Source organism: Emys orbicularis, chromosome 19, assembly GCF_028017835.1.
Source record: "Emys orbicularis isolate rEmyOrb1 chromosome 19, rEmyOrb1.hap1, whole genome shotgun sequence".
NCBI classification, from domain to species: domain Eukaryota; kingdom Metazoa; phylum Chordata; order Testudines; family Emydidae; genus Emys; species Emys orbicularis.
Genome location: NC_088701.1, coordinates 19,033,933 through 19,155,828, shown reverse-complemented (window position 1 = coordinate 19,155,828; position 121,896 = coordinate 19,033,933). Strand labels below are relative to the sequence as shown.

General features: G+C 50.9%; 2 protein-coding genes across 4 annotated transcripts; one reads left to right on the top strand and one right to left on the bottom strand.

The window, feature by feature from the left end:
• The first annotated feature begins 1,508 nt into the window (after positions 1-1,508).
• COL2A1 (collagen type II alpha 1 chain) lies at positions 1,509-66,460 on the top strand. Of its 3 annotated transcripts, XM_065419334.1 has the most exons (54): positions 1,509-1,602; positions 5,097-5,303; positions 6,831-6,847; positions 7,371-7,403; positions 7,538-7,570; positions 7,662-7,715; positions 8,425-8,526; positions 10,405-10,482; positions 11,290-11,334; positions 11,450-11,503; positions 15,314-15,367; positions 15,582-15,635; positions 16,366-16,419; positions 16,513-16,566; positions 18,591-18,635; positions 21,431-21,484; positions 28,625-28,669; positions 29,576-29,629; positions 31,699-31,797; positions 32,685-32,729; positions 32,980-33,078; positions 33,717-33,770; positions 35,039-35,146; positions 35,596-35,649; positions 36,452-36,550; positions 38,183-38,236; positions 39,095-39,193; positions 39,694-39,747; positions 40,393-40,446; positions 41,251-41,304; positions 41,944-41,997; positions 42,577-42,621; positions 43,524-43,622; positions 44,059-44,166; positions 44,900-44,953; positions 46,662-46,715; positions 48,191-48,244; positions 48,702-48,755; positions 48,925-49,032; positions 49,938-49,991; positions 50,739-50,792; positions 51,578-51,739; positions 51,840-51,947; positions 55,128-55,235; positions 55,815-55,868; positions 56,455-56,562; positions 58,610-58,663; positions 59,131-59,238; positions 59,896-59,949; positions 60,538-60,645; positions 61,920-62,208; positions 62,708-62,895; positions 64,327-64,569; positions 66,314-66,460. In XM_065419334.1, the coding sequence occupies exons 1-54, from the start codon at positions 1,509-1,511 to the stop codon at positions 66,458-66,460; spliced, it is 4,473 nt and encodes a 1,490-aa protein (XP_065275406.1). The 3 variants fall into 3 exon arrangements, with proteins under 3 accessions (XP_065275406.1, XP_065275405.1, XP_065275403.1); XM_065419333.1 differs by lacking the exon at positions 6,831-6,847 and having other exon boundaries at positions 5,097-5,293; positions 7,341-7,403; XM_065419331.1 differs by lacking the exon at positions 6,831-6,847 and having other exon boundaries at positions 5,097-5,296; positions 7,341-7,403.
• Positions 66,461-74,728: 8,268 nt separating this feature from the next.
• Positions 74,729-84,592, bottom strand: TMEM106C (transmembrane protein 106C). Its single transcript, XM_065419339.1, has 8 exons — positions 84,565-84,592; positions 83,688-83,896; positions 82,948-83,011; positions 81,581-81,740; positions 81,349-81,489; positions 79,881-79,930; positions 79,496-79,549; positions 74,729-74,891 (listed from the first exon to the last, which is right to left on the bottom strand). The coding sequence occupies exons 2-8, from the start codon at positions 83,866-83,868 to the stop codon at positions 74,729-74,731; spliced, it is 813 nt and encodes a 270-aa protein (XP_065275411.1). The 5' UTR covers positions 83,869-83,896; positions 84,565-84,592.
• Positions 84,593-121,896: the final 37,304 nt, after the last annotated feature.

Here is a 121,896-nt window from a genome sequence, read left to right as displayed (position 1 = left end):
CTTTGGGATCCGCGCCATCCGAGCAAGAGAACGGAGCAGGCAGGGGCTGGGGAGCAAGGGGAAAGTCGCCCCCCCATCTCACCCATCCCTTTCCATAGCCTCCCCCTGTCCATCCTCCTGCAGGACCACGGCCCCTGCGGCTGTCCCAGCCCTGGATGCTCAGCTCCCCCGGGGGCTGGAGAAGGAGATGCCCGGACCTGAAAGCGGGGGCATGCGGGGGTCTTCTCTTTCCTCGCCCCCCCTCCCCTTTCCCCAGCCGATGGGACCAGCGTTTACTAGGCTGGGGACAAGCAGGGGGTAGGGGGCAGGATTCCCAAACCCCGCAGCTTGGGTGCCTTAGCTTTGGGGGGCGGAGAAGGGGATTCCTGGAGCCTGATGCCAGGGATTTCGGGTTAATCCCCTTCCCTTATCTCCCCGCCACCGCCTCCGTTTGCAAATCACCTCCAGAAACCACGCCACCTGCTGTGTCCCGGACAGGGGAGTGGGGGAGCTTGAGAGCTGGGGAGGGCAGAAGGTCCGGGAGCCGGGCTGGAAGGGGGGAGCAGAGGGAGCCGGGGTCTGGGCTGCGAAGGAAGAGCGGGGGGAGCCGTGGTGTGGTCTGGGACATAGCGGGACGAAAAGGCCAGGCTGTGAACTCAGTCGCACCGGTGTCACTCCGGAGCCTCTGCCCTGGAAAGAACGGAGTGACACCGGATTGACTGGCAGCGGGGCGGGGGTGCTGGAGAGCGGAACGTTCCCCCGGAAGGATGCCCCGCGCCCCGGTGCAGATGCCGGAGCCGGGAGGGAGGCCGAAGACCCCTCCGAGCTCCAGCCGCGCCCCCGTGGCTCCGCATCCTCCGCTCTCCGCTGCACCGCACGGGCCCGGGAAACCTCGGCGGAAACTTCCCCAGACTTCTCCTCTCCCAGCTGCGCGTCCTCCCCGGAGCGGGGCTTTTCCTGGCCCCCCGCTGTCTCCCCCGCGGCGCGCCTGGCGCCTTTGGGGAGCTTGGGAAAACTGCATCCGCGGCGCGGCGCTTTGGAGAGGGACGGGAGCCGCTCTCCCTGCCCCATCCCTGCGTGCGTCTGGAGAGACACCGCGCTGCCCGCCGCGCCTCCTCGGGGAGGAGGTGGGGTAGGTAGGACCCTCCCCTCCCTTTCCTTTCCCTCCCTAACTTCGTGCCCCTTTTGGCTCCAGGGCTGCACTGAAGCGCTGGCAGGAGGAGGGGTCTCCAGCCCTGGGACGGGGCTCGGGGCTCAGGTTACAGCGCAGCTGGGGGGCAGTGGGAGGACTGAGATCTGGGCATATACACCGGCTCCTAGAAGGCAGAGGGGCCATCTAACTGCGGTGCCTTGGCCCAGAGCAGACGGCGCCGAGATTCTGCTGGGGCCTAGGTACCTTGGATTCTCCTGCTGTTTCCAAAATATAAGGGGGAATCGGCTGCATGAAGGCTCGGTAGTCACTGGGGAAACCAACCTCCTCCCTTTTCTCTCCTCCACACACAAAGGTCCTGCATGTCTAACATTTAGACATGTTCAGCTTTGTGACTTCAAGGACTGTAGTGCTGCTCGCAGCCACCCAGGTCATTTTACTAGCCGTTGTCAGATGTCAGGATGAGGATATCCGTAAGTTGCACCTTTTTCTTCTTTAAAATTGATCCTGAGAGGGAGAGGGGGGGGGAATTCGACACAAAAGCTATGGAAGAAAAGAGCGACACACAGAGAGAAATCGCTGCTTCTGGGAGGGAAAGATGGGGTGGTAGGAGCAAGTGTTGCAGACCTGGGAGAAGTGGCTTGAAAAGATAAGTACCTTAAGATCTGGAAAACTGGCCTCATGTTCTCCTGGTATTTGATCCTGAGCTCAGTGTTTTCCGTTGCTCCTCTTTAGATCTGCCTTTTCTCCCACTTTGTACCTTCCCTGGATTCTGGACACTGGACGAGGCTCACTGTTGAGCAATGACAAAATACTGACTGGTGAAGAAGCGTGTTCCTATTTGTTGTAATGCTTGGTTGCTTTCGAAGAGCATTGCAGTCGTGAATCCCCTCCTGTGTATTATTTCGGCTTTCATCCCCTTCCTTGAGTTGATTTCCACCCTGAAAGGGGCTTTCAGAGGCAAATATAACCCGGTCGGATCAGAACCCACCAAAGGGAGAACAAAATATCTCTCCGCCTCCTGCAGCGGTGAAAGAGTTAATGCAACAAAGCTGAGTGGGATGGGGGGGTTCACCGGGGGAGCCAGACAAAGGGGACATTCCGAGACAGACAAGCCAGAGTCTGAGACTTACAAAGAAAGACCTTTGTACAGCCTTTAACTTTCCTCCCCACCCCAACCCACTTCTCAGTTGGGGCTGGTGAGTAAGGTGCAGAAGAAGTTGATAGCTAACAGACTTTTTGTTTAAGGATCAGAAAGGAAATTCCCCCCCTAGAGGAGGCCACCTGGAGGATGAGAGACATGCCAGACACACTAGATAGATTGTCCAACTTCTCCTTCACCCTCCAACCCCCTCCCCCAAATCTGAACCCAAAGAGGAAAGCAAGGGGACACGTGGGGGAGTTCATTCCCACTCCCTGCCCCCCAACATTTTACCATTTTTTAAAAAAACAAAATGATCATCTTGTGCAATAGCTGCAGGATGTGACATTAAAGTCCACTGCACAGCCAGCCCTTCCCCCTACCCCAGAAAAATTTCTGGTCTGGCATATTATTCAGCCTGGAAGCTGGAAACTTTATTAGGTAGAAAGGATTTTTTCCCCCACTTGTTTGGGCAGGTTTCCTATTGCTTGAATTCCATCCCTGTCTCCATACGCTCCAGACTGTAAATCAATTGCAGGGGGAGAGAGAGTGCCTGAAAATGCCTCCTTGCTCGCCTGCTTCTGGGCCATGCTGTCTTTCCCACAACCAGCCTGAGATTCCAGCAAAAAAGGAGCTGAAATTCCTCCCATTCAGGCGCAAAGGAGTTGCTAGGCCGTTTTCAGTTTGCTTAGTTCGTAACAAAAGGATTGGATTTGTAAGATTTCTTAGTGAGACACCTCCATCCGACCACACACCAGGGAGGCTGGAACAATTTGTATAGTGGGGGTGCTGAGAGCCATTGAACCAAACTGTAAACCCTGGATAGGATGGAAACCACTTCAAGCCGGGGGTGCAGCAGCACCCCTATCTCCAGCACCTACGCCACATACACCCCAAGAAACCTCAGAAGTTGAAGGCTGCACTTTGGGAATCAGTCTATTTGTAGCAACGGGTGATTCTGTTTCCTTTTCCTATTCCTGGTAAAATGATACTGATCGGTTAATGAATTCCCTCCTACGTCTGCTGTAAAAGGATGATCTCCCCGCAGGAAAATTGATTGTACACCGAAACTTAGCAGAGTGGTTCCTTTAAGCTGCCATCTCCCGCCTTGTCTGCCCTCTCTAGTTTAGATTAAAGTATGTTTAGCATCCTTCAGCATGTGCTCGGATTCCTCAGGTGTTTCAGCACAAGGAAAGGGCATAACTGAGCATGCCTCGTGCTTTATTCTTCTCTAAAGCAAAGACGCACCCAGTTTCCCAGGAGAGGAACTTATTTTCTGCTCAAATGGCGTTAGCTCGTTTGGGAGGCTCATCTGCAAAAGTTTTCTCCAGGTCATGGAGGGAACTCAATTCCCCATTGTGAGCAGTTTGTTTGCATAGGGGAGATTGGCAGCGATCGCTTCCAGATGGAGTTGAAATGCTGCCCTTATTTATTTAAACGGGTTCCTAACAGCGCAACGTGAATTGAGCTCTGTGTGTGCTCGAGAAAAGGCCCATTCATGAGAGGAAGGGTCCCCTGGGCTCCCCAAGGTGCCCCAGCTCCCTGCACAAAGACCCCCCCTGTCATCTCAACTGCTTCAGACATTCACTTGGATGGGGGTGGGGGGGGGAGAGAAACAGATGTCAAAGAGGCACTTATATTTTTTATGGGTCTCCCCTTATCAAGAACCCTTTCTATTGAGCTGTTATAACTGGAATAATATTATAATGAACTTTCCCAACGGCAGTTGGATGCTTGTTCCTTTTGCATTTTTTGTGGCTCCCCCCCAAGCGCCCCCCATGGCTGCAGCCATTCTCCCCTGTCGCCCTCCCGGGCTCCTTGGCCCATTCATAGGTTTCACTTTGATTCAGTTTGTTTTTCTTTGATGGTGTTTTGATTAGAAAAACAGCCTTTTCCTGGAGAGACTGAGCCAGGGCTGTTGCTGTTTGTTCATCACAGGGTTCGGTCTGCAGTGTGCATTCCAGACGCGGCCAGGGGGCATTTAAAGAACCTTCTTTGTTACTTTTCTCTCCACCTTTTCCCCGGTTATATTTTTTTTCTGGTGAATGAGGTTAAACAAAGCGGACTGGTGTAACCCTGCCCCTTCTGGCAGCGCCAAGAAAGGGAATCCAGACTTGATTCTCCTGCCTTTCTGCACTGGTGTAAATCCAGAGTAACTCTACTGGAGCCAATGGAATGACACCAGTGTTGAACTAGTGTGAAACCCAGTTCAGGCCTGGTGTGCTGGGAAAGCGCACAGGCCCCTGTAGAAAAGAGACACAGGGGGTTTGTGAAGGAGGCACAAGAGGGCTGAGCTGAGTGTGACCACAGTGGACATGGCTTGTGGCTGCTACGAACTCTACCTGACTCACGGGCACAGCTGCGTCGTCAGTTTCGCTCAGCGAAAGTGACGGGGATGGGAAATTAAGAAAGTGCCAGGTGGGAAGCCTTGAACCTTACAGCTGCGTCAACAGCAGAAGGGCCCTGGGCCTTTAGGACAGTTCTTCCTCATAGTATCCCTTTGGGGAGGCCGAAGAGCTATGATCAGGCCTCTTTGTTTTGCTCTGCCTCTGGAGTGGCCAAGAGCTCCATGTACTAATCTGTGAGATGTCTAAGGAAGATGGGAGAACCAGAACCATCCCGCCCGGGAGCTGGCAGGGAGCTGGCTTGGACCGTGAATGTGGGAGGTTATTTCTATGCCCTATTGCAATTGCTATGGGATTGCTGTAACCGATGCTGATGGTATGACCCTGTTTCTCTCTCTCTCCCCCTTTTGGTTTTCTCCCTTTTGCCTCCCCTCCCACCGCGTCTCATTTCCCCCCTTCCCTTCCTTTCCCTTCGGCACAGAGGAGGCAGGCAGCTGTGTGCAGCATGGGCAGAGGTATAGTGATAAGGATGTGTGGAAACCCGAGCCCTGCCGGATCTGTGTCTGTGACACTGGGACTATCCTCTGCGACGAGATAATCTGCGAAGAAATGAGAGACTGTCCCAGCCCCGAGATCCCCTTCGGAGAATGCTGCCCTATCTGCCCAACTGACCAACCTGCTGTCAGCGGTCGTAATTTATTTATTTCCCTTCCATAAATAAATTACTCGAGATAATTGCAAAGATCGATAGCCCCCAATGGATGAGCACCCAGCAAAAGACGGGGACATCCATGAGACCTCGCTAGGAAAGGCCACTTCTTATGGACTCAGTTGGGTCTGTCTCTTTGCCTAGGCTGTAGAAGGTCTGAAATAACAGTTTGGTCAAATCACAGATGAGAAGAAAGATAATTAACATAATCAATTAGTCCAACAGCCCCGATTCTAAAGATATCGTAGTCATTACTAAGGCGGCAAGACAGCACCAAAGCTGTCTCTGCCCTGACGGTGAATCAAGTCTCTCTGCACCAGAGAAGCCTTATTTAAATCCACAGTCCGCAGATTTCTAAGCCATGAAGGCGGAAACTGGACAGTGCTAAGTACATAGTGCATGGGATTTTTTGGGGTTTGGTTTCTTAGTATTTAACCACTACACCGGGGTCAGAAATTGCAGGGTGAGCTGAATAGGAATAGCACCTACAATAAAGGCTTTGGAAATCTTGCTGTGATATAAAAACATGCCTTCTGGTACTAGCAAAGATCAAAACGCCTTTTCTTTTAATTTTAATACTTCCTCCAAAATGACCTTGAGCCCAAGTTATGTAAGAACTCCCAAGTTCAAGGGGGTCATGGGTGGTCCTGAGAGACAAAGGAGAGGCCAGGCCTCCATGTAGGTCAGAGTTCTGTGCCTGGCTTTGTAAAAAACTCACCGTGCAATGTTCAGTTTCCTTAGCTGCGAAATGGGGATGGGTAATAAAACTCCCCCAGCCTGGGGCATAATTCACTCCCATTTGTGAAGTGTTTTGAGATCCTCAGCTGAGCCCAGTAGCTATTTCAGTGCCACTGTTTCGAGGACCTTCTCTGTTCTAGTTCCATCAAAAGCAGAAGTCGCCTTTTTTAACCCTTTGCTGATACAGGCTACCTTTCCAATGCCCCCCTTGCGCCCCCCTCTTTAATTAGGAAATGCCTTCGAGCCTGCAAGTGTCAGCGAAGGGTTGAGAGCAAATGTTAACATTTTCCCCTGAAAGGCAATCATGTTGATTTGGACCTGTGCTGAACGTAGCTTTTAACGCCTGCCTTTTTTGGTCTTTTCCTTGTTTTTGGTGGGTTTTTTTTTTTTAACCTACTTTTTTGTCTGAGTGCATTATTCTTTGGCTGCTTCATAACCATGCCCCGGTCATTTCTGGGAGGGCAAAGTGCTTAGCCCACCATAGACCTGAAATTTTCGCCACCTGCCATTAGCCATTCGGAAGCCTATTATCCCACAATGCTTTGCATGAAGCCTTGCCTGTCTATGTGAAATGCTGGCCAATTTACCACCCCTCCAGCAGAGCAGTGACAGCAATACTCAGGCAGTTGGGTGTAGAGGAGAAACTGACGTTACCCCAACCACATCCCTCCCTGGCGTCTTATCCAAGGCCTTGTCGTGTGCATCTTTGTGTGCTTAAATGATGGGTTTCCTCATGATGCTGACACTTTCTCTCTCTCATTTCAACAGGGCAACCTGGCCCCAAGGTGAGATCATTGTTAGTATTGTTCATCATGACCACCGGGACATTTTTCCTTCTTTGGCCTTTATTACAGTTCCATGGGTGTAGCGTTCCGGATTCTGGTCTCAGTTTACACTTGTCAATGAGGAGTGACTCCACCGGAGTCAGTGGCGTGACACCAGTGTAAGGCTGGTGGAAGTGAAACAGAATTAGACTCCAGATAGACACACAAGTTGTACCATTTTAATTACACCGGTCTAGTTAAAGCGGTGCCACCCGGCAGTGTGGATGCAGTTATACGGTGCTTATACGGTATAGCTTATTCCCATATGGATAGTGGGACAGTTACTCATGTGCTTAAAGCGCAGAGCGCGCTGAAGTGCTCTGCTCAGTTCTTTGCAGGATTGGGCAGACACACAGGATGGGGATTATCTGCATTTCTGTGATGGGTCTAGCAATGGGCTAGGCAGGGGGTGGGATGTATAATCGCATACATCAATTGTGTGCAGAATTGTCAGTGTTCTAATTCCAGCTGCTTTGCATTGCAGGGACAAAAAGGGGAACCCGGTGATATTAAAGATGTAAGTTTGAATCTGAGTTTTCTACATGTCCTCCATTCATTTCTTTCCCATAGTGGCGTGTAGGGCGCGGTGAGAGACTCCCGTGTGAGCTTCCTTCTCAGCTGAGTTTTCCTATGTTTCTGTCTCCCACCCAGGTCGTAGGACCAAGAGGACCACCTGGACCACAGGTGAGTAGCTTCCTTTCTCTATCACACTGTTTGAATGTTTGTGGGCAAAACATTGGAGACTATTGAACTCCTCTTGTCTCACCTGTTTCAGGGACCTGCAGGGGAACAAGGACCAAGGGGCGACCGTGGGGATAAAGGAGAAAAAGTGAGTTTAAGACAAAACAACCAACACGGAGCACAAAACAAAACAAACCAGGGGTTAAAATACTTCCAAAAGCATTGGTGTGACACATCCCTTCTTAATATTACTGCCTCTTCACACCTGAATAATAGTCTTTCAGATTAAACTGTAATCTCATCGGGGCAGAGAACTTGCCATCTGTGATGAGGATGATGTCTAGGGGACTCAGTCATGGACCGGGACCCTGTATATCTAAAGCACCACGGTTCCATTACGGTGCTATATTAACAATAACTAAGCTCCATAACAGTGGTATTAATTAATGTAATTAATGTGTAAAATGATTACTATATGCTGTGAGTTGCCTACATTCAGATGAATAAAGCACCACTCTGTATGACTAATAAGGATGCTCAGTCCTTAATGACTGGTAATCTGTCATTGATAATAAGTTATTAATAATAATTAATGATGTGTAATTAACACACACTGTGGGCCATTGACATCCCGATGAATAGGGCACCACTCTGTATTCATAATTATACTTAATGCATAACAATAATGGAGCATATAGAATTAATAATTGATTACAAATAATCAAATGGTATGGAATTAATAATATACACTGGGAGCCTTTTGCATTCCAAGGACTCATGTCACATCAGGGCGCAGACTGTAATTAGCTTTTCCTGGGTGTCTGTCTGAAGTCACCTTTCTTCTTTGTTCCTTGTAGGGTGCTCCTGGCCCTCGGGGTAGAGATGGCGAACCTGGTACCCCTGGAAACCCCGGACCCCCAGGGCCCGCGGGTCCCCCAGGGCCCCCTGGGCTTGGCGGAGTGAGTATCCTCAGGTTGTTTTTTTTGTTTGTTTGTTTTTGAACCTTCACATCCAGGACATGTGGCTGCACAGACTGATTGAAAGGGCCTTTTGAGTGTGTCCCGATACTGTATAATTCAGCTGGAGTCACTGATTCGATAGGACTATTTATGTCATTTTAGGGCTCCTATGAAAAATTAAATAACAACATTTTCGATTATTCAGAATGCAAGACTTTTTATCATCTAACTTGCTTCCTCCCCATTAGTTATTTGTTTTGCAGCTACTGAGCCCCCACCCCCGCTGTTAGACACTGTGCAGACATCCAGTAATAAAGGCCTTTATTGCTCTAGCATTTCACTGGCTCACAAGTCAATTTCACCACTGTCCCTGGTCAGTTTCACTCTAGGGTGCCCTTTGCACTAGCCCACAGCTGCAGCAAGTGGGAGCAAACATTGCATGGGAATATTTAAAGTTTCACTAATGTTCCTAGTCTGTTGCTTTCATGAGGTAGCCCAAGGCTACAAATACCACAAGGGAATCTTTTAGTACTTCACTTCTGTTCCTGGTCAATTTTACTCTGTGATTCCCATGCACTAGCCCAACCCTGCAGTGTGGAGGGGTAGGGGGGCAGGTAGATACCACATGGTGATAGCTTAAAAAAAAATCCAAGGAAACATTTCTGTTGGTCTTACCTTGTACAAGACCAAGCTTATTGTTTGGTGCAAATTTAACTTAATGGTGCCCCATTGAAAGGCGCATTTTAATTACCCCAAATGCTGTTCACTATGTTTAGATTCACTGTGCCTGAGTTTTCTAAACTCCTAGTCTTTCAGATGAATGAATCACTCCAGATTTATGAGGAACTGTTGGGCAGTTTCTTTAAAAAAATAAAAAACTACACCGAATGATTTCTGTTTTTGGAAAGGTTTCAGAGTAGCAGCCGTGTTAGTCTGTATCCGCAAAAATAACAGGATTACTTGTGGCACCTTAGAGACTAACAAATTTATTAGAGCATAAGCTTTCGTGGGCTACAACCCACTTCTTCGGATGCATATAGAGTGAAACATATATTGAGGAGATATATATACACACACATACAGAGAGCATGAACAGGTGGGAGTTGTCTTACCAAGTCTGAGAGGCCAATTAAGTAAGAGAAAAAAAACTTTTGAAGTGATAATCAAGATAGTCCAGAACAGACAGTTTGATAAGAAGCAAGTGTGAGAATACTTACAAGGGGAGATAGATTCAATGTTTGTAATGTTATGATTCCTGATGTCAGATTTGTGTCCATTAATTCTTTTGCGTAGAGACTGTCCGGTTTGGCCAATGTACATGGCAGAGGGGCATTGCTGGCACATGATGGCATATATCACATTGGTAGAGTGCCCTTCGCTGTCTCTGTTAGAAGCAAAACATAATCAGAGCAAATGACGGTACTGAAATCGTTTGGCCATTTTAAATGATTTTTTTCTTACTCTTCAAAGAAAGTTCTCCCCTCGAAATATCACCAGATAAAAAGGCTGACCCTGAAGTAATAACCCTGAGGAAATTTAAAATGAAATGTCGGAACATTTTGCATATTTACTACAAATCGATGTCTAGCAAATAACAGGTCTAAAAAGCCTCATTTTGATTTTTTTCTGAGATGTGGAAATGGTTGCTTATCAGCTACAGGGAACGTTTGGTTCACTGGTTTGTTGCTGATCAGGTTACACTGGCTTGTCTGTTTTTCCTAATGGATCCAAATACTTTACCAATATTAATACTTTAGCAAAAACTTTAGGGTATCAGTAGTTGTGATCACTTTGCAGCCCGCATGCCCATCGCATGGCTTGACTGATCATGAACCAGAATCCCACTCAGATGCGTCTGTGCTTTGGTCTTGTTTGCAGAACTTTGCTGCTCAAATGGCCGGAGGATTCGACGAGAAGGCTGGTGGCGCTCAGTTGGGTGTGATGCAGGGACCTATGGTAAGATAGATCTCTGCTTCCTTTTAGCAACTGGGACACTCTTCGTGGGAGGCCTGATATTTAGGGTTGAAGTTGACAGGAGCTGGGGGTTGCTCAGCAACTTGAAAAATCCGGCCATGAAATCACAGCTTGATATTATCTATGAGCCAGATCCTCAGCTGTAGGAATTCAGCACAGCTCCATCAAAGTCCACGCTGAATTTCACCCACCGAGATTCGGCCCCTATCGTCCCAGCCACAACACACTAAAATTACTATAAAACGGTTGCATAACCAAGGATTTACTTAGCACCAAGATGACTTAATTGCTTCTGCTTCTGCTCTGCTTGCCAGGGCATCCCAAGTCACACGCCAACTTGTTTAAATAGACTCTCCCGGGAGGGAAAGTTATAGAACGTTTTGTTTAGGGGTTGGTCTCTGTAACTTTTGGACCATGGCTGAGGAATGCATGACAGCAGCTACTGTTCTTCAAGATCCCACAAGATTTCCAGCAGGAAATTTCTGCTCTCCAGCCTTTCTTGGCAAGCAGTAAATGAAAAGCAGGGCTTAGTAAACATGGCTACGGTCCAGGAGAAAGCATGCTGCTTTTTTTTTTTTCCCCCCTTCCAAGTAGCTTCTAAAGGAAAAATCGTTCTTGGTGATGTCTCCGGAGGGGCTGAAAACAAAAGGGACGATTTCAGAATATTCTCTTGCCGAGGGGGAAAGTTCCTTGTTCTTTATGGGCCATCAGCTGAAACCGCTCACCCCCTTTCGCTGCGGGGGACTTAGAGATTTTCTTAATGACGGTGATTTTTGTTTCCCAATGTAGGGACCTATGGGACCGCGAGGACCTCCGGGACCATCGGGAGCTCCTGTAAGTACCTGCTCTTTCTGGAGCAATCTGTCTCGCTGGGGGTAAAATAACATAGCGAATATATAGAGCATCATTCTTGAGATGGCTAACGAGGCTCCTTTGCTGTATGTTGCAGGGCCCTCAAGGATTTCAAGGCAACCCTGGAGAGCCTGGGGAACCTGGATCTTCTGTGAGTAACCAGCACCTTCGCTTTTGGCCAAAGAGGCTGTGACACGGCACAAATTGACACCTCAGTTACCCATGTAAACGGCCAACACCCCAGCTGCACCCGCAAACGTCCCAGAAACGTGAGCCCTACATTAGAGCTGCCTTGAGGAATTCCAAAAGGTCTCTCCACCAAGAGACCCCGATGCCAACTTCTCTGAGCAGAAATCACGCTTCTCTGAGTCTCCGCTATGATATCACTGATAATCAAAGCTGGGGTGATCGACCGAGGAAGTGCTTAGATTAGAGACGTAGGCCGAGGTGTTCAAAGGGGCCTAAGAGATTTGGACGCGCAGTTCCCAGGATAACTAATGGGGATTGGGCTTCTAATTCCTGGCGGTGGATTTGAAAAATCTCAAGCCTCGACTTTAGACACAGGAGGCTGATGAACAATGTGATGAATAGAAAGGAAACAGAATTAATGGGACAGATTCTGACTCACACAAAGACCATGTACACTGTTCTGGCCACGTAAGGTGCCAATAAAGTGGGTGCCCATTTAGTTCACTCCTACTTTAAGGCTTCTTTGGATTGCTCAGGTGGTGCAAAGGGGCCTTAGTGCCCATGAGAATCAGGCTCGGTGTGTGTATCTTAGGGGCACAGGGCGTGACAAGGATGTGCTCTGACGCTGTACGCCGGAGAAGCTGCGTGGTTGGTGGCAGCGATGGTGGGGGAGGCGAAGTTGTAAGTCCAGACACAGTCGGTCGCTTTGCATGGCAGGATGACAAAAGGACAAAGGGGCTCAGCTCCGATGGTGATGGAGAGACAGGGGGAAGGATCTAGGAAGCAGGGGAGCCCAGTCAATGTAATATACGGAGATGCTGGAATTAGGTATTTAATCCTGTATCTGTCTCACATTGGTTTGGAGCGGCACAACTGACTGCAAGGCGTCGCTCAATGTGGCTCTGTGCTGGTATCACTGTAGCACCTGGGAGCCTAACAGACACTAATGGATGTTATCCTAAAACAGGTAGAGAAAAATAACTCCCGATTTTAAAGACAGGGAAACGGAGGCACTGGGTTGATTAAGTGACTTTCTCGAGGCCACCCAGGGAGTCTGTAGCAGAGATGGGAATAGATACCCCCTGCCTCCAGGATGGCTGAGTGCCCTACCCACGAGGCTATCCTTCCTACCCATGCACCTATGACCATGGGTAATTTATATAGTGGGGCACCACAGGGCTTGGTGTTAGATTCAGTCCTGTATAATCTCTACATTAATGGTCTGGGAGGCAAACAGCCCATTAATGAGGCTGGGAGATGAGACTACATTTGGGAGAGTTGCAAACAGCAGTCAGGAACGGGAAAAATTTGTGATAGGCCTGGAAAATAGCAACCTAAGATGCAGCGTGAACAAATGCTAATCCATTGGGCAGGGATGGGGTAGGAATGCTCCAAAGGACCACAGTAAAGGATCATCTAATCCATTCCTCACTCTAGCCTGTTTTGGGTCATTCTTTACGCTAATGGGTTTTTTCCAGTCCTGCCAAGCAGTGGGGCTTCAACTGCTTACCCTGGAAGCGTCCTATAGCAGATCTCACTATCAGGACATTTTCCCCCCTCCAATGTTCCAACCTGAATTTTTCCTCTTGTTCAGTTTCATCCCATCCCTCCTTAGTCCTCGTCCCAGCCAACTAAGGGGAGGGAGGAACCGACCATGTGAAAAGACACAGAGAGGCAAGATAATCAGCCATTTGGACAGGCGTTTGCAATGCAAACAGGCCGTGCAGTTTGGAGCTGCATCTGCAGAGACATCCTAGGGCAGAGAAATTAGAACACTTCTCGAATGCTTCCGCACAATGGTTCTTAACCTGGGGGTCACGACCCACCCGGCCCTTGCTAAATGCAGGGAATAGGTGGATCTATCCGTGGTACTTATCCAGCCCCCACCACGGTAGCTTCTGAAGTAGGGAAGTGGTGTCAATCCCATTTTACGGCTGCGGAACTGAGAACTAAGGCTCAAATCCTCAAGGGATCACCAGACACCCATTGATTTCCCACCTTTGAGGATTCTGGACTGAGTGACTTGCCCAGGAGCTCTATGCCAGCCCAAAGGGTTGAAGCCAAACCATTCTTCATTGTGGGGGGGGGTGGCTAGGTAGATCCCGGTTCAATGGGGGGGTGGGGGAGGGTATGGAAATAGAGGAGAACCGGTGCTCTATTATGACTTTACCCAGTTGGGGGCTGAGCGTTATCGGCAAATTGGAGGGAGTTCAAAGAAGATCGATTGGGTGTAGGGGCCGTTGGGTTAAGAGAAAGGATTCAAAGAGCTTTGCTGAGCAATAGCTAAGGAGAGGGAGATAAAAACAGTCCCATGAGTATAGTTCTATTGTTTCTTCTGACTTAGACACTCCATAAGTGGGAGCAGCTGTCCTCAGATCAGCGCGCGCGGGGGTCAGATCCACAGCTAGTTTATATCGATGTATCTCCATGGATGCCAACTTTGAGTTACACCAGCCGAGGATCGGGCCCGTTTAGCTTGCTCCAGGGGGTTATCCCAACGAGGAGCAATGAGAGGAAATTAACGAGGGAGTTAGAATTGGGATGAATGTCAGGAGAAACTTCCTGACGGTGAGATGGGTCAGGCGGTGGAATCTTCTTCCAAGGGCAGGGGTGGGTCTTTGGAAGGTAGGTTACGTAAACCCCTAGCAAGTTGGCGCTAAGTGGGGTAATGCTACGGGGTAGAGTCCAAAACTGGGATCAAGGAATATCCATTCCAAGAGGAGCTTGGCTTTAGGCAGGCAGTCTGAGCTGCCATTTGCAGTCTACAACCTTGCTCTGACAAAACACATGGCAGTGTCTTTAATGGGGAGAACTTTGCTCTTGTGTCCCGTCAGGGCACCTCTGGCAACATGGTGCCCCACCGTTGGTTCAGTGCTGACGCACAGAGAAGAGCCCCCTCTGCTGGTTCACTGATCCTGCTTCCTACAGAAGTCGTAGCTTTCCTTGGAGGTCTCCCCTGCAGGCCAACGCCACTTAGCCTTTCAGAGCTGCCAAGCTCGCAGCTAGAGGTTTTATGGCTCTGTTTATTGCACACCGCCCAGGGAAGCAGAGGGTATTTGGGAGGAGCCCCTTGGCTGCTGTAGATTTCCAGAGAAAGTTTCCAGCTCGTGGCCGGGACAGTGGGGGGAACAGGGCTAACCTGCTCCTGGGCTCAGTGGCCCAGTTCAGCAAAGCCCCGACCCTGATATTTCCAGTGCGTGATGTCACCATGCGGCAGTGTGATGTAAACATGACAGCACGACACCATCCCAGGCTGGCCCAGAGCACAGGCCGCTTGGGAAAGTAGCTGGACTTCTCTCTCTTCCTCTGCCTTACTGGCCAATTTCTTCCCTTGCCAGCTTTCTCTGGCCACCTGAACCCGGGGATGGACTCCCAGAACCTGGGCTCTTCTGAGATGGAGAGTGATGTTGGAGTCTGCCATATGCATGCTCCCAGGGAGGCTGGTTTTAGCTGGGCCCGAATGATTCGGTCTTTTTTGGAAGGGTTCATGAGCTTCCCCCATAACTCTTTGCCTAGCCCCAGTGCGGAATATTGGGAGTCCCCAACCCACAGACCCAGCAAAAAGGCAGGTGATTTGTAGTTCCCCTTTGAGATAATGTTGCCTTCAAAGCCCATTAGCCGAATTACCTCTTGCCCCGTCGTGTGACGACCCCAAGCCCCCAGACCCCCTTGATGATACAGATTGTTGTGACGCAATTAAAAAAGGTTCTGATTCTCTCTGAATGCCCTGCCTGCCTTGCACATGTCACACTCGCTCTGTCTGTCCTTCTAGGGTCCAATGGGTCCCCGAGGGCCTCCCGGACCCCCTGGAAAACCCGGTGATGATGTAAGTATTCTGTAGCCACTCGTTTCTTGCAGGGTAGCTTCTGCCAGCAACTGACATCAAAGCTGGCTGGAAGGCAAGCAGCCAGCGTGCAAAACGGAAGGCATCAGTGAGCAGAGCAGAGGGTTTTGCCCCCTGCTTCTTGCTAGGCTGTGCCTTGCTCCAAGATCGCTCTGAAGGAAGCTAAGGGATTTTCTTCTCTCTCTTTCTCTCTCAGGGTGAAGCAGGCAAACCCGGCAAATCTGGTGATCGCGGATCCCCTGGCCCTCAGGTATAGGGCTCCAGGCTCTGAAGTCCAGTAGATACCGATGCGTCCCAGGGGCACGGCAGGATGGCAGGAAGGCCGCAGTCACCAGCCCAGCTCTCTTGTCTCCTTTGTTATTTAACCAGGAGAAGTTGGGGGAAATGAACCATTAAAAAACCTAATGATTTTTGCCAAAGAGACGTCAGGTTGTTACCACCGGAGGGGGGCTCAGGGCTGCAAAATTCAGACCGAAGGCTAGACTCGGATTTAAGTCCCTGCCCACTAATGATCGGGACAGTGGGCTTCTGAACTTCCCCAACGATCCCGGCAATTCAGATGCAGGGCTTTGGTTCAAGCCCGTCACAGACAATTCTCCATGGTGTAAGTTGGCATAGCTCCCTCGATTTACCCCTGCTGAGGATCTAGCCCTATAGACTACCCTGCTCTGGCTCTACATATTACCCATTATGGTCCTATATGTGACCCTGATCTGGCCCTCTATGTTACTCTACATGGCCCTATATATTACTGGAATATGGCTCTATATATTACCCCATAATCTGATTCTATATGTTAGTCTAATCTGGCCCTATATGTTACCCTGATCAACAAAGCACAGTAAGAATCCTTTACTTTCTGTTCCTGGAGCATGTTAATAATATAACATCTGAGCATACTGGAGAAACTTGATCGGTTTTTGCCCCCCTCTCTATTCCCTGCCTTTCGTTTGGACTGACCCCCCTTGCTTTCGTTTCAGGGTGCGCGAGGCTTCCCAGGAACCCCAGGTCTCCCAGGAGTCAAAGGTCACAGAGTAAGCACGTGTGGTTATGACTTGCGCAGCATCGTCTCTTCCTTTTGCTCGAGTTCGCTGGGAGAGTAACCACGACTTTGCTTCTCTCCCTAGGGTTACCCTGGGTTAGACGGCTCCAAAGGAGAAGCAGGAGCTGCCGGTGCTAAGGTGAGGCGTTTAGCCAACAGGATTCCGGTTTTTATCATCTGAAACGAAACCGATCACTGGGAAGTTATTAGTATGGCTATTTATTACATGCATTACGGTAGCGACTAGAGGGGGAAACTTGAGATCAGGGCCCCATTGTGCTAGGCGCTGCATAAAAACATAGTGAAAGATAGTACCTGCCCCAAGGAGCTCACAGCCTGAATAGAAGGAGAGCCGGTGGGATAAAGGTGCTTGCCCACGGTCACACAGGAAGGCAGTAGCAGAATCAGGATTTGAACTCAGGTTGGCTGAGTGACTCAGCTAGCGTACCTGGTGTTCAGCCCATTTCTGGCAAACATCTTTTTGTGAGGCAGCCAGGTGCTGGGGTGATAGGCCCGGTGTAGAAACCTAGATAGATAATTCAAGGCAGGTTAGACAGAATAGAATAGATAGATGAGAGACCTGGAATCAAGTAGCTACATCAATATAGATCCTGAGATTAGACAGAGAGACGAGCATGTCTTTAACTCAAGACCAGATGCCTTCCTGAAAGACGTGCGTTAGTCAAACACAAGTTATTGCTCTCAACAGAGGGGTAAATGGGTGAAATGCCTGTGATTTCCAGGTCAGACTAGATAATCTAACGGTCCCTTCTGGCTTTAAATGCTATGAATCTATGACTCTGTGTATGGGGATAGATATAGATAGACAGATGTGGGTCTTGTGTATGGGGATGGATAGATAGATAGATTAGATAGAGGGAGTGTATGGGGATGGATGGGTAGATTAGATAAATAAAGGGGGTGTATGGGAATGGATGGGTAGATAGATGGGGTGTTTGGGGATAGATAGATAGATAGAGGGGGTCTCTGGGGGTAGATAGATAGAGGGGGTGTATGGGGATGTATGGATAGATTAGATAAACAGAGGGGGTGTATGGGAATGGATGGATAGATAGATAAACAGGGTGTTTGGGGATAGATAGAGGGGGTCTCTGGGAATAGCTAGATAGAGGGGGTGTATGGGGATGGATAGATAGATTAGATAGAGGGAGTGTATGGGGATGGATGGGTAGATTAGATAAATAAAGGGGGTGTATGGGAATGGATGGATAGATTGATGGGGTGTTTGGGGATAGATAGATAGAGGGGGTCTCTGGGGGTAGATAGATAGAGGGGGTGTATGGGGTTGGATGGGTAGATTAGATAAATAGAGGGGGTGTATGGGAATGGATAGATAGATAGATAGATAGATAGTTAGATAGATAGATAGATAGATAGATAGATAGATAGAGGGGGTCTCTGGGGGTAGATAGCTAGAGGGGGTGAATGGGGATGGATAGATAGATCGATCGATCGATCGAAGGCCTTTGATCTGATAAATATCTCAGTACTAGAGATCAGCTCCGTTCAACCCTACAAGATGGTGCCGGGAATATGAAATGGGCAGGGCCAATATTAGAAGCAGAGAGAAATGTGACTAGTGCTACTTACTGGTGCTCATTGTCTATCCCTCCCCGCTGGCCACGCAGGAAAGCTGTCTCCACAGTCCGGTACCCTGCTTCCACTTTCCCGCTAAGCATCTCCCTTAGCCGCTTCAGTGTCCATGGGCTTCAATGCAGCGTCTGTGTTTCCCCCGCCAAGGTTGTTCCCATTTATAGCTCTCCTAGTAGTGCCCCACCCCAGCAGTAGCATCTAATCCATCTCCTCCCTAATAGACGCCCTGTAATCCATTTCCATGCCCTCCCCCTTCAGCAGCACCCCCTAGAACATCCCACCCCTCCTGGCAGAATCACCCACCCCCTTTCCCGCTTTCCAGCAGCGAGAGCTGGTGCTGACAGGGTGTGTATGTCCACCCTGTTTATAGCTATGGATGCAGCATGAGGACCCCAGTGGTCATTTCATGGGGATTTCTTTCGCCTGCATGACTCCCCCGTGGGAATCAGGGTGGGGGCTTGTAGCATTGGAGCACTGACTCTGCCTCTCTATAGGAATCGGGGACAAGGGCAAGATGGGACTTAATTCTCTTTGCCTCTTACATTCTAGGGCGAAGCTGGATCACCGGGTGAGAATGGTTCTCCTGGTCCCATGGTGAGTACAAGCCTCCCCATTATTATTATTTATATTATAGCAATGCCTGGGGGTGGGCCCATTGTGCCGGGTGCTGTACAAACCTCAGCCGAGATCAGGGCTCCGTTGTGTCAGGCGCTGTACACCTCAGCCGAAATCAGGGCCCCGTTGTGCCGGGTGCTGTACAAACCTCAATCAAGATCAGGGCCCCATTGTGCCGGGTGCTGTACAAACCTCAGCCGAGATCAGGGCCACGGTGTGCCGGGTGCTGTACAAACCTCAGCCGAGATCAGGGCCCCATTGTGCCGGGCGCTGTACAAACCTCAGCCGGAATCAGGGCCCCATTTTGCTGGGCGCTGTACAAACACAGAGTGCGAGACAGGCCCTGTCCCAAAGAGCTTAGACAAAGGGAGGGAATGGTAATGACTTGCCCAGGATAACCCTCTAATCCCGACATCCCCGTACACCTGATGTTTCTCTTTCGGGTAACTCTGCTCTGATTGTTATTGTCTGTTTGGGCAACAAAATGGCAGATGAATTTTGATGTGGATAAGTGCAAAGTAATGCACACTGGAAAAAATAATCCCAACTATACATACCAAACGATGGGGTCTAAATTAGTTGTTACCATTCAAGAAAGAGATCTTGGAGTCGTGGATAGTTCTCTGAAAACATCCACTCAATGGGCAGCGGCCGTCAAAAAAGCGAACCGAATGTAGGGAACCATTAGGAAAAGGAGAGGTAATAAAACAGAAAATGTCATAATGCCACTATAGCAATCCATGGTACGCTCACACCTTGAATACTGTGTGCAGTTCTGGTCTCCTCATATCAAAAAAGATATATCAGAATTGGAAAAGGTGCAGAGAAGGGCAACAAAAATGATTAGGGGGCTGGAGCAGCTTCCGCATGAGGGGAGATTAAAAAAACTGGGTCTGTACATCTTAGAAAAGAGACAACACAGGGGGATATGATAGAGGTCTATGAAATCATGAATGGTTTAGAAAAAGTGACTAGGGAAGTATTATTTACCCCTTCACATAACACAAAGAACTAGGGGTCTCCCAATGAAATTATTAGGCAGGAGGTTTAAAACAAACAAAAGGAAGTCCTTCTTCACACAATGCACAGTCAACCTGTGGAACTCCTTGCCAGGGGATGTTGTGAAGCCCAAAAATATAACTGGGTTCAAAAAGAATTAGATAAGTTCCTGGAGGAAAGGTCCATCAACGGCTATTAGCCAAGATGGTCAGGGACGCAACCCCGTGCTCTGGGTGTCCTTAAAACTCCAACTTCCAGAAGCTGGGACAGGACAACAGGGAATGGATCACTCAGATTTGCCCTGTTCTGTTTATTCCCCCTGAAGTGTCTGGCATTGGCTGCTGTCACAAGACAGGACACTGGGCTAGATGGACCACTGGTCTGGCCCAATCTGGCCGTTCTTATCTTATTATTATTTATCACTACTAGGCTCAGCTGAGATCAGGGCCCCCCTCAGACGGGTGCTGTATAAACGCAGAGTGAGATAGTCCGTGCTCAAAGACCTTAGGCCTAGATTTTTAAAAGTATTTAGCTGTTGCTGCACTCAGCGTCCCGATGCCTAAATGATTTAGAAGCCTAAATCTCATTTTTAAAAGGAATTTAGGCACTTAGGAAAAAAATCTGGGCCTTAAAGTCCAGACAAGAGGGGAAACTGAGGCACAGAGCTGACTTGCCCACGGTCACATGGCAGGCCCAGAAATAGAACCCAGGTGTCCCGATTCCCTGGCCAGTGATCTAGCCACTGGACAAGCCTGCCTCTGTTAATATTTGCATGGATATTTGTAACAATCCTGTGCTGAGAAGGGCAAAGGGGCAGGACCCGAATCTCTTCAGTCCCGCCCAATGTCTCCCGCCTCACAGAAAAGCAGCCCCAAACCAGCTCTCACTGTCAGCAGGAGCTTTGGCACTCACTAGACATGAAGCACATCTGGCTGGTTAAAGCCTTCTCACCTCTCAGCCCCAGGGCAGGGCAGGATAGCAGTCTGATCTGCTGCCAGAGTCACATCACGAAGGCTGGGTCACGGCCTGATTTTCATTTAGGTTATGGCTGCATTGTAAACCTGGGTTTATAATTGCTGGACCCGGCTCTCACAGCCGTGCGAATGCGTCCACCCTGCGCTACACAGACCTTCAGACTGAGCTCTGCGGCTTGACCTGCATCCACACTGCAAAATGACTGGCCTTGGAACTGAGCCACAGTGGGTCTCGGGCTCTGACTCACCCTCCTAGCAGGATCTTGGGACCCAGGTCCTGAGTGCTTGTCAACCCGAATCAGGCTGACGTGTGTGTGGACAGAAGCGGGGCTTGGGCTCAAATCCTGAGACAGACCCCAGGCTTAATGTGTAGACATTCTGAGAGCACCCCTTGCACAGGCCAATGTAAAGCTGATGTAAATGCTCTGTGCTGGCCCTGCTCCCAGCTCCACAGAATAGGGGCTGAAGTGGGAGATGTGGCTGGAGAACCCTGCATTATGGCTACTGTCAGCTTTCCATGCCAGTGGGAGGCAATGGGAAGCAGAGTGAAAGCTAGAGCAACCCCAAGGCTGCTTGAACTTATACCAGGGTCACAGCTCCAGAATACAAGGAGTGCAAAGGGTGCTTTGAGGTGTAGGAAATGAGGATCAGGCTTAGCCGGATTTCTTTGATGTACCCTTTATAGTTCATTCTGATGTAACTAAAAAGGCGCTGCGCCATGGAGCTTGAGAGCACACAAAAGGTTTGCGATGAGAGGACTGGAATAAGACAAGCCTCATCATTTTCATTGCTGTTTTCCAGGGGCCCCGTGGTCTCCCAGGCGAAAGAGGACGTCCTGGCTCATCCGGTGCTGCTGTGAGTATTAAAGTTTCCTTCCATACTGCCTGGTCTTCCCGGCCCCTGCAGCCAAGTGCTGTGCAATAACAAACCAGGACAATCATAGTAACTAACCACCATCATTATCATTCCCTGCAACTCCTCCCACACAGCGAAACGTCCCCTCTGCTCCCTCTCAGGGAAGGGATCTGGTCCCTGAGTCGCACAATACCGCTACTTTGGGGAGAGCTAGTTGGGAAATTATTCTTTTTCCCTATGAGAAATTTTGACAAAACCATCACTTTTTTCCCTTCCCATCAAAACAATCTCAGGTTATTGTCAAAAAGCCCTAAAACCAAAATATTTTGGTTTAAAAATGTTTAGTTGTGGGGGAGGGTCCCACAAAAATTTGCAAGAAAATGGACAATTTTCGGGGGGAAGTTGCATCAAAAAATGCCATTTCTCATTGCGGTGGAAAAATTGCAATCAGCACTAATCACGGGGGCCCCTCTTCTGCCCTGAATGAATGGGAAACTCTTTAATACTTTAGACAAGAGAAGAATCCTGGTCAATCCCAGGTCCGAAATAACCAAATATAATCTCCTTCCAAAATGACACTTCAAGCTCCTATTGGCATTACCCAGGTCAGATTTCCAAAGTGTTCAGCTCCCACTTAGGCAGCAAAATGAGCGGCTGGTTTTTGAAAAGACCCAAGCACGCTGGGTGCATGTTGGTTGCTGAGCACTCTTGAAAATCGGGCGTGACCCCGTTCCTCCATTTGTGTCACTTCCTTGCAAAGAGCCCCCCTCTTTTGATTGGTTATTCATCTTTAAGTCCTACCCTCCATTAATTACTCAATTTAGCCACGCCTCCATGTTGTTGTCATGGCGAAATCCCAGAAAGAGGCAACACAGACATTCCAAGAGAGAATATATATATATATATTTAAGTTCTGATTTGGGGGCGGGGTTGTTTCTTGTTCGGCATAAAGCGAAAGACGATGCTGACAGTGGGAGCACATTGGAATTAAACGGCTTCTGCTGTTATCAGTTTCTATGACAACACTATAGATTATAGGGTAAAATTTTCAAAGGTGCCAAGGTGATTTGGGAGCTTAAATCCTTTTTTTCATGTCACCGAGGTGCTTAGGAGCTGCTATCTCCTTGAAAATCAATGGGATTTGGGCGCCTCTGGGTAAAATGTTCAAAAGAGCCCAAGTGATTTAGGTGCTTAAGTTACCTGGGCGCTTACGTCCCATTTTCAAAAGTGATGTTGACACTTAGGAGCCCAAGTTATATTGGAAGTTGGTGGGATTTAGGCTCTTCAGTGCCTAAAGCACTCCAGAAAATGGAACTTAGGCTCCTAAGTCACTGAGGTGCTTCGGACATTTTTATCTTTAGTCTTTAGCTCTCATTGTTCTACTCGGATACGCCTGCGAAGGTGTCCATTGAATAAGGGACTACCACAGGCATCCCTCTAGAGCAGGGGTGGGCAAACTTTTTGGCCTGAGGGCCACTTCGGGGAATAGAAATTGTATGATGGGCCATAAATGCTCACAAAATTGGGGTTGGAGTGCAGGAGGGGGTGAGGGCTCCGGCTGGGGGGCAGGCTCTGGGGTGGGGCTGGGGATGAGGGGTTTGGGGTGCAGGAGGGTGATCCGGGCTGGGATCAAGGGGTTCGGAGGGTGGGAGGGGGATCAGGCTGGGGCAGGGGGTTGGGGCGAGGGGAGAGGCTCAGGGGTGCAGGCTCCGAGCGGCGCTTACCTCAAGTGGCTCCCGGAAGCAGCGGCATGTCCCCCCTCCGGCTCCTACGTGGAGGCACGGCCAGGCGGCTCTGCACACTGCCCCATCCGCAGGCACCCCTGGCACAGCTCCCATTGGAGCGCCAGAGGGGGCCAGTGGTGTGCATAGGAGCCGGAGCAGGGCCATGCCGCAGCTTCCGGGAGCCGCATGGAGCGGCCCCCAACCCAGCTCCCCAGCAAGAGCTCGGAGGCCAGCTTAAAACGGATCCAGCCCATGGGCCGTAGTTTGCCCACCCCTGCTCTAGAGTGAGAGGATTCCCAGTAAAGTCCAGTTACGCCACTGGCATCTTGGTCCTAAGCAGATGTTCAGGCTGAGATTTTCAGTCACTTAGTGGGGATTTGGATGGCTGGTTCCCATTAAAATTCACAGGCAATTGGAGCAACAGGCCCCCTAAGCAAGATCTGCGAACAGCTGGCTGGCCTGATCTCCCTCCCAAGGGATGGTTTCTCTCTCCTCTCAAGCAATTCATTGGTGAATTTCCACCCCCTTCTGGCAGCTCGGGGCTTTGCAAAGATTAAGGACAATCCTGTTGCAAGGATCTGTCCTGGCAGAGACCAATTTCCAGCAGGGGGGGAATACTGTGTTCTGTGGACTAGCGATGAGGGTGGGCTCTGTGCAGCGTATTGCCCCATGAATCATGCTGTCCTGCAGTGAGCTGCATCCCACTGCTTGCTTTGCTTGTTTGCTGTGCTGGGTTCAGGCCGCCCAGTGGAGGCATGTGCTGCATTGCCTCAGATCGTATTACAGCGGGGCAACGTGGTGTTGCATCGGTGTTCCGCCTCACAGTGGGCTGCAGAGGGCTGCAGGAGAGAGTGCAGGGACATGCACTGGGCTGCAGAAATTAGAGTTCATCGGGCTGCAGCTGGCTGCAGGATTGAGTGCAGGGGCGTGCATCAGGCTACAGGAATCAGCGGAGAAAACTGCATTGTGCTACGCTGAGCTGCAGCAGTCAGTGCAGGGACATGCATTGGGTTGCAGCAATCAGCGCAGGGCTCTGCATTGTGCTGCAGTGAGCTGCAGGAGTCAGCGCAGAGACATGCATTGTGCTGCAGTGAGGTGCAGGAGTCAGCGCAGGGACATGCATTGTGCTGCAGTGAGGTGCAGGAGTCAGCGCAGGGACATGCATTGTGCTGCAGTGAGCTGCAGGAGTCAGCGCAGGGACATGCATTGTGGTGTAGTGAGGTGCAGGAGGTAGTGCAGGGTGAGGTGCAGGAGGTAGTGCTGGGACATGCATTGTGGTGTAGTGAGCTGCAGGAGTCAGCGCAGGGACATGCATTGTGCTGCAGTGAGCTGCAGGAGTCAGCGCAGGGACATGCATTGTGGTGCAGTGAGGTGCAGGAGGTAGTGCAGGGACATGCATTGTGGTGCAGTGAGCTGCAGGAGTCAGCGCAGGGACATGCATTGTGCTGCAGTGAGCTGCAGGAGTCAGCGCAGGGACATGCATTGTGGTGTAGTGAGGTGCAGGAGGTAGTGCAGGGTGAGGTGCAGGAGGTAGTGCTGGGACATGCATTGTGGTGTAGTGAGCTGCAGGAGTCAGCGCAGGGACATGCATTGTGCTGCAGTGAGCTGCAGGAGTCAGCGCAGGGACATGCATTGTGCTGCAGTGAGCTGCAGGAGTCAGCGCAGGGACATGCATTGTGCTGCAGTGAGGTGCAGGAGGTAGTGCAGGGACATGCATTGTGCTGCAGTGAGCTGCAGGAGTCAGTGCAGGGACATGCATTGTGCTGCAGTGAGGTGCAGGAGTCAGCGCAGGGACATGCATTGTGCTGCAGTGAGCTGCAGGAGTCAGCGCAGGGACATGCATTGTGCTGCAGTGAGCTGCAGGAGGTAGTGCAGGGACATGCATTGTGCTGCAGTGAGCTGCAGGAGTCAGCGCAGGGACATGCATTGTGGTGTAGTGAGGTGCAGGAGGTAGTGCAGGGTGAGGTGCAGGAGGTAGTGCTGGGACATGCACTGGCAAGCACCTTGCTGCACAACTGGCAGCATTGCCCTGTGTAGTGTCAGATTGTGTCGGGCCTCCTGGTTTGCAACAACAAGATGCACTGGGTTGCCTCTGGCTGCGTGTGCTTCACCACAGCGACTCCCATTAGATTGCGATGAGCTGAATGTCCTTCAGAGCCACGGAAGCTGGTGTTTTCAATGGGCCTAAGAGCTGACGCACCCAAGTCCCATTAAAAGCCGCTGCAAGATAGGCCCCTAACGCCCCTCAGTCGTGGGTAACTCTGCCCTGGCTCCACTGGGAGGCTCGGGAGCTGCTAATGAGCTCTCCCAATGCTTCAGCCCCTGGCCGTGCACCATGTCTGCCTGACATGACCGACCCTGACATCTCCCCGGGCCCCTGACGCAGGCCCTCTGCTTGCAGGCTACAGGGAGGTGCTGTCTTCTTCAAGGTCGTGGGTATATTGTGCCATGGAGTATGCAATAAGGGTGAAACTCAGCCCTGGGCAGAGGGCCCGGGGCCAGGCCTAGACACTCAGCGAAGCCCTGGGAAGCTAGGTCAGCTTAACTGTGGCACTCAGGGGGTGTGAATTCTCTCCTGAGCAACACAGCAAGGCCAAGCTCCATTTTCAGCATGGTAAGAAGAGTAAAGTTCTGTCCCTTCGCTAATTAAACGTGCTCGAGAGCTATCGCAGTGTGATCGATGCGAGAGGGAAGCAGGCCCTTTATCTGCAGTGGAAGGGTCAGGCACAGGAACCTGGCTTTGGAAAGACTCTGCATATTTAGGAAACGTTTAGGGACGGGCACCCTGTGCAGGGCTGATCGAAAGCCGATACAGGAGCTCTCTGTGTTGCATAGAAAAATCGGAGGTACAGGCGCTCTGGGTATTGTTTAGCAGATCTGAGCGTTGCATAGGAAAACAGTAGGTGTGTTGCTTAGCAAAGCTGCAGACACAGGCGCTTTCTGCGTCGCATGGAAGAGGTGTAGCTACAGGCGAGCTGTGCATTGCTCAGCAAAGCTGCAGACACAGGCGCTGCAGTACCCGGTAGGCCCGTCGTGCCTGGACAAGTTTCCTACATTTTCTCATAAGTCCCCAGGGCTTCCAGCTGTCAGCTGGTAACATAGCGTAGCATAAAAATCCCCCCCACCTCCATTCGCTGAGCACATGAAAGCCCCTGGAACGGCTGGGAAGTTCGGCAAGAGATTTTGGCCCCAGCCCCTGATTCCTGCAAGGCGCCTGTTGAGCGCCTTGAAGCCGATGAAGAGCCAGGGAAGATACTTTTGTATCATACCGATAAGGGTGGGTGAACATGGTGGAGCCCTGCCATCCCCCTGATAGCCCCAGCCCGATGGGAGTTAAGTGCCTAAATACCTTTGAGGGCCTGGGCCAAAATTTCCCTGAGGGGATCTGCCTCCTGGTGGGCCACATGCATCTTGGAAACAGCTGTTGCTGGCCTCTGTTAGTGTCAACGTTACACCAAGGTCTGTAACATAAACCATCCACACATGGCCAATCCAGGCTGGTGTGGAATTCAGCATCAGTGTGAACTGAGACTTTGGTACCCAGGACACAGCCCGGACCACGTCAGCCTTTGCTGACAATCTTTGTGTTGCCAACTCTGGCAATTTCATTGTGATATTTTGTGGTTTTCTGAAAGCCCCAGCTACTGGAGTCATGGGAATATGAGAGACGCTCAGCTTTCACTTTAAAAAAAGCAGCAAGATTCTAGCCATCATGGTTGCAGAGAAAAGCTTAAAAACGTGACCCCTGTGCAAAATAAACCGGAAGACAAAGAAAAAGACCCAGAATTCATAATTTTTAAGCCAATCTCATCTTTTTGAGGCCTGACTCTTGACAGCTCAATGTTTAGGACTGACAATTCTAGATCCTTAGGGGGGTTGGTTTGCTACATCGACAGACCCACAGAGCCAGACTGGAAAGAGCTACTTGGGCCCAGATCTGCAGTCTCCAGCCCCCAGCTAACACAGGGATGTTTTTCACAATAAAGGGCTTTTGTCCAGCCCAGGGCACCTCCTGCTTCCCCCGGGACTTCGCTCCGTGGCCTAGTAAAGCAGATCTAAGTCTGAAGAAATGTCTCCTGGCATTGCAGGCTTTCATCTCATTTCCTCCTTATGCCCCCTTTCCTCTGGGTAATGAATTCCTCACGGCAAGGCTCCGCGGATACTTTTTCAGCTGTCTGTTTAAGCACAGCACGGCTGCTCCCCAGACACATCAAAAGCCTGATTCCGCTCTCCGTGCGCGCTGGTGTCAAGCCATCAGCGGCAGTGGACTTCCTCCAAGATCAGGAGGGCTCCCCTTTATTGATCCCCTGTAGTGCGTCTGGCGCTTTCGCAGCGGCTGCCTGGTGCAGGAAAGGAACAATGGCTGCTCGGCTACTCGGTCTTGTGCTTCACTGTGGACTAGCGGCTTGCAGGGGGATGCTGAAATCCATGCTCAGTCTAGCTCGGTTTGAGGAAGACGGGCCAGATGCTGAGAATCAGGAGTACAGAAGTCAGTGGAGTGACTCCAATGTGCAAACACTGGTCGAGGTGAAACTGGAATCAGGCCCTCGGAGTGTAAAAGAGCAACTCCAAATCCTCAGCTGCTGTAAACTGGTGCGTCTCCATTGCCTTTGATGGAACTACAGAAGATTTACACGAGCTGGGCATCTGGTTAACTGACACCATCTAAGGAACTGGCCCCACTGACTTCTACTCCCTATTTAGAATACACTGGTAAAGGAAGGTATGCTTTGCCGGTGGGAGTTCCTACACAGCGCCTCCTAGGGGCCGTAGCTTAGGATGCCAGCCCATGTGGAGACAGAATGTTAAACCTACACTGTCCTCGCTGCATCAATGCAACAGCCCCCAGTGGCTTGCAAAAATCCCTCCTGCTTTCTGCATCTGCCCTCAACGCTTTACCTGGAACGGAGTCACAGCCCATCACCGCCCTTCTTTTAAAATCTAAAGGGCCAGATTCAGCCCTGCTCCATTTAAACCGACGGATTGACACCAGAAGTGAATTTGGCTTAGGAACTTGTGCGGCCCGTTGGCTAACCCCTGCCCTCTTTGCGCCCACATCCCCTAAGCAGATATTGTCTGGACCGGCAGAGTAACGCGACGCTGGTTGCTGTCACCCTCTTATTATGAAGGACCCAGCTGAGATCAGGGCCCCACCGTGCTGGGTGCTGTACAAACATATAGCAAGAGACACTCCTTGCCCCAAAGAGCTGACTGTCTAAACAGAAAAAAGAAAAAATCAAGGGGAAATGACTGGCCCAAGGTCACTGGCAGAGGTGAGGACAAAAGCCGGGTCTCCTGAGTCCCAGTCTAGTGCATTACCCACTAGACCACACTGTCTTACCTGTTAGCTAGTCACGTGTCATGTCACTTATTAAGGAGGCTCTTTCTTTTGACTCCAGTTGCCTTGCTTCCACAGGGTGCTCGTGGCAACGACGGTCTCCCTGGCCCAGCCGGTCCCCCTGTAAGTACTTTGTTTTCTGTATATTATATCTTCTAAAATGACAGTCTTTGCACAGGAAGGTTTTGCTGAAAACTGTCTCATTGTGTGTGTTTTAGATGGTCGGAAATATTTTTTAAAATGGGCCCCGGCCCGTGTACCCTGGGCTCCCTCCACATCACATCCTAAGCTCAGGAGCACTAGTTCTTATTTATTGTTTGTATTGTGGTAGCACCTCTCAGCCCCAGCCCCGGCCCCAGGGCCCCGTTGTGCCAGGCACTGTACAAACACAGAACAAAACACCGGGGCCTGTCCCGAAGAGATCACCCGCCCCCAATAAGACAGAAAACATCACACACACGCACTCCCTCCAGCAATTGCCCACCCCTCTTCCCCCCAGCAGAGTACAGGAATTGGATGGTATCCCCTTAAATCCCCTCCAATGGTGCTCACCGTGTTCTGTGCGGGTCTCCAGCAATGTGAGCTGTACGATGAGAGCCCCCTGTGACAGTTCCCCCGCCAGGAGATAGTCACTAGTCTGCTGCACTTGTGCTGTTAAGGGGTAGGGACTGATTGCTGCTAGCTCTGGGCTGGTGCATACCCCATGTCTGGTACACTTCCCTTGGTAGTGCCCCTGCGAGGCCCACCTGTCTAGACCATGCAACTCAGCTGTCCTGAGTCCCTCTAGTGGCCTATACTCGTCCCCTGGAGCTCCCCCCGTCATGGGCCCTCTGGTTTAGATTTTAACCCTCTGGGGACCATGCGACACGCCCCACCCCTCCCGACCCAATAAGGAACCCTTTGTCTGTGCTTTTGTGGGCTTCAATCCACCCACCGTCCCCAAATGGCTGCATCCTGCCTGATCTTTGAATTTGGACTTTGCTGCTCTTCCTTGTGGGCCGACTCTAACTTCTGTTTCTCTCTGCCCAGGGACCCGTCGGCCCCTCCGGAGCTCCTGGATTCCCTGGCGGCCCAGGCTCTAAGGTAGGTGATGAGTCTCCGGCAGACACTTCTCACATAGCTGAGCGTGGAGCCGGCCAGAAATGCCCTCCCCGGGCATTTTTGCAAGCATCAGTGAAAATCCACTGAGCGCTTCAGTTCCTCCGCTCACCTCCAGCCTGACATGTATTTTCAGGGTCACCTGCTGGAGCAGTGAGCAAAGATGGGATAAGAAGGTGTGAGTGTGAAAGGAGAGAAAGAGAGAAAGAATGGGAGGAGAGTGAATGACAGAAAGAATGAATGAGAAAGAGAGAGAAAAGATGGGGGAAATGTCAGAAAGAAAGGAAGGAAGAGTGAGACGAGAGAAAGAATGGGCAAAGAAAGAGAAAAACAAAGAAAAAATGGAAGAGAAACTGAATGAAAAAGAAAGAATGAATGAGAAAAGAGACAAAGAAAAGGAGAGGAAAAAATGGAAAAAGAAGGAGAAAAAAAGGAAGAAGAAAGAGTGGGAAAGAGAGAGATAAGGAGAGGGAGCAGGGAGAAAGAGCAGAAGAAAAAACAGAGCGAGGGAGAGAAAAAGGGCAGGTGAGTCTAGGGAGTAAACAGGGCTGCCCCAGGGGCTCGACCCTGGAAAATGCTGAGCGCTCTGGCCCCAAACCCGCAGAACGCGCACTTTGCTTTAAGCACGTGCGGCAATCTCATGAACTCCAACAGGACCCATTCGCGGGTTTATAGTGCATCTTGTGTTTAATGGCTTTGCTGGCTCAGGATTGAGCCCCTGGTTAAACAAATAAAGAGTCAATAAAACCAAGCCCGGGGGCAAAGCATCCAGCTGAAAAATGACCACCCAGAGGGCCAGGACAATCTGAAAAGAGGCAGCCCCCGCCCTCCAGATTTCCCAATGCCACCTCCTTCCAGTCCAGGGGCACCCCCATAAGTCCTATCTCCTCCCCCCACATTTCCCAGCCTGGTGCTTTCTTTAATCAGATGCATGGGATATTTCCCTGGGACTCCCCCCTGCAGGAGTCTGGCTGGGAGGCATGTGGCATTTGGCTCCTGGCTGCTATTCTCACCCAGAGCTGGTTTCCCCAGTTACCAGACAGCACAGGGCACCACGGAGATGCAGTCACGGAGAGGCAGACAATGGCACTTCAGTAATAATCATCCTCATTATGAGCAGCAGCGCGGGATCGTCGGAGGAGATTGAAAGACATATGATCTCCCCCTCCCCGATGCAGCTGGGGGGCGGATGAGAGCAGAGAGCTGTGTTTGAAGTTTGTTTATTCAGCTCCGGGTCTTTTAATCCCAAGAGGAGAGAATTTATTGAAAAAAATCAATAAATCCCCAAGTAAAAGCAAAGCCGCGGCGGCGGGTTGGGACAGGGGCTAGTGCAGGCTCAAGGTATGTGTGGAGGGAGGCTGCGATTTTCCAAAATCTTAGCAATCTTTTCCAAAAACGTAGCAATTTTGGCTTCCTGGTGTGAGATCCCCTAAAGAGGCCTGGGCTTCCGAGGGTGGGTCCCTCAGCACTTGCTGGAAATCAGGCTTCTTGAACGGGGTCTCCCGTTGGGGTCCCCGAAATCACCAGCCACTTTGGAAAATCGTGGCCCCAAATCCTCCCAAAGAGACAGAGGAAAGACACTCATAAGTACTGGTGCTGGGAGGGGATTCCTTCCTGCATTGGCATCTCCTTAGAAAGGTTCACCCACACACACCGCCCCCTAGGCTGCTGTATCGTGAGTGACCGGAGACACTAGGCTGGGAAGTATATAGACACCCCACTGAGATCAGAGCCACACCGTGCCGGGCACTGCACAGACAGACCCTGCCCAGATGAGCTCACAGTCTGCGTAGACCGAGGGTGGGAGGGGAAACTGACTTGCACAGGGTCACGCAACCTGTCAGTGGCAGAGGTCAGGCATAGAGGCATCACCCACTAAGCCACGCTTCCTCTCCCGTTTACAGGCTGTTCCACTTTTTAACTGGACAGAGCATCTAGCCCCATCCACACGGAAGCCTCCCGGGCCAGGGTGGTTCAAACAGGATGGCATGTAGGCATTGCCTCTCCGCTGTGGGATTCTGTTTTCTTTATCCCTTTTCCTTTTCCCTTCGCAGGGGGAAGCTGGCCCCACTGGCGCTCGAGGCCCTGAGGGTGCCCAAGGCCCCAGAGGTGAATCTGGCACTCCCGGCTCCCCCGGACCTTCAGGGGCACCCGTAAGTAACTTGCCCCTTTCTGCCGCGGTAGAGGAGGGGCCTAGCCGGGGGGGCTCTTGTGCTTAATTGCCCCCAAGCCTTCAAGGGAGGTGAGGGCTATAATCACAGAGAAAGGAGAAAGCCCACCCAGGTGATGAGTTACCTGAAGAACCCCTGTCCCTCGGGAGCACAGGGTCCCCGCCCAGTTTAACGCCTCCAAACACGACCCCCTTCTGGTGTCGTATCTCTTCTCCTGCCCCAGGCAGCCAGCCTCATTCGGCCTCACGCCCACTCCCACTATGAGTGATACAGGGAGTATTAACTTCATTTTACCAGTGGGGAAACTGAGGCACACCAGACTTGACGGCCCAGATCTTCAAAGGTATTTAGGTCCCTAAGTCCCACCAGATCAAAGGGATTTAGGGGCCTAAATACCTTTGAGGATCTGGGCCTAGCTGACTGGCACGAGGTGACACAGGAAGAGCACAATCCACTAGGCCATCCTTCCTCCTCTGTTAGCATCCCTGATCTCTTCCCCCTGCATTGTGGCAGGAGTCACCCCTCCCACCATCAACCGTGCAATCTAGATCCAGCTTCCATTACCTGAACTGTCCCTCCAGGGCCTCAATATATATTTAACCCTGCCTTTCCCCTGCTGCAGCTGCAGCCTATCAGGGCTTGCTCTGCCCCCTCCAGCTGCTAGTCTGATTGACACCTGTCACTGCAAGCGTTAGCCTTAGTCACAGCCCTCTTAGCCTTTCCCCAGAGGGGACTTTGTTGAGTAATTCTCCCCCTGCTGAATTCCCTCCTGTTTTTTTGGTGGAAGCTACAACAGTTCCCCATAGGATCTCCCTGGCCCACTGGAAAGGGATTTGCTGGTCGCTCATTGATCTTCTCCTTGCTTCTAGGGTAACCCTGGAACTGACGGCATCCCTGGCGCTAAAGGATCAGCTGTGAGTAGGACTTGGCCTTGATGCCCAAGGGGAAGTGGGGAATTCAGTGGGGTGGACGGAGCAAAGGGGGGGCGGGTTTCGAGTCACCTTGGCCCAGCTCAGCGGGTACATCCGCCCCTGCCGTGGGAATTAATGCCGCATGGATGTGCTGAGCCGAGGGAGGTGGTGGATTCTCAGCTGCAGGGCGAGGGGACGGCCGGACCCTTTGCTTGTACCTCCTGACCGCCGCCTCCTCTGTGTCTGTCAACAGGGCGCTCCTGGAATTGCTGGTGCCCCCGGCTTCCCTGGGCCACGTGGGCCTCCTGGGCCTCAAGGTGCAACTGGGCCTCTGGGTCCCAAAGGTCAGACGGTAAGAACCTGGGGGAGCAGGTCTGTAGCAGGGGACGTGTTCGCAGAGCACAAAGAAATGCCGCGTCCCCCTTCTATACACCATAGCCTCCCCCCGGTGCCGACCCCTCCGACGCCATAGCCTCCCCCCGGTACCAACCCCCCGATGCCACAGCCTCCCCCCCTGTGCCGACCCCCTCCCCACGACGCCACAGCCTCCCACCCGGTGCTGACCCCCCTCCCCACAACACCACAGCCTCCCCCCGGTGCCAACTCCCCCGACGCCACAGCCTCTCCCTGGTGCTGCCCCCTCCACCCCCCCACGCCAGAACCTCCCCCCGGGCCACATTCTCGTCCCACTGCCACCTTCCCCTCTCACATACTGCAGATTCCACCTGCCAGACGCTGCACATGATGCCTCTTACCCTTCCCTTTGCCACAAATTCTGCCCTGGGCTGCTGTCCCAGGCCATGTGCCCCAAATCCCCCTCCCCCTGCCATGTGCCCTGGGGAAAGGGATCAGCGTACGCCATCGGATACTTCAGGGTGTGCAAACACCGCTCCCTTGGAAATCCACACCAGAGCGGCATTCACGGCCTGCGGAGATGTACCTGGACGGGCGTGTGGGACGATGAGTGACGAGCTCTCTCTTTCTCTGCAGGGAGACCCTGGCATTGCAGGCTTCAAAGGCGAACAAGGCCCCAAAGGTGAATCTGTGAGTATCCAGCAAACCAGCTCGAATGTGATCTATGGTCTGAAGAATTCCTATGATTTACAGTCACAGGCCATCCAGTGCGAACCCAGCGGTGGGCAGTTGTGCCCATGCAGATGCCCCTTAGACGTCACCCTCCAGCACACGCCCTGAGGGTCCTCGGGGCAGGACTCTCAGGCGCTGAGCACAGAATGACAACCTTCTCCTCCCAAGTCCTGAGCAGCATACGTCCTGAGCTAGTCTTGCCAGTAGACACCTAGTTAACATAGTGAGTGACAGATAGTGCCCCAAAGAACCGATGGCCTAACCAGTGCAGGAGGAAACAGAGAGGAAAGGTGTTACCTAAAGTCATCAGCGGAGCCTGGAACAGAATCCAAATCTCCAGTGCTCTGCACGGCCTCCCCAGGGTGTAGTTTGAATCCCATCCCTTGGCCGCGCTGGGGTAGCCCTCGTTTCTTCGTGCACCTGTTCCCTGCTTCACGGCACACTTGGCAGAAGAGAGAGTCTCTCCCGCAGTTAATGAGCCTTTTCCCCTAACTGGCCCCTTGGCTAGCAAGCCCTGCAGGGCCCTCTCACTGAGCTCACGGAAGGCAAACAATAGCCACCCTGTTGCCTTTGGCCTCTGCCTCCCAGAACTTCTCCGCTAGGCCAAGAACATTCTCTCACCACGCCATTAACCAGCCTGAATACAATGGGGCCAGATCCTCCGCTGGTGTAAATCAGCTCACCTCTGAGGAGCGACAGCTGATTTACACCAGCACAGGATCTGGCCCACCCATGCAGGACCCGTGTGCTGAGGGGCTGTCACAAACAGTTCAGAACTGCGTTGTGCCCGTTTACATCTCCCAGAGGGGGACAATGGCCTGAGGGCTGGATCTGGCCAGGGTTCCTTCTACGTTGCTATTATTAAACAACTCTGAGAGGCTCTGTCTGAGATCACGGCCTCACGGCGCTAGGGGCTGTATAGGCAGTCCCTGCCCTGGGGGAGCTTGCAGTCAAAATGACCCAGACAGAGGTTAGTGGAGGAAATGGATGCAACTTGCCCAAAGTCACACAGCAGAGCTGGGAATAGAACCCTGGTCGCTTGGTTCCAAGGGCCAGACCCTACCCACTAGACCACGCTGCCTGCGTGCAAGGCACATGCCTCAGCTGGTAGGTGATAGAGGCCATGTACCTCAGTGGCTGGCACAGGAAGGCCCCTCGCACTGTCCTAGGCTGCGGGCGAGAGGACGGGGAAGCCTAATGCATGCTCTCCTTGTGTCCCCCCACAGGGCCCCGCAGGGCCACAGGGAGCACCCGGCCCAGCTGGCGAAGAAGGCAAGAGAGGTGGCCGTGGTGAGCCCGGTGCTGCTGGGCCTGTCGGACCCCCTGGAGAGAGAGTAAGTGCCGTCAGCATCATGCTTCCACGCTGGCGGCATCACCATGCTTGGCAGCCTGGCACGGGACAGAAAGCTGGTGATAGCCACCTCGGCATGAGCCCTGGAATACATGGGGCAACGGCCCCGGTGGCAGGATCCCGGGGAGCCAGGGTGTAAAGGCCACCCGGGGGTGAGCTGCAGGATCGGCAGCCCCGTGATGTGAGCCCATCATGGTGCAAGTCCCCGGCATTCATGGCGTGTCCGCCATGTGGGACTCGCAGTGTAACGCCCACCCCAGGGCGAGCCCTGGACTCCCAATTCAGAGTGAGCTCAGCTACAGGTGTGTGGCTTGGGGTGGGGACTGCTGAGATCATCCATCTCCTTGGCCAGTACAGTGCCGGGAAACTAGTGGAGGGAGTGTAGTGGTACCTAATACCGTGATGCCACCCTTGTCGTCTCCTCCTTCCTAGGGCTCTCCTGGAAACCGCGGCTTCCCAGGTCAGGATGGTCTCGCTGGGCCCAAGGTGAGTGAAACCACTGCCCCTGTTCCGTGAGCGGACCATGGGGGTAGCAAATGATCTAGGGGGCGCCTGCCATAGACTCAGCCTAGGCATCTTACTGTCCTGGGAGAGGCTGGACAAAAAAGGCACCTGGGTGGAATTTATTGGCAGAGGACCATCCCCTGCCCTGGGGTCTGATGCAATCCACCCAGGAGGAGGGCCACTCAACCATCTGCATGACTTCTCGGCTCAGCTCGGCAACATCTGCCCCCAGAACCGTTCCTGAGCAAAAATAAGGTGACCCTAATATAAGGCACTGGGCTCTGTCCGGAGAGAGCCAATTTCCTGCCCTCTCTCAGCTCCCAGCTGTGGTTTATATATGTCCCTTCTTTCCCAGCATGCCTTGCCCCCAGGTGGGATTGCCACAGGGCTGCCCCGGTGGACTCCATTTCCCAGCCTGCCCTGCTCTCCTGGTTCTGAAGTAGAGGCTGAGAGGAGAGGGGGTTGGAGACTACAGGGACAGCATGAGATCAGTCCATTGCCCATGTCTCCTGTCTCCCAAGTACCTTTCGAGGCTGGATTGGGCTGGCTCAGAGGAGTTCCCACCCCAGTCCTTAAAGAGCCGGTGCACCTTTTTACAGGGATCAACCCAACGCTCAGCAGCCTTAGTCACGTTGATTTCAGCGTGAGCCAGATTGGGGCCCTTAGCGATGACACGTCAGCCTTGCCTGTCCCTAGCCAGACTGGTTGTGGTGCATCCTCCTGCCCCTGGTTGCCCCCTAGAACTGGGTTGGCTAATGTGCATGTCTTCCTTATCCCCGGACAGGGTGCCCCTGGCGAGCGTGGTCCCGCTGGCCTTGGGGGGCCTAAAGGAGCCACTGGTGATCCTGGACGTCCCGGAGAACCCGGCCTGCCCGGCGCTAGGGTGAGAATGAAGGGGCGATGGCATCAGCTCCCAGCCAAGCTTGGCCTTGACAACTGGGACTGAAAGGGTTAAGATGTTTAGAGCAAGCAACGTTTTTTGGGGTGGGGGGGCAGAAATGGAACCCCAACTTCCCATGCATCTCTCATGCCTCCAGAGAATCCAAGGCATCTCTCTGCTAGTGACCCACCCACAGGGCTGGCATGCGGTGCTGCAAAGAACGCCAGCTGTTCGCCCTTCAGCCAGAGTCTAAGCAGGAGCCGGCACGTGGGTACCAGTGAGGGGAAGCACTGGCTGTCAATGGGCCTGAATAAGACTTTGGGTGGGGGGGATGTCGAGAGCTGGGTTTCGGTGCCGGCCCCCTGCCCCTTGCCACGTTTCCCAGCGTTGGGTATTGCAGGTATTGTCAAAACCAGGAGGAGCCTATCACGGAAATCCCAGAGCTTTGGATGGACCTTTTCCCTTTGCTAGCCAGCGGTTTATCACCGATATCCCATCTTCTGCACTTGTAGCTTTCCCGAGGCACCAGCAGGGGACACCAACCACAGCAGCCTGGGTGTCGCTGGGGCGCACTCCCCTTCTGAGCCTTGGGCGGGTGGTAATAAGGGAATGTGCAGCCCTGCAGCCCAGCGATAGGGGGCGCTCAAACCGTGCTGAGCCCTCCCTGCCTGACTCCAGTGTAACTGGCTGCTGCTGGAGTCTCCTGGCTGGTGACGCGACCCCGTGAGGCTGAACCATATAGGGGCAGATCCTCGGAAGGACACCGAATACTGTATTCAAAGCATCCAGCCCCGACGAGGAATTCCCACTCCCCATTGAGAATCACACGCCGCCCCTCCCCCGCAGTGAGAATAATTCCCGCGCCTGGGCTCCGCTAGGCATGACAAAGGCTCCCTTCTTTTTCTTTGAACTCCAGTAGAACCCAGAGGCCCTAATAGATCGGGGCCCCGTGGTGCCAGGCGCTGCACAGACACACAGTGAGAGACAGTCCCTGCCCCAGCTGAGATCAGGGCCCCATGGTGCCAGGCGCTGCACAGACACACAGTGAGAGACGGTCTCTGTCCCAGCTGAGATCGGGGCCCCATGGTGCCAGGCGCTGCACAGACACACAGCGAGAGACGGTCCCTGCCCCAGCTGAGATCGGGGCCCCATGGTGCCAGGCGCTGCACAGACACACAGCGAGAGACAGTCCCTGCCCCAGCAGAGATCGGGGCCCCATGGTGCCAGGCGCTGCACAGACACACAGTGAGAGACGGTCTCTGTCCCAGCTGAGATCGGGGCCCCGTGGTGCCAGGCGCTGCACAGACACACAGCGAGAGACGGTCCCTGCCCCAGCTGAGATCGGGGCCCCATGGTGCCAGGCACTGCACAGACACACAGCGAGAGACGGTCCCTGTCCCAGCTGAGATCGGGGCCCCATGGTGCCAGGCGCTGCACAGACACACAATGAGAGACGGTCTCTGTCCCAGCTGAGATCAGGGCCCTGTTGTGTAGGGTGCAGCAGAGGTATCCCCTCCTCCAAAGACACGGGAAACTGCCCAGCTGTTTCAATGTCCCCTGAGTGCCAGCACAGAGCAGAGGTAGAGCAGAGACCCACGGGAAAGTCCTAACTCCGTGCCTCCTTCTTTCCACCAGGGTCTCACTGGGCGCCCGGGCGATGCTGGTCCTCAAGGCAAAGTCGGTCCGACTGTAAGTGAGATGCTTCTTCCTTCCTGGGTTGGGCTCTGAGGGGCACTCAATTAACGGGGAGCTGAGTTTGGGGAAGGGGATAGGAGGTGGCTTCTGAGTTTGGGGAGGTCCTAGGTGGGCTCTACGTTTTTGGGTGTATATATTGGACATTGGGGGTATTGGGTGAGTGTTGAGATTTGGGGAGTACTGGGTGGGGGCTGAAATTTGGGGGGATATTTGGAAGGCACGGACATTTGGGGGTAGTGGGTGGGGGCTGTGATTTGGGGTACATTAGAGAGTGGCTATGATTTGGGGGGATATTGGGTAGGCATTGAGATTTGGTAGGGGATCTTGGGTGGGTGCTGTGTTTGGGGGTGCTGGGTGGGGGCTGTGATTGGGGAGGGGATATTGGGTGGGTGCTGTGCTTTGGGGGTGCTGGGTGGGGGCTATGATTGGGGAGGGGATATTGGGTGGGTGCTGTGCTTTGGGGGTGCTGGGTGGGGGCTATGATTGGGGAGGGGATATTGGGTGGGTGCTGTGCTTTGCGGGTGCTGGGTGGGGGTTGTGATTGGGGTGGGGATATTGGGTGTTACAGGGAGTGTGGCTGAGTGGTGGGTGATCATGGGACTTTCCAAATGCCCCCTGGCAGTGTGCTCCCCTCCTGGGACGGGCAGGGTCTCGTAGCGCAGAAAACAGAACAGCCTCAACTCAGCGCTTTGCCAGGGGGGAACAAAGCCCCCAGTCCTTGGCACCGTTGGCGCCTGTGCCAACAGTTGATGAGACCTAAGCTGCAGGTTCTTAGAGACTGCATGCGGGGGCTGCTCAGAGCGCAAGAGGGAGATCGTCTGCTAACGTGCTAACCTCTGTGCCTCCCTGCAGGGTACCGCTGGTGAGGACGGTCGCCCGGGTCCACCGGGCCCCCAAGGTGCTCGCGGGCAGCCTGGCGTCATGGGTTTCCCAGGGCCAAAAGGTGCTAACGTAAGTACACGTTCCTGAAGTGGGACCCCACCCCCATGTCCCCTTCCTGCCAGACAGCGTGGGCCAAGGGACAGCACCAGTGAAGCCGCGGGGGATGGAGACTCTTGCAGTGGCAAAGGGCACCTCTGCAGTCCATCTCTCCAGTCCATATACACATGTACAGTCCTGGGCCATGGGCAGCTTGTTGTGAGCTTCGCCACTGAGTCAGGCATCGGGCAAAGGAGGGATGAGAGGCCCAAAGCAAAGGACCCTGGGAAATGCCCCAGTTGGCGCCAACATGTCCAGGTGCCCCGTGGAGCTGCCGTTTCTTCAGATCAGCCGGAGCGGAGCTAGGACTGGGCTAGCCCCAGCTCCATGGACCCCATTTGTATCACTCCCGGTGATGTCAGCCTGGGCACCTGCTGCAGAGAAGCGGGGACTGGCTAGCGGAGGTGACCCCGAGCCTGTTCTGGTGACATCGGGGCCTCGTTCATCGCGCCGTGTGTTCTCTTTCCTTCTAGGGCGAGGCTGGTAAAGCTGGAGAGAAAGGATTGCCCGGCGCCCCTGGTCTGAGAGTAAGTGGGTTTATCTTCCCCTCCCCTACAACAAAGGCTGACACCCCCAGCCCCTCCCTGCAGGTAGCCACGCCCAGAATCAGACTCCGGCCAGTCCATTTCCCAGGAGGCAGGGCAGGATTGCTTCCCTTTGCACCTTTAATGTGGGGTGCTCCAGTCTAGCTTCAAATATCCCCCACCACAGGGTTCCCCGCACTGCTCCTGGGAGAGTCCCTCCCCGTTCTGCCCCTGGCTGGCAGAGATCTTCTTTGAGGAGGGTCACTTAATCAATGTCTGACAAAGGCAGCGTTGGGAGCCCCATCGTACAGATGGAAACAGGGCCGGATAGATTACGTGACTCAGCCGGGCCAAGCCAGGACTTGAACTCAGCACCTTCCTCTCTCAAGGAGCGGCGTTCTGATTTTTTTCGAATTCAGTGGGTGCACCACAAAGCCCTAGTGATACGGGGTCAAGGTGAGAGCCCAGCTGGATGGACAGACAGAAGGATAAATGGACAGATAGATGGAGAAATCTACTGCTGCCTAATCCGTTGCAACAGGAGCAGAGAAAGATTGCGAAGTCCCAGGAGGGAATTTTAAAAGCACAACAGTCTGGTAGCTAAAAAGGGTCACTGATCGATGTCCTGGGGGTTTCTTTTCTCTCTAGGGTCTTCCTGGCAAAGATGGTGAGACAGGAGCTTCCGGCCCCCCTGGACCTGCCGTGAGTATTTGCTGCTTCCTCGTTTATATAGACGTCAGCGTGAGGAATGTGGGGGGGGAGGGGAGGGTAGAAGGAAATCAGCGAGGCCGGTCTCTAGCCACAATACAGAGATGGACCCATAGGCCTGCTGGTCACAGAGACTGAGATTTCTTTCCTATAGAGCAACCCGGACTGGGAGACCCCATTACACTAGATTGGGGGATCTGTCCCTTTCCCAGTTCCAAGCTGGGAGACCCTGCCCCTTGCCCAGTTACCCCAGACTGGGGGATCCTGCTCCTTTACCAGACTGGAGGATCCTTTTCCAGGTTACCCACACTGGGACCCTATACCACACCTGGTCAGTGAGTTGTCAGTCCGCACTTCACCTAATAAATAACAGGGTGGATGGATGCTTAGTGGAATTTGGTTGCAATGTAGAACCCACATGTGGCCACCAGAGGGCGCTCTGGGTTTAAATTTTTTTTGGCCAGAACCTGGCTGCTCTAACATAGGGGAGCCTGGTTTAGAGAACAAATCAAATCAAAACAAACCAGGTCACAGATATCCAACTTCAAGGGCTAACACACAGGGTGGGTGCCCTGGATTGGCTGGGGATTGGTCCTGCTTTGAGCAGGGGGTTGGACTAGATGACCTCCTGAGGTCCCTTCCAACCCTGATATTCTAAGATTCTATGGATGATGTGTCCTGTCCCATCACGGGCACCGTAGCCCTGTCCTATCGCAGGTGTCATCTCCCCATTGGGCCCTAAATCTGGGGTTGGGACTGGGTGTAGTTTACGCTCACAGTTCTCCCTTCCTTCTGCAGGGGCCTGCTGGCGAGAGGGGTGAACAGGGCTCGCCAGGTCCTTCTGGCTTCCAGGTGAGTAGGAGCGACGCCTTTTAACCCTTTTGCATTGTGGGGTCGGGGCAGTCCTGTAAATACCTGTCCCCCAGCTCCATCCCCAGGAGCTCTGGCCTGCTCGGTGTATCTCCGTTGGAGGCTGTAGCCACATCCATCAGCCCTAGTGCCAGCAGGCTGGCTGCTTCCAGGAGCCGATGTCACACGTGCCAGATCCGGAATCCCAGCTGGGCCTTTTGTCACCCAACACGTGCTCTGAACATGCCCCTCACAGCCCAGAGACTGAGGATGTGTCTGCACTGCACACTAAGCCTGGGCTGGGACTCAGGTTTGAGTCCAAGCCCCCCTTCCGTCTACACACAAATCAGTCCGACTCAGGGCAGCAAGCACCCGGATCCTAGGACCCTGCTCGGGGGGGTGGGTCAGAGCCCAAGTCCTGCTGTGAATTCAGACCCTGTCATTTTGCAGTGTGAATGCAGCTCAAGTCACAGACCCGAGTCAGAAGGTCTCCATAGCGTGGACGCGTTAGCATGGCTCTGAGACCCGGCCCCAGCAACTGCAAACCCAGGTTTACAGTGCAAGTCCACAAGCCCGGGGCCCACAGTGTGGACATGAGACACCTACGGTCATGGCTAACCTCTCTGCACTGCTTCCTTTCAGGGACTTCCCGGCCCCCCAGGTCCTCCAGGCGAAGGTGGCAAGCCAGGAGATCAGGTGAGTTCAGACCCCATCCCGGAGCCTCCTTAGCGCCTCACTGCAGGCCATGAACACAGCTGCCATGCGAGCTGGCAACAGAGTCCCCTTTGCAAGGTTTAGCCCGGGGGCCCCGGGGGCCGGCGCTGGGTCAGGGAGGTTCAGCCCACCTGGCTCAAGCCACCATGCGGGGAAAAGCCTGAGTCACTGAAGAAGCCTGATGGTCACTAAACTTGGGGCTCTGTCAGACTCTGTGTGCCCCCCTCCCGCAGCCACCCCGATCTAGGGTTTCCTGGGCCACCTCGGGAGCGAGACAGCGTGTGCGGTGCACCAGGCCCAGACCGGTCCCCTCGCACCGTCCGAAAGCTGCTAGTCGGAAACAACCATCGCTCGCCCGTTGCTGCCGATTTGCACATCCGCCCGGTCCGAATCAAATGGCAGCCAGACTTGGCCCTACCGCAACTGGGGACAGCGGGCCCTGCTGTGGGTCTGTTCCCTAGCCCCATCTTCTCTCTGCACGGAGTGGTGCGTCTCTGGCTAGGGAAGGAGCTCTCTTGTCTCGGCGTGTAACTGCCTTCTCCCCCTTCTTGCTCTCCGTAGGGCGTCCCCGGCGAAGCTGGCACCCCAGGCCTCGTGGGTCCCCGAGTAAGTACTATTCGTCCTCCAGGTCGCAGAGCGGGAAGCTCAGCAGCCGGGTTATGGTTATTTATTAGGTGTGTTACGGCTGCGCCTAGGAGTCCGTCCTAGACCAGGAGCCCATCGCGCTAGGTGCTGTACGGTATTTATTAGATATATTACGGTAGTGCCCTGGAGCCCTTGTCATGAATCGGGACCCTGTTGTGCTAGGTGCTGTACATTATTATTGCTACGTATTCTATGTATTATGGTATCACTTAGTAGCCTTAGTCATGGACCAGGGCCTCATGGTGCTCAGTGCTGTACATTAGTTATTAGGTGTATTACGGTAGTGCCCAGGAACCCTAGTCATGGAACAGGGCTGCATGGTGCTAGGTGCTGCACATTAGTTAGGTGTATTACGGTAGTGCCCAGGAGCCCTAGTCATGGACCAGGAGCCCATCACGCTAGGTGCTGTACAAACCCAGAACAAGAAGACTGTGCTGTTGTTCTTGGCTGTGTATCTGCTGGTCATGGTCTCAGCACCTGTTGCATCTCCGCTAACATTGCCCCTGAGCACCCCCCGCACCACTAACCACCCCCTCCAGGGCACTGGCAGCAACTTGTCAAAAGCCACCTTTCAGTTTTGGCCCCTCCACTTTTGGGTGCCCTGTTTAACCACCCCGCCCCCCCGCCCCGGTATTTCTACAGCATCTTCCAGGCGATCCCCAAGCATCTAACAGGCAGCCGCTAGGGAACATTCACCCAGCGCTGATACGCAGCCACGTCTGAGGTGGAGCGCGGCAGCCACCCACCGCAGCAGGGCAGCCCCAAGCGACCCTGTTGCAATGATAAAACCGCCTGGGCCCTTTAATTGTCCTGGCCAATCCCCAGCTGTGACCTCTCCCTAACAGTGTCTCTTTCCACGCCAGGGTGAACGTGGCTTCCCGGGTGAACGTGGCTCTCCAGGTTCACAAGGTCTGCAGGGCGCTCGAGGGCTCCCCGGAACTCCTGGTACCGACGGACCCAAGGTAGGTTCCCTTTGTCTCTCTCTAGTAGCTGGAGCATGGAAAAGGATTCGGTCCTTGCTGCTGCATCCGGGGTAAGAGAGCCGGTCCTTTAGCTCTGGCATGCGAGGTTCAGGCTTTCTGCTCTAGAGGGCCACGGTTCAAGCCCCACCCGGGGTGGCATCGTACCGATCGCCAGGCTGAGCCATTGCCCTGGGAGGGGGGCAGGAAAACTGACCTTAGCAGCTGCAGGCTTTGTGGGCATCATGGTTAAAAAGGCCCCAAAGGGCTGGGCCCCAGAAGCATCCGGTCTGTCCGTTGGGAGAACGTTCCACCAGGGCAGAGCAAGTCAGGCTGACTTGATTGCTATCCTAGTGCAGCTCAGTGCACGGGAAGTAGGCGTGGCCAATCCTGCCCCGTCTGCATCACCCAGTGACCTCGCTGTGTTCCTCCGTTCTAGGGTGCGACTGGTCCATCCGGCCCTACTGGTGCCCAAGGTCCCCCCGGTCTGCAGGGGATGCCTGGTGAGAGGGGAGCAGCTGGTATTTCCGGACCAAAGGGAGACAGGGTAAGTTGCGCCTTCCCCTGGACTTCAGGGGTCAGGCATTGCACAGGGCAGACAGGTGCACACGCAGGGCTGGATTCCACGTAATGATTTCAATGTGGTGATGCTGATTTATAGACGCTGGGAGCTGGCCCCATTGACTTCAGTGGAGCTACGGGATCTCGCCACGTTCCTGCAAAGAAGGGGCCAGCTGGGGGGATATGGGAAGGGGAACCTGCCCGGCACTGAATATATTTGGCCTTGGGGATGTCGACCTTAATGCAGAGAGTTCAGACCCATGGGCTGGAGGACACAAGATCAGCTGCTTCCATCAGAGCTTTGGAAGCTCTAAGCAATTTCTGGCCATTGCAGGGGCATTGGTGCCACCTACCCCCAACCTGTGGCATGCAATAGCTGGGTCCCCTGTGGGCTGTGATACCTGGGTCTACTTTCGGTTGTTGGGTGCCGGATGCTATGGGTGGCCTGTAACACGCGGGAGATCAGGCTAGATGATCTGTGGTCCCTGACTCTAAGCATTTCTATCCCCTGCAGCAGATGAAAGACCATCTGCCAATCAAGCACTCCAAGCCCCCATTGGTTCTTGATCTATCTCTGGGATCCCTTGGATCCTGGGATCTCTTTGCTGCCCTCTCTGAGCTGATGGGGTGGGGGAGGGGCTCATGGTCCATGGTTGCCCTGGGATGGTTCAGTGGTACTGGCGGCTGGGCGGTAACTTCTCTCTGATCTCCTCCCACAGGGTGATATCGGTGAGAAAGGCCCAGAAGGCGCTCCCGGCAAGGACGGCGGAAGAGTAAGTAGAGGGGAAGGCATCACTTGCTCAGATTGTCACGGGGACTGAGTTAACATGCAACATCCCAGCCGTCTGCCTGTCTAGCTACACGAGCAGCTGACACTGGGGACACATGATGGAGGGTAGCATAAAGGTCAGGCAGAGAGCTGCGACTGCGCGGAGACCAGGCAGAGCACTACAGCAGTCAGGGAACAAGCTGTCATGGTGTAGCCGCCAGAAAGCCCTACTGGTCAGGCAGAGTAGCAGCAGTGTAGAAATTGTCAGGGAGCTGTAGCAGTCAGGTAGAGTTGTAGCAGTGTTGCAGGGAGGCAGGCAGTAGCCGGGTAGCAGGCAGAGAGCTGTAGCAGTCACACAGAGCTGTAGCAGTGTAGGAGTCAGGCTGTAGTAGCATAGCTGGCAGAGAGCTGTAGCTGGGTAGCAGTCAGGCAGAGCTGTAGCCACATAGCACGCAGAGAGCTGGAGCAGTGTAGGAGTCAGGCGGTAGCAGTCAAGCAGAGCTGTAGTCACATAGCACGCAGAGAGCTGGAGCAGTGTAGGAGTCAGGCTGTAGCAGTCAAGCAGAGCTGTAGTCACATAGCACGCAGAGAGCTGGAGCAGTGTAGGAGTCAGGCTGTAGCAGTCAGGCGGAGCTGTAGCCACATAGCACGCAGAGAGCTGGAGCAGTGTAGGAGTCAGGCTGTAGTAGCATAGCTGGCAGAGAGCTGTAGCTGGGTAGCAGTCAAGCAGAGCTGTAGTCACATAGCACGCAGAGAGCTGGAGCAGTGTAGGAGTCAGGGTGTAGCAGTCAAGCAGAGCTGTAGTCACATAGCACGCAGAGAGCTGGAGCAGTGTAGGAGTCAGGCTGTAGCAGTCAGGCGGAGCTGTAGTCACATAGCACGCAGAGAGCTGGAGCAGTGTAGGAGTCAGGGTGTAGCAGTCAAGCAGAGCTGTAGTCACATAGCACGCAGAGAGCTGGAGCAGTGTAGGAGTCAGGCTGTAGCAGTCAAGCAGAGCTGTAGTCACATAGCACGCAGAGAGCTGGAGCAGTGTAGGAGTCAGGCTGTAGCAGTCAGGCGGAGCTGTAGTCACATAGCACGCAGAGAGCTGGAGCAGTGTAGGAGTCAGGCTGTAGCAGTCAGGCGGAGCTGTAGTCACATAGCACGCAGAGAGCTGGAGCAGTGTAGGAGTCAGGCTGTAGCAGTCAAGCAGAGCTGTAGTCACATAGCACGCAGAGAGCTGGAGCAGTGTAGGAGTCAGGCTGTAGCAGTCAGGCGGAGCTGTAGCCACATAGCAAGCAGAGAGCTGGAGCACTTTAGGAGTCAGGCGGTAGCAGTCAGGCAGAGCTGTAGCTGCAGACAGGCTGGAGCAGCATAGCAGGCAGAGAGCTGTAGCAGGGTAGGAGTTAGGCTGTAGCCATGTATCAGCCTAGCACAGTTGTAGCTGCATAGCTGTCAGGCAGAGCTGTAGCTGGGTAGCATTCAGGCTGTAGTGGTGTTTTCCAGGCTGTAGCAGGCAGAGGGTTGTTATTACTCCCTTGCTGGTTTAAAACCGATCCCCGGGGTTCTGAGGCGTGGAGCTCGGTGCTGCAGAGAAGCCGACGAACCCAGAAGGTCTGGGCTCAGTCTCTGACACTAACCCAGCCCCACACTGGGCTCTGCCCGGCACACACAGGCAGCAGCTGCTCTTCACTGCCATCTGCTCACCCTCCTCTCCCTCTTCCCTCCCCCAGGGTTTGACAGGTCCGATCGGTCCCCCTGGCCCTTCTGGCCCCAACGGCGAGAAGGTAAGAACCCAGGAACTCTGCATGACGCCTGGCTGTGGGCAGTGGGGCTCAGTGAAATGGGGGGAGGGGTCAAGAGCAACATTCACAGCTCAGACCCCATGGATTTCCCAGCCTCTCAGTGTCTGTGCTCCTCAGTGACTCCCTCCAGGTGTACATAGATCAGGCCACCGGATCCAGAGATACTGCAAGAGCCATGACCCAGCAGGGAGGGTCACTGGGCTGTGGGAGGGGCCTTGGCATGTGGGCGGGGCTTCAGGGCACAAGCCGAGCCAGTGCCATGTAGGGTTGCCAGGCATCTGGTTTTCGACTAGAACGCCTGGTTGAAAAGGGAGCCTGGCGGCTCCGGTCAGCGGCGCAGTGGGGCAGGCAGGTTCCCGTCCCTACCTGGCTCCATGCGGCTCCCAGAAATGGCAATGTGTCCCTGTGGCCCCTAGGCAGAGGCGTGGCCAGGTGGCTCCACGCGCTGCCCCCACCCCAAGCACCGGCTCCGCAGCTTCCATTGGCCAGGAAGCGCGGCCATTGGGAGTTGCAGAGGTGGTGCCTGCGGGCAGGGGCAGCGCGCAGAGCGGCCTGGTGCCTTCGTCTAGGAGCTAGACATGCTGGCTGCTTCCGGGAGCCACCTGAGGTAAGTGCCGCCTGGAGCCCACACTCCGAACCCCTCGGCCCCACCCCCCAGCCTAGAGCCACCTCCTGCATGTGAAAGCCCTCATCCCCAGCCCCACCCCAGAGCCCGCACCCCCAGGCGGAGCTGTCACCCCACCTCACTTCCCCCTGCAGCCCAACCCCTTGGCCCTAGCCCTGAGCCCCCTCCTGCACCCCAACCCCCTCATCCTGGCCCCATCCCAGAACCCCTGCACCCCCAGCTGGAGCCCTCACCCCCCCCACACCGCAACCCCCTGCCTCACCCCTGAGCCCCCTCCCACACCCCAAACCCCTCATCCCTGGCCCCACCCCAGAGCCCACACCCCCAGCCGAAGCCCTCACCCCTCTCGCACCCCAACCCCCTGCCCGAGCCCGGCGAAAGTGAGCCTGTGTGGGGGAAAGTGAGCGATGGGGGGAGGGAGTGAGCGGGAGGCGGGGCCTTGGAGAAGGGGCGGGGCAAGTGTGTTCGGTTTTCTGCAATCAGAAATATGGCAACCCTGGTGCCGTGGGGAGAACTTTGTGCTGGGGGGTGGGGTGGGGGAGTCCTCAGGTTGGAGTGTGGGAGGGATATGGGGGAACGGGTGACCGGAGGGGGCTGGGGGAGTGGCTTTGGGAGCATGGGCGTGTCTTGGAGCTGGAGGAGGGGCTTGAGAGGAAGCTCAGGCTGTGGGTGGAGCTTGAGATCTGGGCAGGGCTTTGGGGTCTGGAAAGACCATAGGGAGGGGAGTGGGCTGTGGAAGCAGGAGGGGCAGAATCCCAGGTTATCTACAGCCTCTGGCCAGCCATATCTCTCCGACTGCTCTCACATCTCCTCCTTCTTTCTCCCTGTCTAGGGTGAATCGGGTCCCCCAGGCCCATCTGGTGCTGCCGGTGCCCGCGGCGCCCCGGTAAGTGTGATGCCAACAACCCTAGGTCCCCAGACCTTGATTCACACAATGGGTCTGAGCCCCTTGGGGGGGGGGGTCTGTGCCCCTCAATTCAGAGACCACCCCCGGGGAATTCACCAGCTTCCCCATTCTTGCCAACATTGCTCTGATTGATGGGGATAGCCGCCAGAGACCCCGACCATTATGCTAGGCCGGGGGGGTCGTGACCCCAGTGCGTGGGGCTCACAAACAGGTGTCAAGAGGTCAAGACCACCCTACTACATAGGGGTGGGGTCCCAGCTGGATGGGAGAGGCTCCTGGGGGGGTGTTCCCAGATGGACAAGGTTGAGAACCATGGTGCTAGGTGCTATACAGACATGGAAGCACAAAGATGCCTCCTGCCCCGTAGAGCTTGCTGTCCAGGTTGGGGTGTTTCCTGCCCGGGCCCCCTATTTAACCCCAGTCCTTTCCCTTTCAGGGTGACCGTGGCGAGCCTGGAGCCCCCGGCCCTGCTGGATTTGCTGGACCTCCCGTGAGTACAGCCGTGTTTGCTGATCCTTGTTGTCCAGGTTCCCTCTCTATCCCGCCCCTCGATATCCATGTTCCGTAGTGATGACGGTGCCACATGCACGGCACCGGGCACCCGTCTCGCGGGGAGGTCATGTCTCACCCTGGTGTTTTTTCTTCCCTTCCTCATGCAGGGCGCTGACGGCCAACCCGGCGCTAAAGGTGAACAAGGAGAATCTGGCCAGAAGGGAGACGCTGGGGCCCCGGGTCCACAGGGTTCTTCCGGTGCTCCTGGCCCACAGGTTGGTAAAGCAAAGTCCTGCTCCTCCCCGCATGAGCCCACTGGGAAGGCAGCCTGGGAGAATGGGGGCTGGCCAGAGATGAACCGTCCTCGGGGAAAAGGAGCCCAAGAAAGGACTGTGCTTTGCTTTGAAAATACTCTGGCCATTTGCAACGGGTCAGAACCTAGGATCTGGGTACTGGTTTGTCCCAGCTGAGGGATCTGAGCCACAGGCTTTGAAACGGCTGATCCCCAGCAATCCCTCACCCCGATTTTACCTGTCGTGGGGGAGCCTGCCAAGGCCCCGGGGTCTGGGAATAAACCCCCAGAACCGGCCCAGGAAAGAGGAGGCCGGATTCCTGCCAGAGGGTCGCCCCTCTCTGCAGTGGCAGGGCCCTATTCCGAGGCGCACTCACACCAGGGAGCAAGGACGGCAGTTTCATTGCAGCCATGAAGCCATCTGGGAGCTTGAGGGGGCTGGAAAATACCCTCTTACCTGAGTACCCTCTGCTGCGCACCCCCACAAGCAAGGACCCCCTTCCCCATTGTACATGGTCCCTAGGGATGTTTGATCCAGGTCAATTTCCCTCTTTGCCTCCCCTCTGATGGGGGAGACCATCATGAAATGCCCCAGCTGTGAAGGGCGCCCTCTAGGGGACATACGGCTGCAGCCAGCTACACCCCAGCCATCTAAACCACCGCCAGAGGGGACAGAGCTGGGTGCAGGAAGGAAGGCACCGCGAGGACAAAGGGGGGGGGGGCTCGCTAGAGAACGTCGGGGTCAGAGGGCGAGTCTGGCTGCTACTCATCTTCAGCTGTAAGACAAATACCCGCCCATTGGAACAAAGGACCAGTCCCTTTGCCAAGACCACGGGCTGATTTCCTGGGGTCCATTCGGGATCTAACCTGCTTCTTTTTCCTTCTTAGGGTCCCACTGGTGTGACTGGTCCTAAGGGAGCTCGAGGTGCGCAGGGACCCCCTGTAAGTACCACCCAGGTCCTTCGACCCCTTGGAGATGGGCACCAAGTACCAGAGCCCAGCCCGGCTCCCGCCCGAGGGCTATGCAGGGGGTTCTGGTTGGGCCTGTATTGGCCTGCCAGGCACGGGCTGAGCAAGGTGGCAGGGAAGCAGAGACAATCACAGCCCAGGCCAGGGCGATGGCTGCCGAATGGGCTCCGTCCCCCTTGTGCGTTTCAGTGAATTGCAGGCCAGGAGGCAGAACGCCCCCTCCTCGTCACCGGGACGATTTCGGAATGGGCCCAGTGAAACGGGGGGCTGTATTCACACTATGCCCTACAGGCTCCTGCCTGCCAGCGGGCTAGTGGGCTTTGCTCGTTGCTCTAAGGTGTGGGACCCAGATCCCTGCCAACCCACGAACCAGGGGACTTTGCTGCACCCCTTGAGTTCGAATCATGCTGGAATGTTCAGCCCTGGGTGACGGCGAAGGCCTTGCCTGGACTGCTGCTCTCCCCAAGTATCCGGCAGGGTTAAGCACTCAGTCTGCTTGAAGGACTCGCCCTCCCGGGCCCAGCTGGCCAGTCATTTGCACCAACACACTGAACGGGTGCTTTCCCCCAGCCCCATACTCCATGCACTCCGCCCCTCTCTGGGACAAATCCACCCTTCTGGCTCGGACCTGTTAACGGTGGGGAACCGCACCCCTCTCTCCAGGAAGGGCAAGGACTGGGATGCTCTGCTTACCCTTCTGTTTCTCCCCTCCTTATCCAGGGAGCCACCGGATTTCCTGGCGCTGCAGGACGTGTCGGCCCTCCCGGCCCTAACGTAAGTTCATGAACATCCAGTGTCGGTTCCACCTTGGAACCCCCTTTTGGAAGGGAGATGGGGCATAAGCCACCCTCTGTCCATGGGAGAGTTAGATGGTCCATTCCCTGGGGCAGGTTTGTCCCTCGTGACCTACTGCAGGGTTTCCTGCCCCCTCCTCTGAAGATGGTGGCACTGGTCACTGCAGGAGAAAGGAGACTGAGCTGGATGGACCCACTGATCTGACCTAGGCTGACTGTCCCCGTGTTCCTGGTTTATTACCACTCCGGCACGTTGCTCCAAAGAGGAGAACAAAGAATGGCGCGACCAACCAAAAGAGCTTCCCCACATTTCTAACAGATGAACCAGGGAGTTCCCGCCCTTTCGTAGTTTTCAGTAACTTTGGGGGCTTTTATTTCCCCCAAATCAAATTTCTGCTGTGACCCGATGAGGGTCCCTGGTACTTTGTGCTCTAGACAGCTGGAGAGTCTCTCCTAGATGACAGGACACCACGAGTGTTTGTCTGATAAGGAAACCAATTGCCAAGTCTGAATTAGACTGGTGTCCTTTGCTTCGGAGATGGATTGACCTCACTTTGAGATGGTTGGCTGTTGTGATGAGATGGGAGGGGAAGGTGCAGGAGCTGGTGAGTCTTTACACGGAGAAGGATTCTCTGGGACTCGGATGGCCTATGGCACCTAACTGCCCTACATCGATTAATTAGAAGACAGAATCACTTATTTGCCTTTGCACCAGAGTAGAGGAATTTCCCCCATTCTCACCAAATCCTTGTACTTCTCTTCTAGGGTAACCCAGGCCCAGCTGGCCCACCAGGTGCTTCTGGCAAAGACGGTCCCAAGGGTGCTCGTGGTGATGGGGGCCCACCGGGCCGTTCTGGTGACCCTGGTCTCCAAGGCCCTGCCGGTGCCCCTGGTGAGAAGGGCGAGTCCGGGGAAGATGGCCCACCTGTAAGTTTTCACGTGCACGTTGCCTTGTCTTTGACTCCACAATAGTTACTACCTAGTGCAGCCTCTGCTGGATTTTACCTCCTGCCTCTGTCTTTTCCAGGGTGCCGATGGGCCACCTGGTCCTCAAGGTTTGGCAGGCCAGCGAGGTATTGTCGGTCTTCCCGGCCAGCGTGGTGAGAGAGGTTTCCCGGGGCTGCCGGGTCCCTCCGTAAGTAAATTGACCTTGCGAAGTCAAAGCCAGACTGTGCAAACCCAGCTCACAAAGTCCCTTGTGCCCTATAGCTGAAGTGGCTTTGCACAGCTTGTTTCTCTGCAGAGGTGGAATGAGCCGAGAGAGCTTACGTGAGAGGGTCGGAGCAGATCCGTGGTTCTGGGCTCTTTCCTTACTGGGAGCCTGTGAAGGTACATCCCAGGCATGTGCTGCCCCCTGGTGCACCCTGCACTAAAAAGGTGTCCTGCTGGAAGGGAAGAGCAGCGAGTTCAGTCCTCCAGGGGTTGCCTAGAGAGGCCTCTCATGATCAGTTGCTGGCAAAACCAGCAAGAGTTGCTGCTCCAGCCCCTAGAAGGGCAAGAAGCAGGCGGAGGCCAATCAGGGCCCAGCAGGCCATAATAAAAGGGGTGGTTGTGTCTACTATGGGCCAGTTCTGGGCGAAGCCAGGACAGGGAAGCTGTGCCTGCCTTAACCCAAGTAACCTGGCTCCCTCAGGGGTCTAACCTCAGAGATGTTTGCCTCGGATCTCTGTGATGGGCTGTGGTTTGTGATAGGGACTTTAACGCCTGGGTGGGTATCGGGAGTTCAGCGTTAATTTGTTTCCTGTAAACCTGCAGCGAGCCTGTTCTGCAGGGCACCCGGCTCAGGCAGAGCCCTTGTGACGACAGATAATGCTGTGAGACATCTCTTCTATCTAGCCATAAAGAAAGGGAGGTCGAGCATGACACCCCTGAGCACACTCATGATGCCCAAGTCGAGAACCCATGGATTAGATCGGGGTGGGCAATCTTTTTGGCCTGAGGGCCACATCGGGGTTCTGAAACTGTATGGAGGGCCGGGTAGGGAAGGCTGTGCCTCCCTAAACAGCCTGGCCCCCACCCCCTATCCGCCCCCTCCCACTTCCTGCCCCCTGACTGCCCCCCTCAGAACCCCCAACCCATCCAATTCCCCCCCTCCCCCCGCTCCTTGTCCCCTGACCGCCCCCTCCCAGGACCCCCCGCCCCTAACCACCCCTCCGGGACCCCACCCCCTATCCAACCCCCCCACTCTCTGTCCCCTGACTGCCCTGACCCCTATCCACACCCCCACCCCCGACAGAACTCCCATGACTCCCACACCTATCCAACCCCCCCCATTCCCCGTCCCCTGACGCCCCCCCCCCACTGAAGCTCCACCCCATCCCACTGCCCCCTGCTCCCTATCCCCTGACTGCCCCCCCGGGTCCCCCTGCCCCTTATCCAACCCCTCTGCCCCCTTACCATGCCGCTCAGAGCACCAGGACTGGCAGACTGGGAGCCGCGCCGCCCGGCTGGAGCCAGCCACGCCGCCGCGCAGTCTAGAGCACTGGGGCAGGTCGGCGGCTCTCGCAGCCGCGCTGCCTGGCAGGAGCTCGCTGCCCCGCCAACCAGAGTGCTGGAGGCACAGTGAGCTGAGGCTGCGGGGGTGGGGGGACAGCTGGGAAGGGGCCAGGGCTAGCCTCCCTGGCTGGGAGCTCAAGGGCTGGGCAGGATGGTCCCGCGGGCTGGATGTGGCCCGCGGGCCACAGTTTGCCCACCTCTGGATTAGATGGATAAGAAAGACAATTTGAGATCAGAGGGAATTTAAACCAAAAGACCCTTTTTTGGACAGTGTCGTTTAAAACAATTCAACATCGAGAAACCAGGAAATTGAGCGTTAAAGTCCCACAAATATCCTTAACTCTGCCCTGCATCCCCTCCCCATTATGAATCACGGAGATTCAAGTCTGGGATAAGCCCCAGGGAAGGCGGCCAATGAAAAAACGTGCCGTGGAGGAAATTCACCCTGGTGCAGAGGGACCACACAACATTTTTGCACCACTTACATCCCACTGCAGGGCTTGTGAGTGACTGGACTGGTCTCTAGACCTTGTGCTGAATTTCACCCTATATGCGTTTGTCAGCGCCTCGATATTGTGCGTGTCACGGAGCCAGAAGTGCTCTTGGACTGGGTTTACAGCACGTGTATATTTTAAGACCGGGAAGCGCTTCCGTTCACAGCACTTCTAAACCTCACCGGCTTTTAGGTGCACGGGGATCATCACTAATGTTATAGGCCCCTATTCCCCATCGCCCGGCACCTTGTGCTGTCACTAACACCCGTGCAACACACTGCTAACTCAGAACAGTTACACTTTGTTTCACTAGGAGGGTGGTGAAGCACTGGAATGGGTTACCTAGGGAGGTGGTGGAATCTCCGTCCTTAGAGGTTTTTAAGGTCAGGCTTGACAAAGCCCTGGCTGGGATGATTTAGTTGGGGATTGGTCCTGCTTTGAGCAGGGGGTTGGACTAGATGACCTCCTGAGGTCCCTTTCAACCCTGATATTCTATGATTTGCACCCAGCTTGCCTGGATGTTGTTGATGACACAAGGTGCCGATCAATGGAGAATCTGCCCTGTATTCTTCACTGAGATTTCACATAGCACCCGCACATTACTTTTGTCCATAGGATCCGATCGGGGAGGCGCTGCCTCTCGAGAAGCCATTGGAGGGAGTTAGCATGTCCCAGGCAATGGTCAGCACCCCTCAGGGTCTGACCTATATTAAATTCAGTTGCCCACCCGTCATCGCTCACTATTAGAGGCAGTGTGGAAGCCAGTTGCTTCCCCACTGAAAATGTTGAGTTTTCAAGGAAAAAAACTAGAACTGAACATTTTCAGCTGACAAGGTTTTCGGGCATTCGAGAACAATTCAAAATGTTCAGCCAAAAGCGGATGATTTTCATGAACGAATCTGTTGCTTTGCAAACAGTGGCTCCTCAAGGCCTATCGAATGCAGCAACTTTGGAGTCCATGGCGTGAGATGCGCAATGGCCAACACAAGTGAGACACTCCATTGGAAGGGCAATGCCGGCCATTAGCTTACGTGGCCTATTTCATAAGTGGCCAGCCTGAGGTAAAACCATTCTGCTCCACCAGGGGAGCCTCGCGGCAACTTTTAGGCAGGAAGGATGCTCAGGCCTGATCCAGAGTCAATGGAAAGACTCTTGTTGAGTTGGGTCAGAAGGTCGTGGGGTCAGGTTTGGGCTTTATGATGGAAAGTATCTTATGACCCTGACCGGGGGCTAATTGTCTGGAAAGTGACTATGTAGAAACAGCCCGTGTACTGCACGGGGATCAGCTCACTTGGATTGTTTCCGTTCTTGTCTCTTTGCGTTAGGGTGAGCCTGGCAAACAAGGAGCCCCTGGAGGTGCCGGCGACCGAGGGCCACCTGGTCCTGTGGGTCCCCCAGGTCTGACTGGTCCCTCTGGTGAACCTGGGCGCGAGGTAAGCAACAAAACCGGCTGGGAGTGTTAACGGCCTGGAAACAAAGGGAGACGCGTTTCCACAGCCAAATTCTAAGAGCCACAAGGCTGGGTGTGAATCAGCCATGGGTGGCACTTCTCAGCCTTCGGCCTCATCCCATTCCCATGGTGATGGCCGGACATGCTCATGATGTCCAAGTCAAGAACTCATGGATTAGATGGATAAGAAAGACAATTTGAGATCAGAGGGAATTTAAACCAAAAGAACCTTTTTTGGACAGAGTCGTTTAAAACAATTCAACATAGATAAACCAGGAAATTCAGCGTTAAGGTCCCCTTTCCCGGGTGTAACCCAGATCCCGCTTCCCCAGAGGAGGGCCAGGAACGTGGCCTCACTAGTTCCAGCTGCCCTGGGACAGCCCAGTTCCTAGTTCTCCAGTTCTAGAACTCACAGGAGCCTTGCACGGGAAGCTTTGTTTCACCAGTTGCCTGTGCGGCCAGCTCCTTTGCCCAGGTCTGCACACATCCTACCCACTTCCCCAGGCAGAACTCCCTGGGTGGCCTCCAAGGAATCACCTTCTCCTCCTCTTCTCATTCCCAGGGCACCCCCGGATCTGATGGCCCCCCTGGCAGAGATGGGGCAGCTGGAGTGAAGGTGAGCTTGGCAAAAGGAGTTTCTATCCCAGTCCTTGGGGCACCCTGCACCCATCTCTGTTCTCCAGCAGCAGGGTCCCAGGGCTTGGGGGTCTCATAGGGTGCCATGAAGCTCCTGTGCTCGGCGAAACAGCGAAGGTTGGTTCATCCCCTTCTCGTGTGGCCGCAGGCATTGGGCTCATGGTGCCCTGCAGGGTCAGGCCTGCCCTGGATGCCATGTTCTGGGCAGCAGCGGCTGCTGGGAGCGGTCCCAGGTGGAGCCGCTGCCTAGCACGCCGGCTTGCTCCTGTGTTTGCATAGAAGTGAGCTTGTGCTTTGCCGGTGGCTGAATGAGCCCCCGTCAGGCTGCTTCGCGCAGACCTGGACAGCGGTGGGGGGCGTCATGCTCCACAAAGGCGGTCGCTGGCCTGTCCAAACCTTCCCATGGTGCTTGGCCACTCCCCTGCCCCAGCAGAACCAAAGTCAGAGGTGACCTCTGGAACCAGGGAGGCGAGGGAACAGTGACGTCGCCAGGTGACACCTCGCCCTCGTGGGGCACAGCGAGGAGAGACGTTGACATTAACGGCTGTGTCTTTGTCTCCTGGCAGGGTGATCGCGGTGAGACTGGTGCTGTCGGTTCTCCTGGTGCTCCCGGGCCTCCTGGCTCCCCGGGTCCTGTTGGTCCAACTGGCAAACAGGGAGACAGAGGAGAATCTGTAAGTGTCCCTTAGTGCCCAGACGGCAGCAGCTCATCAAGGGGTCAGTGGCCTCACAAGGGGAATGTCAGCGTACCAGACAGAGTACAGAAAAGGCTCTGGGTATTTGAGAGTACTACCCAGGGTACTGTAAGAGCTCTGAGTATTCATGAGTACTGTGTAGAGTGCAGTCAGGGCTATGAGTACTCAAGAGTATCATCCAGAGTACAAGAAGGGATTTGAGTATTCAAGAGTGCCATCTAGAGTACAGTGAGGGCTCTGAGTACTCGTGAGTACCATCCAGAGTACAGTAAATGCCCTGAGTATCGAGAGTACCATCCAAAGTACAGAAGGGATTTGAGTATTCAAGAGTGCCATCTAGAGTACAGTAAATGCCCTGAGTACTCAAGAGTACCACCTAGAGTACAGCGAGGGCTCTGAGTACTCGTGAGTACCATCCAGAGTACAGTAAATGCCCTGAGTATCGAGAGTACCATCCAAAGTACAGAAGGGATTTGAGTATTCAAGAGTACCATCTAGAGTATAGAAAGGGACCTGAGTATTCAGGAGTACCATCGAGAGGAAATGCTCTAAGTGTATGTGAGAGGACCATTAAGAGGCAATGTGATCATTCAGCATCAGTGCCCTGATTTAAGAGTATTGAAAGGTGTCATTCAGAGTTAGCTGACTATTGATTTTGCTTGTACAAGAGCAGTGGTGATTTTCTCCAGAGCAGAAAGCTGTACATTGAAATCGACTGAGTCCGTGGAACCCAGGGCTTTGCTGTTAGGATGAAGCGTGGAGATCAGATGAGCTGATGGGGTTGGTTTCGGCCCCAGAGACCTGGCCATCCTATATGGCTTCCTCTATTCCACTTGCTGTCTGACTATTGCAGCAAATGGCTTTGCTGGCTGGGCTGTCGGGGGGTGGAACAGCCTGCCTCAGCAGAAGAATCTGCCCAAAAAATGGCTTTCCAATTCCCAATTGTGAGCAGTCACAGCAGAAGGCAGATTCCAAGAGTGATGCTGGTGCAATCAGGGAACAGAATCAGTACCAGGCAGTCGGTGTGTCCAGTTGAAACCGCTCCAGCGGCACGTTTGGAGCCCTCCTTGGGAGCTGCTCTCAAACCAGCTGCAGAAGCAAGAATTGTTTGCAAAATTTCCGATACCGAATAAATGGGAGAAAATCACCATCGCCCCATGCAGAAAAGGAGGTGAAATGATCGACATCAGCCAGCTGTTCAGAGGGTTGCAGCCCTGGCTGAGCTGTTCAAAGCCACTTGGGCACATATGGATGCCCAATTCACATTACTTTTCCATGGGAATTAATGGGACACGCAGATGTCCTGGGAAGCTTTGAAGTTCTCGCCCAAAAGGGCTAATGTGATCCTTAGATGCGTGACCCGGGGACTCTCAAGTAGGAATAGGGAAGTTATATCACCTCTGGTTTTGGCACTGGTGTGACCGCTGCTGGAATCCTGTGTCCAGTTCTGGTGGCCACAATTCAAGAAGGATGTTGATAAATTGGGGAGGGTGCAGAGAAGAGCCAGGAGAACGATAAAAGGATTACAAAACCTGCCGTATAGTGACAGCGACAAGGAACTCAATCGGCTAAGGGGTGACTTGATCACAGGCTAGAAGTAGCTTCATTGGGAACAAATATTTAACACTGGGCTCTTCAGTCCAGCAGAGAAAGGTCTAACACGATCCAACGGCTGAAAGCTGAAGCTAGACAAATCCAGGCTGGAAATAAGATGCATATTTTTAACAGAGGGTAACTAACCATGGGAACAAGTTACCAAGGGTCGTGATGGATTCTCCGTTGCTGGCAATTTGAAATCCAGATTGGGCATTTTTCTACAAGGCCTTCTCTGGAATTTTTTGGGAGTAAGTCCTGTGGCCTGTGCTGTACAGGAGGTCAGACTAAATGACCACAGTTGACCCTTCTAGTCTTGGAAACTAGGAGTCAACACCAACCCTTCAAATGTTACAATAGGCAGCCTCTCGGCATGGATGACTCGTTCATAGGATTATTATGACGTCTATAACCAACCTTTGTCTTTTTCCAGGGCGCTCAAGGCCCCATGGGTCCCTCCGGCCCCGCAGGCGCACGCGGCATGCCGGTAAGTCATCCTCATGAGGAATACGCTGCCTGGTTCCCCCGAGCGGCTGAGCACCCACTGTTTCCACTGACGTCAGTTGCAGCTGCTCAGCACCTCTGGAAATCTGGCTGATATATGTCTGTGAGAGGGAGTTTTCCCTTTTGTTCTATATGCTTTTCTACTGCTGCATGACCCTGGGGAGTCAGTGCACGGGGTTTCCACCTGGAACTCCTGTGGGGTGCACAGACTGGCACTGCATCCAGCTGCAGGGGATGCACTCTGGGCTGTGCCATGCCCTGCAGTGTGTGGCATGTCTGTGATTCGTGCCCAGCACTCTGGCATGCGTCGTGCCTGGCCCTCTGGGCTGGATCGTACCCTACGGCGTGTTGTGTGTCCATGTAGTGTGCCGAGCCCGCTGGGCTGGACCCCGTCCTGCCCTTTGACTTTTCCTGCCCAGGCTGAAAGCTCTTCTCTTTCACCTCTCTCAGGGTCCTCAAGGTCCTCGCGGTGACAAGGGCGAAGCTGGAGAGGCTGGTGAGAGGGGTCTGAAGGGTCACCGAGGATTCACTGGTTTGCAGGGTCTTCCTGGACCCCCCGTAAGTTTCAGCGTCAGAGCCTCATCCTCAGCCCGAGCTTGCGGTGCAGAACTCGGGACAGAACATGCCGTGCTAGGGCTGATCTGACCGGGACAGATGCTGGGGCGCTGGGCTGTGTCCCTGCCTTGGCCCCATGAGCGTAATCCTGCTCCTACCATTGCCCCAGCCATCTGTGTGTCCTGGAAGGTTCGGCAGCCTGTCTCACTGAAGGCCTATCCCACCACCTCCAAGGCCAGAGCCCTCCCACCCCAACTGCTCCCTTTGGAGTCAAACAAAGCCAGTCCCCCCTTTCCTCCATTCTCTGGGGGAAGTGGGTTGGGAGAGGGGAGCGCAGGGGGCTCTGGGCCCAACTGGGCCACCTTCAAATGGAACTTCTCACCACCCCGCCATGTTGGCCTTGCTGTGGCATACAGCTCCTAGCCTTGGGCCAGGCGAGAAGCTGACAGCCTCTCTTGGCATGGCTAAAGGGGGCCCTCCGCTGGCCCAGGCCTCACCCAGCATTGGGCTGCTCATGCCTCAGAGACACCCAACATACCCCTTGGGTAAGGGCCGCTCTTGCCCACCCAGAATCCCGTCTGGCCAGGGTTCCGCACCCCCAGAGGGAAGCTGTCCAGATGCTGAGATATGACCGCGTGGTTCTGTTTCCACCCCCTTCAGGGTACATCTGGAGATCAAGGTGCTACTGGTCCTTCTGGTCCTTCTGGTCCCAGGGTAAGTCCAGTTCCCGGAGTGCGGGAGGGTAGCGGGGGATGGACCGAGGAGAAGCACAGTGCAGGTTCAGGTGAAATGGCCTAGTCACTTACTTAGTCAAACTGAGCAAAGTGCAGAAAATAAATCAACAGCATTATGGGCAAAAAGGACATTGGGTTTTAGTCCCCTTTCCAGCTTCAAGGAGGGGAAATTCAAGAGAGATTTTAGTAACCTGGATAAAGAACTCTGTACTTCCAATGTAAGGTCATGAGCTGTGTGTACACACACACACACACACACGTGACCTTTGCTGATTGGAATGAGAATTGCTGCTCTGTGGGTCACTGCCCCTATAGTGCTAACAGCTGGTGGAGATTCTCCTTAGCATTTTCACTAAGGTCAGTCTCCGTTAGCAGCATAGGCAGATGCAGTCGGGTTCTCCGTGGCAGAGGGATGGATAGGGAAGTCCAAGGTGCCCCATTCATTACGTTATGAATTAGCCTGCCTGCCTCATGAGCGCACGGAGCCCTTAGAGCTTGCAGTTGTCTTTTTACGTCATGATTCTTTCACGGCCTGGCTCTCAACTCCCCCCTTGTGAATCTTTTCTAGGGTCCCCCAGGCCCTGTTGGTCCCTCTGGCAAAGATGGTTCAAATGGCATGCCCGGTCCGATTGGTCCTCCAGGTCCTCGCGGTCGTAGTGGTGAAACCGGACCTGCTGTAAGTACCATGCCCCAGCAGAAATGGCAGCCTTGCAACCTGGGCCTTAAGGACTCGAAGCCCACCGGCTAATGATAGAATCAGAGAATATCAGGGTTGGAAGGGACCTCAGGAGGTCATCTAGTCCAACCCCCTGCTCAAAGCAGGACCAATTCCCAACTAAATCATCCCAGCCAGGGCTTTGTCAAGCTGGGCCTTAAAAACCTCCAAGGAAGGAGACTCCACCACCTCCCTAGGTAACGCATTCCAGTGCTTCACCACCCTCCTAGTGAAAAAGTTTTTCCTAATATCCAACCTAAACCTCCCCAAAATTTTTATAGCTTCAGGCTCCCCCACTAGTTAACACAGCACTCAGTGATCTCAGCTCCTAGTAACTTTAGCTCTTTTGTGATTTCAGCTCTTAGTGATTTCACCTAATAGTAGGGGAGCCCCGGTGCTGGTGCACTATTGGCCCAAAGTGAATTCAGCTCAGCAGCCTGTAACTAGACTCCTAATGGAATCAAAGTTAGCTCTGACATTCAACAGTGGAGAGAGGAGGAGGTGCAATTGGTGTTTCAGGCTCACAAAAGGGGCCCATACCACCAGGTACAAATACCTGCCCCAACCTCTCCTCTAATGGGGCAGCTCGTAGCCCCATACGCTACCGAAGGCTTGGCCTTCCCAGTGAAGTACAGCTGCAGGACCCTTACATGCCCTGAAGTCAGTTGTACTGTGTCTCCATCACCCTAAACCACACAAAGTGGTTCCATCACCCTGACCTGCTCCATCAGCTTAATCTCCCGCAAGTAGCTCCATCTCCGCAATCCACCCTGAGCAGCTCCATCATCCTGATCTGCCCCAAGTGACTCCGTCACCCCAGTTCTATCACCCCAAGCGGCTCTATTTCCGACTGGTTCCATCATCCTAATGGGCTCTGTCACTCCAGTCTGCACCCAGCAACACCATTCCCCCACCATCTCTCTCCCTCAGTGGCACCATTACCCTGACCCGCCCCGAGTGGCTCTGTCACCTCAGTCCACCCCCACAGTGACTCCCTCACCCCAATCTAACCTCAGCAGCTGGCTGTTGTTTCCAGTTAAATCTCCTAGCAGAGAAGCAGCCGGGAGACTGGTAAATCCATTCATCAGCTCGACGTGGCCTCGTCTTCCCCTTTGCTGGGCCCCATGGGGGGACATGGGGACGTGATGAGAGGGAGGTGCTAATGGGAACAGCAGCAACATGGAGATTGGCTCTGAGTTCTAAACAAGGATCATCTCTTTCCCCTCCCATTGCAGGGTCCCCCTGGAAACCCTGGACCCCCTGGACCTCCCGGGCCCCCAGGCCCCGGCATTGACATGTCAGCCTTCGCCGGTTTGGGCCAGGTTGAGAAAGGCCCTGACCCTATGCGCTACATGCGAGCTGACCAGGCCTCTAGCGACCTGCGCCAGCATGATGTCGAGGTCGACGCCACTCTGAAATCCCTCAACAACCAGATCGAAAGCATCCGCAGCCCCGAGGGCTCCAAGAAGAACCCAGCCCGGACCTGCCGTGACCTTAAACTCTGCCACCCCGAGTGGAAGAGTGGTGAGTGCCGGGCACTTGCAACACAAGGGCTACAGGGGCCACAGAGCCAGGAGGGAACCAAGGCATTTTGGCTTCTGAATCCCTCCCTGCCAGCCTCCTCGGCAATACTGACCCTTTGGGCATTGTATGGACAGGGGGTTGTGCAAACCTCCCCACCCACTGCTCTGCCAATGCACCTCACTGCTGACCTGCTATTCCAGCCCTCAGCTTCCCACGCACACAGCTCTGCCGATGCCCCTCAGTCCCAACCCACACCCCCCCTTGCTCTTCCATTGGAGGTCTCCCCCATAAGTCTCTCTCCCATTGCACTGCCCACCTGCTATTCCAGCCCTGGGCTCCCCTCCAACACCTCACGTGGATGCACCTCATTCCTGACCTGCACCATCCTCTGCTATCACAGCCCTCCGCCTCTCTCCTGAGTTTCAAAATGAAACCAAAAAAGGCCATTAGTCCTAGTTTCATCAAGACGCCAACCTCCCGTGTGTTTCCGCCATTGCAGGTGACTACTGGATCGACCCTAACCAGGGCTGTACCTTGGATGCCATTAAGGTTTTCTGTAACATGGAGACTGGTGAGACATGCGTCTATCCCAACCCCTCCAGCATTCCCAAGAAGCACTGGTGGACCAGCAAGACCAAGGAGAAGAAGCATATCTGGTTTGGAGAGACCATCAATGGTGGATTCCACGTAAGTGCCTGTGGTTAATGTTTCAAATGGCCTCTCTTGGGGGAGAAGTTGAGTTTAGGGGTGGGATGAGAGATCTATTGTCTATTCGAAGGGAGAGCCCTTCTTTACCTCTATATCCAGCTTCACATTTTATTTAGTAGGACCTACATTTTTCCAAAGTGAGTGGTGATTTTAGGGGGCTCCACTTGAAACCCCTCCAAAGAGGCCTGATTCTCAAGAAATACTGAGCAACCGCCCTCTGAAAATCAGCTTTCTTTAAGATGTCTCAAGTTGGGCGCCCCACAAAATCCCCCTGGAATTACTGGTCATTGTTGAAAATACAGGCTCAAGACTCAAGCTGGTTGATGTCATTTAAGCTCAATGGAAATTTTCATCAAAATTTCAACGCTCTTCCCCCCCCAGCCCCTCCCCCCCAAAAAAACCTGGACAAAATTGGATATGTTCCTGAAAAGTCAATATGTCTCACACACACTGATGTAAACAGACATACTGACCCTGGGAAAGAGGGGATGTGTCATAAGTGGAGTGAAATCTGCAAAGGAAATAAGAATTCTTAGAATCTCTTCTCAATCTCTAGCATGCCAGGTAGTAGCAAAACATGAAGGGCCAGATTAATAAAGGTATTTCAATAGTACTAGGCACCTAAATCCCTTTGACAATCTGGTGCTTTGTATCCAAGTGAGGTAATAGGGCATCTTAGCTATTGAGATCGTAATCATGGGGAATTTTTTTATAGAAACTTTTTACTGTACTTGAGTGTTGCCTTTTTTTTTTTTTTTTTTTTTTTTTAATATATGGAGATATCCTATCTCCTAGAACTGGAAGGGACCCTGAAGGGTCATTGAGTCCAGCCCCCTGCCTTCACTAGCAGGACCAAGTACTGATTTTGCCCCAGATCCCTAAGTGGCCCCCTCAAGGATTGAACTCACAACCCTGGGTTTAGTAGGCTAATGCTCAAACCACTGAGCTATCCCCCCCCCTTTTCTATGGCTTCTTCTGAGAACTATCAAGCCTCATATATTATAATGAACTGTGCCCTACCCAAACACCCTTTTCCATCTCATTAGTAACAAGAGCACCTTGACTTTTCCACACTTAGTTTTTAGTCTTGTTTAGCACAAAGGCCTTTAGATCTGGGGTGCCTTCGAAATTTAGAACATGTTAACAGTGGGATGAGGGTGATGATTCTGCAGTTCATGCCAACTTTCTGAATTTCCTCTTGATTTTTTTTAACCATGTGGGGTTTTCACAGGAGCCCAAGGAAGTTAGGTACCCAAGTACACTTGGAAGGCAGTGGAAAATGAGGTTGTCTTAGACACGTCTTAGAAGTCATATTTAAGATTGTCTTCCATGATTGCCTTTACCTTCCTAGCTGACATTCGAGGCCCATTGCTACCCAGACTCACTAACCATCTCGATCTCTCCTTCCAGTTTAGCTATGGAGATGACAACCTGGCCCCTAACACTGCCAACATCCAGATGACCTTCCTGCGCCTCCTGTCCACCGAAGGCTCCCAGAACATCACCTACCACTGCAAGAACAGCATTGCCTACATGGACGAGGCTTCCGGCAACCTGAAGAAAGCCATCCTGATACAGGGATCCAATGACGTCGAGATCAGAGCCGAGGGAAACAGCAGATTCACATACAGTGCCTTGGTGGATGGCTGCACGGTAAGCTGATGGAAGTTACTGATGCTTAGGGTTTATATAACAGGGCATCTGCAAAGTGCTCTATAGACATGAGCTAATTAATCCTCACAATGAGCTAGGCTGGTTGGTCAGCTGGTGCCATTATCCCCATTTCATGGGGAAACTGAAGCACGGGTTTGGGTTTTTTTTTGGGTGGTCAGCATTTTCAAAAGCAGTGATTTTGTGCACCTCAATTTCTGGGAGATTGACATGGGCCTTCCTCATGGCACCTATTGCCCCTCTTGGAGATTGGGGCCCCATTGTGCAAAGCATGGGTAATAGGCCTGGTCTACACTTAAAACGTATACTGGCATTAGTCAGGGCGTAAAAAAACACTCCCTAGTGCCATAGCTACACCAACAGAGAGGGCTTCTGTCAGCACAGCTAACATTGTTCAGGGAGGTGGTGCCCCCACACCGGCAGAACTCCTCCTCCTCTCAGCGTAAACTGATCTACACCGGGAGCCTATGCCGGTATCGCCTTTATAGTGTCGATTGCTGTGGTCAGAGGAGGAGTAATTCGCTTCCACAGTGAATTAAGATCAAACAAATTCATTCTGAAGCCAAGCGTCCACACAGATATTAGTGCAGTTTAACTAAGCCGCTTGAAGTTTATTCCCGTGAACTTTTGTGAGTGTCAAGCCCTGCGCATCTCGCACTATCCCAGTGCCATGCTGAGGTCTGGCCTACACTTCAAAGGCAGGTCGACATAGCTCTCTCACTTGGGGTGTGAAAAATCCACACTCCTGCGTGCCGCAGCTTTGCTGACCTAGCCCCCGGGGTAGATGCAGCTAGCTAATCAGAATAATGCTTCCATCGACCTAGCTACTGGCACCTGGGGAGGCGCTGTTCCCATAGTGAGTATAAAACCTCTTTTTAACAGTAACGGTAATTAACCACCGGAACAACTTACCAAGGGTTGTGGTGGATTCTCCATCACGGACAATTGTTAAATCAAGAGTGGCTGTTTTTCTAGAAGATCTGCTCTAGGAATTACATTGGGGGAAGTTCTAGGGCCTGTGTTGTTATACAGGAGGTCTGATCAGATCATTATAATCATAGGCACCGACTCCGTGGGTGCTGCAGGGCTGGCGCATCCATGGGGAAAAATTAGGAGGTGCTCCGCACCCACCGGCAGCCAAGCTCCCCCCACCCCCACCTTGCCTCCCCCCCCCCCCCCCCGAGCGCGCCACATCCCCGCTACTCCCCCTCCCTCCCAGCGCTTCCTGCCTGCCGCCTAACAGCTGTTTGGCAGGACTTTGGACTTTCCGGGAGGGAGGGGGAGGAGCAGGGACTCGGCGCGCTCAGGGGAGGAGTTGGAGAAGAGGCAGGCTGGGGACTTGGGGGAAGAGGGTGGAATGGGGATAGGGAGGGAGTGGGGCTAGGGTTGGAAAAGGCAGGGCAGGGACTTTGGGGAAGGAGGTGGAATTGGGGCAGAGCGAGGGCAGTGCAGGGGCGAGGCTGTGGGAAGGGGAGGTCGAGCACCCACGGGGCAGAGGGGAAGTCAGCGCCTATGATCACAATGGTCCCTTCTGGCCATGGAATCGAGGAATCTACACAATGGGGTTATGCTGGCGCGGTGATAGTCCCCATAGCGTAGGCATCCCCTGAGAACACAGGTGTGAAATTTTAACCAGCCCAGACTGGGAATCTGTTCTTCAAAGAGGCCAGTTTTGATGCCGTTTGCAGCATCTAGTAATCCCTGGTCTCATTCTCTCTCTCCCCAGAAACACACTGGCAAATGGGGCAAAACAGTCATTGAATACCGATCACAGAAGACCTCGCGCCTGCCCATCATTGATGTTGCACCTATGGACATTGGTGGAGCCGATCAGGAGTTTGGCGTTGACATTGGGCCAGTCTGCTTTTTGTAAAAAGAAAAAAAAAACATTTTTTAAAAAAAATCCAGTCCAATTCCATTAATAAAACCCAAAACAAACCAACCCCCCCCCCACCCACCCCAAGGACCTGAGTACTTTCCAATCACTTGTATGACTTCTGCACTGAATGGGTGACTCAATCCCCCAATTGCCATACATCCACACGCTTACATTTTGGACTATTGTCTATTTCTAAAGCCATCACTGGGCAGACCGTGAAATAAAATCACAGTGTTATTTATTTATTGTCTTCCTGTAAGACCTCTTGTTGGGTCAGACGGAGGTGGGAATCTAACTGGCAGGTGTGAAGGCCCCTCCTTACAAAATGGATGTCCCAAGTAACCAATCCTTCTCCCCCCCAGTGTAAATCGTCAGCAGGAGTACTGTGTATAATACAACAAAAATGGTGCTATTATTGTAAAACAAGTCTGTATTTTTTAACATCAATTGATATAAAAAAAAACTTTGTTGGAAAGTACAAGTTGATCTGAGGTTTTATTTTCTGTCTCTATCCATAGAAAGTTCCAGCATTCTAACGCTTTCCCTTCATCCCTTTCTCGGTTTGTTAACTTTCCCCCCCTCCCCCCCCCCCAAACCAAGATAAAGGAAGTTTCAGGGTCCAATCTCAAACTTCCCTGGTTTTAAGCTACCTCATACAAAAAAAAAAATAAAAAAATAAAAAAAAATTAAAAAGGAAAAAAAAAAAATCTTGAAACTGATCACAGGAGCAGACAACACAGAAGCCGTGAGAGTTCTGTAAGGGAAATCACTAATTCTACAAGGTAATGGTGCTGAGCAAGGGACTTCTGGGCACATGCTCCCTCTCGTCTGTGGCAGGTTTAGTGGGAATATTTAAAGAAAGGCGGGGGAACCCAGTAATGGCCCAGGGAGGCCGAGAGCAGCTCTCAAGTTTGATCTGACGTGTTGTGTTACATCTTCCTTAAGTCTTACACATTTGGTATTGCAGTAGATGTCAAGTGAATGGGATATACATGAAAACATTTGCCGTAATAAGGACTTGGGCGCTAGCTAGTTAAAGTTTCTTCTAATGTTTATTTCCAAAACTAAGCATATGGATTGACCCCCGAAACTGCTTGCTAACTCTACCCCACCCCCGCTCTGAGAGTGCCTTGCTTTCAAATGACCCTTTGGTGACGTGAAGACTGGAACAAACCAACCCAGGAATATGTACTACTTTATATATGTAAAATAGACTTTTTAAAAAAATATATTTTACAATACCAATCTGAAGCGTGGTAGAGAGTTCACACACACCGCTTGTGAAACAACTCTGTTCTCCTGTCTTTCTCAGCCCATCTCTCCCCTCTACTCCCTTATTTTCCCACACTAAAGATAGAATGCTTTTCCTATTAAAAAAAATAAAATAAAGACACCCGTGTTGAATTTGTTTTTATTTGTATTAATTGCTGCCCGATGATGTAATCTTTGTTAAATAATGTTTTATCTTATCTGGGATCTTTCATGACAAACCAAAACAACACAAATAAAAAATTTTAATTAAAAATATTTAACTAAAATGGCTCTCATTTCATGATTTAATTAAAACAAGCTTCCTTCCAAAAAATTGGAAGCTAATTGGAAGAAAAATCTCTGTAGCTGAAATCCCCCCCCACCCACCCCCAACAAATACATCTACTCATAATTGTGTTGCCCCTGCACATGATTTTAATCACAAGTCTAATGAATTTTTTTATTTTTTCTTAAAGCCCCAGCTCCTGGACTCCAGTGATTATATAAGACTCAGTTTTCTTTTCTTTTTTTTTAAATGGCATAGAACTCTCAGTTGTAGAGAAGAACTTGAAATTAAACCAAAAGGCTCAAACATCAGAAGGCAAATAAAAACCTCCAAATTTATTTATTAAGTCCCATGATTTTTTGAGCCCAGACTCATGATTGTTGAACATTTGGGGTCAGTGATACTGCACGGCTGTTAATAGAGCTATTCCTGTGTCAAGTTAAATATATGAATACATCCTTGCAGGATCAGAGCCTTAATTTATTGTCACAAGAAATTAATTAAAAACAGCCAGCTTGGAAGATTTAAAAATATTTATATTTATTTATTAAAGAGACACTTTAAAATGCCAAATGCTTCTAATGTGGACTCATAACTCAGCCCCAGGCCCATGCTGGAAACCACTACCCAGCAGCCCTCTGTACAACACTTACAAACGCTGGTTGCAATGTGTTTGAAGGCATCAAGTGAGGTGCACATGCACAGCCAGACAAAAACCAAGGGCACAGCTCCCAGTGAAACCAGTAAGTGTAATAAAATGTCCTCACATGGGTTGTTAGCAGTGACTGAAGCCGTGAGCGCTGGCTCTGAGCCACAAGCCTCTGAGTTAAAGAACTCTAACAGTGTCATAAACCTCTATACATGGGTTACGCCTAGAGAAGGACAGAGCCATACTTGATTAGCATGGGTTATATAAGAGCTGCTGCTATCCTCATATGTTGGCATCATAGGCAAGCCTGCAGATAGATTCTAGGTAACCCTACACCAACCAATCCCAGGCAATGTATCCTATGTAGCTCTTATTCAGCACTTATCAGTAGTTCTCACAGCGCTTTACAAACTTCATAGAATCATAGAGTTGGAAGGGACCTCAGGAGGTCATCTAGTCCAACCCCCTGCTCAAAGCAGGACCAATCCCCAGACAGATTTTTACCCCAGATCCCTAAATGGCCCCCTCAAGGATTGAACTCGCAACCCTGGGTTTAGCAGGCCAATGCTCAAACCACTGAGCTATCCCTCCCCACATAAAGGAGGTCAGCATCTTTCTGCATCCATAAAAATGAGGATGAAGAGGCACAAAGGGTAAATGACTTGCCCAAGGTCTCCAAGCAGGCATAGGGCACAGCTAGGAAAAGAACCCAGGTCTATGAAGTAGTCCCCGTGTTGATTTAAAGGCTGAACCCCCCGTTTGGAAACCAAAAGGCAAATAAAAAGAACCCAAAGTTCACGGTTTTTAAAAGATCTCATGGCTTAAGCTAGTCTTATTAATTTGAAGCCCTACTGGTGCTTGAAGAAAAATACTCATGAGTTCCTCATGATAAAAACCACAAGAGTTAGCAACACTCAGTGAGAGAAGAATTTGGCCCAGGCAGTAGGCATTTATCAGCCTAAAAGACCCCAACAAGGGGGCAAGTTGATGGTGCTAAAATCATCCTTAACTTTGGAATTTCCTGATACTCACATATTTGAATCTTCATGTGTTATGCTGAATTCACAATTAGGGCTTTTTTCCCATTCAATTTCCTTGTTCTTTTGATTCTGAGACACACAAACTGAATAAAAAGAACAACGGAACTTATTTCATGGTGCTGGTTCAAGCCTTGCACACGTGCATGGTCTGTAACCACTGGTTCTGCTCAAAGAAAGAAACGCCTCCCAAAAATTCAGGACCGCAATTTCCTGGAAGAACTGGCACTCCTCAATACCACAAGGGTCAAGTAGACACACACCTGAGAATGGGTGAAAATTATTGGCTTGCCTCCATCGGGGTCATGAGGAAAAGAGACAGTGTGATTGTAGCTGGAAGGTGTAACATGGGTTTGGGATAGAGAGAGTTAGTCAGCTGGGAAGAGGGAACTGGTGTTAGATCATAACCTAACTATATGTTACGATTTTTAGTAGGGTTGTCAAGCACTGTTGAACAATAGAATACCATTTATTTTAAATATTTTTGGATGTTTACTACATTTTCAAATATATTAATTTCAATTACAACACCGCATACAAAGTGTACAGTGCTCACTTTATTTTTTTATTACAAATATTTGCACTGTTAAAAACAAAAATATTTTTCAATTCACCTCATACATGTACTGTAGTGCAATCTCTTTATCATGAAAGTTGAACTTACAAATGTAGAATTATGTACAAAAAAACTGCATTCAAAAAATAAAACAATGTAAAACTTTAGAGTCTACAAGTCCACTCACTTCTACTTCTTGGTCAGCCAATCACTCGAACAACGTTGGTTACAATTCGCAGGAGATAATGCTGCCCGCTTCTTGTTTACAATGTCACCTGAAAGTGAGAACAGGCGTGCGCATGGTACTGTTGTAGCCAGCATTGCAAGATATTTACATGCCAGATGCACTAAAGATTCATATGTCCCTTCATGCTTCAACCACCATTCCAGAGAACATGCTTCCATGCTGATGATTGGTTCTGCTTGATAATGATCCAAAGCAGAGCATGCGTCAGTCTGTACATTTTCATCACCAGAGTCAGCAGAAGGTTCATTCCCCCCCCCCCCCGCAGTTTCCGCATCAGTGTTGCTCTTTTAAGACTCCTAAAAGCATGCTCGACACCTCATCCCTCTCAGATTTTGGACGAGGCTTCAGATTCTTAAACCTTGGGTCAAGTGCTGTAGCTATTTTTAGAAATCTCACATTGGTACCACCTTTGCATTTTGTCAGATCTGCAGTCAGTGTTCTTAAAACAAATGTGCTGGGTCATCATCAGAGACTGCTATAACATGAAATATATGCAGCACGTGGGTAAAACAGAGCAGGAGACATACAATTCTCCCCCCAAGGAGGTCAGTCACAAATTTAATTGACATTTTTTTTAAACGAGCATCATCAGCATGGAAGCATGTCCTCGGGAATGGTGGCCGAAGCATGAATGTTTAGCATAGCTGGCATGTAAATACTTTGTACCGCCGGCTAAAAGTGCCATGTGAACGCCTGTTCTCACTTTCAGGTGACATTGTAAACAAGAAGCAGGCAACATTATCTCCTACAAATTGTAACCAACCTTGTCTTAGCGATTGGCAGAATAAGGTAGGACTGAGTGGACTTGTATGCTCTAAAGTTTTATACTGTTTTCTTTTCGAGTGCAGTTATGTAACCAAAAAAATCTGCATTTTTAAGTTACACTTTCACAATAAAGAGATTGCACTTCAGTACTTGTATGAGGTGAATTGAAAAATACAATTTCTTTTATCATTTTTACAGTGCATATATTTGTAATAAAAAATATAAAGTGAACACTGTGTTGTAATAGAAATCAATATTGAAAATGTAGAAAAACCATCCAAAAATATTTAGTAAGTTTCAATTGGTATTCTATTGTATAATAGTGTGATTAATCACGATTAATTTTTTTTGAGTTAACTGTGATTGACAGTCCTAATTATTAGACATAAATTAAGATTTGTGCAGGGGTTTGCCAGGGTTGAGCCCTGGCACCTCTGGGCTTGCCCTGTCAGTCAGGAAAGTAAAAAAAAAAAAAAAAAAAAAAAAAAAATTGCTTGAGCCCCAGCATTTCTTTCATTACAAATTAAGCACAGTTTTAACTGTGAGTCACAGAATGCATTGCCCCCTTCAGAGCACACAACATCTGAAATATCCATGCGGTAAGGGGAGACCTAGAAAGAAGGCTGCTGCAGCTGGGAGGTGCCTTCCAATGACTCAAGATGTGGGTGGCAGGAATGGATTATCCTAACAGCTGGATGTCCAGTACCTACTTTACCCTGCAGATCAGGGGCAGTGTATAGTGCACTCTGGGCCATGCAGGCCCAGAATGGGCGATATTTTAGTTAATGCTTTTACACTGCTGCACTGAGTACTTTAGATGGTTCTCTGAAGTTCAGCGTTTGGGCTCTAACATTCACCAATTCACAGGGAACAGAACACATTAGTACATTTGGAAAGATCCATAAAGAAAAACAGGACAAAATGCAGATTAAAGGGATATGTTATCCAGGAGAAAAACGTTTGATGCTAGAGTACTTCTACTGCAAACTCTTTGAGGCAGAGACCATCTCTATATGGACACAGGAACTCCCGCACTGGATCAGAGCCAAGGTCCATCTAGTCCAGTATCCCGTCTCTGGCAAGGGCCAGCACTAGATGCTTCAGAGAAAGGTGCAAGAACACCAACGTAGGCAGATGTTGAGGGCAGGCTATCCCACATCAGCCTCAGCCTCACCCTGAGGAGTTAGAGATTGGCTTAAGCCCTCTGTGTGTGTTTGTACAGGTCCTGGCATGCTGTGGCACTGATCCATGATTAGGGACACCAGATACTACTGTAATACAAGTATTGCAAATTGATAATACATAGATTAGCCAGCTAAGAAGTTGAGAGTGGCGCATCAGGCCAGTTGCAGTATAAAGTATTCAAAGTCCAGGGCAGAAATGCAGGAGATGAAAAGAGCCAGGGACTACTCCATTCAAATGACACTTAGTGGTAAATAATCTCTGGTTTTATTTGTCTATCAAGATTCAGTTCTAGAAATTCTGCCAGTAAAGTGCAATTCTATACAATAGTAACATTTTCTTAAAATAAGGTTCATTTTCTACTTCACACCAATAACAAACAAGCTTTCTTCAATGAAACATTTTAGATATTCAGTTTCCTTTTCAGAGTTTGACTGTTTGGTTTTTCCTCTCCACTAGCATAGCTATTTCCTCTAAAGCAAGATAGAGAAAGATGCCAGTTGATTTAGCCCAAAAGAAATGGGGAAGCTGAGTTGAATTACAGTGAATTTAAGAGCCCTGAAATCATGATGTGCAAGAGTCTGGCTCAGAAGCAGCCTACAGAATCATTTGAAGTGAGAAATTTAAAACTAAAATACCTTGTGCTTAGCCTTCTGTACCAGGGATAACTGACTATTATACATCCTAAGATATAAACTGCATCACTAAAATGAGCATTTGAGACAGGCAACTCCCATTAACTTAAGTGAAATCAGCTCAAGTCTGCACTCAGCCAAATCCCCATGTAAAAGTGAGCCGATGTCTGGAAAAACTACACAAGGATACTGCATATGTAATCTTTAAATCCCTTCCTTTAGCGAAAATATACAGAAGTACAAAAATGCTATTCTAAAATACTGGCCCTTACAAACTGGTACAAAAAGTTTTCCTGCTAAAAGAAAGCAGCAAGTACACAGATCAAACTGCTCAGTGACAGGTTCCCTAGCTTCAGTGACACCCAAGAACTTTAATTACAACATATACCTAGAGCAGTAGCTTCAAAACACTGCATGAAGGAAAAAGGCCCAAGAGCTATATCAGGGGTCGGCAACGTTCGGCACGCGGCTCGCCAGGGTAAGCACCCTGGCGGGCCGGGCCAGTTTTATTTACCTGCTGACGCGGCAGGTTCGGCCGATCGTGGCCCCCACTGGCCGCGGTTCGCTGTCCCGGGCCAATGGGGGCGGCGAGAAGCCGCGGCCAGCACATCGCTCGCCCGCACCGCTTCTCGCCGCCCCCATTGGCCCGGGACGGCGAACCGCGGCCAGTGGGGGCCACGATCGGCCGAACCTGCCGCGTCAGCAGGTAAATAAAACTGGCCCGGCCCGCCAGGGTGCTTACCCTGGCGAGCCGCGTGCCGAATGTTGCCGACCCCTGAGCTATATGGTCCATACAAGGAAATCAGTACGACTCCATTGGAGCGGTGAACCTACTGAAACACAGCCATCACTAAGACAATAGGGATTTGATACACTGTAGAGGGACACCCTCAGATAACTTAGTCAGTAAGCAAACCACCACCTCAAATAGAACATATGCTGGTTAGCTCCAATTATTTCCCCTTCCAGCATCTGTCACAAGTTCCATCTACAGAGAATAAATATGAGTGCCAATCTCTCCTGGAATGACTATGCGTAGAAATCCTACTAACAAAATGCCATAACGTATTTTAATGGTGTGCTGTCACTGAGCAGAACAAGGGGCAAAAAGAGTTTCACCGAAACAGCATGTTTGTCCGGAAAAGGACAAAAAAAAAATAGAGCAGAGCCCACCAAACAGCAGCCAAATTCAATCCCCAGCATTTATCCCAAGGCAATGAGAGAGTCTGAAGCCTTCTCTGAATTTCATTAAGTCTTTCCATTGAAAGATATATTTAAAACAGTTCCTTGATTTCTTCTGGGTTCAATTCTAAGAAATTCATTGCAACAGCTAAATACCAGATCGATGTCAAGTTATAAGTGGGTGGGAACTCAGCATGTTTTGGGGAGGATCAGATTGGATCACAAGTGGACACGCTCTCAAATCACTGCCCAAAAGGTAAGCAGTGCAGCCAAGTTACATATGCATTAACGTGAAGTGCCACGTGATTTCAGACACCTCCTGTTCACTCCAAGTTTCTCCAAGGACATCAATGATCCCTCTAATTCCATTTAAAAGTTACCTTGTGATCCTGCCTACAGGTACATAATTCAAAATAAAAGTCAGTCTGCATGATCACTTCCCCAAGAGAAGTATTAGTTGACTCAGGTGTCTTCAGAGTATCCTCCTCTCTTTGGTTACACTATCTAGAGTAGGTGGGGTGGACACAGGCCGAGGGTCCTGGACCGCTGTGGAATTAGCGCCACAATCTACATAGTGATATGTTTCCAAGGAGCTCTGAGTCACATGGCCGATGTATGAGATTTTCACTGATGTTCTGGAAGAGAGAGATTCAGTTCAGCTCAGATAGGACAAGTAATATTTAATTGGCTTATTAAATGTAAAGACACTAATCTGGGAAGAGATTATGAAAATATCAGACAGCAATAGGAGTGGCTCTGCTTTTTAGTTATCTCCTTCCCCTCAAAAACTGCTGACAATCTTGGGCATTTATACAGCACTTATCACTGTGGTATAGAGGTACCAAGATAAAGGAGGTTTGTTAGTTTGTGGGACATTTTTCTTCTTTATCAGAATTTGCTTAGGTGCATATCAGATTTTCACACTTATGCAACTAAGCTTTAACTGTTCTGCATTCTTCACAGCTGTTGGGGCCAGCAGCCTGCTGCAAATACACTCACCATACTCTTAAAGAGAGGCAGCAATCCACATCTGACTGTGCCCTAGTTAAAAGTGGAATCAAACTTCCCATGCCAAAAGCGGAGACTGACATGGGAATCACTGCTATACAGAAGGCACAAGGAATAGGCACATATAGCCCTCCCCTCTGCTGCTAATGGAATAGAGGAGAAAATATGCCCCTTTAATAATCAAAGGCCCACCCAACTTCCACATTACACAGCTTTTCTTTGCCTGCAGCCAGGGCTTGTCTCTGCGGCCCTTATTCGCCTGGCTAGCCCTACTGCAGTCAATCAGAATACTCATGAAAACAGAGCTAGAGATTAGGTCCCTAGATCACAGTTGTGACGGGTTGGATCACAGAAACCCCCTTGGGAGCTGCCACCCAATGTGCAAAGACTACCCCTGCTTCTGTTTTCCCTGCCAGCTCAGGATTCCAGCACCCTGTCTCGCTGAGCCAGACACTCCAGTCTGCTCTAACAAAGACTCAGGGTCCGAATCACTTGTCCCAAAGCTGCAAGTTTACCTGAAAACCAGCTCACAGGAGTGTGCTTGTCTTTAGCACTTAGATGCCCAACTTCCAATGGGGTCTAAACCCAGATAAATCCGTTTTACCCTGCATAAAGTTTATGCAGGGCAAACTCATAAATTGTTCGCCCTCTATAACACTGATAGAGAGATATGCACAGCTGTTTGCTCCCCCAGGTATTAATACATACTCTGAGTAAATTACTAAATAAAAGATGATTTTATTAAATACAGACAGTAGGATTTAAGTGGTTCAAAGTAGTAACAGACAGAACAAAGTAAGTCACAAGCAAAATAAAATAAAATGCGCAAATCTATGCCTAATCAAACTAAATACAGATAATCTCACCCTCAGAGATGCTTCAGTAAGTTTTTCTCAGACTGGACACCTTCCAGGCCTGGGCACAATTCTTTCCCCTGGTACAGCTTTTGTTCCAGCTTAGGTGTTATCTAGGGGATTCTCCATGATGGCTCCTCTCCCTCTCTGTTCTCTTCCACCCCTTTATATATCTTTTGCATAAGGCGGGAACCCTTTGTTCCTCTGGGTTCCCACCCCCTCCCCTCACTGGAAAAGCACCAGGTTAAAGATGGATTCCAGTTCAGGTGACCTGATCACATGTCACTGCAAGACTTCATTACTCATTTGCCAGCAAACACATATACAGGGAGACTCACAGGTAAACAGCCATCTGCAGACAATGGGAGTCATCAAGATTCCAAACCATCATTAATGGCCCACACTTTACATAATTACAATAGGCCCTCAGAGTTACATTTTATATTTCTAGTTTTAGATACAAGAGTGGTACATTTCTACAAATAGGATGATCACACTCAGTAGATTATGAGCTTTGTAATGATACCTTACAAGAGACCTTTTGCACAAAGCATATCCCATTTGCATTATAGTCGCTTATTATCAATTTTTTTATAAAACTATCCCAGTTACATTATATTCACTTATTATCATGTTTTTATAAAACCATGTAGACTGCACAACGTCACACCCTCCTCCTGAACTTACTGCCAGAGACTTGGACACTGACCATGGCGGAGGCAGTATACCTAAAATTTGTTTTTGGGCTCCCCTATGGGGCAGACACTCCTGTGTCCCCCAAAAGGGAAAGAGACCCTGACCCAGCTGTAGGCTCACAGCTACCAGCTATGAGGGACCTTTCGCTGGCCAGCAAAATCCCCCCCCTTTCACTCAGGTTGGGTTTGCTTCCAGCTAGAGTCCTTGGGGTTTGTTCCCACCGCAGCAGTCACCAGGACCCCAACTTCCAGCTCCAGGATACATGTCTCTGTGCACCTCTTTCACTCCATTACAGCCAGGTCATGCTTCTGGGTCTTAATTGCTTTGTCTCTTAAGTCCAGGTTGGTGGGCAGCCTTTTTTTTTTCCAGGTCAGCCTTTTCCCAGGCAAATTGTACATCCGTTTTCATTTGTCTTCCCTTGAGACCACCACTCGATGAGCTGGGATACCACAGAGAACACCCTCCTGCCAGAACAGGCACCCCTCCACTCCTGTCTTGCTAAATTAGACACTCCAGTCAGCTTCAGCACAGACAGAGGTTGGGCCACACCCATCTGCAGTTCACTGAAACTGAGATGCTCTCAGCTCAGGGGCTTCTTAGTTAACAGAGACATTCCCAGCGCCCATTGTTCAGTCTTTCTGGGCAATTTGCAACTTGTGTAGTTTTAGCTTCTTTTGATCTTCATTCTTACTTATTTTGCTTCCTTTTCTGTCCCTACTTCCCTTTCCCGAAATAAGCAAACAGAAAATAACAAACCAGTAACCACTTTGTCTGTTCTCCAGCCACCACACTTAAAACTCACTTAAAATCACTACCAGTATCTCAAAGCAATCAGCTGTGCACAGATCCTGCTCGACTACGCCACTGTGACGGGTTGGATCACAGAAACCCCCTTGGGAGCTGCCACCCAATGTGCAAAGACTACCCCTGCTTCTGTTTTCCCTGCCAGCTCAGGATTCCAGCACCCTGTCTCGCTGAGCCAGACACTCCAGTCTGCTCTAACAAAGACTCAGGGTCCGAATCACTTGTCCCAAAGCTGCAAGTTTACCTGAAAACCAGCTCACAGGAGTGTGCTTGTCTTTAGCACTTAGATGCCCAACTTCCAATGGGGTCTAAACCCAGATAAATCCGTTTTACCCTGCATAAAGTTTATGCAGGGCAAACTCATAAATTGTTCGCCCTCTATAACACTGATAGAGAGATATGCACAGCTGTTTGCTCCCCCAGGTATTAATACATACTCTGAGTAAATTACTAAATAAAAGATGATTTTATTAAATACAGACAGTAGGATTTAAGTGGTTCAAAGTAGTAACAGACAGAACAAAGTAAGTCACAAGCAAAATAAAATAAAATGCGCAAATCTATGCCTAATCAAACTAAATACAGATAATCTCACCCTCAGAGATGCTTCAGTAAGTTTTTCTCAGACTGGACACCTTCCAGGCCTGGGCACAATTCTTTCCCCTGGTACAGCTTTTGTTCCAGCTTAGGTGTTATCTAGGGGATTCTCCATGATGGCTCCTCTCCCTCTCTGTTCTCTTCCACCCCTTTATATATCTTTTGCATAAGGCGGGAACCCTTTGTTCCTCTGGGTTCCCACCCCCTCCCCTCACTGGAAAAGCACCAGGTTAAAGATGGATTCCAGTTCAGGTGACCTGATCACATGTCACTGCAAGACTTCATTACTCATTTGCCAGCAAACACATATACAGGGAGACTCACAGGTAAACAGCCATCTGCAGACAATGGGAGTCATCAAGATTCCAAACCATCATTAATGGCCCACACTTTACATAATTACAATAGGCCCTCAGAGTTACATTTTATATTTCTAGTTTTAGATACAAGAGTGGTACATTTCTACAAATAGGATGATCACACTCAGTAGATTATGAGCTTTGTAATGATACCTTACAAGAGACCTTTTGCACAAAGCATATCCCATTTGCATTATAGTCGCTTATTATCAATTTTTTTATAAAACTATCCCAGTTACATTATATTCACTTATTATCATGTTTTTATAAAACCATGTAGACTGCACAACGTCACAACAGTGATAGGAATCTGTATGATAGATACTGAAAGTTTCTTCTGATACAACCATCACCTGCTTTGCCATCCCCCTCCCTCTCCCGGTTCTTCCACCAACTGTCCTCTCCTACAGAGGGTGACCCACACTTTACACAGCCATATCTCCTAGCAGCTGGCCAGACCTCCAGACACATGGAACTAGCTTGGGATGCTTCCCAGAAGGAATTGGTATGCAGTGCTACAGGTTTAACTCTCACAGTGTTAGCAACAGTGCTAGTCCCAAACCCGGATTAAAGAGGAAGGTTCTGCTGTTGGGTTTGTGACCCACTAAACTAAAACCTTACTGCAACAGAAAGAGTCCAGTTAAACCAAAACTTGAAGACGGTAGGTGCAAATGAAGCTCAAAACACAAGTATGACAGATCTCAGTGAAAGCCAAAAGGAAGCAGATATCTCAAGACATCAAATCCTGATGACCAAATCTGCACATCTGGAAAGGAGTACCACAACTAGCAAGCGATCAATGAAGGAACTGGACTGCCCAATGTGTCAGCAGAAGAGAAGGAACTCAAGTCTAAGTAAGGCTGTAATTTTGTCACTGCAATTCCATTTCCAGTGCAGTAGAGCATAAGAAGAATTACATACCTCATGAAGATCGCTATGTTATGCACCTTGACCTTGGGTAACGTGCAAAAGAAACTGTAAGAGACCAACACAGAGAAACATGTTGGAAGAAAGACTAAAACAGAGTTTGATCCATAACAAACTTTAGAAAGGCATTTTAAAATTTCTTGGGCATCCTGGAACTCCCTTTTTGCTTTGGGGCTGTTCTGGCTGAACTGTCCACAACATTTAACAATTTTTTTAATATTTGAAAAGTGTGGCACAGGTGACCTGTCGGGTCTGATATTTTTGACCAACAAGGACTCGTTAAATAAAGCTGTAGGAGTCAGATCTGTTTACTCAGTGATATCCAATTTAAGCAGATTCGTTGCATGAAATGTAGAGATAAATAATAAATAATCCTTACTACACATAGGAGAAAGGTCCACCCATCTCTGATTTCACAGTGAAATTCACCTGAAAAAGGACAAGAGAAGACATGTTCAGCAAATAGTATCATGAATCAGAAGTTAAGAGATGCAAGTGACCTTCAGTATTAAACCAAGTCGGTTATTCCCAACAATATGTTCTCCAGTGCTTTGTTCAGTCCAGCTATAAGAGACTCTAGTCTCTTTGCATCTATTTCACCATTCAAAGCCTAATCCACACAACTATCACCGAGTTAGGAAACAGAGTAATACCACAGTTGAAATTTGTCATGGGGCAGGACCCAACAATACTGTAAACTGAGTCTCTTGACTTGGTTATAGCTGTGCTGTAGATGAAGGTTAGTCACTACATCTCAGTGTCAGGAAGGTTCTCCTTCTAGCCTAGATTCTCCCGTGTTTAGTTTCATCCTATTACTTCTAGTTATACTCTAATTTGACCTCTTTAGACAAATTTCTCCCTCTTCTAGCCATTCACAGCATTCAGATATTTGTCAACCAACACACCATGAGTGACACTTAAACCAGTTTCTTTTAATCCTTCTTCCCAAGTCAGCCCCTTTCACCCCCAGAAGCATTTCTGTTGTTTGGATTTCTCCAGTTTATAAGCATCTTTTCCCTGGAACCCAACAGATGCAGCCTTGCCAGAGCTGAACAGAAGGAGATTACCTTGGCATAACACTTCTTTATAGTGGTCCCAAAAGCTGCATCGGGTTGGGGTTGTTGTTGTTGTTGTTTTTTTTGGGGGGGGGGGGGGGAAAGGGGCATTGCCATATCACTTGGCAAGCACTAAGACTTGTAGTTTTTAGTATTATCGCTTACCAGTTACTTCTTGACTAAACTGTCCAGACTCACCTTGTCTCATCCAACTTACTTGGTTAACTTTTGTAAAAACAGTTCAAAGTTCAGTCATTAAAACCATCAACTTCCCCAGTGTTTATCCAGCATTTTCTTCTTTCACCAATATATGTAGTAGACCCTTCATTCCTATTAACTCATCCTGTCTTTTTTGAGGGGCGAGAGGGAATGGGCCGGGGAGGGAGAGGATGCTAGATTTGTTCTTTTCCTGTCAGCCCTAACATCTTTATTCTGGTCTAGTCCCACCCCAGTTCTCCATTTCCAGTACAGGCTGTGTTTAGCCACACAAGGAACTGGTCAGAGACGTGAAGCCTCACTGGTGATGTCTCATCACTTGCATTTTAATGTAGCTGTGGGTCCCATCTGGTTAGTGCACAAGCTGGGAGGAGAGGAAGAAGGGAGGGTGTCGCTCTCTGTGCAGAAGGTCCCGCTCATTAGCGCAGGAGCCTCAGCCATAAGTCATCTAACTTTTTCAGTTGGAGCTATTTGGCTGTGGGTCACTTCCAAAGGCCAGTATCACCAGCAGTAGGGGATGGTTCAATACGCTCTACAGCTTAAGCCCCAGTTCATACTCAAGAAAGGCTGTAATACCAGTTTGTCGCTCAGCGGCTGGATGCGGGACACATTAGTAATCTGTTGGCTTCCAACCACAGTGTTCATGTACTGCACCTGGCTGGCGAGGCTGGCTACTGCAACCGAATAGAAATTTGAGTTTCTGATCCTCAGGGTGGTCTGTATCAAGAGAGAGAGAAGACATCAGAAGCCGAGTCCTCCAGAATCCAGCAGCAAACTCACTCAGACAAAGGATTAGACAGAGCTTTACCGTGATGGCAAGAATGACAATGGAGTTTTTCTGGTCGAACCAAACTTGAACCCCTTTGATGCCCTCATCATCCACAAGGACCGAGTGTGGAAACAGGAAGAAAATCACCAGCCCTGATATCAGAAGGCAGAGCAGCACAGACAGCAGCACGTAGAACTTCCTGCAACAGACATGAACATTTTACCCACTTTGCCCTAATTCTGCACTTGTGACTGGAGAGGCTCAATTTACAAACGTGAACGGATGTTAAAGGCTCCGTGGAAAGTAGGAAGCATATTATCCCCATTTTACATATGCATGAACCAAGACACAGAGGGACTCAGTAACCCAGTAAGTCTCTGGAGCAGCCATGAGGAAACCACAGATCTGAGCTACTTGTATGGTCCCCATAACTGGGGCATCAGAGCACCTCACAATCTTTAATGTATTTATCCTCACAGCATCCCTATAAGATGTAAAATAGCACAGGGCTATCATTTCCATGTGGAGAACCAAGGCACAGAGATGCTAAGTGACATGCCCGAAGTCAAACAGGAAGTATGTGGCAGAGCAGGGAAATGAACTCATCCTACCAAGTCCTAGGTTAGTGCCCAAACCATTGGGCCAACCTCTCTCTCTCTCACATCAAGTCCTGGCTTGTTTGTTTAAATCCAATGGGCACTGTTTCCTCCCATACAATGAGACTAGATCACCAGCTGTTACTAATGAAGTTCCAGCAGTACAGAAACTCTCTAAAAACCAGGAGAAGAAAAAGGAATGAAAGAACAAAGGATTCCCTGGAAAAATGTCAAGTGCTATTCATAAACCACTCCCACAGCTATCAGACAATGCACCTGAGCTTCCCTGGAGAAACATATCACAAATAATAAGTGCTACTCTTACACGAATAAGATTATATTGGATAATGTGTTTAAACGGCTCAAATAAAGAACTGGAGGCCCTTTAAACTGAGGCATTTTACCAAAAAGAAAGGGTTTGAGTGTACCAAAAAATGTAAACATGGCACTCTCAGAGTCATTCCCCCTTCCCCCCCCCCCTTTTAATGTTTTCAGTCTGGTGCTTCTGATGCTGATAAGCCAGAGTTTCTTTTAAGTTTGTAAAAGGCATGAAGTGGACTAGGTATTGGGTTTTCATGCACACCCCAAGAGTGGGAGTTAATGGGAAATATTTAGTTACAGCTAAAGAAGTGTTTGATGGCATTATCTTAGATTAAACTAAAGCATGGAAGGCAGCACAGAAGGAAACGCAGAGTCAGTGCAATATTTAGTTGTGGCAGCACAACCAGTCACCAAATAAGGAGCACACACATTTATTCTTCATGAGAAAGATTAGTGGGCATGCGTTAGACTCTTTTACTCTGAACTTACGTTCTCTGGGGACGGAGCCTCTGGTCACTGTATGGTATTAGTGCCACCAACTCATTTACCTGCTCTAGAAGACAAAAGGAAAAAGCTTTGTCAATTCCACCCATTTTCAAGGTCACTATGCACTAAGCTCCCTAAAACTGAGGGCACTGGAAATGACTAAAAGCTGCCAAGGGTTTCTGGGTATGCACTTTAATACTGTGCTCCCTCAACGTGAGAAGGAACATTCTTTTCTAGACTGTAGCAGACAATACAAATATCACTGTTACCTGTAGGCTAGGTTTGGATAAACAGTCTCATTGCTTCCTTGCCTTAACAGTTAAAAAACACCATGGGACAGATGGCCCCACGATGAGACTATCTAGCCCAAGAAACCTTTTCTTCTTAGTCCAGTGCCTTAAGATTCTCAAACACTATTTAGGAGCTTTGGTCTTGGGAAGTGACCAGGCTTTGAAGAGGGAACTTGTAAGGAGATATGGGATGAGTACAAACCTAATTCAATGCACACTTTTTTCTACACAAAAAGTTATTGAATTAACTTTTTCTATACAACAGGAGAAACTAAAACAGTAGCAGAAAGAGAAACAAGGGCAGCCAAGTACACTTCAGAAGAGATCTGGAAATCAAAGAGGGAAATTTTGAACCAGATCCTGAGATGAATAACAGTTTTACCTAAATAAAGAAGGTTTCTAGCCCATGTGTAAAATGCTTTGGGATTTAAGTTTCAATACAGATAGGTTCACCTGTGGGAATACAGCCAGTGCCTTGGCAAGTTGGGCAGGTGATGCTGTCCCGACCTGTGAACTCAACATACGGAAACTTGGCAATGTCTTCCTCACGATCTCTGCTGTCTAGTAAGTCCTCATCATTCTCTCTTCTCTGCCTGGAAGACACATTACCCCCGAGAGAGAACAGACACCCCATGGCAACAGATGAAGAGTTGCTGGATGTCCTAAAATGAAAGTTGGGAAGAGCACAGCTCGTGATCAGATAGGATTTCCAGACCAGCCTGTCTGATCCCCTCCCTCCTTCACTGAGGGACAAGCTGCTCTTCATCCAGGAGGTATACCTCTCCGCTTTTATTCCCTCCCCTATCCACACAGAGGGACAAAACCCTCCTTAAACGCTCCCTCCCGCAAAAAATGCCTCCTCCACCTGCGCTCCCCCCCAGTGGCCTCATTCCACCCCACTCATCCCAGAGATATAACCCCCCCTCCCTTTCAAGAGAGGTACACCCCCCACAGGTATCTTCCCCCCCCCAAACAGAGCCAAACCTCCCCCCCCCCAGGCAAGATACCCATTCCCCCCCCCCCATCAAGCCAAAAACACACACACTCCCCAGGGGCAACCACCACCGCCCCACCCCTTCCCCCAAGGCCACCCTGCCTCAGTGGCCACCCCCACACCCCTCCCACGGACAAACCCCCCGCATCCCTCCCACGGACAAACCCCCCGCATCCCTCCCTCCCTCCCTTCCCTTCCCTTCCCCGCAGGGACCGAGCTCCTCCCTCTGGGGCCGCCGCAGGGACAAAGCCCCAGGGACGAGGGCCCCACTTCGCCCCCCTCCCCTCAGGCCCCTTACCCGCTACCTCAGGGGCCCCCCAGCACAGCCCTTCGCACCTACGGGGATTCTCACCCCGACAAGCCGGCTCCCCGCACTGCGCATGCTCCCGCTCAAGCTTGCAGCCCTATGACGGCGCTTCCGAACGCGACGCGCGCAGGTGGGCGGAGGGCGTGGCCGAAAAGGAAGCTCCGCCCCTCCCGGGACAAGGCGGGGTAGCCACATTGCGCATGAGCACAGAGTGCGAAAAGGAGGGGCGGAGGGCTAGGGAAGACTCCGCCTCCCATTGACCCGCCCCGTTCTTCTCCACCCCTCCCAACCCACACTGCGCACGCGCGACAAAAGGGCGGGGCCAAGATACGGTAAAAGCGGGGGAGAGGCTCAGAGAAGGTTCCTCCCCTCGGTGACGGTAAGCCGCACCCAGGTTTAGCTTTGCCAGTGCGCATGCGCAAGGGCAAGAGGCGGGGAGACACACGTATAGAAGACTCCGCCCTTAATAAAATTGTGGGCCGCCACTCAGTACGCTTGCGCTTCAGCCTGGCCCGCTCTCATTGCGCATGCGCCAAAACGGGACGACGCCCTTCAGGGCCCATATCATTGCGCATGTGCTAGCGCCTGTCCTGTCCCTGTGGCCTTGGGGTCTTCCTGCGCATGCGCCCAGTGGGAGCCAGGGTGTGTCTCGGTGCTTGGGTGGCGAGGGGCCCCTAGCGAGTGGGAGGTGAGGGTGTTGCCATGACGCGAAGGACCCTCCCCACTTATGGGGCTTAGGTTGCAGCTCTGCAGCTGCCTGCTGCCCACTTATCCCAGTAATAGTGGTTGCAGAGTGCAAATTCATGTTACCATCATTAGGTTCCAGGGTTAACATAATGAGTTCGCTAGATGCAGGAGAGCCTGGCCTGATCCTCCTCTGCTTTATACCCCCACCACCGTTCATTGTTGACCTCACCCCTTACATAGTCATTCACACCCGTGCAAATTCTGGGTTGGTAGCATTTTAAATGGTGCAGATGACTGGTCGAGGTGCAGGGTAGCAATGAAAGGAGACCTTTTATGGACCCCAGTCTCTGTTGATCAGTACCTGGTGCAGTCATTTCACCAGTGCAAAATGCTACCGTTCTGATTTGGGCAGTGCAGAAGTGACTGGCCTAGGGTTGTCACCTGCCCAGGTTTTCCCAAGACTATCTCTTTCTTGAGGTAGGTGGCCTGGGAAATCTGCAAGGCTACCCAATACGCACTGCCAGCTGCCCTGTTTTATGGGCTCAGGAACATCCCCGTTCTCCCTGTTTTTTGTACCTCAGAGTAGCAGCTCTACTTAGTCCTGTTTTGCAGTTTATTCCTATGCAGAGTGTAAAATGCTGCCAAATCAGAAAATCGTGAGAACACCTTACACTTAGGTTTCGTCTACACAAAAAAGTTACGTCAGCACACCCCTGATGGACATAGATATACCAACAAAAACCCCAGTGTGGACACGGCTATGTTGATGGAAGAGGACTGCTTTCGAGTGGCTAACGGCATGTGGGGAGGTAGTGTAACCTGCGTCTACACTGTGGAGCTTGGTTGTCACAGGCTCATAGGGTAGACGTACCCTTACCTTGCACAGGTATAGAAAACTGCACCTGGTGAAAGGCTGGGGAGAATCAGGCCTGATGGGGCGGGTGTATGTTTGTTTGTTTTAATGCAAGCTTAAATTTTGCTGCACAATTCTGTGGCAGGTGCTGAACTTTCTGACAAACTGTGGTTGCGGAATTGCGTAATAGCCGTTTCCCATCACTCTCTCTTGGTTCTGCCCACACTCACAGTTAACGCACAAAGTTTGACTCACTGGAGCTGCAGTGGTAACAATAATCTAGATTGAAAGGATGCTTTCCTGCCTTTGCAGTGGCTCTTGAGGTTAATATCGGTAATTTCAATAAACCAGGGACAGGAAACGGGCCTTTTTCAGTTCTGCTTCTAGTCGCCCATAAAAAGCTGTGAGCGGGGAATTCAGTTTACGTCATAGATGTTGTAAAGAAAACCAGAGAAAAATGGTGAATACGTGGGCAGACTAAGAAATGAGGAATTGAATACTGGTCTAAGCACAATTTTCATACCGCTATAACTATTTTAAGGGATATGATGAGGTGGACGAGCCTTTCTTCAGGCAACTAACAGAAGTTACTAGATCCCAGACCCTGGTTCTCATGGGGGATTTCAATCACCCCGATATCTGCTGGGACAGCAATACAGCATAGGCGCCAACTTCTCCTGGCGCCAGTGAGTGCTCGACCCGCCCCCGGCCCCGCTCCAACTCCACCTCTGCCCCACCTCCATTCCAACCCCTTCCCCAAAGTCCCCGCCCCAACTCCGCCCCCTCCCGGCCCCTATTGGACTGGGAGGAGAAGCGGGGACGCAGCGCACTCAAGGGAGGAGGCAGAGGCGGAGGTGAGGTGAGCTGGGGCGGGGAGCTTGGCTGCCGGTGGGTGCACCCACCAATTTTTCCCCGTAGGTGCTCCAGCCCCGGAGCGCTCATCGCGTCGGCACCTATGCAATACAGCAGTGCACAGACAATCTAGGAAGTTTTTGGAAAGTGTAGGGGACAATTTCCTGGTGCAAGTGCTGGAGGAACCAACTAGGGGCAGAGCTCTTCTTGACCTGCTGCTCACAAACAGGGAAGAATTAGCAGGGGAAGCAAAAGTGGATGGGAACCTGGGAGGCAGTGACCATGAGATGGTCGAGTTCAGGATCCTGACAAAAGGAAGAAAGGAGAGCAGCAGAATACGGACCCTGGACTTCAGAAAAGCAGACTTAGGACTGGTCTACACTAGGGGGGGTATCAATCCAAGATACGCAGCTTCAGCTACGCGAATAGCGTAGCTGAAGTCGAAGTATCTTGGATCGAATTACCTGGGGTCCACACGGCGCGGGATCGACGGCCGCGGCTCCCCCGTCGACTGCGCTACCGCCGCTCGCTCTGGTGGAGTTCCGGAGTCGACGGTGAGCGCGTTCGGGGATCGATATATCGCGTCTTAACGAGACGCGATATATCGATCCCGGATAAATCGATTGCTACCCGCCGATACGGCGGGTAGTGAAGACGTACCCTTTGACTCCCTCAGGGAACTGATGGGCAGGATCCCCTGGGAGAATAACATGAGGGGGAAAGGAGTCCAGGAGAGCTGGCAGTATTTTAAAGAATCCTTATTGAGGTTGCAGGAACAAACCATCCCGATGTGTAGAAAGAATAGTAAATATGGCAGGCGACCACTTTGTCTTAACAGTGAAATCCTTGCTGATCTTAAACACAAAAAAGAAGCTTACAAGAAGTGGAAGCTTGGACAAATGACCAGGGAGGAGTATAAAGATATTACTCAGGCATGCAGGAGTGAAATCAGGAAGGCCAAATCACAATTGGAGTTGCAGCTAGCAAGGGATGTTAAGAGTAACAAGAAGGGTTTCTACAGATATGTTAGCAACAAGAAGAAGGTCAGGGAAAGTGTAGGCCCCTTACTGAATGAGAGAGGCAACCTAGTGACAGAGGATGTGGAAAAAGCTAATGTACTCAATGCTTTTTTTGCCTCTGTCTTCATGAACAAGGTCAGCTTCCAGACTACTGCACTGGGCAGCACAGTATGGGGAGGAGCTGACCAGCCCTCTGTGGAGAAAGAAGTGGTTCAGGACTATTTAGAAAAGCTGGACAAGCACAAGTCCATGGGGTCGGATGCACTGCATCCGAGGGTGCTAAAGGAGTTGGCTGGTGTGATTGCAGAGCCATGGTGATCGGCGGAGGTCCCGGATGACTGGAAAAAGGCTAATGTAGTGCTCATCTTTAAAAAAGGGAAGAAGGAGGATCCGGGAAACTACAGGCCAGTCAGCCTCACCCCAGTCCCTGGAAAAATCATGGAGCAGGTCCTCAAGGAATCAATTCTGAAGCACTTAGAGCTTTTGATACGGTCTCCCACAGTATTCTTGCCTGCAAGTTAAAGTATGGGCTGGATGAATGGACTATAAGGTGGATAGAAAGCTGGCTAGATCATCGGGCTCAACAGGTAGTGATCAGTGGCTCCATGTCTAGTTGGCAGCCGGTATCAAGCGGAGTGCCCCAAGGGTCAGTCCTCTGGCCGGTTTTGTTCAATATCTTCATTAATGATCTGGAGGATGGTGTGGACTGCACCCTCAGCAAGTTTGCAGATGACACGAAACTGGGAGGAGTGGTAGATACGCTGGAAGGTAGGGATAGGATACAGAGAGACCTAGACAAATTAGAGGATTGGGCCAAAAGAAATCTGATGAGGTTCAACAAGGACAAGTGCAGAGTCCTGCACTTAGGACGGAAGAATCCCATGCACTGCTATAGACTAGGGACCGAGTGGCTAGGCAGCAGTTCTGCAGAAAAGGACCTAGGGGTTACACTGGACGAGAAGCTGGATATGAGTCAACAGTGTGCCCTTGTTGCCAAGAAGGCTAACGGCATTTTGGGCTGTATAAGTAGGGGCATTGCCAGCAGATCGAGGGACATGATCATTCCCCTCTATTCGGCATTGGTGAGGCCTCATCTGGAGTAATGTGTCCAGTTTTGGGCCCCACACTACAAGAAGGATGTGGAAAAATTGGAAAGAGTCCAGCGGAAGGCAACAAAAATGATTAGGGGGCTGGAGCACATGATTTACGAAGAGAGGCTGAGGGATCTGGGATTATTTAGTCTGCAGAAGAGAAGAATGAGGGGGCATTTGATAGCTGCTTTTAACCACCTGAAAGGGGGTTCCAAAGGGGATGGATTTAGACTGTTTTCAGTGGTAGCAGATGACAGAACAAGGAGTAATGGTCTCAAGTTGTAGTGGGGGAGGTTTAGGTTGGATATTAGGAAAAACTTTTTCACTAGGTGGGTGGTGACACACTGGAATGGGTTCCGAAGGGAGGTGGTGGAATCTCCTTCCTTAGAGGTTTTTAAGGCCCGGCTTGACAAAGCCCTGGCTGGGATGATTTAGTTGGGGATTGGACCTGCTTTGAGCAGGGGGTTGGACTAGATGACCTCCTGAGGTCCCTTCCAACCCTGATATTCTATGATTCTATGATTTTTTTTACCCTTATTCCAGTACAATCCCTAGTATGGAGGCAGTTCTGACAATCTAAAAATGCCTTATACTAGTACAGTTCATTCCTTTTCCTGCACCTTTGTAACTGCATCTACCCTAGGAGGATTGTATTGTTTTAGCTACACCAGCATAGTTAAAGCAGTACAACTTTTGTGTGTAGACAAGGCCTAAGGGGGCAGATTTATAAAGTTATTTAGGAGCCTAAAGATGCAGATAAGCAAGTGAAAGTCAATGTGAGTTAGGTGCCGAATTCACTTAGGCACTTTGGTAAATCCCACTATGTGCCCATCTGCATCTTTGGGCACCTAAATAAATACCTTTATAAATCTGGACCAAGGTGATTTTTTATTACTCTAAGTTTAGCAGAGATGGGATGCTACAGAGGCGCTATAGCCTAATGGTTAGGACACCAGATGGGGACTGAGGAGACTGGTTCTGTTCTCAGCTCTGTCACTGGCTTTTTGGTGACAATGGGCAAGTCTCTTCCCACTTTGTGGCTCAATTTCCCCATCTGTAAAAAATGGGGATAATGATAGTGATGTCCATTGAAGATCTACTGAATTCATATAATCATAGGACTGGAAGGGACCTCGAGAAGTCATCTAGTCCAGTCCCCTGCACTCATGGCAGGACTAAGTATTATCTAGACCATCTCTCATAGGTGTTTGTCTAACCTGCTCTTAAAGACCTCCAGTGACTGAGATTCCATATCATCCCTAGGCAATTTATTCCCGGGCTTAACCACCCTGACAGGAAGTTTTCCCTAATGTCCAACCTAAACCACCCTTGCTGCAATTTAAGCCCATTGCTCTTGTCCTATCCTCAGATGTTAAGAACAATTTTTCTCCCTCCTCCTTGTAACCACCTTTTATGTACTTGAAAACTGTTATCATGTCCCCTCTCAGTCTTCTCTTTTCCAGACTAACCAACCCAATTTTTTCAATCTTCCCTCATAGGTCATGTTTTGTAGACCTTTAATCATTTTTTTTTCTCTTCTCCGGACTTTCTCCAATTTGTCCACATCTTTCCTGAAATGTGGCGCCTAGAACTGGACACAATACTCCAGTTGAGGTCTAATCAGCGTGGAGTAGAGCTGAAGAATTACTTCTCGTGTCTTGCTTACAATACTCCTGCTAATACATCCCAGAATGATGTTTGCTTTTTTTTGCAACAGTGTTACACTATCAGAGGGGTAGCAACAGTGTTACACTATCAGAGGGGTAGCCATGTTAGTCTGGATCTGTAAAAAGCAACAGAGAGTCCTGTGGCACCTTTAAGACTAACAGATGTATTGGAGCATAAGCTTTCGTGGGTGAATACCCACATCGTCAGACGCATGTAATGGAAATTTCCAGAGGCAGGTATAAATATGCAGGTGATGTTGTAGCTGATCTGGTTAGGTCCTGTGATGGTGTTGCTGGTGTAGATATGTGGGCAGAGTTGGCATCAAGGTTGTTGTTGCATGGATTGGTCCTCGCCCACAGACAGCCCGCCAACCTTAAGCATATTCTCACCAGCAACCACACACCGCACCATAACAACTCTAACTCAGGAACCAATCCGTGCAACAAACCTCGATGCCAACTCTGCCCACATATCTACACCAGCAACACCATCACAGGACCTAACCAGATCAGCTACAACATCACCGGTTCATTCACCTGCATGTCCACCAATGTTCTATATGCCATCATGTGCCAGCAATGCCCCTCTGCTATGTACATTGGCCAAACTGGACAGTCACTACGTAAAAGGATAAATGGACACAAGTCAGATATCAGGAATGGCAATATACAAAACCCTGTAGGAGAACACTTCAACCTCCCTGGCCACACAATAGCAGATGTAAAGGTAGCCATCTTACAGCAAAAAAAACTTCAGGACCAGACTTTAAAGAGAAACTGCGGAGCTTCAGTTCATTTGCAAATTTGACACCATCAGCTCAGGATTAAGCAAAGACTGTGAATGGCTAGCCAACTACAAAAGCAGTTTCTCCTCCCTTGGTGTTCACACCTCAACTGCTAGCAGAGGACCTCACCCTCCCTGATTGAACTAACCTCGTTATCTCCAGACTGATTCTTGCCTGCATATTTATACCTGCCTCTGGAAATTTCCATTACATGCGTCTGACGAAGTGGGTATTCACCCACGAAAGTTTATGCTCCATTACATCTGTTAGTCTTAAAGATGTCACAGGACTCTCTGTTGAGTGTTACACTGTTGACTCAAATTTAGCTTGTGGTCCACTATGACTCCCAGATCCCTTTCCGCAGTACTCCTTCCTAGGCAGTCATTCCCCATTTTGTATGTGTGCAACTGATTGTTCCTTCCTAAATGGAGTACTTTGCATTTGTCCTTATTAAATTTCATCCTATTTACTTCAGACCATTTCTCCAGTTTGTCCAGATCATTTTGAATTATAATCCTATCCTCCAGAGCACTTGCAACCCCTCCCAGCTTGGTATCGTCCGCAAATGTTATACGTGTACTCTCTATGCCATTATCGAAATCATTGATGAAGATATTGAACAGAACCGGACCCAGAACTGATCCCTGCGGGACCCCACTCCTTATGCCCTTCCAGCATGACTGTGAACCACTGATAAACTACTCTCTGGGAACGGTTTTCCAACCAGTTAGGCACCCACCTATAGAAGCTCCATCTAGGTTGCATTTCCCTAATTTGTTTACGAAAGTGATGTACAAGAAGTAGACATTATTAGAGCTCAGCATCTCCCATATATTATCCATAGGTAAGGCTACGATTTAGTCATGGGTATTTTTAGTAAAAGTCATGGACAGGTCACAGGCAATAAACAAAAATTCACGGCCTGTGACCTGTCTATGACTTATACTAAAACTACCTGTGATTAAATCTTGGGAGGGGCCCTGAGGGGGGGCGCCCAGGGCCAGCAGCACCAACTGCCAGTGGCCGCAGACCGTGGGTGTTTCGGCCCACTGCCCGGATACTGCTGCTGGGGCCAGTGGCTGCTCCGGCTGGTCGGGGACCGCTTCCCAGGGCCGCGGACTGCGGCTGCTCCGTCTGTCCCGGGACCACTGCCGGTGGCCGCCGGAGCAGTGGCTGGTGTGGCTGGCCCCAGAACCAACTGCTTGGGAGGCTCCAGGACTGGCCCACAACATTTTGGCACCTGAGGCGGGGAGCTCAAATGACGCCCCCATGGCCCCTCGCATGGGCCAACACTTTGAAATGTCTCAATTCTGCCTTCTTCCTGTTCTACTCCTCTCATGGTACTGCTCTGCTACCTACCCCAATAAAGGAGAACTAACAACTTAAAATGCCTTGTTCAAAAATTTTAAGTAACACTTAACTTTCAAACACCTGAACAGCAAATGTAACTTTTCTTGTCTGCATAGTAAACACTGCAAAGAGTCCTGTGGCACCTTATAGACTAACAGACGTATTGGAGCATGAGCTTTCGTGGGTGAATACCCACTTTGTCAGATGCATGACGAAGTGGGTATTCACCCACGAAAGCTCATGCTCCAATACGTCTGTTAGTCTATAAGGTGCCACAGGACTCTTTGCTGCTTTTACAGATCCAGACTAACACGGCTACCCCTCTGATAGTAAACACTGGCATTTTTATCTGTTTGAATAATCAAAGTGGTGCTTTCCGTGCCTTCTTGGTTGCAAAGATTTGAACTGCTTCCTGAAGGTCCACAGTCTGGACCAGCTTGTGCTCTATTGAGATGGTTGCAAGGCCGACCAGCCTCTCCTGTGTCATTGTGGAGCGTAGATGTGTTTTTATTAACTTCAGCTTGGAGAAGCTGCGTTCTCCACTGGCAACTGTCACAGGAAGTGTTAGAAGTATGCACAGAGCAACAAAAGCATTTGGAAAGAGGGTGGTCATCTTATTTGTGCACATATATTCCAGAACAGCTTTTGGAGTTGGTCCTGCTGAAATGTACCTTGAAAGGGCTTTCAGTTCATCACCTAAATCACTCGTATCAATATCGCGCATGTCATCATGTGTCAACACTGTCTGTAGTGCCCTGCATTGCTGGTGTAGGTCTTCTTCAGGTATAGTGAGGAGTTTGAGAATATCATACAACATCCCAAATATATTGCTGTGTTCCTTGAGCTGCATGAAACGTTCTTCAACTGACTGTATTGAACAATCTAGCATCTGGTTAAAGAATTCAACTTTGAACTGCTGTTTGGGGTCTCTTATGGGATTATCCCATGCCTCGTAATCAAAATCTTCTTCTTCGGTGACTCTTGTATTCTTGAATGGGCGGGAAAATAGCTTCAGTGTGAAGTTCCTCTGCCAACTTCTGTGCACTCTTCAGAACGTTTTGAAATCCCTCATCTGACCAGTAAGACTGTAGGTATGACTTTGCTTTGTCCAGTTGTTCCATTGCTCCAGATATATCAAGGTCAACATCTGAGAGTCTCTTGCTTACAACATTTATTTCAAACAGTATGTCATGCCACAACACTAAGCCACACAGAAATTTGAAGTTATGTATGTTTCTGGTGATTCCATTTCCCTCTGCCCCTGTTCTCCCACAAACAGTTCCTGTCATAGCATTATCCTCCATAATGGCAACTATGGCATCATCTATCTTCCCAATCTGGTGTTTGATAGGCTTTATCGCCTCCACTCGACTTTCCCATCGTGTGGCACTCAGTGGTTTCAGTGTCAGAGAGGATGTTCCCAGATGTTGCTTCAAAATTTGCCATTGATGAGTTGATGCAGAGAAAAATACATAGATGCTTTGAATTACATTAAAAAATTCAGCAGCCTCACTAGAAGCTGATGCTGCATCACTGACCACCAAGCTCAATGAATGAGAACTGCATGGGACAAAAAAAGCTCCAGGGTTTAACTCTCGGATCCGTGTCTGCACTCCTCTGTTCTTTCGTCTCATGTTGGCACCATTATCGTAGCCCTGACCTCTCATCAGCTATCGCAATTCCCGTATCTTCCAGCTTTTTAAGAAGCACATTTGTCATACCAGCTCCTGTAGTATCATCAATGTCAATACATTCTAGAAGATGCTCTCTGACAGTCACCATTGCAGGGATATTTTCACTAGGTTCTGTTGTTGTTACAAAACGCACCATTAAAGTCATTTGTTCTGTATGGCTGATGTCAGGTGTGCAGTCCAGAATAACAGAGTAATATCTCGCCGACTTCAGATCTGCCACAATCTTCTCTTTGACTTTTGTTGCCAGTAACTGTCTGATCTCATTTTGAATTGTTTTTCCAAGGTAGTGGTGTGTGTACATTTCTTGAGTGGTGACTCTTCTTAGATGCTCCTGGAATACAGCATCAAACTCAGCCATCAGCTCCACAATTTTAAGGAAGTTTCCATTGTTTGGCACATACAGCTGATCTGAAGTGCCACGCAGTGCTAGGTTTTGGGTAGCAAGCATTCTCACAATGGCAATGAGCCTTTTCAGAACATTTTGCCAGTAAAGAGACTCTGATGCAATCTTCTCTTGATGCTGATCATTTTTGGTGGCCTTTAACCTTAGTCTCATCTCAAGCTCTTTCCACCTATGGAATGCTCTCTGGTGATTTGCTGCCTTCTCATGGCATGCCAGATTTCTAGCCAGATTTTTCCAGTCCTTTGTTCCTGTAGAACCCAATGTGTCTGGAACATTAGACTGTAAGAGTTTGCAGCAAAAACAGTATGCAGCATTCTGGGTTTTTGAGTACATAAGCCATGACCTCTCCACTTTGTCACCATTGGGGATTTCACGCCAGTAATGTGTTGGATGGAAACTTCTATTTTCATTATCTTTAGGGAACATGAAGTTTTTCACTTGCTGTGGCCCATGCAGTTCAAGGAAGTCCCTCAGGCTACTGCTCAAGTGGGTCCACAGTCCTGGATCATCTAGACTTAAGGAACTAAACTCAGCAGCTGCTGTTTCTTGCACCTCCACCAAACTCTTCTCTGATCTACACTTTTCTTCAGGAATGTGCATGGTTACATCCATTTGAGATGGAGATATGGATGCTGCAGTAGCTGCCAGGTCACCTGCACTCTGACTAACTGGAAGATCAGGCATCTCCTCACCACTCACATCCTCACTGGGGCCGGAAGGCTCACCGTGAACATTTGTGTCTATGTATCTCAGGAGAGCTCCTTCCTGCTTAGATAGAAAAGCTTCCTTTGCTTGCTTTCTTCTTCTGAATACTGCCCCAGAGGGGCCTTTTCTTCTTTCACTCATGACTGCTGTTCGGTGCCAGCTATAGTGGCTCTCAACACTCAATTGAAGGGGACAAATAAGCAGGCTGGTAGCAGGGCCTGAGTGAGGGAAGATATCAGCATCTTAAGGGCCTAATTGGCTCCTACTACTTCAGTTGACTGCCTGTTCTCCTCAAGTGGGTTCAGGGAAGCAGCAGGAAACAGGAAGCTCCCTGAGAAGCTGGTGTTAATCTGTCCAGGCTCCTGGGGGTGCTAGAGAGGTACATAAGAGGCTCCTCCTCCTCTCTCGCCCTGCAGCTCCTGATGCTTTCTGTTATTCCCTCTCTCCTTTTCTCCTGCCTGCCTGTTATGTCTCTTGTGTTTTCCTTCCTCCAGCACAGCACTCCACCATCTCTGTGCATCTAGAGCAGAGAGAATACATATGCACCAGCAGCGGACACAATTTTCTACACTCTGGGTCCTAGTGGCGCCCCCACCCACAGTCTGACACTTGAACTGGCCGCCTCAGTTCGCCTCATGGTAAGGCCAGCCCTGGGCGGCTCTGGGGTCAGCCACTCTGGCCCCTGCAGAAGTAACAGAGGTCGCGGAAAGTCACGGAATCCGTGACTTCCATGGGAGACACAGAGCCCTATCCATGTGGCAGATTGGTGGTGGACTGAGAGGGCAGCGCCTTCAGAATTGTCCTCAATTCCTAGCCTGGTTATTTGGGGACATTTTGACTATACACTATTAATAAGGGACATTGAAAAGATTGTTCTAATACATGTAAGCAAGAGTGACAAGATTCACCATCTGATGTGTCTATGGCCCCTGTTCTACAGCTGGCCACATTTGGGTGGACTGCTGCGCCCATAAAGATGATGATTATTTAGTAGGTGTGTTATGGGAGCATGTTAGACACCGGTAACAGACCAGGATATCCCATTGTGCTAGGTACTGTACATTATTTATTAGCTGTATGACAGAAGCACCTAGGAGCCCCAGTCATGCCCCACAACCCCATGGTGCTAGGTGCTGTACAAACACAGAACAAAAAGACAGTCCCTGCCCCAAAGAGCTCACGATCTAAGTAGCCCCAGTGCACCATCAGCTAGAGGATCGGTGCCTAAATCAAATGATATCTCTGTATAATAGGGTTAGGACCAACTCCTCCCCCCCAGCCCAGGAAAGCTCTTTGAGCTTCTGGGGTGGAACACAAAGCTGGAACACGTCAGAGCGTTAGTAACTGGAACAGCTCTCGGGGCTCCATGCTGATGTTCCCCAGCCCTTGCTGCAGGGGTGTGTGTTAGTGCTTCTGCCCTGGCCTGGGGGCAGGGCCTGGGGGACCAAAGACCTGTAGCCGGGCCATGGTAAGAGCCACCTGGGCAGCTGTGGGGAGCCACAGACCCTCCATCTGCTCTCAGGGAGGGTCCGAGGCTCCCCAGGCTGTTCTTACCTGGGCTGGGCTCAAGCTTCCGGCCTGGCCATGGGGCAGGGCCTGGAGGGGAAGAGGAGGGGCAGGAGGCCAGGCCCGTGGCGAAAAGTGGACGGGCCAGGCACGTCCACTTTCAAAAATGGGAGGGCCATGGCCCCTTGGCCCCCCTCCTGACAGGTGTTTGTACACCCTGTTCTTAAAAATCTTCAATGATGAGGTTCCACAGCCTCCCTTTGGAAGCCTGTTCCAGAGCTTAACTACCCTAGAAAGTTTTTCCTAATCGCTAACCTAAATCTCCCTGGCTGCCGATTAAGCCCATTACTACTTGTCCTCCCTTCACTTGGAGGCACTTGGAGGACAATTGATCCCCATCCTCTTTACAACAGACTTCAACATATTTGAGAACTCTGTCAGGTTCCCCCCTCAGTCTTCTTTTCTCAAGACTAAACAAGCCCAGTTGTTTTTTTTTAACCTCTCCTCATAGGCAGAGCCGTCCCTTGGGTAGGGCAAACCAGGGCGACCGCTCCGGGCCCCGTGCTTTGGGGGGCCCCCGCGCTTCGACATCATGGTGTCAGATGCAATACTTCGCACGCACCCATCAGAGTGTGCGTGTGTGTTGCTTGAGGGGTTCGGGGATCCTGGGGGCCGATCAGGGCTGGGGAATCCCAGGGGACCGTGGCGATCTGTGGGGGGATCCTGGCGGTGGTTCGCCCCACAGCGTTGGAGGAGGTGGTGATTGTCGTGGCTGGTTGACCCAGAGACGGGGGGACTGCAGCGGCAGCAGGATCAGAGGCAGGAGGCATTGCCGGGGGCGGGGGCGGGGGCGGGGGGGTTTGAACAAAAGTCTAACCAGTGTCTAACCAGTGTAGCTTATATTAGTTCCCCGAATGAAATAAGCAGTATAGGCAAACCAATGTTTTTGCCATTATAACTGCATCTATGTTAGGGCTTTTGTTGACACTGCTATATCAGGGGTATGATTCAGCAACCCTCTTAAGTGCAGACCCCACGTGAGTCTATTTAGACTGTAAGCTCTATGACGCACGGACTATCTCTCGCTATGTGTTTGTACAGCGCTTAGTGCAACGGGGCACCCATCTTAATTGGTGCTCCCACGATACAAATAAGTTTCCTGCTGCGTTCTGCATGTCATGTACGTTGCAATTGCCCAGAAATTCACTAGATGGCACATTCGTTTGAGCAAAATGCTGCTTCTATGGAAAAGCAGATCCAGCTGCAGGGCCGGTGCAAGGATGTTTCGCGGCCTAGGCAAAACTTCCACCTTGCGCCCTCCCCCCTCCCCGAGCCCTGCGGCAGCTCCCCGCCCCCCTGCCCTGAGGCGCCCCCCCCCCGCAGCAGCTCCCCACCCCCCCCGCCCTGAGCTCCCCACCCCAGCTCACCTCTGCTCCGCCCCCACCCCGAGCCCTGTGACAGCTCCCCACCCCCCCTCCGCCCTGAGGCACCCCCCCCGCGGCAGCTCCCCACCCCCCTGTGGCAGCTCCCCCCCCCCAGCCCGGGGAGCCGTGCGGCAGCTCCCCACCCCAGCTCATCTCTGCTCCACCTCCTCCCTGAGCACGGAGTTGCTGCTCCACTTCTCCCACCTCCCAAGCTTGCGGCGCCAATCAGTTGTTTGGCGCCGCAAGCCTGGGAGGGAGAGAAGCAGAGCGGGGCGGCGTGCTCAGGGGAGGAGGTGGAGCAGAGGTGAGCTGGGGTGGGGAGTTCCCCTGCGTGCCGCCCCCCCCCTTACTTGCTGCAGGTGGCCCTCCCCGCGCCCCCCTGCCCCAGCTCCCTCCACCTAAATGTCGACGACGACCGGGGCGGCCGCGGTCGCCACTGAAGAAAATGCCACCCCACAAATGCTAGTGCCCTAGGCAACCGCCTAGGTCGCCTAATAGGTTGCACTGGCCCTGTCCAGCTGCTAACCAAGTGGCACGCACACTAGGAGCAAAGTTTAAAGCCATCAGGTTCGTAGTCATCCCAGATCATACCCTATCTATGATGCTACATAATGGGAGCCAGAGAAGTATCTGAGCGCCTCAGTCTTTATTATCTGTATCATCATGACGCCCCTGGGAGATAGGGCATGCTAGTGTTCATATCGGGAACCAAGGGACAGAGAGACTTGCCCAAGGTCACACAGGGAACTGTGTTGAGTGTCCTGAGTCCCAGGTTAGCATTCTAACCACTGCCTAGAGCTTTCTCCATAACTGGTTCTATATGAAAAGTTCGGCTAATCTGGGGTTACAGAAAAGACCTGGCCCCTGAGTTCTAATCCACCCAGCCAGAGTCTCAGATTAACTGGGCTAGATGTTACCAAATTAGTCAATTCAATTATGTATATTATCTCTGTATAACTGCACAGATCCACCATTTCACCAGAAGAGACCATTTTGACCATCTAGTCTGACCTCCTGTAGAATACAGACCAAAAACCTTACCCAATATTATATTATTTGTATTACTATAGTGCTTAGGAGTCTCATCATGCTATCATGCTAGGGGCTGAACAAACTAGGGTCGCCAACTTTCTACTTGCACAAAACTGAAACCCTTGCCCCACCCCCCTACCCCGCCCCTTCGCCGAGGCCCTGCCCCCCACGCACTCCATCCCCCCTCCCTCTGTTGCTTGCTCACCCCACCCTCACTCACTCATTTTCACCGGGGTGGCTCAGGGGGTTGGGGTGCAGGAGGGGGTGAGGGCTCCAGCTGGGGGTGTGGGCTCTGGGGGAGGCAGGGATGAGGGGTTTGGGGTGTAGGAGGGGGCTCCAGGCTGGGGCAGGAGGTTAGGGTGTGTGTGGGGGGGGTGAGGGCTCCGTCTAGGGGTGTGGGATCTGGTGTGGGACCAGTGATGAGGAATTTGGGGTGCAGGAGAGGGCTCAGGGCTGGGGCTGAGGCTGAGGGGTTTGGAGTGTGGAAGGGGGCTCTGGGCTGGGGCAGGGGGTTGGTCAATGGGGGAGGGGGAGGGCTCTGGCTGGGGGTGGGGCTGGGGATGAGGGGTGTAGGAGCGGGCTTCAGACTGGGGCCAAGGAGTTTGGCATGTGGGAGGGGGATCAGGGCTGGGGCAAGAGGTTGGGGTGTGGGAGGGGATGAGGGCTCCAGTTGGGGGTGAGGGCTCGGGGGTGGGGCTGGGGATGAGAGGTTTGGGGTGCAGGAGGGTGCTTTGGGCTGGGATCAAGGGGTTTGGAGGGCAGGAGGGGGATCAAGACTGGGGAAGGGGGTTGGGTGTGAGGGGTGGGGTGTCAGAGGTGCAGGCTCCAGGCAGTGCTTACCTCAAGCGGTTTCTGGAGGCAGCAGCATGTCCCCCTTCTGGCTCCTACGCGAAGGCATGGCCAGGCGGCTCTGTGCGCTGCCCCGTCCACAGGCGCCGCCCCCGCAGCTCCCATTGGCCTCAGTTCCCAGCCAATGAGAGCTGCAGAATCGGTGCTTGGGTTGGGGGCAGTGTGTGGAGCCCCCTAGCTGCCCCTATGCGTAGGAGCCGGAGCAGGGACATGCTGCTGCTTCTGGGAGCGGCACAGAGCCATGGCAGGCAGGGAGCCTGCCTTAGCCCCACTGCGCTACCAACCGGACTTTTAACGGCCCGGTCAGCGGTGCTAACCAGAGCCGCCAGGGTGACCAGGCGTTCCGGTTGAAAACCGGACACCTGGCAACCCTAATACAAACACAGAACTGCCCCAAGAACTTTATAATAACTTCTGCATCAAACCCATATTTTCCGTATGAGCATATGCAATAGAAGGACATCCAATCTTGCTTTAAAGACTTCAAGTGCTAGAGAATCCACATTCCTCGGTACTGTGTACCAGTGGTTAATTACCCTCTTTGTTAAATACTGGACCTCATTTCTAGTCTGATTTTGTCTAGTTTCAGCATCCAACCATTGGATCTCCTTATGCCTTCGTCTGCTAGATTAAAGAGCCAGCTGGTATCAGAAATCTCTTGCCTATGGAGGTACTTGTCTTAACCTTGTCTTGGATAAAGTAAATAGATCAAGCTCCTTAAGACTCTGACTATAAGGGTATGTCTACACTACCGCGGTAGTTCGACGGCTGGCAATCGAAGTTCCGGGTTCGATTTATCGCGTCTGGTGTGGACGCGATAAATCGAACCAGGAAGCGCTCGCCGTCGACTGCGGTACTCCAGCTAGACGAGAGGAGTACCGCGGAGTCGACGGGGGAGCCTGCCTGCCGCGTGTGGACCGCGTCTGAACCGCGGTAAGTTCGAAGTAAGGTATGTCGAATTCAGCTACGTTATTCACGTAGCTGAATTTGCGTACCTTACTTCGACTTGGGGGGTAAGTGTAGACCAAGCCTAAGGCATGTTTTCCAGAGCTTATATGGTCACCAGAACTGGATGCAGTGTCCAGTAGTGGTCTCAAATATCTAATCTATCTATCTATTGTGATAGACCCAGGCCAGTTGGGTACAGCAGAAGGCAGATATACTGGCCACTGGATTAACAGTGAAAAGTTGTCTGCCAACAGCTGCTACCATTAGGGTCCCTGGGCCGGAACCCGGAGTAGAGGGCGGGCCTGGGTTTTCCCCAACCCACCACTACAGGAACACCTCCTGGGAGGGGAAGTCAGGCCCCTGTCAGGACAGGAGGCTAAACTGTTCTAAAACAAGCTCCTAGGGACAACAGAGACTGTGGGAGTTCTCTCACCAACCTCCTTGCTGGCCTATGATGAAAAGGCCTCAGTAGACTGTAACCCTGGCCCTAGAGAGAGAAGGGCTACGTGGAGGGTCACAGTGAGCCACTGAGGCTAGCATATACCGCCTAGAAGCGCAGGACCCACGGGGGCAAGGTCAGAGCTCTGCCACACTTGCTTCTTATCAAACTGTCTGTACTGAGCTATCTTGATTATCACTTCAAAAGTTTTTTTTCTCTTACTTAATTGGCCTCTCAGAGTTGGTAAGACAACTCCCACCTGTTCATGCTCTCTGTATGTGTGTATATATATCTCCTCAATATATGTTTCACTCTATATGCATCCGAAGAAGTGGGTTGTAGCCCACGAAAGCTTATGCTCTAATAAATTTGTTAGTCTCTAAGGTGCCACAAGTACTCCTGTTCTTTTATCTATCTAAGGAGTTAATAAAACAATCGCATGTTAATTGCATGTTGCACAACCTGCTGCAACTGATTTTGTTGCTACTTCTTTTACATACCTAGAAAGAGAGGTCGGCATTTTCAGTAGACTCTAAGGGACTTTTAGGCTTTCCGTAAGCTTTGGGTGACTAACTCCCTTAGGCTCACTGAAAATGGTTACGGGCATAAGGTGTATAGTTTCCAGAAGATCATTTTCTCTGCAGGGAAAGGCTCAGAAGGACTCAAATGAAAAGCACACTTCATTTAGCAAGAAGTGGGTGTTTTTATAAAATTCAGTATAAATGGATTATTATTGAGCTAATGATTGTTGTTATTATTACAGCAGAGAAAGCATCTGTGTTTACCCTGCAAAGAAAGAACAGCTGCAGAAGAAAACTCAAAAGAAATAGTAGAATAAACGGAGGGGAGGGGTGGACCCAGCAGAGGTGCTGGATTTAGGAAGTCACTCCCTGCTGGTGTATGGGAGACTGTTGGGGTAATAAATAAACCCAAATTTTCCTCTCTGAAGTCTAAGTTCCAGGGAATTGGGTTAAGATAAAAATCATGCTTCAGTTCCAGAGGCCAGTATGATCCTAATCCGGTCTGGAATGACAGGCCAAGTTACATGCACACAGTGATCCAGATGGGGTTACAAATGCATTGCACAACCCAAGTATTGACAGGCTATAGCTTCCCTGCTGTTGTCGAGGGTATGCCCAGCTAACCCAGTACCTACTGCAGAACCTACCACCACATTACTCCCTTCCAGACTGTGATCTCTGGGCCGTTGGACGGTGGCTGGCCCCAGGAGCGCCGCCAGCTTTTTTGCCGCCCTAGGTGGTGGAAGGTCCCGCCCTGAAATGCCGCCCCCCCACAGAGGAGGCGGAAGGTCCCGCCGCCGAAATACTACTGCGGTTGCCGCCCCCCAAATTGTAGCGCCCTAGGCGACCGCCTAGGTCGCCTAATGGGTTGTGCCGGCCCTGGCTGGCCCTACACACAGTATACCTGATAGGGGGCTAAGTGCCTTATGTACTAGCAGAATCTACCTCTTCCAAGCAACATTGTCTCTCCTTGTGGGACACTGCCCAGCACTAGACCAGGTGGAGTCCTGCAAGTGCCCAATGCAGTCCGGGGGGGATCACCTATCTTTTATACACAGCAGCCACCATTGCAATCTCTACAGTGGCACTTTGCAAGTCATTAGTGTAACTGTGGTAACCTTAGTAGCTGTCATGTTTAATTAGGCCAAAGGTAACACTGTCAAAGTTTTAAAAGCAACTACCTGAGATACAGCCTAGTATCAAGTCATTAACCTTTTATTTTACTGCTGCTGGTTTGTGTGATTTAAAACCCGGTCCTTTTCCGGATCAGTTGACGGGTGACTGCTGTAGCGGTGGGGCCCGGCGCCGGAACGGCTTACTGGCGCTTTTGCCTGCTGGAGGATGCCATTTTGTTCTCAAAACAGCATCTGCCACACACTGCGTGAGCAAGGTCATGCTGGCAGGGGTGTCCCCATGCTGGCGGGGGCAGGGTGGTAATTGCCCATTCAGGACTATCCATCCATCCCCACTTAGCCAATCTCCCCCAGCCCTTTAATAACAAACAGTCTCCTTGAGTTGCTGATCTCGTCTCCTAGTTAGATCCAAGTGCCTTGTGCTGACCTCCGTAACCCAGCTGCATCTGTAGAAACCCTGCCTTACTTCTCTAAGTGCATGTTCTTTATTATTTCCATGGTGGTAGCAGCCAACTTGTGCTACCATAGGAAAGACAGGTCCCGCACTTGGGACGGAAGAATCCCATGCACTGCTACAGACTAGGGACCGAGTGGCTGGGCAGCAGTTCTGCAGAAAAGGACCTAGGGATTACGGTGGACGAGAAGCTGGATATGAGTCAACAGTGTGCCCTTGTTGCCAAGAAGGCTAATGGCATTTTGGGTTGTATAAGTAGGAGCATTGCCAGCAGATCAAGGGACGTGATCATTCCCCTCTATTCGGCATTGGTGAGGCCTCATCTGGAGTACTGTGTCCAGTTTTGGGCCCCACACTACAAGAAGGATGTGGAAAAATTGGAAAGAGTCCAGTGGAAGGCAACAAAAATGATTAGGGGTCTGGAGCACATGACTTATGAGGAGACGCTGAGGGAACTGGGATTGTTTAGTCAGCAGAAGAGAAAAATGAGGGGGGATTTGATAACTGCTTTCAACTACCTGAAAGGGGGTTCCAAAGAGGAGGGATCTAGACTGTTCTCAGTGGTAGCAGATGACAGAACAAGGAGTAATGGTCTCATGTTGCAGTGGGGGAGGTTTAGGTTGGATATTAGGAAAAACTTTTTCACTAGGAGGGTGGTGAAGCACTGGAATGGGTTACCTAGGGAGGTGGTGGAATCTCCGTCCTTAGAGGTTTTTAAGGTCAGGCATGACAAAGCCCTGGCTGGGATGATTTAGTTGGGGATTGGTCCTGCTTTGAGCAGGGGGTTGGACTAGATGACCTCCTGAGGTCCCTTCCAACCCTGATATTCTATGATTCTAATTTTAAAATTATAATTTGTATGGCTGCAATCCACGGCCCCTCACTGTGGCGCTCTGTCTGCCTTTAGTAGTGGCTGGGCCACCGGTGCAGATTGATGAGACTGCTACAACCTTGACTAGGACAAGTACTCGGGCCATAGAGGCTCATGCTGTGAGATCCAGTGGTTGCAGGTTCAAACCCTGCTACTGTTGCTCCACCCAGGAGTGCAGCACCACATCAGAAGAGACAGTCCCAGTCCCTGCCCCTGGAGAGTTTACAATCTAATGAGGCATGAGAGAATGGAAGTGTTGTTATCCCCATATTACAGTCTGGGAACTTGGCCGTGGAGAGATCAAGCCTCTGCACTCCTATCAATCTAAATAAATATCAGTCAATCTGATGTGGATAGAAGGTAGAGTTGTTATGCCATTGTGTATCCTAAAATTCTGACTTTTGCCCAGCTGGCTAAGGGATCCTTTTTTGTGTGTCCCCAGATAAATGGGGGATTGACATATACTTCTAAATAGAACCCAGTTTCCCGGTGCTGTTGCTGTATGCACCATTACCGGAGTGGTGTGGGGAGAGAGCAGATGAGATGGGTGTAGCAAAAGAGATACCTGCCCAGGGAGAGGACCAGGAAGAATTGTAAAGAAACAATCTCTGGCAGGAGACAGACCGACTGAGTTGGCATAAATGAGCATAGCTCAATGTATTCAATGATTGATTTACGCCAGCTGGGAATCTGGGAACCCCATCCTGAGTCACAGCCACATTGCAACCAGACCCTGCGTGCCAAATTCAGACACTAGGGTCACGTCAGAACACAACTTCCGTGTTGCGCCCTCTTGTGATTTGAGCCCCTCGGGCCCACCCCCCACCTGCCAGCCTCTATGCTGTCAGCAGCAGGCCACCCCCTTCCCACACAGGCCTCAGGGCATCAGTAGTGGCTGTTCTCAGCCCTCTCCCCATCGCCAGTCTCAGAGCAATTGTGGCAGCACCCCCAGGAGTTTTCATTAAAGTCCCAGCTCCTGGAGTCAGATGATCAGGTGAGAATCTCAGCTTTCATTTAGTGTCTAAAAATTACGTTTCTGGCCTTCATGGTTGCAGAGAAAATCCGGAAGACATGAACCCAGCACTAGCTAAAGGCTCAAAAGGCAGAACAGAAATGAAAAGAACCTAACATTTATTATTATATTTTTTTTAAAAGTCTCCTGATTTGGGGGAAGGGAGGGAGCCTGATTCATGATTTTTGAATGCTTGGCCTTGGCAATATTGCAGCTTATCCAAGTCTCCTTGACTAGCTTTCCAAAGTGACCTCATCATCTAAACAAAGCCCCAGCCATGTCCTCCCATCCGGTACATGTCCTCCCTGTGCCCGTGGAACAGAAACTGCCGGAGGACGTGCACGTATATTTGCAATGCTATACCTGGCAAACACAGGGCCCTTCAGCATCAGATTGCTTGCCTCACGCTTGCAATGGGTACCTCTAGTCTCTGTACACTGTGGACCTCATATGTGTCCCTATCTGACTCTGACCCAGGAATGCTACCTAATACCTATGATATTTCCAGTGGCCTAGCTCTGTTTCACAGTAGTGGATATTCTTATTAATGGTCTAAGTGCACCAAGAGGCACCAACTGAGATCAGGGCCCCGTGTGTCAGGAGCTGGGCAGACACAGTCAGAAGTTCTGGGAACATACAAACCACAGAAGGGGAAACGGGCCAGTCACTTCATCTTTCCTGTACCTAAGGTCACACATTGGCAGTCAGGCATAGAACAGATCTGTCCTGAGTCCCAATCCTGTGTTTGATCCACTGGACCATGCTGCCATAGGTGCTGGAATGAGGGGTGCTGCCGCATCCCTTGGCTTGAAGTAGTAACAACAACCCAAATACATGGTTTCCATCTTCAGCACCCCCACTATAACAATTGTTCCAGCACCACTGCATGCTGCCTATTAGCTGTGCTAGCAGAGCCATCAGGAACAGTGCAGGATTGTTCCTTACAACGTATCTAGGAATACTTTCTTATCTCATTTTAAATCACTCAAACAATGGGCTTTCCAATTTCTCCATTTCCTTTGGGAAACTATTCAACTGCCTAGCAGCCTCTCCTATCATCCTGATCGTCTGGTTAAAATTTCCTCTGCTGGTTACTTTACACCGACCTGGTTTTCCCTGCACAATTCCTCCCTCCCGGTACTTACAAGAGAACCAAAAACCACGTTTGCAAATTGTATTTATTATTGTCATGGGAGCACCTAGAAGCTGGGTCATGGACCCTCCGAGAATTTCACCTGCAGACAGGGCCGGCTCTAACTTTTTTGCCGCCCCAGGCAAAAAAAAAAAAAGAGCGCCGCCCCGCCGTAACACAACCCCCCCCCCCCCCCCCGAGTGCCGTGCCACCGAAACCCCTGCCCCCCCCCCAGCGCTGTGCCGGTGAAACCCCCGCCCTGCCCTCCCCCGAGCGTCGGACCGGGCTGCCCTAACCCCCGCCCCCCCCGAGCGCCACGCCAGCCCCCGCCCCCCCAGTGCAGCGCTGCTGAAACAAAAACAAACAACAAACCTCGAACGCCGCCCCACCGAACCAAAAAACCCCGAGCGCCCCCCGCCACCCCAAGATTGGCCGCCCCTTCCAAGGTGCCGCCCCAAGCACGTGCTTGGTCGGCTGGCGCCTGGAGCCGGCCTTGCCTGCAGAGCTTCGTAACAGCTCCCTGCTGTGGAGCTCTTCCACCTTCCTCGGCAGCATCTAGTTCTAGCCACTGTCAGAGACAGAGGACTGGGCAAGATGGACCAGGGATCTGATCCGGGCTGGCAATTCCTGTGTGCAGTCACCAGCCTCTAAGCTGAACCCTCAACAGAGCTGCCAGTAAATAGACGTTGCCATTTTCATTCCTCCCAGCACAACCCATGCTCAAGTCCACTAGGGGGTGTCACATTTCGTAGCTTGTCAGCCGAGCTTGTTGTACACCCCAGGGGCTCCTTGCATCCCTCCATTCCCCCACAAGCTCCCTGCCAGCCTCCCATCTCCCTCTATTTCAGGGACTCCCTGCACGTCCCTCCAATCTCCTTCCTGCCATGGGCTCTGTGTGCTCCCCATTTCCCGTATACCCAGGTCCCCATTCTCCCTCCAAGCCAATAGATCGATGTGCACCCTCATTCCCACTTCTCCCACGCCAAGTCAGAAATGGTTACAAGAAAAATAAAGATGAAACTCTGACTAGTGCCTAACTAAAAAGGTAAACATTTCTCATCACCTGCTTCTTCCTCGGTCACCAAACTCTTGAGGTCAGCACCCCCGCCCCTCGCAAAGTCCAATTGCTGTTTCCTTTTGTCTTCTCGGGTGCAGAGAATGCCAGGGGCAGGGGGCATCTTGGGCTGTTTGCCCCGCCTTTTTATAGTTTCAGTCCCTCTCTTGAGAAACCGTCCCAGTTGAGAACCAAGAGACAGAGAGCCTCTGTGGAAGGAGGTTCCCGGCTGGCTTTTTTCACCTGTTTGAGCTTTCTTTGTTTTCCCTTCCGGCTTGATGATTCTGTTTACTGCTTAAATGCAAATGAAGGTAAGCGCGCATTCCTTTCAGACTCGTTTTGCTGACTTCTGCTTAGGCAGGGCTGTGGATTTGGAACGTGGGTTAATAACATCCTACAGGGGAATTCTTCCCCCATGCCGGCAGCTCTGTGTGCACCCCAATTTCCACCCCCACCATTCCAGGTGCCCTCTGTTATCACCTTCTCCAAAACCAAGTTCCCCGAATCTCCCACACCAGGGGTTCTGTGTGCCCCATGATTCCGCCCAATCCAGGGGTCCCACATTCTCCCCTTCACCCCATGACAGGGGCTCTGTGTGCACCCCCATTCCCAGCTTCCCTTCCATACCCCCCATTCCTCTCCCCCTTACTAGGCTCTCCCAATCTCCCTCCTTGCCAGGGATTCAGTGTGCCTCATTTGACTGCTCCCCATTCCCACCTTCCTCCACATGCCAGTGGTCTGTGTGCCTCCACTTCACCCATTCCAGGGTCCCCCATGCTCCCCCGCGGCAGAGGCTCTGTATGAAACCTCATTCCCCCATTTCCCACTTCCTTCTCTTGCCAGGGTTCTACCTTCCCCTCATGCTAGGGCCCCCTTCCCCACTCCCTTCATACCAGGGACCCCCAATTTCACCCCCCCCCCCGTCCCATGGACTGTGTGCACACCCCCGTCTCCTCCTGACCCCCAGATCCTCTCCCATTATTTTTCTTTCTATCTGGGAGGCAAATCATTCAGTGTATCAACATATTAAATACTGTTAGGAGGATGTGCAAGGATATTGCTATGTGAGAAGCCATTAGTTGGTGCCGTCCACCAGTTGTTTTGCCTACGAACAACTGCAGAGGCGCTTGAAGCTGTGGCTGTGCTAATCAAATATCAGGGGCTCCATGTGCCCCCCCATCTTCCCCCTTTTGCTTGTCTTATTTGGGGAGAAATATTAGCAGCATTCTTGCCACTGATGCCTAGAACATTCCCTGGAATTTTGGCATTGATCTGATGCAGCATTCAAATCGTATCACGCTGCAGACAGACAGAGTTGAGCGTAAAGACCTTTGCATGCTTGGCCAACAATCGATAGAATGGGGGCTGATGCAGCAGAGTGAAAGAGCCTTAAACGCAGGTTTTTTTTTATTCCCAATGCACATCTGGCTGGAAACACAAGCTAATGGGTAGGTGGTTTGTAGATGAACTCTGTCGCTGCAGCAAACCAAGGGTACTGACAGTTCAAGAAACCACTTAACTTGAGAACAGGTCGTGGTGACCTTGCCTAGGTTGAGTGGGAGAGAGCAAGAGCTTCCTTGAATCTACTGGTGAAAGGAGAAATACTGAATTCTCTTTTTCAGTATTGCAGAGGTCCTTGTTGTAACCCCCATGTGATCTTTGATTAGCTATGGATGAATCAAGTTTATCAGCAACCCCCAGCTAGTACAGCAGGTTTCACCATGGGGGAATATCAGATCAAAACTGATTGATGAGAAGAGTTAAGGGCAAAATTCATTCCTGTGCAGAGAGGTGGCATATAGCATATGCGCCAATGAACCTGCTCCCATAGAGTCTATAGGAGTCGTCCCATTGATGTCAGTGGGAATGGATACAGCCCTCAAAAGAAGGCTTAACATGCAGTGCATAATCCTTGTACAGAAGTGAAATCCACCAGGTGCAATTTTCATTATTGATCTGTGGATTCCAGAATTAGCTTAAGAGTCCACCCAGATATCCACGATGGGTGGCATTTCAAAGCCAGCCAGAGGGGTTTGGGACACACAATGGTGATTCATTTTAATGGAATTTGAAGTCCAATAGAGACTATTGCCACTGATTTTACATGGAAGGTACCCAGACACTATGGTGATGGGTGGCACTATAAAACTGAGAGAGATGTGTGTATGGAGATGGATAGATTTGGGCATCTCAATCCCTTAGGCAGCTTTGAACATCTCAATCTAGTACGCTTATTTGTGATCCCTTTTCTACACTTTCATAGGGAGGTGGAGTAGTCATAGGAAAATGTGTGTGATTCTATAAGGGAGAAGAATTTTTTCAAGATTTGCTTTCAGATAAACGCTTTTTGAGTGGCGATGACTCAAAACGTGCTCTCTTTGAAGTTAAAAAAGCCACAATTTTTCAGTCACCTCTAACTTCAAAAGTGAGTTAAATCACCAATTTTAATCATGATTAATCGGCAGACAGGAAACTTTAATTTAAATCTTCAGTTTTAGTTGTGTTTTGCATGTGTGCTTTTTATTTTCCTAAAAAAAAAGTTGATTCTCATCAGTTAACCATTAATACATGTTGCTTTGCAACTAAATATAGCCTTCACTAAATCTGGTGCTTCTTTTTGCTAACCAGGAGGATATTCTATATCTGTACACATTTATTTAAGCAATTATAATCTATTCAGATTTTTAATTTTTACATTTTTTGTGAGAAAATGGTGAAGGATGCATTTTTTATTTACTAGATGATTAACTTTTTTACTTGTGATTTGTGTCAAGTCTATTTGGATTGAAATTCAAATTCAATTAAAATGTATAAAACCAGTACTTTAATTTTTTTTATCAAGTAAAACTACATTAAAATGTGCTGGATACATAAGAAATGGACATGGATGTGGATGTGGACAAATGGGAAGATCACACTCAAGACTGCAGGCTTTAGAAACAAGAGCACATCACCCTTAAATGTGATGGATGCGGCAGAGATTGTCTCTCTCAAGGGGGTCTCTTCAGCCACGTTCGTGGCTGCCATAAAACCAACTGAGTGAATTCTTTTCCTCTTAGAGGCGCATACACATGGTCTCTTGAGACCAAAGGATGCCTTCTACATAAGAAAACGTTTTGCATATAAAATTTACTGATTTATTAAACAGAGGAAGCATTATCTGTAGTTAGTGAATTGTGGTCACAATATCCTTCAATATTTTAGAACTAGTAGATCTCATCCAATCTATGAATAAAAACTAGGCGCGAGAGGAAAAGGAAAACAAGCTTTCCTGCTTTTCAACCCCAAGTGGTTTCTTAACTTTGTCATTGCATTGAACTAGTTGAATACTCTGAAATTAAGAAAATATTTTCCCTGCACCTGCAGCAGAGGCCACTGATTTCACAAGCTGGTTTAGCACTTCAGCAAATTCTGGTTCCAGGAGCTTAGCCAGTGACTACCACCAGTTCCGTGGTTTGATTTTCGTTATAACTTGGCAGCAAACATACACTAGGTAAAAAAAAAATTGTATTTAATTTAAATTATTTTAATAGATTATAGTAAATTTAGGTCTTACCACAATGTTGCCAATTTCAAATTTAATTTTAAAAAGGTTTATTTTAAAAAATAAAGCTGTATTTAATTGAAAGACAAAAAATAAGATTTACATTTAAAAAACTGATTTTTTGGTGTGTTGATTTTTATCCACCCTGCCCATAAGGCTGGGTTTTTCAAAGGGGATTAGGCACACAGTGCGGTTTTCGAAAGCACTTACATGTGTTAGGCACCTAACTCCCATTAACTTTCAATGTCAATTAGATGCCCAACTCACTTATACACTTTTGAAAATCTCACCCACCTATCTCCCTTTGACTTGGACACCTCACTCTTTTAGGCTCTGCTGAAAATCTCAGCCTAAATTCACACCCAGCACATCACAGGATCAAGCCCTTAATGACATAGGGCGAGGTTTTCAAAAGTGCCTAATGATTTAGGATCACAAATCCCTTTGACTTATGCTAAACCACTTAGGGTATGTCTACACTGCAAAACAAAACCTGTGACACCGAGTCTCAGGGTATGTCTACACTACGAAATTAGGTCGAATTTATAGAAGCCGGTTTTATAGAAATCGGTTGTATACAGCCGATTGTGTGTGTCCCCACATAAAATGCTCTAAGTGCTCTAGTCGGCGGACCGCGTCCACAGTACCAAGGCTAGCGTCGACTTCCGGAGCATTGCACTATGGGTAGCTATCCCACAGTTCCCGCAGTCTCCGCCGCCCATTGGAATTCTGGGTTGAGATCCCAATTCCTGAATGATGCGAAACAGTGTCGCGGGGGGTTCTGGGTACCTGTCGTCAGGCCCCTCCCCCTCCAACAGAGCAACGGCAGACAATAGATTCACGCCTTTTTACCTGGGTTACCTGTGCAGACAACATACCACGGCAAGCATGGAGCTCGCTCAGCTCAGCTCACCGTCGCCATATGTCATCTGGGTGCTGGCAGACGTGGGACTGCATTGCTACACAGCAGCAGCAGCTAACTGCCTTTTGGCGGTAGACGGTGCAGCATGACTGATAGCTGTGGGGCTGGCAGCCGTAGGGCTACATTGCACCAGCCCCTTGCCTTTTGGCAGTAGATGGTATATTATGACTGGTATCCATTGTCGTCATATTGCGGTTCGATCAGAGGCACCTGGGCAGACATGCTCAGTCCTATTGAACTGTCTTGATGATGATGGCTACCAGTCGTAGTATGCTATTTTCTGCCAAGCGCCCAGTATTTTCTGCTAAGCACCCAGAAGAGGCCGAGGGCGATCTGGGTGCTGGCAGACGTGGGGCTGGCAGACGTGGGGCTGCATTGCTACACAGCAGCAGCCCCTTGCCTTTTGGTAGAAGGTAGTATATTACGACTGGTATCCGTCGTCATCGTACTGCAGTGGCTATCAGTCATGCTGCACCGTCGGCTGCCAGCTTAAGATGTAAAAAATAGATTTGTTCTGTATTCATTAGCTTCCCCCTCCCTCCGTGAAATCAACGGCCTGCTAAACCCAGGGTTTTGAGTTCAATCTTTGGGGGGGGCATTCTGTGTGACAGTTTTGTGTTTCTCCCTGATGCACAGCCACCTTTGTTGATTTTAATTCCCTGTACCTGTACGCCATGTCGTCATTCGCCCCTCCCTCTCTCCCTCCCTCCTTCCTTCCCCTGGTCCGTCAGATACTAGTTTCGCGCCTTTTTTCAGACCAGGCGCCATAGCTAGCACTGGGATCATGGAGCCCTCTCAGATCACCGCGGCAATTATGAGCACTATGAACACCACGCGCATTGTCCTGGAGTATATGCAGAGCCAGGACATGCCAAAGCAAAACCAGGACCAGCCGAGGAGGCGATTGCAGCGCGGCGACGAGAGTGATGAGGAAATTGACATGGACATAGACCTCTCACAAGGCACAGGCCCCAGCAATGTGGAAATCATGGTGTTCCTGGGGCAGGTTCATGCCGTGGAACGCCGATTCTGGGCCCGGGAAACAAGCACAGACTGGTGGGACCGCATCGTGCTGCAGGTGTGGGACGATTCCCAGTGGCTGCGAAACTTTCGCATGCGTAAGGGCACTTTCATGGAACTTTGTGACTTGCTTTCCCCTGCCCTGAAGCGCCAGAATACCAGGATGAGAGCAGCCCTCACAGTTGAGAAGCGAGTGGCGATAGCCCTGTGGAAGCTTGCAACGCCAGACAGCTACCGGTCAGTCGGGAATCAATTTGGAGTGGGCAAATCTACTGTGGGGGCTGCTGTGATCCAAGTTGCCAGGGCAATGAAAGACCTGGTGATATCAAGGGTAGTGACTCTGGGAAACGTGCAGGCCATAGTGGATGGCTTTGCTGCAATGGGATTCCCAAACTGTGGTGGGGCCATAGACGGAACCCATATCCCTATCTTGGCACCGGAGCACCAAGCCACCGAGTACATAAACCGCAAGGGGTACTTTTCAATGCTGCTGCAAGCCCTGGTGGATCACAAGGGACGTTTCACCAACATCAACGTGGGATGGCCGGGAAAGGTACATGATGCTCGCGTCTTCAGGCACTCTGCTCTGTTTTGAAAGCTGGAGGAAGGGACTTTCTTCCCGGACCAGAAAATAACCGTTGGAGATGTTGAAATGCCTATCGTGATCCTTGGGGACCCAGCCTACCCCTTAATGCCATGGCTCATGAAGCCGTACACAGGCAGCCTGGACAGGAGTCAGGACCTGTTCAACTACAGGCTGAGCAAGTGCTGAATGGTGGTGGAATGTGCATTTGGGCGTTTAAAAGCGCGCTGGCGCAGCTTACTGACTCGCTCAGACCTTAGCGAAAAAAATATCCCCATTGTTATTGCTGCTTGCTGTGCGCTCCACAATATCTGTGAGAGTAAGGGGGAGACATTTATGGTGGGGTGGGAGGTTGAGGCAAATCGCCTGGCCGCTGATTACGCGCAAACAGACACCAGGGCGGTTAGAGGAGCACAGCAGGGCGCGGTGCGCATCAGAGAAGCTTTGAAAACGAGTTTTGTGACTGGCCAGGCTACGGTGTGAAACTTCTGTTTGTCTCTCCTTGATGAACCCTCCGCGCCCCCCACCCCCGGTTCACTCTACTTCCCTGTAAGCCAACCACCCCACCCTCCCCTCCCCCCTTCGAGCACCGCTTGCAGAGGCAATAAAGTCATTGTTACTTCACATTCATGCATTCTTTATTAATTCATCACACAACTAGGGGGATAATTGCAAAGGTAGCCCGGGATGGGTGGGGGAGGAGGGAAGGAAAAGGACACACTGCAGTTTAAAACTTTAACTCTTATTGAAGGCCAGCCTTCTGATGCTAGGGCAATCATCTGGGGTGGAGTGACTGGGTGGCCGGAGGCCCCCCCACCGTGTTCTTGGACGTCTGGGTGAGGAGGCTACGGAATTGGGGAGGAGGGCTGTTGGTTACACAGGGGCTGTAGCGGCGGTCTCTGCTCCTGCTGCCTTTCCTGCAGCTCAGCCATACGCTGGAGCATATCAGTTTGATGCTCCAGCAGCCGGAGCATCGACTCTTGCCTTCTGTCTGCAAGCTGACACCACCTATCATCTTCAGCCCGCAACTTGCTCTGTTCATCCCGCGATTCAGCATGCCACCTCTCCTCTCGTTCATATTGTGCTTTTCTGTAATCAGTCATTGACTGCCTCCTTCTGCTGTGCTCTGTCAGCGTGGGAGGACATCTGGAGCTCTGTGAACATGTCATCCCACGTCCTCCGTTTTCTCTTTCTAATCTTCACTAGCCTCTGTGAAGGAGAAACATTTGCAGCTGGTGGAGGAGAAGGGAGAGGTGGTTAAAAAAGACACATTTTAGAGAACAATAGGTACACTCTTTCACGTTAAATTTTGCTGTTCACATTACACAGCACATGTGCTTTCGTTACAAGGTCGCATTTTTCCTCTTATATTGAGGGCCTGCCGGTTTGGTGTGAGAGATCACTCACGCAGTGCCAGGACACAGATTTCGGCTTGCAGGCAGCCATGGTAAGACACAGTCTTTTGGCTTTTTTAACCTTCTTAACATGTGGGAATGGTTTCAAACAGTAGTGCTCTCATTTCCCATACCAAGCACCCATTGGGTTGGCCATTTAAAATGGGTTTGCAATGTAAAAGGAGGGGCTGCGGTTTCAGGGTTAACATGCAGCACAAACCCAACTAACTCCCCTCCCCCCCACACCCAATTCTCTGGGATGATCACTTCACCCCTCCCCTCACCGCGTGGCTAACAGCGGGGAATATTTCTGTTCAGCAGAGCAGGAAGGGGCACCTCTGAATATCCCCTTAATAAAATCGCCCCATTTCAACCAGGTGACCGTGAATGATATCACTCTCCTGAGGATAACAAAGAGCGATAAGGAATGGATGTTGTCTGCATGCCAGCAAACACCGGGACCATACGCTGCCATGCTTTGTTATGCAATGATTCCAGACTACGTGCTACTGGCCTGGCATGGTAAAGTGTCCTACCATGGCGGACGGGATAAGGCAGCCCTCCCCAGAAACCTTTTGCAAAGGCTTTGGGAGTACATCCAGGAGAGTTTTCTGGAGATGTCCCTGGAGGATTTCCGCTCCATCCCCATACACGTTAACAGACTTTTCCAGTAGCTGTACTGGCCGCGATTGCCAGGGCAAATTAATCATTAATCATTAAACACGCTTGCTTTTAAACCATGTGTAATATTTACAAAGGTACACTCACCAGAGGTCCCCTGTGTGCCCTCAGGGGATGGGAGCACGCCTTGGGTGAGTTCGGGGGTTACTGGTTCCAGGTCCAGGGTGATAAACATATCCTGGCTGTTGGGGAAACCGGTTTCTCCGCTTCCTTGCTGCTGTGAGCTATCTACATTATCTCCATCCTCATCTTCCTCGTACCCCGAACCCGCTTCCCTGTGTGTTTCTCCAGTGAGGGACTCATAGCACACGGTTGGGGTAGTGGTGGCTGCACCCCCTAGAATGGCATGCAGCTCTGCGTAGAAGCGGCATGTTTGCGGCTCTGCCCCGGACCTTCCGTTTGCTTCTCTGGCTTTGTGGTAGGCTTGCCGTAGCGCCTTAATTTTCACGCGGCACTGCTGTGCGTCCCTGTTATGGCCTCTGTCCTTCATGGCCTTGGAGACCTTTTCTAATATTTTGCCATTTCGTTTACTGCTTCGGAGTTCAGCTAGCACTGATTCATCTCCCCATATGGTGAGCAGATCCCGTACCTCCCGTTCTGTCCATGCTGGAGCTCTTTTGCGATCCTGGGACTCCATCACGGTTACCTGTGCTGATGAGCTCTGCGTGGTCACCTGTGCTCTCCACGCTGAGCAAACAGGAAATGAAATTCAAACGTTCGCGGGGCTTTTCCTGTCTACCTGGCCAGTGCATCTGAGTTGAGAGTGCTGTCCAGAGCGGTCACAATGAAGCACTGTGGGATAGCTCCCGGAGGCCAATAACGTCGAATTCCGTCCACACTACCCCAATTCCGACCCCCTAAGGCCGATTTTATCGCTAATCCCCTCGTCGGAGGTGGAGTAAAGAAACCGGTTTAAAGGGCCCTTTAAGTCGAAAGAAAGGGCTTCGTCATGTGAACGTGTCCAGGCTTAATTCGATTTAACGTGCTAAAGTCGACCTAAACATGTAGTGTAGACCAGGCCTCAGAGCCCAGGTCAACTGACTCAGGCTTCCAGAGCTCAGGCCAAAAATAGCAGTGTAGACATGCCCGCTTGGGCCAGAGCCGGGGCTCTGAGATTCTCCCCCATCACTAAGTCTCAGAGCCCAGGCTCCAGCCCAAGTGGGCACGTCTACACTGCTAATTTTAACCTCACAGCCTGCTCCACAGGTTTTTCTTTGCAGTTTAGACATAACTTCTGGCAATTTTGAAAATTCCCCTGAGGTTCCCCATAATAATAATTACCATATATTCATTAGCCCGTTCATTTATGAGCCGACCCCCCAAGACGGTTAGGTAAAAAGAGCAAAAACTGTATGACCCTTTTATAAGCCGACCCTATATTTCAGGGGTCGGCAAACTTTGGTTCCTGGCCTGTTAGGGTAATCCGCTGGTGGGGTGTTTTGTTTACTTGAAGCGTCTGCAGGCATGAAGCCCCTCCGCTCCCTGTGGCCGCAGTTCACCGTTCCCAGCCAATGGGAGCTGTGGGAAGTGGCGAACCGCGGCCACAGGGAGTTAAGGGGCTCCATGCCTGCAGACAGTCCAGGTAAACAAAACGACAATGTATTAGATATTCAATCCACGATTTCATAGAGTTTAAAATCATCAAATTTTGGTGTAGACCCGTTTTTAAGCCAACCCCCGCTCTTTGATGCATCACTTTTTTACCAAAAATATTCGGCTTATGAACGAGTATATATGGTAATTTGTATTGCAATACACTTTGAAGCCCCATTTGTGGACCAGGATTCCTGCTGTACTAAGTGTTGTACAAATACAGAACAAAAGACTGTGTCTGCCCCAACGAACTTAGTCTTCTAGCTATTAGCTCCAAGAGGAGACTCATTTGCCCAGCAGATTTTTCACAGCGCTATGGGGAAAACTTTTTAATAATAATCATTGATTTCAAACATGATTAAATAAAGACCAACAACAGAGAGGAAGCAGGTGACGTCAGAGAGCAACAAGCTGGAAATTGCAACGATCTCCCGAGGAGAAATTATCCCCAAAAAAGAACACTATGGGAAATAATACAGTTGGGGGAATAAAAAAGCCTCAAGGATTTAAGAAAATGGATAGAGGCTCAAATTGGTAAAATTTGATATACAACAACTGAGTTCACTGGATTTCTCTGCTGCTCAGACAGTAGACAAAACCAAGACAGGCCCAGTTCCATAGGAAGCATATTGTTTACTTGGTGCACAACAGCACAAAAACCGCCTCCAGAGAATATGCTGGCAACGTGTAATTTACGATGCACAGAAGCAGGTTGTCCGGACAAATTTGCCTTTCACAGTTATTTCCCCCGCACCCACTCCCTCCCAGAATATACGTATTTTGAACAAGAAATTCAACCACGGCTGGAACCCGAGACTAAAATTAGCAAATGAGACAGAGAGCTGCCAAAAGGAAATTGTAGGCTCTAGAATTAGAAGTCATATTTCAGAGGAGGAACAAAGCCCAGCCATGTTCCTCAGAGGGCGCCTTTGCCACTCTCTTTGCCCCGCTCCCTCAAGCCGCAATAACTGCAGCTCAGATGCAGCCCAGGATCTGGGCTAGAACGCATTTAAGTACATGAAATACAGGAAGATGATAAAGATCTGCTGGGTTCCCTAGGGAGGTGGTGGAATCTCCATCCTTAGAGGTTTTTAAGGCCTGGCTGGGATGATTTAGTTGGGGTTGGTCCTGCTTTGAGCAGGGGATTGGGCTAGATGACCTCCTGAGGTCTCTTCCAACCCTAATATTCTATGATCCCGATAGCAGCAAGGCGCATTGTACTGTGCATGAGGATCTCTGTGCTCAGCTATGTAATTTAGATCGGGACTAACTCGTCTGAAACATGGCTGTGAAACCAATGCAAGTAAGATAGATGAGCATCAGAACCCACTAACCTAAAACATGGTAAATTCTCAAACAAAACCTTTACTAACTGTTCAGGAAACTCGCAAAGTTGTTCCCATTTCCAAAAACATCTGTGAAAAAAACGTTACGGTTACAATGCTTTAAAAAGAGGCTTGTAAGTTCCAAATTAAGGTTGTCACTGACCATTCAAGCTTATTAGTTAATGCATTATTAGTTATTATTTATATTAAGGAGCACACAGAGGTTCCAACCTAGATTGAGGTTCTGGTATGTTGGGAGCTGTACATATACTTTGTAAGGGACAATTCCTCCCCTAAAGAGCTGACAATCTAAATAGACAAAAGGTGGGAGAGGAAACTGAGGCACAGAGAGGGGAAGTGATGGGGCTAAGGTCACTAGCAGAGCCATGAACGGATCCCAGATCTCCTAACTCCGAGTCTGGTGCCTTACGCATTAGACCACACTGGCAAATGACTAGCTATTTGTAAATTTAATTATATCATGCTTAAAAATGGGACCTCGACTTGGCTCTTCTGAATTTTAATTGTAACCTCCTGCCAGAATGTGCCAGAATCCTGTCAGAGACAATGCACTGCCTCTGCTTAACCGAAGATTGTCCAAGTATCAGTACCAAGAGGCCTCTGAACATGGCAACAGTTGCTCTTGCCACTTGCTATTTCTGTCCTCTACCCAGGCAAAGTAGGCAGAGTGGGTGAAGCAGAGCAAAGTAAAGAAAGAAGAGTCATTGCAGAGAGAGACAGAGTTCAGAGACACTGTGCAACATTCTTTCAAATTGGTAGTGGAGAGAAGGAAGCAGTTTTCACCTTAGGCCACGTCTACACTACCTGCCGGATTGGCGGGTAGTAATCGATCTATTGGGGATCGATTTATCGCATCTCATCTAGGCGCAATAAATCGATCCCCGAATCGATGCCCGTACTCCACCTCGGCAGGAGGAGTAAGTGGAGTTGATGGGGGAACCGCGGCGGTCAACTTGCCGCCATGAGGACGGCCAGGTAAGTCAAACTAAGATACTTCGAGTTCAGCTACGCGAATAGCATAGCTGAAGTTGCATATCTTAGATCGATTCCCCCCCCCCCCCAGTGTAGACCAGCCTTTATTTTCTTCTACCATAGCAGAACAACACAACATGGTGTTAACGGTGGGATTGGTAACTGAAGTTTCAATGTTAATAGCCAATATTGAAAATGACTTTTGCTGGGGGGGAGGGGAGGGGAAAGGAGGGGAGGGGAAGGTCAAGATAATCTTCCACTCTTGATACTAGTCAGCTCTGTGTTCTCGGGGAACCAGGGCGCAGTATCCAGCCTGTCTGACTCATGAAGGACACCCCCCCCCCCCCGCCCACCCAGAGCCTCTGCTTGAACCAAAACCGATCAGAGCAAAGACTTGCAGAGAGCAGTGAAGGGCAGTGGGAGACACACCTAGACCCCTCCTGACAAGGGTGACAGGATTAAGGCAACTCCCCAGCCTCATCTGCATCAAAGATGGGCCAGGGAGGCATCTCCATTAGCTCACAGAATGGAGAACAGAGATTCCAAGGCAAGGACCGCACGGAACTCTGGGACCAGAAAAGCAGGGAAGCAGTGCATCATGGGGGATCTGTGCTCCAGATGTTAATGAACCTACGCCTGCACACACCTAACTCAGCAGTTATCAGACCAATTCTAGTAATGAATCCTTGATTGGTATCCAAAATACTGAAGCTGCCTAATTGCATTGTGAGCTCCCTTGAAGGAACACCACCCATAGCCAGGAATGATCAGCTCCCATTGTTTAGCCTAAAGAAAACCCTTGAGTCATCAGTTTACCCATAAACAAATCTAGTGTTCTCCTTTGAACCATTGGTCTTTCCCTACAAAAACCCCTACCCGCACGCCAGTCAGTGTTCTGATGCCTGGATCCAAACTCTGCATCAGTTCCACTGGGACTTCATCTTCTCCTGACTGATCGTGCTGGGGGCTCTGCCTGTCTCCAGCACTCAGGACCCTGAGCTACCACCATGACCTGGGAACCCCGACCAGTTCAAGCTTCCTGAAGTGGTGAGATCCATCTCTCTCTGTTTTCTTTTCTACCTCAGGTATAACTTTCTAACCCTGACTTGTTTGATCAGGTCTAGTTTTCTATATATGACTTTTGTAACCTTTAATAATGTAACTGTTATGTTGGTTTAGGCTCTCCTTGTGTGGTTATCACTATTATTCAATAAATAACTTTTATGGTTAAGCTGGTTGCTTCCCTCTCGCTCCCTCTGAACTTTACTCTTTTGTGTTTTTAGCTTCCCCATTTATTCTGCAGCAACTCTTCTCTTACCTAAGCTAAAGATCCCTGTAGCGCCCAAAAATCCTGTGGGGTTTGCTCATCAAGTGGGTTACTACCAGAACAATTGTGACGTGAAAGTGGGGATAGGGACATGCTGAACCTGTGACATACGAGGGTGGCAGCCAGGGCCGGCTCTGGCTTTTTTGCCGCCCCAGGCAAAAAAGCCGCCGCCGCCCCCCCCCCCCCCCCCCGTGGAGGGGGGGGGCGGCGCGGAGCCCCGGGGCGAGGGTGGCGAGCCCCGGCGGGAGCTCCGCTCTCCCCCCGGCGGCCGGGAGCAGGGCGCCGGGGGGGAGGGCGGTGAGCCCCGGCGGGGGCTCCGCTCTCCCCCCGGCGGCCAGGGGGAGGGCGCCGGAGGGGAGGGCGGCCGGAGCCCTGGGAGGAGAGCGGCGAACCCCGGCGGGGGCTCGGCTCTCCCCCCGGCGGCCAGAGCGCCGGGGGCAGGGCAGCGAGAGGGCGGCGAGCCCCGGCGGGGGCTCGGCTCTCCCCCCGGCGGCTAGA

Excerpts from the sequence above, each read along its gene's own strand:
- TMEM106C (XM_065419339.1), bottom strand. The coding sequence starts at position 83,868 with ATGGGGTGTCTGTTCTCTCTCGGGGGTAATGTGTCTTCCAGGCAGAGA. Across the intron at positions 83,012-83,687 it reads CACTGGCTGTATTCCCACAG|AGCAGGTAAATGAGTTGGTG; the intron begins GTGAACCTATCT and ends TTTGTCTTCTAG. Across the intron at positions 81,741-82,947 it reads AGGCTCCGTCCCCAGAGAAC|GAAGTTCTACGTGCTGCTGT; the intron begins GTAAGTTCAGAG and ends TGTCTGTTGCAG.
- COL2A1 (XM_065419331.1), top strand. The coding sequence starts at position 1,509 with ATGTTCAGCTTTGTGACTTCAAGGACTGTAGTGCTGCTCGCAGCCACC. Across the intron at positions 7,716-8,424 it reads GTGGGGATAAAGGAGAAAAA|GGTGCTCCTGGCCCTCGGGG; the intron begins GTGAGTTTAAGA and ends TGTTCCTTGTAG. Across the intron at positions 41,998-42,576 it reads GTGGCAAGCCAGGAGATCAG|GGCGTCCCCGGCGAAGCTGG; the intron begins GTGAGTTCAGAC and ends TGCTCTCCGTAG.